A 144,179-nucleotide genomic window follows, 5' to 3' on the forward strand; every position below is an offset into this window, starting at 1 on the left:
TTTTCAGAGGGCTCCAGAAAATGCACTAATCTGGGAATCTGCTGACCTAAAATTTTAATACTGGGTTTATCACTTATCCGACCTTGGGCAGGTCACTTTACTCCTCTGGATCAGAGTCTGGATATTTTTAAAAGGAGGCTACTCCATGAAAAACAAAGAAATAATGACATTTGGAGCAACATGGATGGACCTGGAGATTTCCGTGCTAAGTGAAGTAAGTCAGACAAAGATAAATATATGATATCGCTTCTGTGTGAACTCTTTAAAAAAATGATACAAACAAATTTATTTACAAAATAGACTCACAGACTTAGAGAAAGGACTTATGGCTACCAGAGGGGAAAGGTGGGGAATGAGGAATAGCTTGGGAGTTTGGGATTGACATGTACACACTGCTATATTTACAATGCATAACCAACAAGGACCTAATATATAGCACAGGGAACTCTGCTCATACTCTTTAATAACCAAAATGGGAAAGGAATTCGAAAAAGAATAGATGTATGTGTAACTGAATTGCTTTGCTGTACACTTGAAACTCACACAATACTGTTACTCAACTATACTTCAATATAAAATAAACATTTTTTATAAAGGAAGCTACTAAAGGAAATAATTTCTAAGAGCCTTTTTCCAGATCTATGCTAAAATTTCTATTTAAGCCTTTCTGTGTTTTTGAGTTAATTTCCATTCATATTGTCTCCATAGGCTCCAATTCCTTGTAATTTACATACTTTTATTGCAGAATATTACTCTGGAGATTGCTGTGGTTGTGTTCAAGGAATCAGAGGCTATGAAATGGTTTTCCCTTTCACCACCCAGAAATAGTAAAGAAGACATTTAGCATGTTTTCATCATTGGAGAAGGCAATGGCACCCCACTCCAGTACTCTTGCCTGGAAAATCCCATGGACGGAGGAGCCTGGTAGGCTGCAGTCCATGGGGTCACTACGAGTCAGACACGACTGAAGCAACTTAGCAGCAGCAGCAGCAGCAGAATCATTGATTATGGGTCTTATTTTTTCTTCTTTCTATAGTCCTCCATCTTTGACACATTACGTGCCTGGAATACCACTGTTATTTCTCTTCACTGATTTCTAGAGAAAACTAGAGTATTGGAGGATACATGAGTGAACCAAAAAATTTCAAGATGCTAAATACCAATAAATAGTTCAATTCACCAACTGACTTTTCTCTAGCTATATCTGAAAAGCTTCCTCTGATATTTTAAAAAATATTTATTTATTTGGCTGTGCTGGGTCTTAATTGGGACACACAGGATCTTTTAGTGGCTGCAAGCAAACTCTTAGTTGTGGCCTGTGGGATCTGGTTCCCTGACCAGGGATAGCACCCAGGCCACCTGCATTGGGAATTCAGAGTCTTAGCCAGTGGACTAGTCTTAGCCACTAGTCCTTCCCTCTGGTATTTCTGATCTTTGACTTACTGGAAGAGTTACTGTGCCTATTAGGATCTTAGTTTGAAAAGAGCCCTATTTAGGTTCTCTCTTTTTACTGTATTAATAAAAAGCCAGAATTTTAAAAAGATGTGCAACATGAGCAAAATTTTTCAAAGTCTTAAAATGACTTTGTCTTTTTGCTGTGTTAGAATGAGGTACCCCCTATCTTATTCTGCCCTAGGCAGTTCCCAGATGGCAGGTCCCATATAGGGCTCCTCCATTACATTAAGTTTTGTGCTTAGTTGCTCAGTCATATCCGGCTCTTTGTGACCTCATGGACAATAGTCCATCAGGCTCCTCTGTCCATGGAATTCTCCAGGCAAGAATACTGGAGTGGGTTGCCATTCCCTTCTCCAGGGGATCTTTCCCACCCAGGGACTGAACCCAGGTCTCTTGCACTGAAGGCAGATTCTTTACCATCTGAGCCACCAGGGAAGTCCATGTAGATTTTAAGAGAAGTGAAATCTCTCTTCTGAAGATCATACTCCTGGGTTCATGACCTTTAGAAATTTTCCTTCCTGTTCTGTTCACATTATCCCAGAAGAGAACTTTTCATCCAAAAGCCCTACTAATCTTTAAAAAAAAAAAAAAAAATATATATATATATATATATATATATATATATATTTATTTATTTATTGTGGCTGCGAGGTGTCTTAGATACTGCATGTGGGATCTAGTTCCCTGACCAAGGATCAAACTCAGGCCCCCTACATTGGGAATATGGAGACTTAGGTACTGGACCACCAGGGAAGTCCCAAACTGCTAATCTTTACTACTATGTGTGAGGCTATTCTGAGATACAAACTTCATATAGTTAAGGAAAATTCCAGATTTGGTCTCGTGATATACAATTACCTTAGCACAGTTTTAAAGAATTAGACTTAAACCTTGGGACCATCTTAACTGTAGCTCTAACCAGAATCTAAACTCCCTCCTTCAAACCCTTCATACCTCCTGGCATGGGCTTTGATCCAAGTCTCTTCCTTTAGTTTTAAATAGAAGTGAAACCACTAATGACCAATGAAGTTGCCAACTTGGCTTGTGTCTCCTAAATATCACCCTTGGGAAACCTTGACCAGTATGTCTTAATCTTCTTTTAGCTGAGCCTCCACACCAATATGCAACTCTGTTATTCTGTTTGCTCTCTTTATCTGTTGTTTTTATATTTCTTCCCATCCTTGATCTTTCCTAAGGCTCTTAACTTGTGTTGTATTCTCTTAGATTTCCCTCTGAACCCCTAAACTTTGTATTTCACAGACTTTTAAACTCAGGCCCCAATTTTAACCTACAGACTGCAAAACCCCTCACCCTTGAAGAGATGTGTGAATTTTGTCAACTTCAAATGGTCCATTCCAAATCTCTTACTATGTGGTAATGAAACTGGAAATAAATAAGTAAATAGTTATTTATACACAAATTCTCAAACATGTTTGCTTCTTCCTGTTGAAAAGTTTCCAAATTCAGATGTTTTTTCAATAGTGTGAAATATCACTGTCATCTTAATAGGCAGAACAAATAAATGTCTTCAGCTTCACTCTATCTTAAATGGAAGCAATGTAGAGAAATGTATAAAATGACAGTCTATAGAGAAATGCATAAAATGAAAATGATAGTGAGTGAATTTTTATAAAAAAGCTAAACTTGTTATGCCTGTCATGTTGATCTCATCTGGTCTCTATGAGAATGGATGTTTGATACATTTGAGGTGTTGCTGGAGTCTGCATTGATCACTGTACACTAAGTTTCTAAATAATTCTGGCAGTGTTTTAGTGTATTTGGAATTCACAAAGGTTATTTCATTACAAAAGAATACAAGCTGACATCTGTGAGTGCTATCTCACACTTGAGTAAAAATAAAGTCAGCTGCTGCCTGGCTGCAGGAGAACTTTTGCATGACACTTTCAAATACTTGGCTTAAAATGAAGGAGTGTTCTGGCCAACAAAAAGCAAAAGAGTGTGGAAAGCAGTGGGGTGATGAAACTGGGTAAGAGCAAGATATTTTCAGTCCAACTCTTTTATTTTATAGTCTAAGACTATAAAAGCTACAAACTGTAAAGCTATACTAAACCATTTACTACTGAATTCTACATTATTCTACAATAAGTGTCATAATCTTTCCTTAAGAAAAAATTGTAGCTGTATATTTCAGCAAAGAACCCACACCCTGCTTATTTAACTTATACACAGAGTACATCATGAGAAACGCTGGGCTGGAAGAAGCACAAGCTGGAATCAAGATTGCCGGGAGAAACATTAATAACCTCAGATATGCAGATAACACCACCCTTATGGCAGAAGATGAAGAGGACCTAAAAAGCCTCTTGATGAAAGTGAAAGAGGAGAGTGAAAGAGTTGGCTTAAAGCTCAACATTCAGAAAACGAAGATCATGGCATCTGGTCCTATCGCTTCATGGCAAATAGATGGGGAAACAGTGGAAACAGTGTCAGACTTTATCTTTTGGGGCTCCAAAATCACTGCAGATGGTGACTGCAGCCATGAAATTAAAAGACACTTATTCCTTGGAAGGAAAGTTATGACCAACCTAGACAGCATATTGAAAAGCAGAGACATTACTTTGGCAACAAAGGTCCATCTAGTCAAGGCTATGGTTTTTCCAGTAGTCATGTATGGATGCGAGAGTTGGACTGTGAAGAAAAGTGAGTGCTGAAGAATTGATGCTTTTGAACTGTGGTGTTGGAGAAGACTCTTGAGAGTCCCTTGGACTGCAAGGAGATCCAACCAGTCCATTCTGAAGGAGATCAGCCCTGGGTGTTTTTGGAAGGAATGATGCTAAAGCTGAAACTCCAGTACTTTGGCCACCTCATGGGAAGAGTTGACTCATTGGAAAAGACTCTGATGCTGGAAGGGATTGGGGGCAGAAGAACAAGGGGATGACAGAGGATGAGATGGCTGGATGGCATCACCAACTCAATGGACGTGAGTCTGACCGAACTCCGGGAGTTCGTGATGGACAGGGAGGCCTGGCGTGCTGCGATTCATGGGGTCACAAAGAGTCAGACACGACTGAGCGACTGAACTGAACTGAACTGAACTGAAAGAGCCCACAATGCCAATGTAGCAGTAACAGTAATCTATTTAGTAGACTTAACACATTTTACTATTCAGATTTATATCATCCTCCTTCTGTAATAGTGATCTTTTTATAATTATCTTAATATCTATACTTGATGTCTCTATTGCCTCAAATTTCATTTACTTTCTTTGATAGGTGTAGGGGAGCTGTGGCAAGGCTTTATGTTTCTCTTCATCATCTCTCTCTCTTTCCATTTCTGCTTCCTTTGTCTTCTTTCTATTTTGATATTTATCCTTATTTATTTATTACTTATTTGAGTGTGCCAGGACTTAGTTGTGGCATTCTGGATATTTTGGTTGTTGCATGTGAACTCTTAATTGTGGCATGTGGGATCTAGTTCCCTGAGCAGGGATCGAACTCAGGCCCCCTGCACTGGGAGAGCGGAGTCTTAGCCACTGGCCCACCAGGAAAGTCCCTCCTTTGTCTTTTTGCCATATCACTTTCTACTCAGGCATTCCCTTTTCCATGATCCACTATCCTCCTTTGGAAAGCATCTCTCCAAGTCTACTGCTCCCATAAGAACCTCTGACTTAAAGCAGAGCGGGGAGTAGAAATGACTGAAGGTACAGAGCAAAAGCTTTCCCTGTAGCTCAAACAGTGAAGGATCTGCCTGCAATGCAGGAGACCCTGCCTGGTTCGATCCCTGGGTTGGGGAAATCCTCTGGAGAAGGGAATGGCAATCCACTCCAGTATTCTTGCCTGGAGAATCTCATAAATAGAGAAGCCTGGCGGGTTACAGTCCGAGGGGTTGCAAAGAGTCAGACATGACTGAGCAACTAACACACACACACACAGAGCAAAAGATAGAGGATTATATTGCAGAACAATATAGTGAATAAATTATACATAAATATTGGAACAAACTCAGCATGTGGGATATTTTAAATGGCAACAGACTGAATTTCTTCAATATGACAATAGCATGAAAAACAAAGAAAAAGAAAAAGAAGTGGGTCCTCCCTAGATAAAAAAGATTCATGAGTCAGTGCATTCAAATGGAATATTTGAGACAACAGAACATTTTAATATGAACTGGATGTTTGACAATATTCAGATGATATTAAAGAATTACTATTAATTTTGTTAGATGTCAAAATTGCATTGTCTTTTTAAAAGTAGCTAAGGTTTATAAAATGTCCATATTTTTAGAGACGCTTTTTTGAAGTATATGTAATTGAAATGACAGCATTTCTGAGATTTGTTATCAAATATTCAGCAAAGAGAGAAAACAGATTGAGTATGGGAAAATCTTAATAACTGTTAAATCTTGATGGATAGGGAACTTTGCTGTGCTAGTCTCTTTTGTATGTGTTTAAATTTCATGCAATTTTTAAATTTAAATGTAAAAAATGATATATTCCTGTTCTTAGAACTTCTCATTAATCCTGAATCTTAGAAATTTTCACTGGAGCTTTTTCTCCATTTAAGAACTAGCTCAATACATTTTGTGGTTGCCTTGATTTCTTCCTGGAATCTAGCTCTTAATCTCCTGGCTACATCCAAACTTCAAATGTGCATTTATTTCCCACCCGGGACAATTTTGAGTATTGTGGGTTAACACTGCTGTGCTCAGAAAGCCTGATATCCATGAACAAAATGGTCTGTCCAGGTGTTTTCCTATTTGTCCTAAAACTTCATTGATTTTTCTCTTTCTCTATAGGCAAAATTCATCCTTCTCCCTTTGTTGTCATAGTACTTTTAAAGTACATATATTGGAGCATTAAAATGGTGTGTTATTATTTTACTTGTCTGTCTTCTCCCAAAAAAGTATAACCTCCTTGAAGACAGCAGCCATGATGGTTAATTTTATGTGGCCACTTGACTGGGAAGGAAATGGCAACCCACTCCTGTTCTCTTGCCTGAAAAATTCCATGGATGGAGGAGTCTCGTAGTCAATGGGGTCGCAAAGACACAACTGAGCGATTTCACTTTCACTTTGACTGGGCCACCAAATGACCAATGATTTGATTAAATGTTATTCTGGGTATTTCTGTGCGGGTGTTTTTGAATGAGATTAACATTTAAATCAGTAGACTGAGCAAACCAGATTATCTTCCATAATGTGGGTGGGCTTTATTCAATCATTTCAAGACCAGAATGGAACAAAAATGTTGACCCTCCCCTAAGTCACAGAGGATTCCTGCTTTTGAACTCCAACATCAGCTTTTTTCTGTCTTTAGACTCAAATTGAATATTTGGAGACTTATTGGGTCTCCAGTCTGCTAACCATGGAACTAGAAATACAGTTGGGGCTCCAGCTTGCTGATTCATTCCAAAGATCTTGGGACCTCTCTGTCTCCATGATTGCATGAGCTGGTTCCTTAAAATAAATCTTTATTTACACACACACATACACACACCCTATTGGTTCTGATCCTGTGGAGAACTCTGACTAATACAGAGACCATAAATCATGTATTTCTAAGCACCCAGAACTGGTACAGTGCCAAACAAAGAGATGCTTCTTTTAAAAGTTTACTGAATGACTTGGCTTTTTTTTTTTTTTTTTTTTTCTTTCTTTTATTGGCTATGCCATGCTACCTGCAGGATCCTGGTTCTCCCACCAGGGATTGAACCTGGACCCTCATCAGTGAAAGCATGGAATCCCAACCACTGGACAGCCAGAGAATACCCTGAATTGGTATTTTAAAACAGCGCTTTTATTGTTTCCTAAGTGTAAGACTTAGATTTATTTATTTATTTATTTTTTGAAAAAAAAAAAGTTGGGCCCTATATTGGAATGACAAAAAGTGAATCCCTAGCTTCTTAGAATGGAGGAGGAAATGGCAACCCACTCCAGTGTTCTTGCCTGGAGAATCTCAGGGACGGGGGAGCCTGGTGGGCTGCCGTCTCCGGGGTCGCACAGAGTCGGACACGACTGAGGTGACTTAGCAGCAGCAGCAGCTTCTTAGAAACTGCAACTGAAAAGTTAGTCAACTAGAATAAGAAGGAAACTACTGAAGTAGATCAGAATTTAACTAGTTTCCATGGCTTATTGATTCATTCTTTAAATTTGGTCACATCCATTTTCTAACAAACTGGGTCTGAATTTTCTCATCATGGACCATGAATCTGGCTCCTTCTCACTGTGACACCCTGGCCTTTCATCCTTCTCATCTTTGTAGCAATTACAGGTAAATCTTCCTAATAAATTGCTTTTACCTTATCCTAAAATTTTCAGCAGGTATCCATTATCTATTGATACATTCATTATTCTAGTATTCAAAGTTGCTCACCATCTGGTTCCAATCTACCTTTTCAGGCTTGTCTGTCTATTAAACTCTCAATCAAATCCTCTGCCCTTCCTCTCTAAACACTGAACTAAATTTACTCCAGCTCTCAGAATGCCTTCCCCTTACTCTTCAGTTCAATTCAGTTCAGTTTAGTCACTCAGTCGTGTCCGACTCTTTGTGACCCCATGAATCGCAGGATGCCAGGCCTCCCTGTCCATCACCAACTCCCGGAGCTCACTCAAACTCACGTCCATCGAGTCGGTGATGCCATCCAGCCATCTCATCCTCTGTTGTCCCCTTCTCCTCCTGCCCCCAATCCCCCCCAGCATCAGGGTCTTTTCCAATGAGTCAACTCTTCCCATGAGGTGGCCAAGTACTGGAGTTTCAGCTTTAGCATCATTCCTTCCAAAGAACATCCAGGACTGATCTCCTTCAGAATGGACTGGTTGGATCTCCTTGCAGTCCAAGGGACTCTCAAGAGTCTTCTCCAACACCACAGTTCAAAAGCATCAATTCTTCGGTGCTCAGCCTTCTTCACAGTCCAACTCTCATATCCATACATGACCACAGGAAAAACCATAGCCTTGACCAGATGGACCTTTGTTGCCAAAGTAATGTCTCTGCTTTTCAATATGCTATCTAGGTTGGTTATAACTTTCCTTCCAAGGAGTAAGTGTCTTTTAATTTCATGGCTGCAGTCACCATCTGCAGTCATTTTGGAGCCCCCAAAAATAAATTCTGACACTGTTTCCACTATTTCTCCATCTATTTCCCATGAAGTGATGGGACCAGATGCCATGATCTTCGTTTTCTGAATGTTGAGCTTTAAGCCAACTTTTTCACTCTCCTCTTTCACTTTCATCAAGAGGCTTTTTAGTTCTTCACTTTCTGCCATAAGCCTATGCCCCAACCAATAAGGCTGAAGAAACTGAAGTTGAACAGTTCTATGAAGACCTACAAGACCTTTTAGAACTAACACCCAAATAAGATGTCCTTTTCATTATCGGGGACTGGAATGCAAAAGTAGGAAGTCAAGAAACACCTGGGGTAACAGGCAAATTTGGCCTTGGAATACAGAATGAAGCAGGGCAAAGGCTAACAGAGTTTTGTCAAGAGAACACACTGGTCATAGCAAACACCCTCTTCCAACAACACAAGAGAAGACTCTACACATGGACATCACCAGATGGTCAACACCGAAATCAGATTGATTATATTCTTTGCAGCCAAAGATGGAGAAGCTCTATACAGTCAACAAAAACAAGACTGGGAGCTGACTATGGCTCAGATCATGAACTCCTTATTGCCAAATTCAGACTTAAATTGAAGAAAGTAGGGAAAACCACTAGACCATTCAGGTATGACCTAAATCAAATCCCTTATGATTATACAGTGGAAGTGAGAAATAGATTTAAGGGCCTAGATCTGATAGATAGAGTGCCTGATGAACTATGGACAGAGGTTCATGACATTGTACAGGAGATAGGGATCAAGACCATCCCCATGGAAAAGAAATGCAAAAAAGCAAAATGGCTCTCTGGGGAGGCTTTACAAATAGCTGTGAAAAGAAGAGAAGTGAAAAGCAAAGGAGAAAAGGAAAGATATAAATATCTGAATGCAGAGTTCCAAAGAATAGCAAGAAGAGACAAGAAAACCTTCCCCTCACTCTTATCCCAGTCCAAATTCTGGAATTAGAAAACCTCTGTTTCAATCTTTTTCAATATTACCATGTTGTGTGACATGGGGCAATTGTCAAATAACTTCTCTGAAACTCAGTTTCCTTATCTGCATAAAAATGATATACAACAAGAGGATCCGGAATTCGTTCACCATTAAAGAAAAGTTATGGTTTCTTCACCTTTCAGGACAGATCGGTCATTAATTCTACAAACAATTCTTGAGTATCTCTTATGAGTAATAAATGTGTCTTTCATGAAGCCAACCTGAACACCCCCACCCCATCCTTGATAGCTGGATTTGCTGACTCAAGTGAATGCACTTACTCTTTAGGCCATTCATTTGACATATATTATTTTTATACCTTACCTTAAATATAGCATTACCTCCTTAATAGCAATAATTTATGCTCCTGTGTATCTTTGACAAATGAAGCTCTCAAACTCTGAAGAGTATAACCCGAGAAACTTGTTTAAAATGATGATTACCAAGCCTCCCATCCACCTCTTTCCAATTCTGGCTTCCCAGATGGCTTGGGGATAAAGAATCTGCCTGCCAATGCAGGAGATTCGGGTCCAATTCCTGGGTTGGGAAGATCCCCTGAAGGAGGGAATGGCAACCCACTCCAGTATTCCTGCCTGGAAAATCCCATGGACAGAGGAGCCCAGGAGCCTGGGTTATAGTCCGTAGGGTAGCAAAGAGTCAGACATGACTGAGCACACACACAGTTGATAATCTACATTGTAATAAGCAGCCCCCTTCCTATCCCATGATTCTAATGCAGTAGTCCAGGGAGCACACCTTGACAAAATAACTGCTCCATTGCATACAGCACATTTTGCTTGTGCTTGGTTTCAAAAAAAATATTTTTTGAAAAACCTGTTTTAATTCAGAAGTGTAGGTATACTTGCAGTGACACAGATCTAAACTAGGAAATGGCTCAGGAAGAAGGGGAAACTAAAATATTTTGCCCATATTATTATAAATATTACCCAAGAGGAAAGGAAAGAAGAAAATCCATAGGAAACCAAAGAGATTGCACCAGGTGCTGTCTGGTGGATCAGCTACAAGTAAAAAAGATAGTCACTGCAACCCTGAACAGTGGTGAGGGGAAGGTTAACTGTCAGAATGTGTCAGAACTTCTCAAGCAGCTGTTTAGCTAAGTCCAGAGAAGGCAACGACACCCCACTCCAGTACTCCTGCCTGGAAAATCCCATGGACAGATGAGCCTGGTAGGCTGCAGTCCATGGGGTCGCTAAGAGTCTGACAGGACTGAGCGACTTCACTTTCACTTTTCACTTTCCTGCATTGGAGAAGGAAATGGCAACCCACTCCAGTGTTCTTGCCTTGAGAATCCCAGGAATAGGGGAGCCTGGTGGGCTGCCATCTATGGGTCACACAGGGTCAGACACGACTGAAGTGATTTAGCAGCAGAGAAAATGTTCAGATCTTTGCTCAGCTGCAGCTGGAGACAGACAGCAAAACCTTAAAGTTTCATTTTGTGCTGATTCTTTGCTCCAAGCAAAGCAACCTTAACTAAGAATAAACAAAAGAAACATCACAGAGGAGGGGGATTGGATGGTTGGGGGTTAAGCAAAAGAAGAAATGGTAATGTTAAAGGGATTCATATCTCTAATTATAGAGCCATTGATAGATTGAGAGTGCACTGTCAATCATCTTGAGCGAATATTTAAGACAAGTATCAAGAATTTTCAAATGAGGGACTTCCCAGGTGAGTCAGTGCTTGATAATGCACGGGGCATAGGTTCGATCCCTGGCCCAGGAATTAGGATCCCATTTGCACGAGGCAACTGAGTCTGCAGCTGAGTCACAACTACGGAGCATGTGCCTAGAGTCTGTGCTCCGCAACAAGAGAAGCCACCGCAACGAGAGGCCAGTGTGCCACAAGAAAGAGTCTGCACACAGCAACAAAGAGCCCCTTGTGCCACAGTGAAGACACAGCGCAGCCAAAAATAAATACAATAAAAAAATTTTTAAAGAATTTGCAAATGAGAGATATCCTGATTTTGAAAGAAGGAAAAAAGGGAATTCTGAAAACTACAGACTTGAGCTCTTTCAAGATTTTAGAACAGATTATTAAAAAGCTTGTCAGCTCTTAGAAATGGAAGGGAATAAAATTTTTGAGCTAGTTCAGGTACACCAAGGACACAAATGCCAAGCTCCTTGTTTCCTTTTACGATAGATGGGGAGATGCTAGGGAAGTTGCCACTAATGATTTCAGCAAGACTTTTGGCAAACTAATGATATTCTCATGAACAAGATTTTTTTTTTTTTACGTTATTCTATTAGTAGGCCAATTAAGAGTTACTTGACTAATTTTTCTCAGAGATGATTAATGGAGTGGTCTCTGGGTCTGTTTAGTGATTTTCATTAATACAACAAATATGTATTGAACATTTTACCATGTGCCAGGAACTGCTGTAGGAAGTGGAAATCCAATGGTAAATAAATCAAAGTCCCTGATCTCAAAGGATGTGGCTGAGCGAGGGAGAAAACAGAGAAGTTAATGGTTATATTCTTTTGTCAGGTACTGGTGAGACAAAGGAAAAAAAAAAAAGGCAGGTTAAAGAGAAAAAAAGAGTAAGGAGAGGTTTCTTTTAAAGGCTGATCAGAGAAGCTGATAGGATATAGTGATAACAGATCTTCCACTGAGAGATCTGGACAAAGTGATAGAATGAGTTGTGTAATTATCTGAGGAGGAATGTTCCAGGTAACAGGACACCAAGTATATGAGCCATGAGATGGAAGCATTTTTATCCAAGAGGCCCTCTGTAAACAGAATGATAGTTCCCCAAAGAGGTCCATGTCTTAACTCCCAGAACCTGTAAATTTGCTGTGTTGTTGTTGTTCACTTGCTAAGTTGTGTCCCATTCTTTGTGACCCTATGGACTGTCACCCACCAGGCTCCTCTGTCCATGGAATTTCCCAAGCAATAATACTGGAATGGGTTGCCCTTCCTTCTCCAGGGGATCTTCCTGACCCAGGGGATCGAAACTGCATCTGTTGCATTGCAGGCAGATTCTTTACTACTGAGCCACTGGGGTGAATTTGCTATATTATATGGCAAAGGAACACTGCAGATGGAATTGAAGTTTGAGATCCTAAAATAGACTATCCTGGTTTATCCAGGTGAGTCCCATATAATCATGTACTTTACCACTGAGCCACCTGGGAAGCAGGGCCCCGGCCCACACCACCCCCCACCCCCCAACATACATCTAATTACATGAGTCCTTAAAAGCAGAAAACTTCCTCTGGCTGCAGCAAGAGAGACTTGGCAGAAAAGGAAACCAGAGAGATTCCTAGTGTGAGAATACAACCACACAATGTTGCTGGCTCTGACATGTAAGGTCCCCTGAGTGAGGAGAGAGGCCTTACGGAGTTAACAGCAGCCTTTGGTTGTCAGCCAGCAAGGAAACAGAGACCTTAGTCCTAGAAACATCAAGCCCAAGTCTCTAACAACCAGAAAAACCAGCTGAACCAACCCAACTTCTGACCTTCAAAATTGTGAAATAATAAATTTTTATTGTTTTAAGCTGCTAAATTTGTGGCAATTTGTGGCCTTTGGGGCCATAAGCAGCAATTGAAAAGTCGTAGACCACGACAATGGATTGAAATGATGGGGGAGGACTTCCTCGGTGGTATAGTGGATGGGAATCCACCTGCCAATGCAGAGCACACAGGTTCGATCCCTGGTCCAGGGAGATTCCACATGCTGCGGAGCTGCTAAGGCCCTGCACCACGACTACCTGAGCCCACACACTCTACGATCCTCGGGTCACAACTAATGGGCCCCTGTGCCGCAACTACTGAGGCCGGTGCACCTCGAGTTTGTGCTCCACGACAAAAGAAGCCACCAAAATGAGAACAGTGAGTAGTCCCCACTCACTGCAGCCAGAGAAAGCCCAGACACAACAAAAGACCTAGCAAACCAAAATAAAATAAATAAATAATTAAAAAAAAAGAATTACGTAGTTCAAAAAAAAAAAAATGAAATGAGGGGGAACGTAATAAATAAATAATTAAAAAAAAAATTATGTAGTTCAAAAAAAAAAAATGAGGGGGAACATAATAGGAGATGAAGCAAGCATGGATTAGAAGATGGTAAACATGAGGGCAGCTCCTGTGGGCCTTGTGGACCACTGGAAGCCCTTTGTCTTTTACTGTGGGTGAAATGAGGAGTCAGAGGGGGACTGGGGCAGGCATAACATAATCAAACTTACGTTGTGAAAGGATCACTTTGAACTATCCTGTGTAAGAATCCAGTTAGATGGATGCTGTAGTAGTTGACACAACAATATAAACCTGGGGAAACTGTAAGAGAGAGAAGACTTCAGAGTCTGGGTACATCAGGCTGAAGTATATAAAACTGCCATCTGAGTGGCTCAAAAAGAGTAGAAAATCAAAGGATGAGTCAAGAAGATTGGCTCATAGAAATGGCAACCCACTCTGGTATTCTTGTCTGAAAAATCCCATGGACAGAGGAGTCTGGTGGGCTGCAGTCCCAAGGGTCACAAAGAGTCAGACACGACCAAGCACGCATGCACGCGCACATGGCCCATGACATGCTTTTGAGAGAGGAGTCATTGTTGATTCCAAAACCACTGGCCTGAGGCAAGGGTAGAAGTGTAGTACTGAGATGACTAACAATGCAGGAGGAGCAAGTCTAGAGGGGGATTGGGGACCAGGGGCAGAGAAGAGTTCATCCTGGAACATATATATATGAAAGGCCAATCAGACTCCAAGTGGAGATGTTCATTGAACTGTTACATGCAAAAGTCTAGAGTTCAGAGAACTATCTGGAGCTGGAACTATTCATTAGGGAGTTCTCTCTCATCAACAGTGTCCAAAGTCTTAAGATGATGAGTTCAAATGCCATGGAAAAGAGTACAAAGAGAGAAGAATGGTACTTCCTGGCTTGGAAAGTCAAAGTGAAAGTTGCTCAGTCATGTATCTGACTCTTTGTGACCCCACACACTGGGGCCTGCCAGGCTCCTCTGTCCATGGGATTCTCCAGGCCAGAATACTGGAGTCGGTTGCCATTCCCTTCTCCAGGGGATCTTCCTGACCCAGGGACTGAACCCAGGTCTCCAGCATTGCAGGCAGATCCTTTACCATCTGAGCCACCAGGGAAGCCCCCTTTTTAAAACTCTCTCCTAGATGCTATTATTTTTTTAATTTATAAATACAAATATAAGAATAACCCCAGAAACTAAAATATTTTAAAAATAGTTACATGTTTAATGAATTCCCTGTCTTAAAAAATGAGAAAATTGAATAAAACCCATACTATCACAGAAAACCCCAAATACACAGTCATCACTTAATTTTAGTTAGGTCTTCTAAATTAAACACAAAACAAAGAGTTGAAAAAGCCCAGTGAATTCAGCATAAGCTACACACCCATATCAAAAACCCAGTAAATTATATTACCCTGTTGCTCTGAGGCATTTTAACATCCTAGAATTATGTCCATTTTTATATAACATGCTAAACATCTGGTGAGGGGTATTGTTTTTCAATTCATTTTTGGTACCTCAGCCCTATGAGAATTGAGTGTTTACATGTCTGCAAAAAAATAAAAAAACAGAAAATTACCAACCCAGCAGCTTTGTTCTACTCTTTGTTTTCTTTCACACATACTGCCACCATTGTCAGTTGTTAGTCATGGTATGGGTCATAGCTAGTTTACTCTCACCAACTTTCCTTCTGAAAAAAAAAAAAAAAAATTTGTGAGCACTTTAGGCTGGTATTTGTTGTTTTTTAATCACTAAGTCATATCTGACCCTTTGCAACTCCATGGACAGTAGCCCGCCAGGCTCCTCTGTCCATTGGATTTTCCAGGCAAGAATACTAGAGTGCGTTGCCATTTCCTTCTCGGGGGGATCTTCTTGACACAGGGATCAAACCTGCATCTTTTGCTTGGCAGGCAGATTCTTTACCACTGAGCCCCCTGGAAAGCCCTTAGGCTAGTATTTTGTTGTTCAGTTGCTCAATCATGTCCACCTCTTTGCAATCTCATGAACTGCAACACACCAGGCTTCCCTGTCCTTCACCTGAGTCCCTCCCTGAGTTTGCCCAGACTTATGTCCATTGAGTTGGTGATGCTATCCAATCATCTTGTCCTCTGTTGTCCCTTTCTCCTCCTGTTTTCAGTCTTTCCCAGCATTGGTGTCTTTTCTAATGAGTTGACTTTTTGCACCAGGTGGCCCAATATTTGGAGGTTCAGCTTCAGCTAGGCTAGCCTTTATACTAGGCTAGTATAAAAACACTTTAAAAAAAAAACTCAACTCTGTCATAAATCTTTCTCTTTGTATCATGACTCTCATTTTCTGTCTTATTCTCTCTCTCAGAGATAAAGCTTTTATTTATACATATATGTTATATAGATATCTATCTATAAGTATTACAAATATACAAATATATATCTGTGTGTAAATACATATGTGTGTGTCCTACACATAAAACTTTTTGTATCACAAAGAGCTGTTGCAATCTTCCTACAACGTATTAGTTTGGGGAAAAAGTAATTGTGGTTTTGGACCATGAATTTTAAATCGTTATAACTAGGCTCAAAATAGAACCATTACAATCAACACATTTTGCCAATGAGAAGTAAGTTTGTTCATTCCTGTAGCATAAAAATCCATGCTTCGGGATTCAGTGAACTCTTGGAAAGCATTTTCTGCCTCCTGCTGGTTGTGGAAGCACTTTCCCTGCAAAAGGTTGTCAAGATGCTTGAAGAAGTAGTTGTTGGCACAAGGTCAGGTGAATATGGTGGATGAAGCAAAACTTCATAGCCCAACTCATTCAGCTTTTGAAGCATTGGTTGTGCCACATGCGATCAGGCATTATTGTGGAGAACTGGGCCTTTTCTTGACCAATGCCGGCTCCAGTTCTTGGTGCAACTCATCGATTTGCTGAGCATACTTCTCAGATGTAATGGTTTTGCTGGGATTCAGAAAGTTAGAGCGGATTGCACAGGCAGCAGACCACCGAACAGTGACCATGACGTTTTCTGGGGGACAAGTTTGGTTTTGGGAAGTGCTTTGGAGCTTCTATCTCTGTCCAGCCATTGAGCTGGTCATCGCCAGTTGTCGTATACGATCCACTTTCCATCACGTATCACAATCCAATTGAGAAATGGTTCATTGTTGTTGCACAGAATAAGAGAAGATAACACTTCAAATTGACAGTTTTTTTTTTTTTTTAATTTGGAGTCAGCTCATGAGATACACTTATCGAGCTTTTTCACCGTTTCAATTTGCTTCAAATGCCAAATGACCATAGAATGGTCGACACTGAGTTCTTCAGCAACTTTTCAGGTAGGTGTAAAAGGATCCCTCTCAATTCATAGTTGTCAAATTCCTGTGGCCAGCCATTGCATTCCTCATCTTCAAGGCTCTCATCTCCTTTGCAAACTTCTTGAACCACCACTGCACTGTTCATTCATTAGCAGTTCCTGGGCCAAATGGCTGTTTATGTTGCAAGTTGTCTCTGCTATTTTATGACCCACTTTGAACTTGAATAAAATAAATCACTTGAATTTGCTTTTTGTCTAACATCATTTCTATAGTCTAAAATAAATATAAAATAAGCATCAAGTAATATCATTAGCAAAAAAAAATAAAGTGAGAAATGAGGATTAAAATGGTATAAAACATAACCACATTTAAGAATATATTCCAATATCAAACGGCAAAGTTCAACAATGCAAACTGCAATTACTTTTGCAACAACCTAATAGGAAAAAAAAAACCTGACCTGTTGCAATTATCTAAAGTAGTAAAGTACCTAAAGTACTCCTATAGACACAATTACAAAGTATTTTCACCAACCACATCACAAACTATTAATGTACTAACTTTAGCTCCATGTTTTGAGCTTCTACTGGGCTGGGTGAGGGATGGAAACATGCTCCTTATGGTAACATCTCATGGGATCATCTGCTGACAAAGCAGATTTTAAAAGTTCACCCATAATCATCCTAATTAAGCCATCAAGTGTCAGGGCATGCTGCGTGAATTTGACTAATTCTAGCTATCTTTGTGGTGCAACTGATGCTGCTGCATCAGATGAGTGACTCTGCCTTGGGAGCAATTTCTTTATGCTTATGGTCTCTCCCCCTCCACCCACCTGAACTGAAAAAGTAGCAAGGAAGGTTTGCAATGCTGCCTTCCAAGTCTGTGAAACTTCCTTTCAGATGGGGTCCCAATCACATCCACACCCTTTTATATACCTACATCACTATTGCCTATATATTTTTTGTGGGACTTTATAATACAACTTGTAACATGTCCAGTTCCAGTTCATTCACTCAGTCATGTCCGACTCTTTGCGACCCCGTGAACCGAAGCACGCCAGGCCTCCCTGTCCACCCAAACCCATGTGAACTGAGTCGGTGATGTCATCCAACCATCTCATCCTCTGTCGCCCCCTTCTCCTCCTGCCCTCAATCTTTCCCAGAATCAGGGTCTTTTCAAATGAGTCAGCTCTTCACATCAGGTAGTCAAAGTATTGGAGTTTCGGTTTCAGCATCAGGCCTTCCAATGAACACCCAGGACTGATCTCCTTTAGGATGGACTGGTTGGATCTCCTTGCAGTCCAAGGGACTCTCAAGAGTCTTCTCCAACACCACAGTTCAAAAGCATCAATTCTTCGGCACTCAGCTTTCTTTATAGTCCAGCTCTCACATCCATACATGACTACTGGAAAAACCATAGCCTTGACTAGACGGACCTTTGTTGACAAAGTAATGTCTCTGCTTTTTAGTATGCTGTCTAGGTTGGTCATAACTTTCCTTCCAAGGAGTAAGCATCTTTTAACTTCATGGCTGCAATCACCATCTACAGTGATTTTGGAGCCCCAAAAATAAAGTCAGCCACAGTTTCCCCTTTTTCCCCATCTATTTGCCATGAAGTAATGGGACCAGATGCCATGATCTTCGTTTTCTGAATGTTGAGCTTTAAGCCAACTTTTTCACTCTCTTCACTTTCATCAAGAGGCTCTTTAGTTTTTCTTCACTTTCTGCCATAAGGGTGGTGTCATCTGCATATCTGAGGTTATTGATATTTCTCCTGGAAATCTTGATTCTAGCTTGTGCTTCCTGCAGCCCAGCATTTCTCATGATGTACTCTGCATATGTTAACATGTAACATGTCAGGTGGATTGTTTACATCTCTATCTTCCACTAGATTGTGAGCAACTCATTTGCTCATCTTTAGATCCTCTTGAATGGACACAGGGTCCTGTCCCCAGTACTCTAGCATAGATATGTGACATCACTAAGCAGACTCGAGTACCTGAAGACCAACATCCAATCCTCTCTCCCTCACCCCCACCCATCCCCATCACCAGACAACTGACTGAAAAGAGCAAAGAAACATAAAAATGAGGGGATTTGTTTTCTTATTAAAAGCAAGCTTTACAGTGTTCACTAAGGGAATTTATATTTTTAAACCTACTGAGGAAATACTATTGAATGAAGGTAGTTGTGATAGTTAATTTAATGTGTCAACTTGGTCATACTGTGGTGTCCAGTTGTTTGGTCAAACACTAGCCTAGATATTGCTGCAACTGGTATTTTGTAGATGTTGGTTAACATTTATAACTAGGAGTTCAAGAAAAGATTACCCTCAATAACATGGGTGGGACTCAATTATTTGAAGGCCTTCAGAGCAAATAAATGAGATTTCCCAGAGTAGAAGGATTATTACTCCTTCCTCAACAGGTTAACATAAAAATCCCTTCTATGGACTCTGGACGCAAGACAGCAGCTCTGACTCTTTTGTGTTTCCTGGTGGCCTGGCCTACAGATTTCAGACTTTCCAGCTCCCACAATCTCATGAGCCAATTCCTTGAAATTAATCTCTTTCGCCATATATGTATCCTCTTGGTTCTGTTTCTCTGAAGAACCCTAACACAACTGTGTTTCTAAACAGTTCTTTCTTTCACAGTATTTCTGAATGTTTTGCTTAATGAATATATCTTTATTCTTACTTTCGTTATATTGAATAGGGGTAGGAGTTTACATACTGCTTACTAATAGTGAATTCTGCTGGTGTGAAGAACAAGAGAGTATTGTGCAAGGAATCCAACAACACTGGCACCTCTCCTGGCAAGCAGGGAAATCCTATACCAGAAGTTTTCAGTATGAAGCTCTATTTGAGTCCAGAGTGTGCAACCTACCTATAGATTTTCTTATGGAGAAGGAAATGGCAACCCACTCCAGTATTCTTGCCTGGAGAATCCCATGAACAGAGGAGCCTGGTGGGCTACTGTTCATGGGGTCACAAAGAGTCGGACACGACTGAATGACTAAACACACAGATTTTCTTAAGCTAATTCATATGAACTGACAAATCCTAAGCAATTTCCATGGGCTTCCCTGGTGGCTCAGTGGTAAAGAATCCACCTGCAATGCAGGAGACGTGGGTTGGATCCCTGAGTTGGGAAGATCCCCTGGAGAGGGAAATGGCAGGAATCCAGGATTCTTGCTTGGGATATCCCATGGACAGAGTAGCCTGATGGGCTGCAGTCCATAGGCTCTCAAAAGAGTGGGACACAAATCAAGCAAATAAACAATAACATAACAACCAACTTCTAATAAACTGAGAAGCTTGATCAAAACCTTTTTTTTCCCAAAAAAGATAGACCATATTTGGGACAGGGAGGAGGGTTTTAAGAGTTAATGCAACTCAAAATAAGATGTTGGTTTGCCCAGTTTCCATTGCCTCATTCATCAAGAGAGTTTGTGTTGTGACTCTTGGAAGTCAGTTTTATTGCATGATGTAATGGAGAAAATAATGAAGATTACAAATTTTCTTTATGCTTATGTTGTTTTAAACTACTGCCAGTTTATGGATATTTAAGAAGTTGAAGCAAAGAAAGCAGATTTAGTTTCTTTTAATTCATCCAAGTGGTTAGGTCCTGGAAATTTTTGAAGTAATATGTTGAAGTGTTTTTAGAATTAAAAAGTCTTAAATCCCACTTGGTAGACCTCCAAAGGCCCTCAAAGGCCTCACACTTTCCCCTAGAAATGTGGATTGAGAAGATGGTACCTGAGACTGTTGTGCTTTCAATGCTGAATTTCTCTGAGCTCAAAGGAATAACAGATTTGAAATTTTGGTGATTGTTGAATCATGGTCTCTGTGACTTTATGTGTGTGATTATACAGCCCTTGCCCTAGGCTCATTTAGGTGGCTCATTCTCAAAGGAAACAGCTTGTGCTAAAAGAAAACTACATCTATTAATACATGATTTAGTGAACATTTAGAGTGAACTGAGAAAAGAAATCAACTGTGAAAGGAAAAAACCCATATGAATGGGTAATTGTTTGTATCAGCTCTGTTCCCCTGTTCCAGCCTCCTAGAGTAGGGACCTGCATTGAGACCAATTCTTTTGGGCTTGTGTGATTCTGAATTAAGAGGAAAGAGCTGAGGGAGAAAGATCTAAAGCACACAGCCAGAACTGAAGAAGAGTAGGGTGGTTTGAAAAAGAGGCACACAATCAGTTACTTTGTGTAAGAACGGTTGATGACAGAAGTGTTTAAGATAGTTTGTTAATTACCTGCTTCCCAGTTTCAAGGCTATGAGAATTTTTTGGATTTTGAAATTGGGTTTCAGGTATTCCTGTGTGTTTTGAATATAGTAGTGCTCTAAGACTGGACCATATGGGTCACAGATTTATTAAAAAACATCAAAATACTAATCTTGAGCTATAGATATTTCTGGACAAGTTCTGAGTAGTGTTTGTCACTGCCTAGCTATTTTATTAAATTGTAGACAGAAAAGGCTTCAACAGGAAAATAACCTCCGTTATGAGATTAGAATGAAAACACCTTCGTATCTCCTAGAACAGACTAGGGTGTGAATTTAAGTATCCTTTTTAAATGACCGGTGAGTAGCTTCAGTTAGAACAGTATACTTTATACAAACACACACACACACAGTTTTATTGTACTGGTTTGGGAATCGCATATTTTTTTACTGCTAAAATATTAGCATTTTGAATTTGCAAATAGGCTACACTCACCACCAGTAATGCAAACTTAAAATACTCCCAGGCCTAGCAGGCAGTGAAATATCTGGTCAACATATAACTTGAACAATAAGTTCTTGAGTAATTTGCATTATGCTTTGGCTAGAAACAGTGAAAGCTAGTTTTCAGTTAAAAGAAAAAAGTAGAAATATCTTGTATTTTTCTGGCCTGTTTAATGTATTAAAGTGCTTTCACAAAACGAATACCATGGGGCCAGTAAGAAACGTTAGAAAGATGTCCCCCCCCCAGAAAATTAATATACATTTTTCACATATGTATTTGGTCAAAGATTAAATTTTGCATGTGGAAGTCCTTGACTAGAAGCGTCTGGGAAACAGAAAGCTTGGACTCAAGGTTTCATTCAGCTAATATCCCTGGAGACCCTCTTCTGTGCAGGAGACCCTCTTTTGTGTGCGGTTGGGACACAAAGGTCAGCAGGCGGCAGTCCCTGCTCTCAGGGAGCTACCCGCCGCTCAGGGAGCTGCCCAACTAGGACTCTGAAACAAACTGAAATGTCACCAAGAGGCTGCACAGCTGACGTGCCCCTAATTATCAAACCAATGAAGAGGTTCTGTCCACAAAAGCAACGTCTGCCTTCCGTCTGATCTGTGTAAACGCCCCCTACTCGCATCCCTCACCGCCGCCCCCCAAGCCCGGGGACTAGAGAGCTGGGCCTCTACAGAGCAGGGTCTAAGACTCGCCCTCCCCGCCACGGGGTGTCAGGGCGCAGGGCAACAAGCAGACACGAGAGGAAGAAGCAGAGACCCCAGCAGCAGAGGGGAAGTGGCCCACGCGACCCACGAAGGGGCTGCGGCAGGTGGGTCGGGCTGGCGAGAGTCCGCTAGACCCTCAGTGCCATTCTTTCCGGAAGGGGGAAGCCCATGGCGTTGTTGCCCTGGTGCTCGGACTGGAGGGTCTGCCGCGCGCGTGATACGACTGAGGGTGCTTCGCCGCCCGCGCCGCGAGGCCGGCGCCCCGGGGGCGTGGCCGAGGCGAAGCCCCGCCTCAGGCTCCTCCCCCTAGGAGCGCGAGCCAGTCCTGAGCGGCGCCATCCCTTTCCCGGGTCATCGCCCCGCCCCTCTTCCGGCCCGCGAACCCCCCGCGCGTCGCTTCTGGGCCGCGTTCGCTAGCTCTCGCGCGCTAGCCAGCCCGCCCTCTCAGCGCGCGCTTGGCAGCCCGACGACGCGGGAGCCTCACAAGCCTGACGAGGCTTGCAGCGCTCGTTCACTGAGCGCCTGTCCGCTAAGGCGGTACGTTCGGTTCCCGGCCCGGGGACTGTCGGGGTCGCCGAATCTCTGGCCCCAGAGCGGAGGCGGCGGCGGTGAGAGGACTGGGCCAGGAGGAGGCGGACATGGCGGGGCTCAGGGCAGCGGGAGGAGGGTGGTCCGGGCGCCCAGGAGGCCACGTCGAAGGCTCGCGGGCGGGCAGTGCGTGGGGGGACCGCGAGGAGTGCTGGGTCAAACAGGCTTGCATCGGCTCTGGCCCGGCGCGAAGGAAGGGTTGGGAACTGAAGGGGGCGGTCCTCGAGGGTTTCCGCGAGACCCTCAGGGGCATCGCGACGGCGGAGACGCCGCCTAGAGGCTCCTGCCACGTTTCCACAGCGCGTTACCTTCCGCTCGGGGTGGGCGACAGCCTTCCTCGCGCGGCCGTGGGTTTTCTGGACCCGGAGACCCGGCTTGCTGTGTCGGGGTGGAGGGAGGTCGCGCCTGAGGGCAGTCGAGTTCTCGAACCCGGGCCTCCGAAGGCTGGAATCTGCCCGGGGGCGACGGACCCTGCGCAACTGTTCGCGGGGGAGGAAGGGAACGGGGTTCGGGGCCCTGCCCCCTTAACTCGGGAAAATCCGCGATTGCAGAAGTTGGACGCGCTCGCGGGCGGTTCTTCCAGGAGTGGGTGGATACGTGGGGTGCCCCCTCACCTAGCGCTCCTCAAGAGCCCCGTGCCAGTGCCGGGCCGCGGGCTGCTGGGGCATGAAAAGCCCACCTCCCAGCGCCGCGGGAATCCTGCCTCTCGGGGTCTGGAGCCCGCTTTGTGGCGCCGCGAGGCTGGTCCGAGGCTCCTCACCCGCCCCCCGCGGCTGGGATTCCCTCAACCTTGGGAAAGTCTGTCCGGAAAAATACTTGTTTCCAGAAACGGGCTCGACTCGCCTCTCGTTACAAGGGAGGGAAAAGTACAAAGTTATAAACTCCTGGCAGGCAGGGCTGGGTTTTCCTTGGGGTTCTCGGCCCGCCGCCGGGAGCCGAGGAGACTGTGGAACAAAGTAGAACTTGAGGAGCTGCCGCGGTGACTACGTCCCCGGATGACGTCACCGTGCGAGATTTAAAATGGGAGCTTTTCGCTCCGAGTGTGGGTGGAGGGTTTGTGGCCCCTTACTCGAGATACTTCGCTTGCGTACCTCGGGTCTTCTGGGCCTTGCTGGGTTCTGCTTCCTGACTTTATAACTCTCCCCTCTGGGGGGTACCCTTCGGATCCTCCTGGAATACTGACCTGTGAGGGTGGGTTAAATTGTCAGCAAATCAGGCACTATTCCTTCAAAAGTGGAAAAAAAAAAAAAAAAAATTCCATATGACTCATCTTGTGTTACAACCCAAAGCCACCACTAAGTGGTTCTTTCCTTCCTTTCTTCCTTTTATTTTCTGATGTGAAACAGAGGGCCGAGGAGGGGTGGAGGGGGGCAGGAAAGGAAAACAAAACCCCACACTCAGATATGTAGAGCGGAGTTGGCAAATTGAATGAAGAAAATGAGTTAGTTGGGGATGGAGTATATTTCTTTAGCGTGATTCCTTGTTTTCTTTGGTGGGGTGGAGGCTGATGTAGTTCCATCAGCAAGTTTCATCCCAAAGCATATATTAAATTGCAGTGGGTTTTCTTTTCTATCATAACGTGGTGGAGTATAAATACAGCTTTATATGTGGAAATGGCTGACGTTTTTTTCAACAGGAGGCTGCACAGCAGTTGCAGAGGGCTGGGGTTGTGTGCTGCTGGCCATAGAAGAAACCCATTCTAGGGTTCCAGGAGGAAGGTTTGGGTGTCTTCCCATCTAGGATCAGGGTAGCTATGGCTGCCAGCATACTTCTCAAATACCATACAGAATTTATTTCACACTGATGTCCCTTGTTTGAATTTGCACAAGGAGGAAAGGAATCATACTATGAAGACAGACTTTAAGAGGAAGTTTGGGAAAAGAAAAAGGAAGCTAACAGAATCAGCTTTAGTTTTTAAATCTGAAAGAACTATAGGCTAGGTTAGTCAGTTTTTACACCAGACATAGCAGAGGCTGTATGTCTTTAATAATTGGCTCTGAAAAGGTGGTGTTGCTTAGTAAATGCAGCATCTGATAACTCCAAGTTACTTACAGCAGCCAAATGAATGAGCTCATCGGGTAAAGACAGAATATACATTGAAACAATCCCAGTACAAGAAAGATAACCAGTACAAGGTTTTTGCTTTTATGGATTAATCAAATCAGATCTGACGTTTAAAAAGAATCCTTCTTGAGGCAGTTCCAAAATGCAGCTGAATGTCTAATTATTCCTTTTAGTTTGGTTTTCCATGAATGATCCTGAATTTCCACTTTCTTAAATATGCTTTGATAGAGCTGGGTTTTTTGGTCATATTTACCTATGTCTCTGGTCCTGAAAGAATACTTAGAGAAGCTCGATGGTGGATCTTTGTGTATGACAGGTTTGTTGAAATATAGTTCACACACTCTATAATCCACACATTTAAAATGTACAGTTCATTGGTATTAGTATATTCACTAAGTTGTAGAACCATCACCACAGTCAATTTTAGGACATTTTCATCATTTCAAAAGGCAGTCTTATACTCACTGACATCACTCCTCCCCCATTCTCCTACCCCTAGGCCACTAATCTATTTCCTGTTTATATAGATTTGCTTATTCTGGACATTTCATATAGTGTTATACAGTATTTGATCTTTTGGCTTCTTTCCCTTAGCATAATGTATTCAAGTTTCATACATGTTGTAGCACCTACCAGTTTGTCATTTCTGTTGATGAATAATATTCCACATTTTATTTATGCGTATATCGGTTGCTCCACATTTAGTTTGTTTCTGCTTTTTGGTTATTATGAATAATGTTTCTGCGGACATTTGTGTACAAGTTTTTGTGTGAACATATGGCTTCATTTTTCTTGGGTATAGAGCTAGAAGTAGAATTGCTGGGTCATGTGGTAGCCCTATATATATATATATGACCTTTTTAGGAACTGCTAAACTGTTTTCTATATTGGCTCTACAATACTGGATTTTAAAGTGGACTTTTTTATGTTTTAAAGTACAAGTTATTTCTTATAATTTTAAACTTGAATTATTATAGTTAAATATTTATGCATGTAGTAAAAGCTTATAGTGGTATCATTGTAGTACTTCTGAGTGATATCTCTGATTTTTATTTTAGCTAACAGGAACAACTTGGTGTGCTCTCTTTAGTGAACTCCTTACAAAGGTGATAAAATTCTTAAGCAGTATTTAATAATAAGGTCTTTATGGCATAAATTAGTGACTGTTCCTTGCTCCAGATATCAGCCAATGAAACACGAGATAAAATTGGCAGGAGGAAAGGGGGCTGTAAAGGAGGTATATTTCACAGAGCTTTATCTTCAAATTTTGATGTTTCCACTTTTTTGAGAAAAACTATTTTATCTTTGCAGGAGAAAATGAAGAACGAAATTGCTGCTGTAGTCTTCTTTTTCACAAGACTAGTTCGAAAACATGATAAATTGAAAAAAGAAGCAGTCGAGAGGTTTGCTGAGAAATTGACCCTGATACTTCAAGAAAAATATAAAAATCACTGGTATCCGGAAAAACCATCAAAAGGACAAGCCTACAGGTAAAGGATTAGCTTGGACATTTGAATTGGACTGAGTGAAGGGGATGATCATCAGCTCCTCAAAGGGTTAGGGTTAGGGTTAGGAGCCAGAGGAGTGATGGTGTCCTGTCTATGTCTTTCACAGTTTAGCTGCATCATACCCAGCTCAGGAGTGGCTCATTTATTTTTTCCTTATTCACTTAAAAATACAAGCATTTGTTGTTGGGACTCCTACTGCCTGGACTTGGGATGCCAATCTGTAGACTCCTGGGAATTAGTTTTGTGGTCATAGTGTGACTCCTGAGTGTTTTTCTTTGTGTATCACAGGTAGTTGAGGATTTTCACAATTGTAGAGGACCCCTGAAACTATCACTTAGAAAAGGGCATGGTAAGAGCTGAGAGAAATGAGATCCTTGTATCTAAAAGTAAATTACATGCGACATATTAAAAGTTTTCTGGAAAATGAGAAATAAGATTATTAGAACACCTGATATGTTCTCGACACAGGAATGATTTCATTTGTACTGTGCATAATTCGTTGTAGTAGAAGCCAGTGTAACCATTTTATAGATGAAGGTAACTTACCTATGATTTGCAAATGGTAAATACTAGCTCTGGAATTTGAATTCAGGTCTAACTCACCCTAAATTCTTAGGAGCTTTCTGTTACACCACAGTCTGACCACTGCCTTGTCTCTGAGGGTGAAGGCAGTTCTCACTCCCAGCTGTCTTTTGTACTCCAGTTTATAAGTTGCATATACAGTTTAAAGAAGAGCAGACTCCTGTAAAACTTGTCCTGGCATGTTCTCTCTTTAGTGTTTATGTGACTACTTGGGAACCTGAGTTGAGAATGTTCTACTAAACTCAGCTGTCAAACTGTGTCCCATTTGTGGATGTGACCAAAAAATAAAAGTGGAACAGTTGTGACTGTCATGAATATAAATTCTTTTATTTATGCATATTGCTGCCCCTAAAGATTCCTCCACAAATCAGCACTTCACAGTAAAAAGAATTTTCTTCCAGTCACTGTGTTCTTGTCAAGTGTATGACTATTCAGTGTGCAAAGGAGGTAAAAATATGACTTGTTTAGTTTTCATTTGTGAAAAGCAAGGTAAGCATGTGATCTGTTGAAAAGAATCAAAGTAATTGATATATTTCTCTCTCATTTTTATCCAAAGAGGTTTCCTAGTATACTGGAAAATGTGAGTGAAAGTAGAGATGTGGATGTAATTCAAGTTATTGTTTTTATCCTCTCACTTGATTCTCTCAGTTTTTTCCTGCATATCTTCATTTCTGATAAAGTGTACAGCTTTTGTGAATTAGAGCTCTTGAGGCTTTTTACACTGATGTAGTTGACATTGGACTAAGGCTTTTGGTAGTGCCAAGCCACTGTACTGTTACTGAAAAAGGAGACACTGTCAAATAAATGCTTAAAGATCAGACAGTGTACAATTTCATTTCCATTAATTTCAAAAACTTGAGGAAAAAAGTTAGCCAAACAGGATTAAATTGGCATGTAATCAGAACTATCATTATTGAGTCATTTTGAAGCCATCTTTGAAGTAGAAAACTATTAGAGTTAATAGTGGGTTGTTTTCTTTTATAAAAATTAGTAGACTATAGAATTAACCAAAGTTTTAGACTCTTCATAGAAGTGTTCTTTTTCTTCTAAAGTTTTTATATTAGTATGTTTCTCTGCAACATACCACAAATAAGGGCAATTTGGCAACATTACCGAGATCTGTAAAAATATTCATAGTCTTTGAAAACTGAGTCTCCTAAAATCTATTCTAGAATCATAATCAGAAATGCAGACAAATATGTATGAATATGGATATTTCTTACACTTTATAATTGCAAAAAATTGGAAAGCACTACACTGTCAAGTAAATGATAGACTATTTTTATGCAACTTTTAAAATCTTGTTTTTGAAGAGTGGCTAATGGGTAAGTAGTCACAGTATCTAGAGTGAAAAAAAAATAGCATAGAAATATGTATGGTATGCAAATTTTGTTGAAACAGTGTCTCTAAGCCTTTATATTTACATTTTTTTTTTTAAGCTCAGAGCCTACATCTTCACTGTGTGTTAAAAAACACATACATGTATACATGTAAGATCTATCTCCTTACCCTTAACTGATTTTGATCCTGGGCACATGGGACTTTTGAATCAACCTACACAACATTAGAATCTATAACATAAGACCATCTCATAGAAAGGAACAAAGATTTTCTTACATGTTTTAAACTAGTTTTAAATTTTTACTCTGAATTTGCTAAATTGTTAATGGTGATGTTATGATAAATATAGGCCTAATTGGGTTGTTCAATAAGATGAACTTTGGCATCTGTTGTGGATCTGAACCCTGCATTCACTACTTTCTTGCCGGGTAATGTTGGGCAAGTTACTCAAACTCTCTCTGCCTCCTTTCTTTCTTGCAATGGAGAAAATAGTATGTAACTCACAGGATCAATGTGAAAATTTAAAGAGTTAATATAGACATACTTTGTTTTATTGTACTTTGCTTTATTTTATATCACAGATGTGGTTTTTATAAATTGAAGTTTTGTGCAAGCATGCATTGAGCAAGTCTGTCAGCACCACATTTGCAATTGCATTTGCTCACTTTGCGTCTCTGTCACATTTTGGTAAATCTTACAGTATTTCATACTTTTTTGTTATTATATTTGTTTTAGTGATCTGTAATAAGGGATCTTTGATGTTACTATTACAGAGACTCGATGAAGGCTCAGGTGATGGTTAGCATTTTTTAGCATAAAGCTATGTATATTGTGTTTTAGATGTAATGCTATTACACATTTAATAGACTACAGTGTAGTATAAATATAACTTTTATATACACTGAGAAATAAAAAATTTGTGACTGGCTTTATTGTGATACTTACTTTATTGCTCTGGTCTTTAACCAACCCACAATGTCTGAGGTATGGCCATACATACAAAGTATTTAGAAAACTTTCAAAAAGGGTTGTTATTATTATTACTTAGAAATATATATTAGCTATTATCTAATGAGAACTTTTTCACTGTTTTAAATGAAAATGGAAATTGACTAATTAAATATAAACACATTATTCTCTTGATGTTACAGTATTATAGTTAGTAGTATTATCAATATTTGTCAATTAACTTATATTTTCTATATTTTAAAGCTTTGGGTCTGAAGAAGAAGTAAAATGATTTAATCTAAATTCACCTTGTAAATCGTGGGCTTCTCTGGTGGCTCAGACGGTAAAGAATCTGCCTGCAGTGCAGGAGACCCAGGTTCAATCCCTGGGATGGGAAGACCCCCTGGAGAAGGGAATAGCTACCCACTCCAGTATTTTTACCTGAAGAATCTCTTGAATAGAGGAACCTGGGGGCTACAGTCCATGGGGATCACAAAGAGTTGGACATGACTGAGAGACATAACACTTTTACTTTCATACTTTCACACTATAAATCAGGATTAGTACAAAAACCTGGATTCTCTTGGTTCATTTCTTAGCTGTAGGCAGTAAATACTTTCATTGTAACTAAAAATTTCTCTGTGTAAGCAGGATACTTATTTTAAGAGGTATTTTTGCATTCATACTGAGAGCCATCTTTGAGCATTCTGTTAGGTAGCTGTGGTTGGTACTTCTTGAGTTAAAAGAAAAAATGGGACAGATGGGAATTCCCTGGTAGCCCAGTGGTTAGGACTCTGTGCTTTTACTGCTGTGGGCCCAGGTTTGATCCCTAGTCAGGGAACTAAGATCCTATAAACTGTGTGCTGGAACAGTCTTTATTGGTTTAGAATTTTTTCACTTTTTTGCTAACTAAAAAATAGGAAAACCCTTGAGTAACACAACTTAAATAAGCCAGTAACACTTTTGGATTATCTTTTACTCTTAATACATGATAAAAATGGTTCTGTGTCCTTGACTGATTTGGTATTTAGAGAACAGTTATAGGTAAGGCAAAGGATACTCTTCTTAAGCAAAGTAATGACAGAGCAAAACTTGTCACAAAAATTTCTGAATATTGTTTAAAACATTAGTTGAGGTCTTTTTGTTAGCTGGAGATTTTGTTATACAGGAATTTGGCTAATTTTTTGCATTCAAAGTTCTAAGTAATTTCATGCAACTTTCATACTCCTTGCTTGTTGAAGTACATGTGAGGTTGAGTAGTTACTATCTGAAATGAGGTAGAGCCAGTTCTGATTTCCCTGTGCTCATGCAGATGCCCTCTTCTTTCTACAGGCTGGGTAGACAGCAGCATTGATGCTGCTGCTGTCTCTTTGCCTTTAGTTCAGATTTGTTAATCTATTTAGGATAGGTATTCCTGAGTTCTTTACCAGGGTTTTATTTTTTTTAATTCATGTTGGCAAATACTAGTAGATATAACTAAGTTTCTGATTTAAATTTTATTTAAAGCTATTAACATTACTCCACTTTTTTGTAGATGCATTCGTGTCAATAAGTTTCAGAGAGTTGATCCTGATGTCCTGAAAGCCTGTGAGAACAGCTGCATCTTGTACAGTGACCTGGGCTTGCCAAAGGAACTCACTCTATGGGTGGACCCATGTGAGGTGTGCTGTAGGTGAGTTCTTGAGTTTGGCAACTGAACTGATCACCATGCTGGAATTGATTTTTATGAAATTCTCTCAGGTACTGCCTATACACGTATCTTAATGGCCAGGAGCTGGTTGTTTGGCTTTCTCAGATGTGAATTTTGTAAACTAATCTTCTAGGAGGTGATAGTAAAAGACTGGTTACACTCCTGTTTTACAACTAAAGAAACTTAAGAAATGATAGAGTAGGGGTTTTTTTTTGAAGAGCTTTACCAAGTTTATTGTAGAATTTAGATACCTTGACTCCCCATAGGTCAGTTATTACCTTCTCGCATTTGATAGTGCCCTTTCCCCTCTTCAAACTAGGAAAGTTGCTAATCCCAAATAATACTGGATAATTACTTTTGGTTGGTCTCTGTTGCTGTTTGTTTCTACTCTTGCCTTTCCCCGCCCCCTGCCCCTTTTGGCTTTTAAGTGGCTGAGTGAACTTTCTGTGGTTTTATTTTCATAATGGAAATTATTTCTTGTTTCCTAATGAGCAGAATTGTAAAAGCTAGGTGTGTTAGGTATGAAGCTGAACTTCATTCACTTTAAAAGCATTCATTGTGGACCAGGCATTCTTAGTTGTGGAAATGAAAGTGACATTATTCTTTCAGGTAGTTCAAAGTGTAATAAGGGAGAAGAAAGAATAAGCAGATAACAACAGAGTGAGATTTATGCTATAATAGAAATATGTACAAGATGCCCTGGTTGGTGGCACAAAGGAGAAAGTTACTGCCTCACGGAAGACTGTAGTCACCCCTTGGTATATCAGTGAAGGATTAGTTCCAGGACACTCCTCACCACACACGCGCATACACAGCCAGAACTAAGATCCTTGGATGCCCACGTCCCTTATATAAAATAGTGCAGTATTTGCATATAACTTGTGTATAACCTCCCATTTACTTTAAATCATCTCTAGATTACTTATAATACCTAATACAATGTAAATGCTATGTAAATAGTTGCCTTAAATTGAAGAAGTTCAAGTTTTTCTTTTACGAACTTTCTAGATTTTTTTCCCCCCAATATTTTTGGTCTGTGGTTGGCTGAATGCACGGATGCAGAACCCATAGATACAGAGGACTGATTTTATTGAGTAGGTGATACTTGAGCTGAGTGGTGAAGGAGTTGCAGTTGACTGACTAGATGACAAAGTAGGAAAGATGTTTCCAGACAGGATGAACAGATGCATGGAACCCCCTGTGAGTGATTTCCTACAGCTGTTCCATTAGGGTTTTCTCTTTGGTTTAGAGGTACAGTTTACCCATTGATTGTAGTAGAGGTGCTTTTGATGTAACCCTAATATCTTCTAAAGGTGGTCATGGGCTGTGACTTGATCTTCATCAATGAAAGTGGTGACGAAGACATGCTGGATAAATACATGGTTGTTCTGCAACAATTTTCTGGACCACCCTGGGGCTGCTTGATGTAAGCTGGTGTCTTATGTAAGCTTATTGCTTTGGAAAACTGGAGGCAGGTAGATTTTCCAGTACTTATTTCTCATAAAAAGGAATAGCAGCAATTTTTGGTCTGAGAAGGTCAGACAATTTTTAGAGTCTGGGACTAAGGACGGATTTACCTCAGGCCAGGGTCAGACTTTGTTTTGTAGACTTGGTCCACTGAATCCCTGCAGAAGACTTTTCAGTATACAAGAAATAGCTATCACAAAAATAACTATATTGAAATACTTACTTTTTTAAGGCCTATACTTTGATCCTGATTTACTCTTACTTCATGCACAGTTCTTTAAGTTGTATAGTTTTTTAAGCCATTAAGACTTACATGACATTTGAAGGGGGACTGTTCAAAATACAGTTGACTTTCCATATCTGAGGGTTCCATATCCACGCATTCAACCAACTTTAGTTCAAAAATATTTGAGGGGAAAAAATTAAAGATAAGTTCTAAAAAGCAAAACTTGAATTTGCCATGCTATGCAACTATTTACATAATATTCAAAGTATCTGCATAATATTTACATTGTATTAGATATGATAAGTAATCTGGAGATAGTTTAAAGTGTATGGGAGCGTGTGGGCAGGTTGTATGCAAATACCTTGCCATTTTATTTAAGGTACAATACTTGGGCAGCCATAGATTTTCACACTGGGAGAGGAGGGGGAGGGGATGGTCCTGGAACCAGTCCCCTAGGATACTGTTGTCATAAATTTACAAAAAAAGTAATAGTCTAACATAGAAGTGGGAACAAAAAAGCAAGAGTTGAGCCAAATATATTATCACACTGTCAAATAAGGAATATTTAATACAACAGTCTTAAATCATAGGGGAAAGTTTCTGTATCCAAGGATGTTTAAGAAGTTGGTGAATTACATGAACATTATGGACATATTTATTTGAAATGCTTAAACCATATCTTGACACCTGAAGATGAGAGCTTTAGTTACGTGGACATTCTGTTTTAAAGTGAATACTTCATTATATGATAATACCAGATAATGAAAAATTACTGAGCTTTCTCATCTTGCTAGTATAAGAAAATCCTTGCATTGCCTTCTGTATGATCAAAATTTTGCCCCAAATTGACTATGATGTGAGTTTCTTCACAGTTAATAGAAATTATCTTTAGAATGTTCATTAAGTGATGATAGAAACCCCAGAGGAAACAAAGTGTTAGTAATTGGGTAGAGATGATTGCTATAAATTAATAAAGGAAATTGAGATATTTATTAGTGCTTTTGAATCCAAACTGGGAATATTCTGAAAATTAAAACTGATACAGCAGTTACATAGTTGAATAAATAATGTGAGTCATTAAAAATAATAAATCATTGTATACTAAAGGCTGTGGTTGTAAAAAATAATTGAAATCTACTCAGAACATTATTCATAGAATTATTCCCTCAGGATAGATATTGGAAGAATGCAAAAGTGTTATATAGTTAGAAAGGTAATCACTTCGTGAAATACTTCAGATTATACTGAATAGAAAACAGATCTTTCCTATAAGGAGAAATCCTGCAAATAGCTGGCATGTTATTATCTACTCAGTAGTCTACACTTCTTTTTTGTTTGTAATTTCTGTAATCCTTTCTTTTCCTGATAAAGAGCATTAGATACTATTGATATTTTTCAAATTAACTCAGTTGGTCTTAATGTTTTAGCAGTGTGTTTAAATTTTAAATTGTAAAGTTTAAAACTTGTCCCTTACTAATTCTGAGGAATTAATTGCATGTTCTGCTATTACGGTAATATAGTAAGCTGTTTCACTTACCCTGAAGAGAGCCCTCATGCCAAAATACTACCAAGGGAAAAATGCAAAACCTAATTGAGCTCAAGTGTCAAAGAAATCTGAGTTAATAAAGCTGATCCTTCAGTCATTTAGATGTCTGCCCTTGGTTTAGGTTTCTGTTTCTACTGAGGTAGGGTTTTTTCTCAGATTTCCTGCCTTTCTGTTTTGCCTGAGTTGAAATTGTAGTTCGTGAATTCTGTGTTGTGAAGAACTCACCCAATTGTTCAGGCATTTTCTAAGAAGAAGAATCACCAGTTGAAGAACAACCACTATCCAACTATTTCCAGCTTCCTCATCCTGCAGATAAGAAACTAAGGCCTGGACAGACTGCATAACTTGTACCTGGTTACAGCTAGTACATGGCAGAGCAGAACCAAAAACATGTCTTGTGCTCTTTCCACCATCCTATAGCAGTTTATGAGACAGACTGAAAGAGAATAGAAAAAGGGAATTATATACTGTATTTAGATTGCATTTATGGCCCCATTCAGCCCATGAGAATAGAAGATAGCACAGCTAAAAGAAATAGAACTCACCTATGAGACTACTTGATTGCTATTTAAACTTTCATAGACTTTGTTGTAATTAGGCCTTTTACTTAATTGTTAATATCCTGATTCAGAAATAATTTGAGACGAGTTATCTTGAAATTAATTGACATCATAGTTAACCTTATTTTTCTTTTGAAGTCATTCTTACATTTTGTAAGCTTGGAATCATTTGTTTAACTTTAATTACATGTTGTGTAAGACTGCTTAACAGTTCATTTCCTTTGTCCTAACACTTCCTAGAAATTGTTTCATAGTGTTTATGATGTCTAATTTATTTGAATGGATTTGTCGGTTTCTTCTTTGTCCTCTCAATGAAAACTCCTAGTTTTACTGTGTATTATGCTATTTTCCCCTGATCGCAGAATTTTTTTTTCTAGTAACCAATAGCCAAAGTTAGATATCCTGACAGTTTTTCTTAGATCAAGGCTTTAAAAATGTTTTGGAAGAATAAAAACACTGCTTAAAAGAAGTGAACATTTATCATAGGAATCTCTGAAATCAGCAGTGTAATTCAAGAAAAATCCTTTTATTTTCCTCAACAGTAGCTATATTTTCTTTTTCTCTTTAACCTCAACAGTTCCCTCAGTTCTCATTTTTGTCAGTGTAGATACAGGAAACACAGGCCCCTTTTTTAATTTAATTGCAGTAAAAGTAAATCCCATAAGAAATATCTAGTTGATTTTTGACTTGAATTACTATGATCTACAATATAGGGGTCAATTAAAAATTCATTAGAAAGTTTTACTGTATTAATGTAAATGTCCAGTACTTTAATGTATGGCCAATTTCAGTGGTGCATACAAAAATGTAATCAATGAATTTCTCTTGGGGCAGTAAAAAAGAAAATCGGAAAAGAGAATGAATGAGGTCACTTTTTTGATACGTTAATAGACTGGAAAACTGTCGCCTGCCTGTTGGCATGGAGCTGGGTTAACATACTATATATATAGAATCAAGTTCTGGGAGGGTTCCTTCTTGGCCCGGGACTGGTGGCATGTCCAGACCTGTTCAGTTGTTTTTATGGACATTTGTTGCTTTGTTGATATAACTTCAGGGTTTCTAAGTTTTTTGTTTTTGGATTTTTTTATTCTAAGGTATGGAGAGAAAAATAATGCATTCATTGTTGCCAGCTTTGAAAATGAGGATGAAAACAAGGATGAGATTTCCAAGAAAGTTACCAGGGCCCTTGATAAGGTTACCTCTGATTATCATTCAGGATCCTCCTCTTCAGATGAAGAAACATGTAAGGAAGTGGAAGTGAAACCGAATTCTGTGGCTGCGACCCCCAGCCCTGTGTACCAGGTAACCATGAAGTGGCTCCATACTGAAGGTCCTGAGCAGGGCTTGCAAGGTCATCCTGGGTAATTCTGCTCATATTGCCCAGGATTTCTGACTTGAGATTTTAGATCACAGTTCTTGCCTTTCCACACTAAGGGGAAGCTGTTTCATCTGAGATGAGAATAGGCATCCTGAGTCATTTTATCAAAGGTCTGCTTTACTATTCAATATGTAGGATAAATATATTTCAAAAAGAATAGGAAGAATCATGGAAATAAAACACTTCTGATGTTTTAAAATCCTTAGTGCTTTCAGAAACAGCTACTTTTTTTTTTTTGTAGCCTTTAACTCTTCCAATTTGTAACTTTAGGTTTAACTTTCATGTTCCTCCCTCCCTGTGGTTAAAGAGAAACATCAATAAATTTTTCTTTAGTTAATTTTTCATTCAAGCCAAAACAATATCTTTCTTTGCCTTAACATGTAAGAATCATATAGCAAGCATGAGAGCTTTCCTGCTGGTTCGGTTGGTAAAGAATCTGCCTGCAATTCAGGAGACCCGGATTCGATCCCTGGGTTGGGAATATCCCCTGGAAAATGGAATAGCAACCCACTCCAGTATTCTTGCCCAGAGAATTATATGGACAGAGGAGCCTGGCAGGCTGTGGTCTATATGGTCACAAAGAGTGGGACACAACTGAGCAACTAACACATAGCAGTCAGACGTGTACTTTGTTCACTTATTTATTACTTATACCCCACATACCAAAGAACAGTTAATGTATTATAGATTGTAAAATTCTTAACAGTACTTTTCAACAGGAAATATTGTCAAGTAAAAAAAAAAAAAAATCTTTTGAGTTGAGCCTTATTCTGTACATGTACTTTTTCTGATTTTGAGTCTATTTTTAAATATACCTGTTTTTATTAAGTTGGGCTTAATTAGATATAATTAAACAGAACAGGTTTCTGGTATGGTTTGATTTGGCCTAAAATGAGAACTTAGATTTTAATGAGTAAGAAATCAGAGTATCATGAGTATTAGAGACTGAACCTTTAAAAAATTAACTTGAAACAGTATGTGCGTCCATGCTGAGTCACTTCAGTTGTGTCCGACTCTGCAGCCCTATAAACTGTAGCCCACCAGGCTCCTCTGTCCATGGGATTCTCCAGGCAAGAATATTGGAGAGGTTGCCATGCCCTTTTTCAGGGACTCTTCCCAACCCAGGGATTGTACCTACATCTCTTAACGTCTCCTACACTGGCAGACAGATTCTTTACCACTAGCGTCACCTGGAAAGCCAGAGTACAACAGTGACAGGTCCTCCGCTTCCCCAGCCACCAGTCTTGTGCCCTTGCATGAAGGTGTTCATTACCAGTTATTTTTGTATCCTTCCCAATAGAGTCCCTATATAGATAAGTAAACATAATATTTGTATTTCGGGGATCATTTTAAGACCACTGACATAAATATTTTGGACTTTTTTCCCTGTGTGATACATTATGTGCTACAAATTACCATTGTTAAATTACTTGCAATTCATTGAGATGTGTGGTAATTTGATCTCAGAATTTTATTTGTTGTTACTCAGTAAAGCAAGAATATGAATCCCAAATTGAACTTATTGCTACTAATTTTTACAAGTAAATTGACCTTTAATTTTTAGATTTTCTTTTAAAATTAAATTGTACTTGTTTTCCCCCTTGTTGAAAGACTACTGGGATAAAATTCTAACAGAAAAGCATAGAAATGGAAGTGTCTTTTATGTGCTTTTAAAATAAAACAGTTCTTTTTGACATTACATTCACTTTCACAAAACATTTCATAATGGAGAAGTATAGTTCAGCTCTTAACAGTCATTGTGTAGAAAGTTGGAGCAGATGGTCCACTTTAAGATCTTTTTTACCTGTCCATTTTTTTCATCTTGGATCTGGCTTTACCAAGAAGAACCTTAAAAAAAGAGGTTATCAAAGTATGGACAAAATAATTTCTAGCTTGGGGGTCTTTGTTCTCTGATAGGGGTCTGTGTTTTCTGAAAGGAACCTCCAAAGATAATTCTCCACTAAAAATGAAGATTATGTAATTTCTCCCCAAATTGGTCTATAGATTCACCTTGCTATCAAAATCCCAAAAGGCTTTTTTCTAGATAAAATTGAAAGAAAGGAGAATCAAGTCAGAGATCTCACACTAATATCAAGTCATTATGTTTATCAAGACAGTGTGTTAATGGTTTGTTGTTTACTCTCCAAGTTGTGTCCAACTCTTTTGTGACCCCATGGACTGTAGTCCACCAGGCTCCACTGTTCATGGGATTTCCCAGGCAAGAATAGTGGAGTGGGTTATGATTTCCTTCTCCAGGGCATCTTCCCCACCCAGGAATCAACCCGCCTCTCCTACACTGGCAGATGAATTCTTTACCACTGAACCACTAGGCAATCCCTGTGGTAATGGTTTAAAGATACACAAATATATTATTGGAACAGATAGTAGACTCCTTACGTACAAAATTTTTTTTAATAAGTGCCAAAGCAATTCAGTGGGGAAAATCTATAAGAACTGGTACTGAAACGATTGGATAATCCATTTATTTTTTAAAAAGTGACCCTAACTGCTACCTTATTCCATACATTAAAACAACAACAACAACAACTAATTTTAAATGGGTCACAGGCCTAAACATAAATACTAAATCTGACACTTGGAAGAAAACATAGGGAGATACCTTTATTATTTAGGATAGGCAAAGATTTCTTCCAAAAATGTTATTAAATTTGACCTCATCAAAATTAAAAATCTTTGCCCATCAAAAGAAACTGTAAAGAAAATGAATGGGCAGAAGTATAGGCTGGAACAAAATATTCTCAATACATATATTTGTCAAAGGACTTGTTTTCAGAATATACTTTAAAAATCAGTCCTATAAATCAACAATAAAAGACAAATGATCCAAATAACAACAGTGGGTATAAGATGTGAAAAAACACTTGTACAAAAGAAGTTATATAAATGGCCAGTAAGCAAATGAAAAAGGTGCTCAGCCTTATTTGTTATCAGGTAATTGTAAATTTAAGCCACAGTGAAACACTACTTTCAGAATGGCTAAAATTAAAACATCTGACAGTACCAAGTGCTGACAAGGATGTGAAGAAGCTGGATTCATAAACTGTTGATGAAAGTGTAAAAAATGGTACTGTCACTTTGAAAACTGCTTGGCACTTAAATATGCATCTGCCCTATAACCCAACAGTTCCACTCCTAAGTATTTTAACAAGAGAAATGAAAAGAACCATATCTACAAAGCCTCTTACTAGAATGTTTATAACAGTAAAAAAAACAAATATCCATTAACAAGTGAATGGGGGAAGATAGTCATATATTCATTTATACCATAGGATAATAACAATAAAACAGATTTTATAATAGACACAGTACAGAAGGACCTAAAAAACATTCTTTTGAGCAGAAGAATTTTGCCAGGGAATTCTTTAGTGGTCCAGTGGTTAAGGACTCTTGTTTTCACCGCCAAGGGCACAAGTTTGGTTCCTGGTAGGGAAACTAAGATCCCACAAGTCATGTGTTACAGCCCCCAAAAAAGAATATTGCTAGACACAAAAGAATATATACCTTCCATTTATATGGTGTTCACAAACAGGGAAAACTCAGTCTGTGATAGAGATTTGAACAGTGGTTGCTTGTGGGAATCATTGTTCCAGAATTGTGTCTACTTTTTGAGTTTTAAAAGCTTACCAGGACCCCAATGTAGAAAGAAATGAAAACATTCCACTTCACTATTGGTTTTTAGTATAGGTCAATTATTAGTTGGAACTATTAATAAATGTTTTCATTTCCCCATTGTAGGTAATCAAGAATTAACTGTGCATGCTAAGATTATTCACTGCAGCATTGTTTTGTGTGCTTTTGTGCATTGTTGTTTTAAAAGACTGAAAGCAGCCGAAATGTCCTGTCAACAAGATACCACTTGATTTAGTTATGGCATAGTCACTGCATTACTGTCTAGCTGTAGATTTATGGAAAAAGTCATTATATATATGAATGTCTCTGATATGTATTTGAGTATAGAAGCAGTATGCAGAATTGTGGATATTTAATGTGTATATTGATGTACACACAAGTATATTCATAGAATCTCTCTAAAGGTAATCAAAAAGTTGATTAGTGTCTGCTGCCTCTGAGAGGGTAGCTGGTAATCAGATAAAGAGAGACTTTTTTTTTCCACTATATACAACTTCGTGCCTTTTGAATTTTCTATCCTGAATGTAGTGCTGATATACAGAATATAAATTTTTTAATCCCTATGCTAAGAGCAGATTAGAAATCAGAGAACTCTGAAACTCATAGTCACAGGGCACAGTATTCTGAGCAGAGAGGTCCAAGACTGCTGAAAACATTTTGCATAATGTGAACTTGATGTCCCACTTTACTTACAGCATAATCTAAGACTGTTGTTCCAAAATGCTAAACTGGCTACATTAGAATCACCTGCAGAGTGTCATCAAAATACCTGGCCTCTCTTCCTAAAATTTTGTTAATACTGTTCACTAGAACAGGACTGGGGCATGACATTTTTGTGTTTAAAAGCTTCATAGGTGACTCTTCAGCCAGCTTTGGACACCAGCGGTCTTAAACATGATGTGTCCTTACAGGCCTCTACTCATTCTGTGTTTTCATCTTTTCTGGTTGATACAGCCAGAGAATACCTGGTTTTCGAGGGGTGTGTTTGAGTTTATTAATTTTTGTTCATTTGAAAAATACTGATCACTTACTTTATTTGAAGTTTTTAACATATTTAGACTTGACTGTAGGGAATGTCCCTTAGAGCTACTCTTTGGGTTGTGGGTGAGTGAGTTTGTTTTTTTATTGATTTACCATTTTCTTTTCCCTACAGATTTCGGAATTAATATTCCCACCTCTTCCAATGTGGCACCCGCTGCCCAGAAAAAAGCCAATAATGTATCGAGGGAATGGCAATCAAAGTCACTACCCTCCTCCCATTCCATTTGGTTATCCAAATCAGGGACGGAAGAATAAACCATATCGCCCAGTTCCAGTAACATGGGTACCTCCTCCTGGAATGCATTGTGACCGCAATCACTGGATTAATCCTCACATGTTAGCACCTCACTAGCTGCTTTTGTCTGTTGGTGTCATGTTGAGCGAAGGTAGAATAAGCCTGACTACACATTAAAAGTTCATACTTAAAGTAGTAAAGTTAGATGGGCTAAACCATCAAACTTATTTTTATAGAGAAGTTATTAAGAATAATCTTTTCTTAAAAATATATATGCACTTTAGATATATTGATATAGTTTGAGAAACTTTATAAAAGTTAGTCAAGTGCCTGAGTTTTTAATATTAAACTTGAGTATTTATATATTGTGCATCAGCTCTGTTGCTTATGAGGATACTGTAGGAGTGGATGATCTAGCACCTTTGAGCATTTACTTTATGGAAAGTATGTAAGTTATTTATACACATGGAAATCTATTTTATGTTGTTGTTTAGAAGAATTGCATAAAATCATGTAGTTGCAAATAAAAAGTAGTTTGAGGCATGACAATGTGTGCTTCTGTTCTGTGCATAAACAGAGAAGAGTGAAAGGGATATCTCACTGCAGTGTTTAGTTAAACATTTAGCAAAGAAAAAGCCATGTAGCAATTTCCATTTTTCTTTAAAAAATTTTTTTATTAACCATAACTTTCCCAAAGGCTATAGTAGCAAGTGATTCATATAAAAAGTCTAAAATTTGTTAGTAGTACCTAATTGAAAATATAAATACAGTGAAACATCTTTCAGTCATCAAAGTCACTATACATAGGATTTTCTTAGCCTGGAATTTGGCCTGTACAAATGTTGATAAGACATCTGACTATGCCTAGTGCCACTGCATAAAGCAGAAATGTCCTTGTAGATGCTCTAAGCTCTGCCTTGTGCTTTTTTTCTTCAACACGTTAAAGTCTTTATTAAAGTGAAAGTGAAAGTGACGTCGCTGTCGTATCCGACTCTTTGCGACCCCATAGACTGTAGCCTGCCATGCTCCTCCGTCCATGGGATTTTCCAGGCAAGAGTACTGGAGTGGGTTGCAATTTCCTTCTCCAGAGGATCTTCCTGACCCAGGGATTGAACCCGCGTCTTCCACATTGTAGGCAGACGCTTTACAGTCTGAGCTATTCGATGGAATTTTTAAAAGTCTTTATTAGTGGTCTAAAATAAAGTCAAACAGTACAGTACTTCAGATTCTTCAGTGGTCCTTCGTATTTATACCACTGTAGTGCCATCAGTCTCGTAAGTGTACTTGAACTACAAAAACAAAAAGAGAAAAATTTGGATTTAAAAAAAAATTGTATTTTTTCCCCGAAGGTATATTTTTAAAAACTAAGATGATTACACTTTCTCATTATACACATCTTTAAATTTCTAGTCCTAAATTATTTGATCAGAAAAATCAACACTTGCTAATAAACATTGGATGTCCTTGGCTGTTCCAGATATTCCTGTTGCTGGTAAATTCTGTTGAGTATAGACTACCAGAAAAGTGCACAAATCATAAAGATACATAGCTCTCAGGGTATGTGGTATTCAAAATGTCTGCAATCTCAACAGAAAATTTACCTTTAAACCTCAGAGACTTCTGGTTTCAATGTTACTGTGCTCTTCAGTAGCGCTAGTTAACTGCAGAGTCGTGTCCAACTTTGGCGACACCATGGACTGTAGCCTGCCAGGCTCCTTAGTCCATGGAATACTCCAGCCAAGAATACTGGAATGGGTTGACATTTCCTTCTCCAGGGCATCTTCCCGATTCAGGGCTTGAACCCAGGTCTCCTGCACTGCAGGCAGATTCTTTACCAACTGAAGTGAAGTGAAGTGAAAGTCGCTCAGTTGTGTCTGACTCTCTTCAACCCCGTGGACTAAACAGTCCCTGGAATTCTCTAGGCCAGAATACTGGAGTGGGTGGCCTTTTCCTTTCTCCAGGGTATCTTCCTAACCCAGGTGGATTCTTTACCAGCTGAGCCACAAGGGAAGCCCAAGAATACTGGAGTGGGTAGTCTATCCCTTCTCCAGCGGATCTTCCCAACCCAGGAATCGGAACCAGGCACGATCTCCTGCATTGCAGGCAGACTGTATACCAACTGAGCTATCAGGGAAGCCCCTTATCGACAGAGCTATGGTATTATTCTCTTAGTTAAGACTGGATTTCAATGAAAATCACTTTATCAAAATTATTGACCACAAGAGGGCATCAGATGTTCTTTTTCCAACTTCCAAACTAAAGGTTGTAATTATAATCTCCCTTCTCCAAGGTAAAGTATTTGTGGTTATAGTTTAAATCACTGTTTTTCCTAGACATCTACATACAGAAATTGCTACTTGTAATGGAGAATGTTAAGTATGCCAAAGTTGTTATTATATACATGGCTTTACTGGAATCATTTTTGTTAATTAAAAAAAATATATAGTTCATTTAGGAAAATAAAAGTACCTAAAAGCACAAAGAAAGAGATGATCAAAATTAACTATAATATTTCCAGCTGAGATAACTTTTATCTAGCAAAGTATTTTAGTAGCCGAGTTACTATTTTAGTGGATGGGGATATATAAAAGAGGGAGCTTTTACTTTATAAACCTCTGTTTTGTTATTATGAAATATACTCATTTTATGGTCTCACAGTTTGAAAATGTGGAACATTTTCTTATGTCATTGATTTTTTTCCTAAAACATGATTTTTAATATTTTCATGGTATTCATATTTATGTACCTTAATTGATTTAACCAGTCTTTATCATTAGCTATTAAGCTACCGATCTCTCCCCCCCCGGTTTATTTTTATTTGTCCATAATTGTTTATTGAAGCTTTAATGTAAATTTATTTATTTTAATTGGAGACTAATTACAATATTGTATTGTAAGCTACTGATCTCTATAGGAAATTTTTTTTTAGCCACATTATTTAAATATATATCTCCTTTGTTGGAGGTGGTTGCAGGCAGGGAGGTATTCCTTTGAAGTCCAGAAATAAATGAGCAAATTTGTTTCAGAGCTGCCAGTTTAATTTACATACATACATATCATCTATAGATGATAAATTTCTTAAGAGTCAAGTCAATAAGCTGTAAAATTTCAACAGAAAAATAGGACTGTGGCACTAAATTCAATGAAAAAAAAGTTTTGGTTTTGAATCTTATTGATCATCAAACACATATAAAGACATGAAATAAAATTTACTGATTAAAAATAAAAGTATTTAAAATTTATAAACTTTGTCTAAAGTGACTGGAACATGACAAATGTAAACTTAAATTTTTTCACCTGAGTTAAGGTGAAATAATATTTCATGTTTCCTAATATTGCCAATGTTAATACAGACCATATTTAAAATCAGATATTGATAGCTGATAAGATCAAATTATTTCATAAATAATTCTGAAAAGACAGCTTGTGAATGCTCGATAGTCACTGTGAAATCTGGACAGAAAAAACTAAAATAAATGCAAGCTCTCTTACAGGGATTTGGCATGCAGATTTACTGTAAAATTACCCTCCCTAGCATGATTAGGATTGCCAATCAAAAAGTTTAGGTGGGAAACCATTACAAATGATCTACCCAATAAACATTTTAAATATTTAAAATGTATCAGTATACAGTCAGTCATCTAATATCAGGACTTCCCTGGTGGTCCAGTAGTTGAGAATCTGCCTTGCAATTCAGGGGAAGAGGATTTGACCCTGGTTGGGGAACTAAGATCTCATATGCATGCCACAACTAAACCAGTGCACAACAATTAGAGAAGCCCACACAGCCAAAAAAATAGAATTAGGAGACCTGAATTTCATTTCTGTTTGCTTTGGTAAATCCAAACCTTTCTGAATCTTGATATTTTCATAAAATGATGTTGTTTAGTTGCTAAGTCATGTCCAATTCCTTGTGACCCCATGGACTGTAGCCCACCAGGCTCCTCTGTCCATGGAATTTTCCAGGCAAGAATACTGGATCGAGTTGGCATTTCCTATTCTAGGGGATCTTCCAGACCCAGAGATTGAACCTGAGTCTCCTGCATTGTCAGGTGGATTCTTTACCACTGAGCCACCAGGGAACCTCTCATAAAATGATACTGAATTAGATAACATAGCCCAAGGATATCTTGGGGGTTGTTTGACTTATCAAATTTAACTGCTATGTGAATTTTCTTCACTTACTATATTACAAATCTTTTGCCCATAATATTGTGAAAATTAAAATGCTACAAAATCACACACCAAAAAACGAAACCTACAAAAACATGTGTTCATCAAGTTCTGTTGGCTACTATCCAGTGTCTTGGATGTAACAGACTGTATCTTTAAGTTGGCAAGGCAGAGATTACATTTCCTTTCATGTAATTATCTTGCTTTGTGTTCTCTTGTTTCTGTGAACATATAAATCATCTTCCCCCTTATCTGGAGGTCAGAAGGCTGGTGGAGACTGAATGATGGAGGGCTGATTGTCCAAAAGGTTTCAAATCATTGGCACAGTAGGCCTCTGCATGGTGTCACTTTCCACAGTTTCACTTACTTGCAGTCAACCATGGTTCAAACATTTTTCCATTTAATATTACTGTTATGAATAAACAATTCATAAGTTTTAAACTGCACAGTTCTGGGCAGTGTGATGAAATATTGCACCATGCTGTTCATCCTGCCTGGGACATGAAGCATCCTTTTGTCCTGTGTACCCCACCTGCTAGTCACTTAGTGACCCTCTCAGTCATCAGATGAACATTCGTGTCCCGGTAACCCTTTGTGTTACTTCATGATGGCTCTAACAAGTGTAGCGATGCTGGTAATTGTAATATGCCCAAGAAAAGCCATAAAGTGCTTCCTTTAAGTGAAAATGTAAAACTTTACTTAATAAGAAAAAACTGCTGAGGTTGCTAACATCTACAGGAAGAATAAATCATTCATCCGTAAATTGTGAAAAAGGAAAAAAAATGTGCTGGTTTTGCTGTCACACTTCAAACTGCCAAGTTATAGCCACTGAGAGGGGGCAGGTATTTAATTAAATGGAAAAGGCATTAAATTTGTACAATAAGATTTTTGAGAGGGATTACATTCACATAAATTTTATTATAGCATATTGTTGTAATTGTTCTACTTTATTATTAGTTATGTTATTAATCTCTTACTGTGCCTATTTATAAATGAAACAGTAACACAGGTATGTATGTGTAGGAAAAACACAGTAAACATAGGGTTCAGTATTATCTGCAGATCCAGGTGTCCAAGGGGGGTCTTGGACTGTATGCCCGGTAAGGGGGGACTACTGGATCTTCACCATCACAGTCTCCTCTCAGAATTGCAAGGTCACTGTACTGGTCTCCAGAAATGTTCTCACTGTTGACAGTTCTGGGACGCCATGAGGAAAAATGTCCTACTTAGCAACATATAAAGAACACAGTGCCAGTAGCCAACGTGACAGTTGACCTAACATGTGACCAACACATCTTCTTCAAGTGCAAGATAACTCATGTTCACCATTAGTAGTTTGTGCTGATTCCATAAAACTGCTGTGGGCAAAACCTCCATAAACTTGAAGAAACCAAGGATAAATAAACCAAGAAATACAGAATGATGGGTACACTTGTGGCAATGAATTGATATGAACATAGTCAGAACTGCTCCAATTATCATCAACAAAGTTTGAGTGCATGTGCTTAATCGCTCAGTGGTATCCAACTCTTTGTGATACCATGGTCTGTAGCCCACCAGGTTCCTCTGTCCCTGGGATTTTCCAGGCAAGAATACTGGAGTGGGTTGCCATTTCCTACTCCATCAACAAAGTTTAACTGAGACTCTACTATGCATTGGTCATGTAGATGTAAACATGATCTGTCTTTGAGAAGTGTGACATCTGCTTACAGAGAGGAGACAGGTGAAGACGGAACCCTCAGTTTCCTCGGAGGGTACAATCTCAAGAAGGAAAAGATTAGGAGGAGAGCTTAGAAAGGATTGGGATTACATGGTCAGAAAAGGATAAGACCATATGCAGAATGAAAGAAAAAGAGTAACCTGGTAAAAGGAAAAAAAAAGTGCATTTCGTATCACAAAGGGCTATTTTTTGTAATATTTAAGAGCTCCCGCTCAGACAGTAAAGAATCTGCCTGCAATGTGGGAGACTTGGGTTCCATCCCTGGGTTGGAGAAGGGAATGGCAACCCATTCCTGTATTCTTGCCTGGAGAATCCCATGGCCAGAAGATCCTAGCGGGCTACAATCCATGGGGTCGCAAAGAGTCGTACATGACTGAGTGACTAACACACACAATACACACACCAAATAAGCAGAATTGTGATATAAAAGAAACATGGGCAAAGCATATGAACATAGTTCTCAAAACCACAAATGGTTTTTAAACATAGGAAAAGATGCTCAATTAACTACACGGAAATAGAATTTTAAGCCATGACAAAATTTTCTTCTCAGAGATTAGGAAAGATAAAAAATGCTGGATAAGAGTATTGGTGAGGAACTGGAAGGGGATAAGTAAAGCACTGTTATCCGTTGCAAGCATAAGCTGCTACACTAATTAAAGAAGATATTGTAATGACAGCTTCAAAATAGGCTTTACTCATACCTCTCCCTTCTGGAAGTTTAAAGACATATTTGCACATAAGAAAACTGATATATAGACAAATATTACTTATAATTTTACTCATTGTATCAAAAAGATGGGATCAACTTAAGTGGCCAATTGGAGACTGGTTAAGTAAGTTACAGTGTAGCACTCTGAAGTAATATACAGTTTTGAAAATAAGATTATTTTAGATAGATATATAAATGATATGTAATAGATAAATAGACGTAGGATGGTCTGAGAGGATTTGTTAAATTAAAAAAAAAAGTGTGCATAAAACATTATTTTTTAAAAAAACACATACGTGGAGTTTCCTTGGTGACTCTGGTAAAGATCAGCCTGCAGTGCAGGAGACCTAGGTTTGATCCCTGGGTTAGGAAGATCCCCTGGAGGAGGAAATGGTAACACACTCCAGTATTCTTGCCTGGAGAATTTCAGGGACAGAGGAGCCTGGCAGGCTTCGGTCCATGGGGTTGGAAAGAGTCGGACACAACTGAGTGAATGAACACACGATATACATGTACATATATGCAGGCATAAGCATAGAGTAAATGTTGCAGTGGAGAGCTAGCTGTGAAAGTTTAAAGGTAGGCAGAGTGTGGACTTTAAGTTAGATATTGTCCAGGAAAACTTTTGAGCAAGGGAGTGCACTGAAGTGTTTTAAGAAGATTAACTTTGAATCGGAGAGTTTTAATCAACTTTTGTCTGAACAAAGGTTAACTATAGAGAAATGGTCATCTATTCACTTCAAATATCAAATAGATTATTTCTATCTAAAGCAGTCAAAATTCATTGGAAGGACTTATACTGAAAGCTCCAGTATTTTGGCCACCTGATGCAAAGAGCCAACTCATTAGAAAAGACTCTGATGCTGGGAAAGATTGAGGGCAAGAGCAGAGGGAAGACAGAGCATGAGATGGTTGGGTGGCATCACTGACTCGATGGACATGAGTTTGAGCAACCTCCAGGAGTTGGTGAAGGACAGGGAAGCCTGGCGTGCTGCAGTCCACGGGATTGCAAAGAGTTGGACATAACTTAGTGACTAAGCAATAAGCACCTCTTCAGGTCTTCCTGAGGTTAGATGCTTCCAGTTCTCACCAAGCAAGTAGTAAATGAATGGAAAAGGATATTTCTTTTTATAAAAGCAACAGAGCTGAAACAAATCATACAAGCACGCTTTCACTGAATACTTAATTTTAGTCAGCTCTAGTACCAGATGCTAAACAGGCTAGGCATAACACATTCATGGTCAAAACCGCATCTGCTCTCTCAGAATTATCTGAGGTCCCTTTTCTGTGTGTGTTAGCCTCCTCCTTCTCCCATTCTTCAACCAAAACTTTCTAATTTCATCTCCTTCCTCAGTCCTCTTACCACCTAGCCACCCACCCCCTACCCTCCCAGAGTATGACCTCACCTTTACTTCCTGGAGAAAAGTGAGACTATCTAATTATATTCCATCCACAGTCACAATCCTATTAAATCTGCCCCCAACCTCACTGACTTTTCCCCTCAATCTCAGAAGACGTTCTCCTTGATTTCGTCAACTCAATCCTACCCACATTCCGTTTTGACCCCTTCCTCTTTCCAGACTCCTTTTCCGCAGCCTCACAAAGTTGCTAACCTTTACCCCACTCTAGTTACTGTTTCTCTGCCTTCCTCCTTCCCTTCATGGCCAAGAATATTGAAAGAACAGTCTAATATAGCTTTCAAGTTGTATCTTATGAATCAGACATCTCAAGAGCTGGTGGGGATATCGTGGGAAGAGAAACAACAACAGTTTGGACTTGGTAGGATTTAATCTGAGTGGGGTGTGTTTTGAATGTTAACTATGTTTCTAGATCCTCCTCAGCTCTCATGCATGCTTCAACCCATAGAACTAAGGGTTGGGACAACCATTCCACCAGAACTGGTCCGTCATTATGAATGACTTCATTCCCAGAATGGTTTCTGTTTCAGTCTGCTGTGCTCCAGAGGGCTGATTCGGGTCCTCTTCTCATCCCACACAACTCTCTCCTGAGTGATTTCACCCTCCCCCCACCTTTTTTTTTCTTTCAGATTTAATGTATATATATATGCCTTTGGCTTAAAAAGGCCAGAACTTCACTTTTTCACCTTACCAGGTTCCTCAAATTGTGCTTTGCATTCACAAAAAGAAGCTTGTGAAATAATCTAGTTTAGTTGTATAAGAAACAACAGTACTTTCACTTAAATCCCACAACTTAACTTGCCCTAACAACCCACTGTTCTAATACTTATGCTCTGAAATACCTCAAAGAATGGGGGAGACTCTAGGAATGCAAATCAAATTACATATAACCAAAAAATCAGAAGCAACTTCTAGGTCCAAAAGTGGGGAAAAAAAGGAATTATAGAGGATCATCTTAATGAGACATCATGCAGCTATTAAAATGGATATATATATATATATATATATAATATATATTATATAATAACAACAACAGCAATACGTGAACCGTGAACTTCCAGATGTTCAAGCTGGTTTTAGAAAAGGCAAAGGAACCAGAGATCAAATTGCCAACATCTGCTGGGTCATGGAAAAAGCAAAAGAGTTCCAGAAAAACATCTATTTCTGGTTTATTGACTATGCCAAAGCCTTTGACTGTGTGGATCACAATAAACTGTGGAAAATTCTGAAAGAGATGGGAATACCAGACCACCTGACCTGCTTCTTGAGAAACCTATATGCAGGTCAGGAGGCAACAGTTAGAACTGGACATGGAACAACAGACTGGTTCCAAATAGGAAAAGGAGGACGTCAAGACTGTATATTGTCACCCTGCTTATTTAACTTCTATGCAGAGTACATCATGAGAAATGCTGGGCTGGAAGAAGCACAAGCTGGAATCAAGATGGCTGGGAGAAATATCAATAACCTCAGATATGCAGATGACCACCCTTATGGCACAAAGTGAAGAGGAACTAAAAAGCCTCTTGATGAAAGTGAAAGAGGAGAGTGAAAAAGTTGGCTTAAAGCTCAACATTCAGAAAATGAAGATCATGGCATCCGGTCCCATCACTTCATGGCAAATAGATGGGGAAATAGTGAAAACAGTGTCAGACTTTATTTTGGGGGGCTCCAAAATCACTGCAGATGGTGAGTGCAGCCATGAAATTAAAAGATGCTTACTCCTTGGAAGAAAAGTTATGACCAACCTAGATAGCATATTCAAAAGCAGAGCCATTACTTTGCCAACAAAAGTCCATCTAGTCAAGGCTATGGTTTTCCCAGTGGTCATGTATGGATGTGAGAGTTGGACTGTGAAGAAAGCTGAGTGCCGAAGAATTTATGCTTTTGAACTGTGGTGCTGGAGAAGTCTCTTGAGAGTCCCTGGGACTGAAGGGAGATCCAACTAGTCCATTCTAGAGGAGATCAGCCCTGGGTGTTCTTTGGAAGGAATGATGCTAAAGCTGAAACTCCAGTACTTTGGCCACCTCATGTGAAGACTTGACTCACTGGAAAAAGACTCTGATGCTGGGAGGGATTGGGGGCAGGAGGAGAAGGGGACGACAGAGGATGAGATGGCTGGATGACATCACCGACTCGATGGACATGAGTTTGAGTGAACTCCGGGGGTTGGTGATGGACAGGGAGGCCTGGCGTGCTGCGATTCATGGGGTCGCAGAGAGTCGGTCGCAGAGAGTCAGACATGACTAGGCAACTGAACTGAACTGAAGATATACAAATATGATACAATATCACGTAGGAGAAAGAAATCAAATAGAGGACGTTTACTTTAATAGGGATATTAAATATACTAGAAGAGAAATAGAACAGAAAGGTCTTTGGTAGTGATGTCATTTAGGTGAAATTATTTTTCAACTCATTTACTGTTGTTACCATGCTATCTTAATAAGGAAAGAGTTTTTCAAAATATTCCACCATTTAAGTCAGATGAAATCAAATTTAGAAGGTGTAATGAGTTAAACCAATTTTGGAACTGACACTTCTTCACTACTTTCCATACTGGTAAATATTCCTACGTAACACATGGGACAATCCCACGCATTATAGTAGTACTGGTGCATGTTCTGGACTTTTAGGAATAACCTAAACATACAGGAAATTTAATTATATGTAAATATATCAGTGTTGCTTTTCATTGAACAGTGTCAGGAAAAATGAACACAGCCATTTCCTTTCTTCATGCCAAGTACTACATCACCATGACTCCATACATGTCAAAGGCAGGGTAATGGCAGATCTTGTCCAAACTGAGACACTTTCTAGAGCAAAACATCTCTTGCTGTATGTATTGACAGTGAGATAACAGGCAAAGACAGAACTGTCTTGGGGAAAGGGATACAGTCACCCAATCCCATAAGATATGAGGCAAATACTGTTATTACAACACAGTAATAATCATAATGACAGCAATCAATGCTTACAGAGCACCAATGTGCTAGCCTAAGTGCCTCAGATGGACTAATCATTTTCAGAAAAATTCCACAAAGTTGGTCCTATTATTGTAGTGTTAAGGAAAAGGAGAATATAGGTAAAGTGTTTTGTCTAAGGTTACCCAGATAGAATCAAGCAAGTTGTCTTCCAAACTCATTTTATAGTTTTACCCTGTCTGAAGGCCCCACCCCCACCCCACACCTACACTGACTGCCTGTTATACCAAATAAAATGTGTTCAATAAATGGATCCCTCTTGGGTACTTTTCTCTCCAACTAAAGCAGCAATCCCCTAAAAAATAAAAATCCAAAACTGAGGAACAGAAACTCTTCAAAATACCAGAAAAACCTTCTCAACAGGAACAGAAAGATGGTTTGAAACAGCTCTTCCGAAGTTCCCAGGAATACTAGTTCTCCACTGGCTGACAGCATTGGACTCCCACAATATCAAACCTTTCACACACATACACTTTTCCCCCTTCATTTTCTTTCTAGTTCCATAAGTGAAGTGCCTGGTCTGGTCACTCATTGTCCCCTACTTCACTTCCTGAGTAACCTCCAAAGTTTTCACACACATGACTTCCATTTTCAGTCCACCCCTCACACTCTAGATCCACATATCCATGTGTCCATCCAACACTTCATTAATACACATAATAAACTTCTCAAACTCAACATGTTAAAAACTGATCTCTTTAGCTTAACTTTCAAACACTCAAAGAGTCAGGGCTCCAATCCCCACCTTTATTATTTCTCTGTCATGATCTATTCTTGTCTTCATGCTTATGACTGCCACACTTGTATCTCTGGCCCTGAGTTTTCTATTTAGATCCAGGTTCAGGATTCACCTGCCTACTATCATCCCGCATAGATTCCAATGAATTCTAATAGAAACAGGATTCAATGTTTTCATTTCCCACTCAATATCCCCTCATACCCCTATGGCCAATCCATTTACTATTACTTATTAAAAATACAGACATGTATCTCTATAAGTATAAAGTATTTCTAGAAGGATAAATAAGAAGCTGATCATACTTCTCACTACATGCTCTTATACCTTATGAATTTTATACCCCATTAATGAACTACTTATTTAAAAAATTAACAAAAAATTCTGTTATGTTTCTTGAAGGAAACTGAGGACAGAAACTAAAAAACGTGAATGAGAAGGTGTTTCACATTTCACTCTATATCATGTGCACTATCTATCTGAAACTCTAAAAAAAAAAGCTGTTCATTTCACAAAAAACTGTATTAGCAACTTGAAATACAGAACTTTAAAAGTTGATTTCCCTGGAAAAATAGTTCCACCTTGTCAGCAAGATTCATAAGAAAACAATCCATAATCATTTCATCAATCTCTTTCACCTGACAAGCAGATGTGAGGTTAATAGTGTATTATGGTCATTCCATCTCTGAAATAAAGATAGAATACTCCTGGGTTAAGAATGGGGGAGACTGAAAACTATGAAAAAACTATATTGGCATAGTTACTTAGGTGCTGATATTTTTTTAGCATTTCACTAACAACTAAGAAAAAAAGGAAAACTTTCTGGGAATGTATTCTGTCCAACTTCCACTATTTTATTAGTTCTGCTTCACAATTTCCAATCATCATTACTGTTATGGGTAGAACTGTGTGCCCCCAAATTTGTATGTTGCTGTTCTAATCTCCAGTACCTGAGAATGTTACCTTATTTGAAAATAGGGCTGTCGAAGACACAATTAGTTCAAATAAGGTCATTAGGGTTGGGTCTTCATCCAATGACTGGTGTCCTTATACAAAGGGAAAACTAGGGCACAGTGATAGACACACAGAGGAACGGTGACCTGAAGTGACCCAGAGAGAAGACAGCCAACCACAGCCACGGAGAGAGGACTTCCCTCACAACAATCAGAAGGAACCGACCTCCTCCACCAAGAAAGCTACGAGAACTAAGAAAGAAACTCACCAAAGTTTTAGGATGCAAGATTAATGTACAGAATTGTGTTGCTTTTCTATACTCTAACAATGAACTATCACAAAGAGAATTGAGGAAAACGAATCCCATTTACCACTGTATCAAAAAGAATAAAATACCTAGAAATAAACTTAACCAGGCGATGAAAGACCTATACTCTGAAACTATAAGACAATGATGAAAGAAACTGAAAACACAACTAAACGAAAAGAAATTCCATGTTCATGGATTGCAGGAATATTGTTAAAATGTCCATATTACTCAAGGCAATCTATCAATGCAATGCAATCCCTATCAAAATACCCATGACATTTTTAAAAAATTGTATATTTTTCAATTGAAGGATAATTTCACACATGACATTTTTTACAGAACTAGAACAAAAATCCTATAATTTATTTGGAACCACAAAAGATCCCCAATAGCCAAAGCAACCTTGAGGCTAAAGAACAAAGCTGAAGAAATCATGCTCACTGACTTCAGACTATACTACAAAGCTATGATAATCAAAACAATATGGTACTGGTACAAAAACAGGTAAGTGGAACAGGACAGAACACCCAGAATAAGCCCACACACCTATGGCCAATTAATCTATGACAAAGGCAGCAAGAACACACAATGGAGAAAAGACAGTCTCTTCAGTAAGTGGTGCTAGGAAAACTGGACTGCTACATGTAAAAGAATGAAATTAGAACATTTTCTCATACCATACAGAAAACTAAACTAAAAATGAATTAGAGACCTAAATATAAGACCAGAAACCATTAAACTCCTAAAGGAAAGCAACCATTAAATTCCTAAAAGAAAGGGAAAATACTCTGAAACAAATTGTAATATTTTGTTGGATCTATCTCCTAACACAAAGGAAACAAAAGCAAAAACGAGCAACTGGGACCTAATTAAATTGAAAAGCTCTTGCACAGCAAGGGAAACTGTCAACAAAACAAAAAGACATCTTACTAAAAGTGAAATGTGCAAACAATACGATGGGTAAGGGTTTAATATCCAAAATATATAAAATGTTCATGCAACTCAATATCAAACAGACAAACAAGCTGATTAAAAAATGGGCAGGCAGTGGGAATTTGGTGGATGACTTGGAGAACCCAAACAGGGGCTAACAACCTAGAAGGGTGGGGTGGGGAGGGAGATGGGAGGGAAGTTCAAGAGGGAGGGGATATATATATATACTTATGGTTGATTCATGTTGATGTTTGGCAGAAACCAACAAAATTTTGTAAATTAATTAATTTTCAATTAAAATAAATATATTTTTTTAAATGGGCAGAAAACCTGAATACTTTTTTAAAGACAAACAAATGGCCAAAAGGTACACATGATATGATGGTCATCACTAATCATCAAAAATGCAAATCAAAACCACAACATTACCTCACACCTGTCAGAATGGCTATCACTGAAAAGTTACAAATCAATGTTGCTGAGGATGTGGAGAAGACAGAACCCTTATATACTGTTGATGGGAATGTAAATCGATACAGCTACTAATGAAAATATTTAGCTACTATGGAAAAGGCTGTATATTGTCACCCTGCTTATTTAACTTATATGCAGAGTACATCATATGAAACGCCAGGCTTGATGAAGAACAAGCTGGAATCAAGACTGCTGAAAGAAATATTAATAATCTCAGATATGCAGATGACACCACCCTTATGGCAGAAAGCAAAGAGGAACTAAAGAGCCTCTCCATGAAAGTGAAAGAGGAGTGAAAAGGCTAGCTTAAAACTCAACATTCAAAAAACGAAGATCATGGCATCCAGTCCCATCACTTCATGGCAAATAGATGGGGAAACAATGGAAACAGTGACAGACTTTATTTTCTTGGGCTCCAAAATCATTGCAGATGGTGACTGCAGCCAAGAAATTAAAGATGCTTGCTCCTTAGAAGAAAAGCTTTGGCAAACCTAGACAGCATATTAAAAAGCAGAGACCTTACTTTGCCAACAAAGGTCCGTCTAGTCAAAGCTATGGTTTTTCCAGTAGTCATGTATGGAAGTGAGAGTTGGACTATAAAGAAAGCTGAGCTCTGAAGAATTGATGCTTTTGAATTGTGGTGTTGGAGAAGACTCTTGAGAGTCCCTTGCACTGCAAGGAGATCAGTCAATTCTAAAGGAAATCAACCCTGAATATTCATTGCAAGGACTGATGCTGAAGCTGAAGCTCCATTACTTGGGCCACCTGATGCAAAGAAACAACCCATTGGAAAAGACCCTGATGCTGGGAAAGATTGAAGGCAGGAGAAGGGGACGACAGAGGATGAGATAATGATTGGACGGCATTACCGACTCGATGGACATGAGCTTAAGCAAGCTCTGGGACTTCTTGATGGACAGGGAAGCCTGGCATGCTGCAGTCCACAGGGTCACAAAGAGTCAGACACGACAGAGTGACTGAACTGACTGACTGACTATCGAGAATAGTATGGAAGTCTTCCAAAAACTAAAAATAGAATTACCATGTGATCCAACAATTCCATTCCTGGGTATACAGTCAAACAAAATGAAAACACAAATTTGAAAAGACAAGTGTACTCTAATGTTCATAACAGCACTATTACAATAGCCAAGACATGGAAGCAACCCAAGTGCCCATCAACAGATGATTGATTAAGATGTGGAGAAGGAAATGGCAACCTGCTCAAGTATTCTTGTCTGGGAAATCCCATGGACAGAGGAGCCTGGTGGGCTACAGTCTATACGGTTGCAAAGAGTGGGATATGACTAACCCACCACCATATATATATGTCTATATCCATATATATAAACTTCATATATTTATATATATATAAAACCTCACATATATATATAAAATGGAATACTGCTCATCCATTAAAAAGAATGAAATTCTGCCATTTGCAGCAAAGTGGGTGGACCTGGAGAATATTATACTTGGTGAATTAAGTCAGAGAAAGACCAATACTGTATGATATCACTCGCACATGGAATAAAAAACTAATACAAGTGAATATATATGCAAAACAAAAAGACTTACAAATATAGAACTTGTGGTTATCAGCAGAGAGAGGGGGAGGAGAGGAGTATGGGATTGAGAGGTACCAACTATTATGTATAAAATAAGCTTACAAGTATTCATCATCCAGCACATGGATATACAGCCATTGTTTTATAATAATTTTGAATGGAGTATAATCTATTAAAAAAAATACTGAATCACAGTGCTGTACACCTGAAATCAATATTGGAAATCCAGTAACTATACTTCAAATTTTTTTGGAAAAGGAACCAATCCTACCATAACCTTGTTCTCAGACCTTTAGCCTCCAGAACTGTGAGACAGTAACTTTCTGTTTCTTAAGTCACCCAATTTGTGGTACTTTGTTATGGCAGCCCCAGCAAACTAATACAACTATACGCAGAATTAATCATAAATGACCAGGTCTGTTTGGGAGACTAATCATTTTCAGAGACTTGAAAACAACTGACATAATGCCATGTAAAAAAATTTTTTTTCATTAAAAATTAAATCTTCTAAGATATGGTGCTTTATTTACCTAAGTAGGTTTCCCTAAATTCTGAAATATTATTTTGATATTCAAATTAGGCCATGATATCTAAAGCATTTAAGTTTTTTGGTCTCACTGAAGGTGGACTCAAATACTTCTCAAAGTTCATGAAGCTCAAGAAAAACCATTCTACCACAAGTGACGTAGCAAGGACACCAGTCATCTGCACAGTTTTCCAAACCATTCAGAATTTCCCAAGTTTGGGTGATTATTGAAAATAACCTGGGAGAGACACAGACCCACTGACCTTACCTGAACCTACTCAGAATCTCTGAGGAGGGTTTTAGAAATGTATTTCTCCAATGCTTCTCCACCGCTCTAGGTTGGTATAATAACTAGCTTGTTTCTGTGTTGGCTCTTATTGAGTCAGTTCACCTAGTCTTTATTTGCACAAGTTATCTTTTTAAGCCCTATGCAGAATTTTCCGTCACCACACTTACTCACCCTTTTTCTCTTGATATTGCCTTCTTGGAAGAAATCAGGCCAATTGTCTTACGAAACATATGACACATGCCCATAACGTCCCTTCCAAAAATTTATTCGGCATTTACTAAGCAATATGCAAATTGGAGTTAAGAACTGGGGATAGAAGTCAGTCAAACTCATCAAGAAGATATATTGAGCATGCTGAACAGTTAGAATGCAAAAAGTTCTGTGCCATAAAGACCCACACTGGCAATGTTGAGGGTCCTGCACCCCTAGCTTAGCTTGAGTTGAGGGCAGGGTTGTGAATAGGAAGAACCATTCCAAGGAGACAAGAGTGTGGACTGATACGGGCAGGCAAATATGCACTGGGCAGATCAACAAGGCTGGGCTCCTTTCTGGTTGAGGAAATGGTATGTTCACAAAGTTATGAGACCGTGCCCTTTATTTCTGGAGTATGGCTATCATAGAGATGCACCTAGAACTGCACAAAAAATAAAGCAGAGAGAAATGGAGTGGTCATGAGAGACCTTCTATATCAGGTTAAGATGATCTGGTTTAAATTTCAATACGATCAGATTTACACTTTAAGACAACCAATCCGCTAGGATCACAGACAACAAATGACTTAGGGAAAGACAAAGTCAAGATAATGACGGCTTTTAGCACTTTCTCGGCAGCTAACATCAGATGTCACCTCTGTAATTTCCTGTGTCTTCTTCTCACCTGCTCTCATTCTCCAATAGAGTTAGAATTTCCAAGCTCAGCACTTAAAACAAGAAACACACTGATCGAGAACCTAGTCCTTGGTTAACTGGACTAAAATTTATTTCTCAGTGCTTCATTAACTCTGGAAATTCTACTTTCTCTGCAGTTATCTTAGGATGACTTTTTTCCCCTGTAAATAGTTTAAAAATTTAGAAAAATCATATAAGTAGAAAAACAACAAATCCAATATGATTTATACATCAGAAATACCAGCAAGAAAAACAGCTGAATTTCTAGCACTGGCTTCCTGATCTTTTTCAGTTGCCTTTGCCACATTTAGAAATTACATTTGTTTACACCTTAGAGTTGAACCATTTTTATTTAACAACAAATTATTTCATGCTCAAATTTGAGACAAAAATTTTGTCTCAATTTCAACAGTTTTGCCATTTGGCACTTAATTATCCAGAAGTATGATCTGGCCTTCAGAAATGCATGATTAAAATATGATCTAAATGAAAAGCATTGAATTATACTTGGTAGTTTCACTAAGCCTATATTACTGTAATCTTGATGCTCTGAAAATCTGTGCCTCCCTATCAGCATCCCAGCAAACAGAGATAAATGCAAAGAATTTTCGTTATATCAATTTTATTTCTTTAAAATCTTTCAACATCCCCTGTGATGCAGGTATTTTTATCCCCGTTTTAAACACCAGGCAACTGAAGTGAAGCAAAGCATCTAGTAATAAATGGTACTCAGATATGTCTGACTCCAACTCTATGCTCTCCTTTTAATGTGAGTGGAAAGCTTCACATTAGTATAAACCACTGATTCTCAACCAGGGGTGGTTTTGTCCCACCCCAGTGACTATTTGGCAACACTGAAGACATTTTTGGTTGTCACCTCTTGGTGGGGAGGGCAGGAGCTATGGGCATTTTGCAGGTAAAGGTCAGCAATGCCGTTAAACATCGGCAATGCACAGATAGTCCCCAGCAACCAAGAATCATCCATCCCCAAGTGTTAAAAGAGCCAAGGTTGAGAAACTATAGTAAAAACAAAATATTTCTCAAAATATCTTCTTACAAAAGCTTTACTACCCCATTTTTTCTGAAATCACTGTTTAGAGTCAATGAAAATGGCTTTAAGCATAACTAGATGTATGTGTATTTAATACATATATGCATGAACATTTTTCTTTTTGGCCATACCATGGGGCATGGGGGATTTTAGTTCCCCAACCAGGGACTGAACCTAAGCCCCCTGCATGGGAAGCACGGAGGCTTACCACAGGGTCAGCAGGGAAGCCACTGTACACACATTTTCAATGTATCTGAAAACTCTTGAGTTTAGACTATAATTGTGACATGATCCTCCATGGAAGTTTGGAGGCTTCAACCCCAAAAACATTGTTATACACTGTCAAATAGATGCACAGGACTGGAGAAATTTTCATGGATAAGTTTTCATTGATGTGTGATTGTTCTGATCTTTACTTTGTTTAATAAAAGATGCAACGGGGGTGCGGGGGAAGAAACCCTGGCTCAAGAAAGCAGGGAGAACAGTAATATTGAAACGTTATAAAGTAGACTTTTTTTTTTTTTTTAAAATAAGAGGCACAATGAAGCCACACCATGAGGCAAAAAATTGCTTTCTTGATTTTATTTTCAAAGTACACAAAGTCACAAAACTAGAGCAAGTTTTTGGCTTTTTTCAAACCAAACTTTGTTCTTACAAATTTCAAAATCTGCACCATTGGATATTTAAGCCAGAAACTTGAAATACAAAAAAATCATTTTTGAAACTGACACTCGCAGTTCTCTACTTGCATATGTGAAGTGTCAAAATATTTCTTCTCAGTAGTACATTTGTCACAAAAATTCACAGTTAGGGATGAGAATAGGACAATCAGTGAATTGTGGCTCTCTCAATGCTTGTGTCATAAAATAAGTTAGTAGAAAACAGAGTTCTTTGGAGCTTTTAGTGTTTGAGGTCTAAACCAAACTCAACTGACATTTACCACACTCTGAAATCATTAACTAGGATATTTTGCAAAACTAGATTTTAATTAACAGTGAGAAGCCAAAACAACAAACGTGTGTTGGTGTTACCTTTCATAAGACAAACAGAACCACAATTCACCAATGTATACATTGTTCATTCCTATTTCTATTAGGTAGAATTTGTGCTCAGTTATGAACCATTTTAGTGTCAAATGAGTAAAAAAGGTCTAACTACAGAACACGTCGCCTTTATTGCAAGAATATCCAAAGGCATTTGAAATATTAAAACTTGCCCAGAACATTTCTACTACTAAACACAGAAATATTATAAAGATATATATATACACATATATATAATATGTCACAAGCCACTAAAAAGTTAAAATTGTGCCAACATTTTCTACAAACTACTCCTTACATGACACATCAAAGCATTAACCACAAAAAATATGAAATTTTTTTCTTTGCACACTGGAATAAGGCCATCTGAAAGCCTTAAACACTATGGAGATGAAAAAAGATTAGAAAAAAACTTTCAACGTTTATGTAACTTCAAATTTACATGCTGCACGCACACAGAAAGACAGAATAGTTAAGAAGCCATACATTACAGGACTGGATATCCAACTTCATGCAATGAATTCTTTTCATATTTAATCAAATTGTCTTATCTGCCCCTTCACCTGCTACAAATTTCCAGAACTCAATCCTAAAAATCATCTTTTTAGTAAGAACCATGTCTTCATACCAATAATCTAATTGTGTTTCTTGAATTAACCTTCCTATAAGACACACTCAGTCTGTGTTTCCATTGTAACAACTCCATGACAGCCCAAATTTAAAGGTTATCTGCCTGGAATAACTGGCCAGTTTAATACATTTTGTTTTTGATCTCCATTCAGGGAAATATTAGTAAGGTTGCCATATGAAAACAAACACCTGTAACCTACATATTCAAAATACAGAATTATAACCTCTATATTTCTTTTAAAGTTACCCCAACTAACTCAAAAATATGGTGTCAATCTCTTAGGTACAAAGTGGAATAGAACAGCCTTGCTTTGATGGTTCAGTGCTGTCCTTGACTGATGTTTCAAAATGCTTGAATAATAATCTTTTGTTGACTTGCTTGATGATTACCAACAGTAATTCTAGAACACATCTTTGATCTCTAGTTCAGTGGAAACTATCAGTCAGAATTATTTAGGAAGTTACCAGTACTATCTGACTTTTGGATTCACTGAAATTTACAAGTGGCTGGAGATAAAAACTGAAAACTGAGTTCTGTCCTCTAAACTCAACCACATCTAACAGGTCTCTTGAGGTCGTGACAGTGGCCTTTTTTCCTGAGCTTGTTTCTCAGGCTGTAGGTGGTAATGGACCTGAATTGGAAGGAAGCATTCTGGAAGAGACTCTACAGCCAAATCATAGATTAACTGCGAAGTCTAAGGGAAGAGAAAACAATGGGGGGTTTCCCGGATGGCACTAGAGGTAAAGAATCTACCTGCCAACGCAGGAGACACGCAAGAGACGTGGATTTGATCCCTGGGTAGGGAAGACCCCCTGGAATAGGAAATGGCAACCACTCCAAGATTCTTGCCTGAAAAGCACTTTTGGAAGAGATTCTACAGCCAAACCCCAGATTAACTATGAAGTCTAAGGTAAGGAAAGCCTTACATATGTCCACTTTTTGTAGGGATTTCTACTTATACTGATAGCATACTTTTCATTACAAAACTGGGACCAGGAAGGACCAAAATTCTTATTAGTAATGTCTGTGCTTGGTTATTTACTTCTATAATACCTTATATATTTTATTCATATAAAACAGATCAGAGCTCTGATATTCAAAAATACTTATTATTATAAAATCAGAAACACAGTCAAAGAGTGTAGGGGATGTTGACATTTTAAAAACTTTATATGAGTAACACAATCAGTTACCTTGTATCCAAAAAGAACAGGAAGAGGCAAGACTGAAGGTATGAAGATAGATAGGTATCACAGTGATGCATTTCCAGGACCAGTACCTTCACCTCTAAGCACCTTTCAGGTGATAGCTAGCTCATAGGCACCAGAAATTCATAATACAACTAAATCACCCAAAAGGCACGGATGAAAATGTTAACGTAAGTATAAAAGCAACATTATGTAACGTTAAAAACCTATGTTAAAAATGCTTCCAAATATGTAAAACTATACACGAATCCATTACACATTCAGCTTTAATTTGCCATTAAAAAATGTATACAATACTCTGTCTAATCATAAATACATGCCAACATTAATGTATAATGTAGCATTTACCACCACAGCACCCAAAGAGATGAACAGAAACCAACTCCCTACTAAAATCTAGGGAAAAGGTTTTAGAGCTAGTGAAATAATTTATTGCAGACCTTATTACTATAAAGAAACTGTTGGCTCATTCTACTAAATCCACACTCCCTCACAATCTTAAGGGAAATACAATAAATTCACTTTCATCTACTAAAACAGTATTTAACACATTTGGCAGTAGGAGTATTTTTCTAATTCCTTTTCCTTTCATTTCTCTCTCTCTTTTTTTCTTTTAAAAAGATTAAGTCACTTCCACAAAACTAAGACAAACTTTTCCAAGCTCAACTTGATTTTCTGAAACTACACAAGACATGTTGGCCATACAATAGCAACTGTACATCCTCCCAAGTCTGAGATACAGAATTGACAGAGGACACTTACTAGTTTAAAATGTAGTTCATCATTCTAAGTCTATGAAGAAAATATCCTCCAGGAACTGCATTCAAGAGGGTAAATTTCAGATTACCTTTCTAGAACATATACTATGCAACACCATCACAAACACAAAAGAACCGAACCAGGAAAACAAAAAATTCTTCAATTTAGAACCAATAATTTAGAGAATGACAATCTGTAATTGCCAAACAATAAATGAGTTATAATTTTTTTTCTTATTAGGAAAATATCACCTAAAGCGCAGGGCCAGCATTTACTTGGCAACTGCAAAATACTCTACATCTTTGATAACAGGCCACTGTTCTGCAGACCACCACAGGCCTCGGGGCACTGGAACATTAATCAACAAAATCCATCCTCTCCTCACTATTGCACCAAGAGTATCATCACTGTATACAGGTAACAGCAAATTTTCTAAACGAATCAGATAAATGCTCCTTTAATTTAGCATACCAAAGAGCCTACTATGTCCCCGCCACCCACAGCAATCTATCCATTAAATACTTAAGAAGTCATTTCATATCCAAGGCTTATGAATGACACGGAACTAGGTGATTTCTAGAACCCTGTAGTGTTTCCTAGTTATTAGAGACATTTCAAACACAAAGCTTTCAAAGAAGTGAAAACAAGAACAAACATAAATGCATCTAAGTCTTTTTGCCATGAATCTTTCTTTACCGATTTTGAGGGGTTAGGGGAACACTATCGGGTCACATAAATTACGTGGAAAAAAAGCAATCTGAAGACAATGGCAGAAATTTCAGATGATTCAAGTATCAACTTGGTGTGCACCAAAGTTCACCAATTTCTTTCTTCACCTCTGATTTCATATTCAAAGTGCCACATCTGACTTAAGTATTGATATTCAGAAACCTATAAAGTCAAGCTCTTAAAGGAAATATTATTTAGATAGTGAATCTCCTCAGAACTTCAATGCCTTTACTATTTCAGTATAACCAAACAAAACTTTTTGATGTTTTTTCTTACAGTTTTTGGTTAGCTTTTCTTTTTTCACCTATTTTGAGGCTGGTAGCAAAATGTACGGATGTTCATATTTCCAGAGGACAGCATGGGTGACGGGCACAGAGGCTCTACACTATGGACCCGTCCTTGCTCTGCGCTGGAATCATCACAGGCACCGCCCCCATCCTACTGAGATTAGGGGCCGCTACCTTGGCGGGTGGGAGCGTCGGACTCTGAGGAGCACGTTCCAAGTCTTCGCTTGGCACCTGGTTGTACTGAGTCTTGGAATATCCTTCCATGTTGGACGGGGACATGGATCCCAGGGATGAGTGATTGCTGCCGATGTAGCTTCTGGCAGTGGACGTACGGCTCTTGGGAGGAGGCACGTCTTCTCTAGAAAGCGAAGATCCCAAAGAACGTTTCTAAAAAATCTTAGACTATGTGAGCTGTGAATCATGGGTAGGGATGAGGGAAGAGCCGCTATTTAAGCATCAAGTGTGTAAAAGTGCAAGTGACACACAGAAAACAAGCACAGGAAGGCATAATGTCAGCAACTGTGTGTTTGGCCCGAGTTTATCAATACAGAGTTTCCATCTTCACACACAACGAAATGTGGGTTTTACAAAAATGCATGACTCTATAATGTTGTCTCACAAAGAACAAACCTCAAATGTTTTCATATTCTAGTATCACTGATCTAGATAACCTGGTTATAGTCGTGTAATACTCCATAGTCAATAAACTGACAGATATTTCAACCAAAAAAAAAAAAGATAAAATATTGTTTTTATTATGAAAGCTACTCATCTAAGACTTTAGCTGAAAACTTAGCAGATTTAAGTTTGCAAAAACTGAGAAGCAGGCATAAGAATTTTCATAATAAGCACTGACATAGAATATATATCTGAGTCACTTCTGGTACACTTCAAAAAGAAAAGTGCCAGACCCCACCCCAGACTCAGCAAATGTCAATTTTCTGGGTGTTACTTTGGTCATATGTTGTTATTCTTACAAGATCTATAATTCAATGTTATAATTCACTTCTAGTTAAGATCTACTGGTTTAGAATATTTTTAAAAAATTAAATCACATTACCAATAGATCTATTAACTAGCTACGTCACTAGATACAATCAGACGTTTAAAAAACAAACTAACCAACCTTAACATCTTCATTTCTTGAAAACTGCATGCCTGTACTTTAATGGGAGAAGGCAAATAGCCTTGAGATAACCATTCAGCAGTGGTTCTTAAAGTAGGGCACCAAGTAGGGGAGAGGTTAGTTGGCTCCACACACTTGAAATAAGTATTAAAATGCTTGCAAATGTGTTAAGGGGAAAAGCTACAGCTTTCATCCAGTCCTCATGCGGCCAAATGCTTCAGATGGTTAAGAGAACTAATGCTTTAATGACGTAATAAATTCAGTATATCAGTCAACTCCTGTGTCACTTAATTACCTGATATCATGGTGAACCTCCTTTTCGTATTTTTCTTCTCTGCGCTTTTTATGACAGCAAAAGACAATAAGAGCAATAAGCACAAGCGCAAGCAAAGTTCCTATAACAGCTCCTGCAATTGTCCCGGCTCTGTTTGAAGCTAGAATAAAATGTTAACAAGAAAATAAATAATAGTAAAAACAACACAAAACAAAAATACTTTTTACCTAGTCATATTTAAGGTAATGATACACAATAACAGATTGATTTCATTGCATATATTAACTTTAAGAGACAAATTAGCTAGCTTTTTCTGGTCGGGGGAAAATCTACTAAATGAACTTTCTTCTGAACTGTATAATCTATTTCAAGGATAAAAACAATAAAACCACTCTGAAAGATTTTACTATTCACAGCTAGGTTGGCATAAGAATGTTCTAAATAATTTGTCCTTAGTTGCATGCATGCTAAATCACTTCAGTCGTGTCCACCTCTTTGCGACCCCACGGACTATGGACCGCCAGGCTCCTCTGTCCATGGGATTTTCCAGGCAAGAATACTGGAGCGGGTTGCCATGCCCTCCTCCAGGGGATCTTCCCAACCCAAGGACTGAACTGCATCTCTTATATCTCCTGCATCGGCAGGCGGATTTTTTACCAGTAGAGCCACCAGGGACGCCTTACTTACATTGGCTAAATATGGTACAAGAATTAACTTGACAACTCTTGCCTCCATAATGGTGCTACAATAATGAAGGTTTTATTAATAAAATGTAGTACTTCTTTCCCTTCCATGTCTTAAAAAAGCGAGTAACCAAGCCAGAGTGCTTTGCTCAAAGGCAGCATGCCACTGCCCATCACACACACTTGCTGATGGAACCGAAGGTGACTGCATAAACATCACGAAACCACCTTCTCAGAGCACAGGGAAGATACTTACGAGGAACGACATCCAGGCGCAGCAGGCACTGATCAGAGCCCACTCTGTTTCTGACCGTACAGGTGTATGTCCCGGAGTATTCGGCACTGGCATTTTTCACAGATATAACAGGTGATGTCATTTCTATGGGAAGAAAGAGGGGGTGAGGGAGCAAAACCCATTTTTATAATAACAGACTGCTGAGTTTCTAGTAAGGCAAACCCTACTTGGTTGACAATCCAGGTAAAAGTGAGACAAACTCAAGCGAGACGCAGAACAAACACAGCAAGACACGTGCATGTCTCCTGAATGCACACCATTGCGCCTCCGGTTCATTCATGTCAGAGCCAAAGTAATCATGAACCCTTTGGTCAGGCACAAAGTCTCTGCTGAAACAGAGCCACACTGATTATAAAAAAAATACTCTGTGGCATGAAAGCTCTTAGGTGCAGCAACAAGATCTGCAAAATGTATCTCATCCCACCAGACAGAAGAAACAGAAAAGTAGACGGGGTCCCCCTGTTCAGCCTCTTAGTCTGAAAAAAGACAGAGGTAGAGAGAGATCCTATTGGAGGACAGGGCATGGAGGGGAATTAATCAGTCTGAATAGATTAATTATAACACATAGATGAGTGATCAGATTTAACCAATTCGAATCATTGTGGTTAGTGTCACACAGCTATTTTGTTTTTACAGACATGCCATGTGTAAATAACCATATCTTCAACCTGAATTCAACCAAAACACTGAAGATCCATCTCTCCTTGTACCTTAGCCACTAATTTATGATAAGGAAGTTTCCATCAATATTACTGATAATTAAAAATACACACCAAAGAAATCAATTATAATATCCTAAACAGTTATAAAATGTCTCTTCATTTATACTGCATGACACCAAGTTGTCATTATAAAACATGAATACCCTTAGAATCCCGATTTCTCTGTCTAGGAAAGGGAATGCTTTGGAGATTAAAACATCTATACATACATGCACAAATCCTACCAGGCTTAAGTTCAAATTGATGGCACAGAATCAAGCTGTATAATCAGCAGTACCTGGTAACCAAGAGGTGGGCAGTTTCTGTGAGTCGGATAACTTCTGCCATTCATATCGTAGTGGGAGTGAACCTTCTTTTGGTTCACATTTGAGTTTAAAGTCATTTCCAATTTCTTCTGATCCATCAACATAACATCGTATACCTGAAGGCTTAACTAAGAAAAGACATCAAGTTATAAGTTTATACAGGAAAACGGAACGTGTGTTTCTAAATGTTGATTTAAACAAACACAGCATGTCGCAAACCGCTAAATCAAGAGCAGCGGTCCTGCGTTCGGAGCAGACAACACTGAAAGACTAAAACAGGTTGCCAATGCCAGTTTCCTTAGCTGCGTCCAGCTCAGAACAGGCGAGAATGAGCTCAGGCAAGCAGCCATTGCGTAAGAGGCCAGGCAGCAGCTCAGACGCGGGTCTGTGCCCCTCCCACAGGGCACATCTGAAAGAAGCAAGAATGATGCGGGCTGGGCTGCTTCAGACCCAAGGACGCTTCCCCTCCAGTCCTAAACCTATTCTTCTACTTGGAGCTTGACACGTAGCATAGTTTTCCGGGAGTATGTGGTCCCCTTGGAGTGTGTGTGCACTGTCACATCTGTTAGCCCACAGTCAGGGGATTTATGATAAGGTATGCTGATAAAAGGGACAACTCACATAAGAGCAGCAAGGGCCAATTACATTCCATGGTTATAGCAATCCAAGCCCCCCCCAGAGAGCAGTGTTACAAAAAGGCAGTTCTGAGGTTATACTCCAGGTCTCTCTGGGGTACTGTTTAGAGCAGCTGCTAATAGCTCCATTACATGCAACCCACCTCAATCCTAGTTAACACCTTGGCAGGTCATACCCTCTTGCTGAACTGCATAATCGCTATAGGTTGGTTCTGCTTCTCTGTGAGTCACATAAATGGAATACACCGTATGTACTTTTGCTTCTTTTATTCATCATAAGGCTTCTGTTATTGTTTTTCAGTTGCTTAGTTGTGTCCAACTCTTTGTGACCCCATGGACTGCAGTATGCCAGGCTCCTCTGTTGTTCACTATCTCTGGAGTTTGCTCAACTTCATGTCCATTGAGTTGGTGATGCCATCTAACCATCTCAGACTATGTCACCCCCTTCTCCTCCTGCCCTCAATCTTTCCTAGCATCAGTCTTTTCTATTGAGTCAGCTCTTTGCATCAGGTGGCAAAAGTATTAGAGCTTCAACATCAGTCCTTCCAATGGAGTCAGGGTTGACTTCCTTTAGGATTGATGGGTTTGATCCTCTTGCAGTCCAAGGGACTCTCAAAGAGTCTTCTCCAACACCACAATTTGAAAGCATCAATTCTTTGGTGCTCAGCTTTCTTTATGATACAACTCTCACATCCATACTGACTACTGGAAAAACCATAGCTTTGACCAGATGGACCTTTGTTGGCAAAGTAATGACTCTACTTTTTAATATGCTGTCTAGGTTGGTCATAACTTAATTTCCTGGCTGCAGTCACTGTCTGCAATGATTTTGGAGCCCTAGAAAATAAAATCTGCCACTGTTTCCATTTTTTCCCTTTCTATTTGAAATGAAGTGATGGGAATGGATGCCATGACCTTAGTTTTTTGGCATGTTGACTTTAAAACTAGCTTTTTCACTCTCCTCTTTCATCCTTATCGAGAGGCTCTTTAATTCCTCTTCACTTTGAGATTGATCCAATTGATCCATGTTGTTGTATATATATCAGTTATCTGTTCTTTCCTATTGTTGAGTTGGATCCCATTGACTGTAACATAAATTTGCTTTTTCATTCAGATATTGATGAATGCTGTTTCTGTCTGAGGGTTACTACCAAAGCCCAGTTAGACCAGGAGCAGGTGTGAAGTCAGCAGGAATCAGATGGACTGCGAGGAGGCACTGTGAGAAGTGGTGGCATGTCACTGGACAAGGCAGAGAGAGAGTCTGAAGGTTTGGAGAAGAGTCTTCAAGAGCAGAGACCAGTTCTGAATCTGATGCCATTTCTGCAGCAGGATTAGGAGAAGCGGGGATTAAACTGGAGTCGAGGACAACCCAGCAACCTGAGCCCTCCAGGACAGGAGGTGCAGTGCCGGTGTCTCTGGGGGCAACAGTGAAGAGACAGCCATAGGCCAGAGTTTACCAACGCTCCACACCCTTGGGAGAGCAACCTTCCCATAGACCCTCGACCTGACTGTCTGCAGCCATCCTCCCAGTCTGACAGATAGCAGGACTGCTTTTTCTTTGCTGAGTCTTTCAAGTCCTGGTTGGGCTTTTATTTTTTCACTACTAAGAATAAATGTGAATGGGTTTTACAGTTTTGCACTGTTATGAACAACAATGCTGCTTATAAGTGCTGGTATATGTTTTCCTTTTTCACATCAGGTTAGTGAATGTTTAACTCTATAAGAAAATGTCAAACTGTTTTCCAAATCTGGCTGACAGGGTCTGTCATACCCAGTGGGGTCTCTTTAAATAAGGGTGTTGATCATGGTCTCATTTCACACATTTCTTGATAATTCTAAAATTTAATTGGATTTCTCCCCTTTGTCTGTTATTCTGTTACAACTTACTCTTTTTAATAAGCATCAACAGATGCATTTAACTGTGTTGTTGATTTTCCTAAGCAAATCTGTTTCTTTTTCACATCTATCAGTCGCCCTGGACACTACATCATTTGGACTTTTGAATCAGCTTTGCACAATTATTTCATCCTCTGAGTCTTCAACAAAATGAGTCTTGTTCTCCATTTTTTCAAACTACCAATAAATCCTTTATTACACAGATGAGCAGTAAGTGAGATACTGGAGCAATGCTTCGGACATCAAGCATCTATTGGTAATACAGCATTCTAACCCTAAACTTTTTTCTACTGAAAATTTCCCCCTCCCAAATATATCCAATAAAGGGCAGTTATTTATAGTGGCTGCTCAGGAAGTCAGGGTTCCACTGAGTGTGAGATTTCAAGATACTCCATCCACAACAGAGCAAGATTTTACCAATACTAGTTCTGAGTGTCGCCTAGGAGTACAAGTGTGCTAAGTTGCTTCAGTCGTGTCCAACTCTGTGCAACCCCATAGACTGTAGCCCACCAGGCTCCTCTGTCCAAGAGATTCTCCAGGCAGGAATACTGGAATGAGTTGCCATATCCTCCTCCAGGGGATCTTCCCAACCCAAGGACTGAACTCGAGTCTCTGATGTCTCCTGTGTTGGCAGGCAGGCTTTTTACCACTAGTGACACCTGGGAAACCCTGCCTAGGGGTGGCTACCTGCTTTCCAAAGGGAGGAGAAAGTGCAAGCCTTTTACATGGCAACCCCAACCACTAACCATATTATAATTTTACCATCCCAATATAGGGAAGATGAACTCTTAATCCATTACACCTTGCTGGACTGAAAGATAAAACCAGAAAGGGAACAAAGATCAAGTTTTATCACCTAACATTTCTTTGGTCTGGGGCTCCAGGATACCCAGCCATTGTCCTCAGAACATCTGTCCCCATGTTTAGTGACAAAACCAACAAATAATCCTTCTCAGTTAAAGATCTATGACTTTCAACTTGCACTTGGTTGGCATCCCACCAATTCAGTAATGCTGTGTTCCATCTGTGTGTTATATCATCATCCCTCCAAGCTAGGGGCCCACGACCTCAGACTACAGAAAATACTCCAAATCTCTATTTGGGACAGAATATACTTTTATCATCATGTGATCCACCCAGGAATAGTATTTTTGTTTGGTTCAAAATACCCTGACTTCTGGTGAAAATCCATGCATAAATGCTAAAAATCAATAGGCAAAAAGTTTGAGGAGAAAGGATATTTTCAAAGTCTCAAAGTGGCTCCCCGACTGGGATTTTTTTTTTAAGTTTTCAAATTTTTGTTTTATATACAAAGAGCTGGTATTGGGGATTGGGGGGGGGTGGTATTTTTCAATCCCAGAGGGAAAATTAGTAATTTTATAATGGAGAAATCTATCAGATAAAATTTAAACCAAGTGATCATGGTTAACAATAAGACAGAACAACATGTGCCCCTTGACATTAACTTGAGGAGACTAAAGGGGACATCAATTCAGCATGGACCTTTGACTTGACAGGGGAACAAACAGGTACTAATGGGAAGCTATAAAATTCAAATTAGGCCCATAATTAATAGTATAGCTTCAATACTAATTTCTTGGTTTTAGTTCAGTTCAGTTCAGTCACTCAGTCATGTCCAAGTCTTTGCGACCCCATGAATCGCAGCACGCCAGGCCTCCCTGTCCATCACCAACTCCCTTCACTCAGACTCATGATGCCATCCAGCCATCTCATCCTCTGTCGTCCCCTTCTCCTCCTGCCCCCAATCCCTCCCAGCATCAGAGTCTTTTCCAATGAGTCAACTCTTCGCATGAGGTGGCCAAAGTACTGGAGTTTCAGCTTCAGCATCATTCCCTCCAAAGAAATCCCAGGGCTGATCTCCTTTAGAATGGACTGGTTGGATCTTTGGTTTTAGTAGTTGTATTATGATTTTGCAAAATGTTATCATTAGGAAAAATTAGGTAATGGGTACACTCTCATCAACTTTCTGCTAGTTTTCCAACTTGTCTGTAAAACTAAAATTATTTCAGAATAAAAAGTGAAAAAAAAAAAACCAAATAAATCCCAGTGTTGACTGAATCCCTGCACATGCCCTTCTCGTGGTGCGGGTGCAGTCTGAGTACACCATATACAAAATAGCCAAGTGTATTTACACCAAAAGTTCCCAGTTACAGGTTTTTCTGGAGTTCCCAGGGAAGGCGCTGGCAGTGAGCAGCCCCCATACTAACCCTTGTCATCATCACCCCTGTCCAGCTTCTTTACTGAGTTGCATCCACATGTACAGCTGGCGCATCTGAAAGAGCAGGGCGGGCCCTAGCAACAGAGCATGGGATATCAACACGCCACCCCTCACACCCAGGCAGCTAACAGTCATCCCCGTTTATGTCTGTACAGCAACCAGGGCTCTGAACAAGCTTTCTTTTTTTTTTTAATTGTTTTTTGGCTGTGCCATGTGGATCTTAGTTCCCCAACCAGAGATGGAAGCTGTGACCCTTGCATTGGGAACTCGGAGTCTTAATCACTGGACCACCAGGGAAGTCCCCGAACAAGTTTGTATTACTATGGGGACACCATGGTGGCACCTACAGATTTCAGACAAGCAAATCGAAGTATCAGGCCGAGCCTCTGACAGTGAGGCAATCAAAAGCTCCACTGGACAGTCTGGTCTCTATAAGGCATTTTGTTTAATCTTTCCTCCAGATTGCCTAAGCAGTAATTTCAGGAAAAAAGCAAACAAGTTTCTATCCAGCTCTCACTTGCAAGAGAAACGTCTAGTGTTTTCTGCCACAGTGGTCCTGACTCATCTGAAAACATGGAGGAGAGATGAAGAAATTCTCCTCTGGCTCTGAGACAGTCTCACCAGGTCAGAGGTCATCCCTGCTTTCCCCTTCGGCCACCACTGTCCCCTCTCTCCCCTCACCCCTCGTTCAGTCTCTCCTTGCCCCTTGGTTTGACACCAGGCCTTGCTTGGCCATGTTGTTCCCAGACAGAGCTGACCAAAGGAGTTACAGTATCAGTGTTTCCACCCATCCAGGCTGAGGACGAAGATGTCAGAGGTGTGAGGTTTAATGTAAAAGGCCATCCCTCCTGCCCGACAGTCACGGTTGCTGCCTCGGGTGTGCCTGGCCAGAGTCTACGACAGCCCCTATGAGATCTTTCTCTCACACACATACACGCAGATACACAGAGTATCTGTCCACACCTCTTTTGGGAACATGTGCCCCAATTACATCCTTCCCAGTGTACCTGCCCGCATCAAACAGGGACTCCACAGTAAATAATTCTGACAAATATGTATCATCTGCTTGGTATATCAGGAACCAGTTAAAATTCCATATATATCCTAACTCAACGCTTCCTGGAAAGCAGTGACTGTAGCCCGCCAGGCTCCTCTGTCCATGGAATTCTCCAGGCATGAATACAGGAATGGGAGGCCATTCCTTCCTCCAGGGGATCTTCCCGACCCAGGGATCCAACCCATGTCTCCTGCACTGCAGGCAGATTCTTTACCCTCTGAAATCACCAGGGAAGCCCCAAAGAATATATACTCAGAGTTATAATTTCAGGTATGCCACGTTCTGGGATAAGAGCTCAGACAAGTTATTAAACTTTTACCAGCTTTCACATTTATAAAAAAGAAAGGCAACTCCACGTTTGCTGAATATAGACACAAAAGGCTAGAACTTCCAATGTTACCATATTGCCTTTCCCAGGTCCTCTTCAGGTTCACTTGCTTTCATATTCTGAATGAGTTCCACTCAGCATGGAGTGCCTCTTACCAGGACGCCCTTGACGACGTTGCCAAAAGACTGCCTTAACAACCACGACAACCCTGGGAGTTGTTGCTAGGATGCACAAAAATTAGTCTCTACTGGCTATTTTTTGGGGCTCCAAAATCACTGCAAATGGTGATTGCAGCCATGAAATTAAAAGACACTTACTCCTTGGAAGGAAAGTTATAACTAACCTAGATAGCATATTAAAACACAGACATTACTTTGCCAACAAAGGTCCGTCTAGTCAAGGCTATGGTTTTTCCAGTAGTCATGTATGGATGTGAGAGTTGGACTAGGAAGAAAGCTGAGCGCCGAAGAACTGATACTTTTGAACTGTGGTGTTGGAGAAGACCCTTGAGAGTCCCTTGGACAGCAAGGAGATCCACCCAGTCCATTGTAAAGATCAGTCCTGGGTGTTCATTGGAAGGACTGATGCTGAAGCTGAAACTCCAATACTTTGGCCACCTGATACGAAGAGCTGACTGAAAAGACCCTGATGCTGTGAAAGATTGAGGCCAGGAGGAGAAGGGGACGACAGAGGATGAGATGGTTGGATGGCATCACTGACTCAATGGACATGAGTTTGGGTGGACTCCGGGAGTTGGTGATGGACAGGGAGGCCTGGTGTGCTGCGGTTCATGGCATCACAGAGTCGGACACGACTGAGTGACTGGACTGAACTGAACTGACCTGCTCTAAGTAAGTCTGGAATCCGACACACTTAACCCCTGCTCAGTTCTCTAAATTAAAAGGAACAAAAGGTAGAAGTTGATGTGAGGGAGACTTGTGCAGATGAGTTATTTCCAGGGATATGGAAGGCAATTTCGGCAGTTAGCATTTCCTATGTAAAGTGGGTCCCCAAGTATCCCCCAAACCTGACACTTTAGGTCACACGGGAATTTACTGTCATATAATAGTGCCAGACTGTTGAGATTCTCTACATGGCAATGCATTGTACTTTTGGGCAAAGCTACCACAGCAAGATTTGAGAAGTATATTTCTGAGCAGTACCTTTCAGAGTTTCTCAGTTTGCAGGGCTTAAGGGTGCTTGTGCATGACCACAAAATCTAGAGAAGGATAATAAACTTTTCAGTCTATGATGTTCACAAAGCAGCTTATACTTATTCTTCTTCTTAACTGTCCTGGAGAGCTACATCCTAGTGGCCATCTGTCTAACCTCCTTACTTTTAAGGATGAAAAAAAAAAGCATCCCATGATGCTCAGAGAAGTTAAAGGACTGTCTGGGGTCTAATGGCCTTACCCCAATTCAATATTCCAGCTACCATATTCCATCTCCTCTACTCTAAATACTCCAATTATTCATCATAGAAATCTCATTTATTCCTTGGGATATGCAGTTTGATAAAGCTTAAAGCACACGTCACAATTTTGAGCTGAATGAGACTGCATAGAGATTTAATGATTATCATTTTTATGCTTCAAATATGTAGGCTGAGGCCCAGGCAATGAAGAGGTTCTATTTAATTCCCAGGGCAAACCTGAGAACAAGGCAAAAAGTCTGGATCCCCTACCCCTGCCTTACAGTTCATCTCCCATATCACAGAACTCCTTCATTTACTTTCAAATGCTTTCATGAACTTCATGAAGAAGCTGTTCACTTATTTTTTCTATATAAGAAAAAAAATTGCCAGCTTTATGCTATTTGAGGACAGTGTGTCAAATATTTAAACGTACTACCCTAGAATTCTAAGTTCTGTCTCACGTAAATGCTGCTACTACAGTACTGTGATCCCTCACCCTGTTAATAAGTAACACTGATACAAATAACTTACCAAGAACTGTCAGCTGAATCTTCTTATTTCCAACACCAGGAGCTTTTTTCACTTTGCACTGATATGTGCCAATATCTGACAGCTGTAAATTTGTCACATTTATTGAAGCATCACCAGATTTGAGATCATTACTTGTAAAATGTACTCGTCCTTTCAGGTCTTGATAGTAGTCATCATAAATTTTGTCTCCGGAATATAAAATAATCTGAAAGAAAGACAAAATAAGACAATGAGAAAACAAGCAAGCAAGTGAACTCCTGTCTTGTTAAAGGAGTTCTAGATACAACACAGTACTGTAGGGATCCAACAAAAAAAAACAAGAACACAATATCCTGAGGAATCTACAATTATTCAAACCACAGGTTAAGAAAACGGAAGGAGAATGTGAGGGCGATCTGTTTGCGACATCTGTCAGCCCACTGATAGGCGGGGCTGATTCAGCTGATCTGGCTGGCTAGATTAGCCCCTCCCTCCCTCACCACTCCAGGAGCGCCCCTCCTGAAGCTGCACATTCGGTGGGAGATGAAGACCATCCCCGATAGAGAAGGATCGGTCTTCAGTCAAGGGTATAAAGAGTACCTGTGCTCCCCTACTAGAATCTCCAAACGAGCTCTCAAGAAAACGGAAAGAGGCCAATATGATCCTTAAGTATGGTCACTCGTGGTCATTACAGATAGGGAAACCAAGACCCGACATGATTAAATAATACAGCCCTCTATGCGAGCCATTCGGTGAGACCCACAAGTGCGTGGATTTGTGAATTCTTATACACTGTTTTTCAGCTGCCTCAGAGAAAGAAGTATGCCAATCAACTGTATAAAATCAGGTTATCAACCACCATCACTACTCCCCAAAGAGGGCTTATGATCATTTACCTGTGGAACTTCAGAACAGTAACAACGACAAAGACATTTTTTTATCTTAATATACTAAGCTGGGGGCACTTGAAGGTTCCAGGCTATAACATATAAAATCATAAACCTGTTAAGATGTGTCTGCCCAGCCTGGTTAACAGGACCTTCCAATTAATCTTCAGTGACTAAAAGCAAAGACCCTTCCTAACCTCACTGAGTTTTCTGAACCACTGCTGTAGGCTTTGATTCATTTTTAACTATCACTAAAATTAATTTATTGACTATGCCAAAGCCTTTGACTGTGTAGATCACAATAAACTGTGGAAAATTCTGAAAGAGATGGGAATACCAGACCACCTGACCTGCCTGTTGAGAAACCTATATGCAGGTCAGGAAGCAACAGTTAGAGCTGGACATGGAACAACAGACTGGTTCCAAATAGGAAAAGGAGTATGTCAAGGCTGTATATTGTCACCCTGCTTATTTAACTTATTTGCAGAGTACATCATGAGAAACGCTGGGCTGGAAGAAGCACAAGCTGGAATCAAGATTGCCAGGAGAAATATCAATAACCTCAGATATCCAGATGATACCACCCTTATGGCAGAAAGTGAAGAGGAACTAAAAGCCTCTTGATGAAAGTGAAAGAGTAGAGTGAAAAAGTTGGCTTAAAGCTCAACATTCAGAAAACAAAGATCATAGTATCTGATCCCATCACTTCATGGGAAATAGATGGGGAAACAGTGGAAACAGTGTCAGACTTTATTTTTGGGGGCTCCAAAATCACTGCAGATGGTCAGTGCAGCCATGAAATTAAAAGACGCTTACTCCTTGGAAGAAAAGTTATGACCAACCTAGATAGCATATTCAAAAGCAGAGACATTACTTTGCCAACAAAAGTCCGTCTAGTCAAGGCTATGGTTTTTCCAGTAGTCACGTATGGATGTGAGAGTTGGACTGTGAAGAAAGCTGAGCGCCGAAGAATCGATACTTTTGAACTGTGGTGTTGGAGAAGACTCTTGAGAGTCCCTTGGACTGCAGGGAGATCCAACCAGTCCATCCTAAAGGAGATCAGTCCTGGGTGTTCACTGGAAGGACTGATGCTGAAGCTGAAACTCCAGTACTTTGGCCACCTCATGAGAAGAGTTGACTCACTGGAAAGACTCTGATGCTGGGAGGGATTGGGGGCAGGAGGAGAAGGGGATGACAGAGGATGAGATGGCTGGATGGCATCACCGACTCAACAGACATGAGTTTGAGTGAACTCTGGGAGTTGGTGTTGGACAGGGAGGCCTAGCGTGCTGCGATTCATGGGGTCGCAAAGAGTCGGACACAACTGAGTGACTGAACTGAAAATTAATTTAAATACTTCCTACGTTTTATTCACTCATGAAGTCCTTCATTCTGGCCATCTGAGACCCAAGGGCCAAAGAGCAATAGTACCAAACTTAAATAATAATCAGAAAACTATAGCATACATCCTGCAGACCATTTAGCTCGTATGTTCAGTAAGATCAGAACTGGCATTATGTGTAGGAATTTCTCCAGAGCACAGACTTGGGTTTTCTTTCATGACCTCCTCTACCATGTTGACCCTGCTCCTAATTCACTGAAGATCTTCTGGATACATATTAAGAGTCAGCACTGAGGAAGCACCCAATATCAGCTTGCTAAGTAAATAAAAGCGGTTGAAGGGTCCACAGCTGACTTGCTCCGTAAACACAAGCCATCACTTTATTTGCTCCATCTCTGCCCACATCCAACTGTCAACAGCTTCAACAGCAGTACTGAGAACTCCTTAAGTGTATCTTCCTCTGTATTAACCAATGGACTCTCCTGTTGTGAAAAGCCAGGAAGTGCAACCCATGATACTTTGAACCCCTCATTTTCACACACACACATGCCTTTCTAGGAGGCCCTAGTCATCAGTCCTTAAGTTGTGTCCGACTCTTTGCAAACCCATGAACCGTAGACTGCCAGCATCCTCTGTCCGTGGGATTTCTCAGTCAAGAATACTGGAGCGGATTGCCATTTCCTTCCCCAGGGGATCTTCCTGAACCAGGGATCGAACTGGAGTCTCCTGCATTGGCAGGCGGATTCTTTACCACTGAGCCATCTGGAAGCCCAGGCTTTCAAAGAGGGCCTGACAAATGTGTCTTCACAGTCAGTCATTTTTGTAAACTAACTTGGTCATGTTCTCATGAAAAAAATTTTATGAACAGTAGCTAAGAAATGGGGAAGTAACATGTACCAGGCAACTTTGATTCCTCTTTACAGCCCAATGGGGATGGAGGCACGATCCACATTTAACCTTTTAACCCTGCGGAAGGCAGTGGCTGTCACAGACAAACTCTCTCAATCATACGGCTGCGATACAAACCAGATCCATCCAGTCTGGCATTGCAGGCTGCCTGCATGAACATTTCTGTATGACTTGTAGACTCAGAAAACACTAAAGCATACAGTATTTTCAGAAAATTCTTATCACAACCCTGAAAAGCAGGTGTACCTGTTCTTAGTTTACATATGAGGAAACAGAGGCTTATGAAATATGGGAGGCAGTACATGATACTGCAAAAGATAATCCAGACGGGATCAGGGTGGGGGGTGGGAGGAGTAGTCAGGAGAGATCTGGGCTCAAAACCCTCACTGTGTCTGTTGCCAGCTATGTGACCTTGGGCATGCTCCTTCAAATTCCTGGGCCTCCTTTTCCTCCTCCTCGAATGTATAATGATCTTCATTCTGGGGTGTTGTTTTAAAACTTAAGTAGGTATATATAATTAAAGTATATAAAACCCTGTCCAGGGTTTATAAAGCATATAAAGCCCAGCACACGGTAAGTGCGTGAGTACATCATAACTGCTGATTAAAGAGATCACACAGGCAATGAGGAAGGAAATTTCTCCAGCCCAGGCCCCCATCACACTGCCTGCTAGCTTAAAAAGAAGGATTTAGCGAGCGTTATAATACAGCTGTAATTCTGTGCGCACATCCTCCTATGCATCAATCTCTCCCTAACCCTTCTTTCTTTTGGACTTATTTACTGTGCTTTAGGTTACAGGCTGGTGTCTTAACCAGAAATGGACACTTCAGCCCAGCACCCACTATCACATCTGTCTCTCAGGTCCTGTGGACAGTGAGGCTGGGCCTCCCACTTAGCACAGAAGTCCTTGGATTCTCCTTCCCTGAATGGAAACATGAGGCTGCAGGACACACTGGCCTTTTTGGTCTCGAGAGGCGCCGTGTCACAGGGCTTCACCCCTGAGCCTTAAGCCAGGATCTGTGCTCTCCATTCTCACATCTTAACCATGGAACCAGAGTCCTAGATTCTAAAGGAGGTGGGCACTTCACTGGCAAAGGAATGAGGGGCGTGCAGGCGCTCAGGCAGAAGCCTGAGTTCAGGGTGTCGGCACTGTCATGGAAAGAGGGGAGGAATGAAAAGCAAGATGGGAGGGGGACAGGGTATCTGGGCTGAGTAGACAGGAGGAGTCAGGCTCAATTTCTTTTCCTTCAGGGAGAGAAGGAAGTTCTCATACCAGAATCAGGGTAGAGATATATCCTTGGAGGGAGTGGCCCCAGCCATTTACAACTCAGGAAAGCACCTTAATTTTTTCCTTCACGAAAACATCATGGGCACACTACTTGTATTTGCCAAAAACAGTTAATTACCTAACTGCACTGATTCAGCCACAGACTGCCTGGATAACCCCCTTTTTGAATATGGACAACATGTAAAAATTTCTCTTCAAAATATATATATATATATATATATATATATATATATAGTACATTACTCCAAATATTTGAACTTCTTTTTCTCTCCCTGGTTTAATAGTATTTGTTAACACTGTCGTATTTTTAAGTATGTCAGACAAAGCTGATATGAAGCATTCTAAATGAAGTGAAATATTATGGTACCATTAAAAGGCAAAGTGTGATACATTATTTGCAGACTGGGCTGAAATTGCGCCCCACAGGGTTAATGGAAACTGGTGACTAACAGGAAGTCTTGAGCTTGTCTTACAGAATAGCATACAAGAGAACAGCTTATAAAAACCCCTCCACTTGTATCCTGCCTTCGCTGACCAAGCGTGCCTTAATTATTTTTTTAATTCCTTGATCACCTTTATAAAAATGCCTCTGATTATGGGTCACAGAGTAATGGGGTTTTCTACATTAGGTCCCTGTTAAGGTGTAACTAGAAAAAATTCTGTAACAATACAGTCATCCCTAGGTAACCATAGGGTGGGGGGTTGGTTCTAGGACCTCCTCCCTTTTCCCCTTCCCTTCCTCAGATGCCAAAATCCACAGATACTCAGCTCCCTCAAGTAAGATGGCATACATATATTGTTGTTTAGTCACTAAAGTCGTATTCAACCCTTCTGTGACCCACCAGGCTCCTCTGTCCACGGGATTTCCCAGGCAAGAATACTGGAGCAGGTGTTGCCATTTCTCCAGGGGATCTTCCTGAACCAGGAATCGAACCTGTGTCTCCTGCATTATTAGCAAGTGGGTTCTTTACCACTGAGCCACCAGGGAAGTCTGACGTACTTATGAGATGGTAAAGCATGTGCATCCTCCCATATTTTTATCTAGATGACCTATGATGGCATCCCTGACATGTCACGCACATCCCTGTGGACTAACATGCCTGCTCCGTACACGTCTCCCATGCCCCCGGGCCACACACACTTCCAAGGCCAGATTTTCAGAACATTCCCAAGCTCCTCTTCTTCCTTGCAGCCTTCTCTAAGTCTGGTGACCTTTCCTTCCTCTGAAATCTGAGGTCACTTATCCATTATCCCATATACTTTATCCAGATTACCTTTATCTAGAATACTTAATACAATGTAAGTGCTATGTTAATTGTTGCTGGCATGTGGGAAGTTCAAGTTTTGCTGTCTGGAATATTCTGGAATTTTTTTTTTTCCTGAATGTTTTCAATCCATGATTGGTTTAATCCACCAATGCAGAACTCACAGATCTGGAGGGCCAACTGCTATTTTGTTTTTTAAGGCATTCAACACACAGGATATTTAACTTGCAAAAATATGGGAAATAGACTGTAATAATATGTACCTTCACTCCTCTGTTAGACTTGACCCTTATACTGGTGATGGAATCCTTGTGTGAAACTTGGAAATTCTATTCTAACCTTTCACAATGTCCAGTTTACCCTGGCGCCCCCTGACATGTCACGCACTTCCCTGCAGACTAACATGCCTGCTCCCTACATGCCTCCCATGCCCCGGGCCACACACACTTCCAAGGCCAGATTATCAGAATATGCTCAAGCTCCCCTTCTTCCTTGCAGCCCTCTGTAAGAAGTCTGGTGACCTCTCCTTCCTCTGAAATCTGAGGTCACTTATCCATTTCACTCCATTACATCAGGGTGCTTACTTTCCAAGCATCTGCCTTTCTCCCCTACACTGCAAGCCGAGGAAGTCTCAGGCTTTCTTCACAGCTCCCCGTGTCCCCCCACCTGTGGTATCAACACAGTGACAGACACCAAACACAGGCTCCCCGACATCTGCCGAGTGAGCAGCACTTACCACTTGATCCACCTTCTGATTATCAGCTGGTGACAGCAGCCACTCGATGTCCAGAGGCCCCTGGTCTTCCGGACCCAGGGTAAATTTGCATGGCAAATAAGCAGTTTCCCCTTTGGCCTTTTCAATCATCTGTTCAGGAGTAGTGATACTCAACCCTCTGGTGAAATCTAGAAAATGAAACACAAATGGACTGAGCATCTGCTCCCAGGCTGGCAGCACCCTCAGGACACCTCGACAGTTCAGAGGCACCACAGGGGGTGGGGGAAACAGGACTTTACTGGGGACCAGAGTAATGAAACTCCAACTCAGTGGTCCCAGGTTGTGTGTGTGCGCCTCTGTAGAAATAGAAATACTAATACACATCCTATTCAATACAATTTCGTTTCGGAGCACTGGAAACTTCCCAATATTATTTGGAATAACAGCATTCTCACATGAGTTAGAAGAACCTAACAGGATTTTTATTATCCAGGCAGGTGTTTAAAACTGAACCTGGCTAGAGTCTCTGAAAGGTCCGTCACATCAGTCTAATTCAAGGCCACATTAATTCATGCTTGCCATGGTGTCAGAAACACACTTGGAATTCCCATCACTGGGCACATGCTGACTGATGAATTCTGACACATTTTGTGTCCAGGCTTCTGGACACAACATAAAAATTTTTATTAAATTTGACTTTGTGACTTTTACTGAATGCTTAAACATATTTCTAAGCAATAAATTTTGATGACAATTCAAAAGGCGAAGAAACAGTGTCAATTTATATAGTTTTAAACATATCAAAATGTTGACCTCAATATTATCTATAAGACATTTCTTACTTTATCTCTTCCTATTTCCCTTCTGAAAAAGTCAAAGTTATTATATAATTTTAAGAAGACATCTTAAAATTCTGTAACTTATTTTCAAATTTGTATCCTATGAAACTTCCACTTAGATTACTAAGAGAATTAATGCTGAATACCAATATTTTAAAACTCTCTAAAAGCAAAAATAGATGTCCAGAGCTCCAAACAAAAATTCCAACATAGTTTCTTCTGACTGATTTTGTGAGATGGCTTAAACTCAGTACAATCCCATAAGAATTGAAAAAAATGTCTCCTCCTTATGGTTAATGACTTACTGTAACAAAACTAGTATCCATTACATGCATAAAAGATGGAACAAACTATGAATATAATGATGCTCTTTCTTACCTATAAGGGAAAAAAAATCCAGTTTAATTACACACATAAAAATAGGTCTGTTCACTACTTATGCCTTATAGTAAGACTGCAGTTTGAACAGCCAACGATTTAACATAAAATGTAAATTCAGTCTGTAAATGAACTATTACACAAAACTTAATTTTTTTCTTACTATTTACACTATAAAAGTTTGCTCAGCACCAGCCTGTCACTGTATGTTTTCCTTGTGATAACCCAACATTTTGTTATGTGTAAAGTCAAATGTGTAATGAATGCAGATCTGAAGTTTCAAATGCACACACTGGTTTCTGTTTAGCAGCTCTACCACTTTGACCTCTGCATCATCCGACCCTGACTTTCAGGGCTGAAAGATGACCTGGAAGGGGCCCCAAGTGCTAAGATGATGATACATGGGGCTTGCCTCTCTCCCCTCTACCCGCCTCTCCCCGTTAACAATGTAAAAATAAACACAGAGCAAAATTAAAAGTAAATCCAGTCCTAATTCTCCATAATGATTTCATTGCTGGTTTTCCAATGATACATTCCAACAGAACAAGCCAAAATGAAGAATTGTATTATCGGCCATTATATGATCCTTCCTATTAGCCCTTACAAGAGGCTTAATACACATGGATTATCAGCTGTAATAAAATGTTAGTAAGGCTGAAACCAATAGATTTAAGAATGAAAGAAAAGTTACATTCAAGACCGTTTATGTTCATGCACCATCCTAAGCTTTTATCACATTTAAGTGCACTTATCAAACAGCAAATTAAAACTGGACACATGGTTTCCCTGGTAGCTCAGGGGTAAAAAATCTGCCTGCCAGTGCAGGAGACGCGTGCTTGATCCTTGGTCTGGGAAGATCCCACATGCTGCAGGGCAACTAAGCCTGTGTGCCATAGCTGCTGAGCCTGTGCTCTGGAGCCTTGGAGCCACAACTGCTGAGCTCAGGTGCCCCAGAACCTGTGCTCCGCCACAGGAGAAACCACCGCAAGAGCCAGTGTACCGCAACTAGAGAGCAGCGCCCCCTGCTTGCTGCAACTAGAAAAATACCACGAAGCAACAGAGATCCAGCACAGCCAAAACTAATTTAAAAAAACAACAATAAACACTGGACACAGACTCTCTGCACAACTTCCCCTAAACGAGAGGCTGGCCTTGCTTTGGCCAATAGCCTGTGGCCTGAGTCCTGCTGAGCCTCCCGTGGCCAGGCTTCAGGAGGTGTTGCTGCCTCCACTCTGGCCCACTAGGACCCCTGCCACCTGCCACCATGTGCATGACAGGAGAGAGCTGAGGTGTGAGCACAGCAGCTACCAGTGCCCAACACACAGTCACCCTGGAACACAGGCCCAGCCCCACAACAGCCACCTGCAGCCCCAGGACTGAGCCCGGATAGGATCGTGAACTAACACATGATTGTTGTTTTAGAGCCTCTCAAGTTTGGGTTGGTTTGTTAAACAGCAAATATTAATGATACGCCATCCAAAATCTCTGATTCAGCCCAAATGAACTACTTACCATCCCCCAAAGTCCATACTACCCCAATCTCCATTTCATGTACACATTTCTAGTTTAGATGGTATGATTTGATACTTATGTGTATGCTGCTGCTGGTGCTAAGTCGCTTCAGTTGTGTCCGACTCTGTGCGACCCCACAGACGGCAGCCCACGAGGCTCCGCCATCCCTGGGATTCTCCAGGCAAGAACACTGGAGTGGGTTGCCATTTCCTTCTCCAATGCATGAAAGTGAAAAGTGAAAGTGAAGTCGATCAGTCGTGTCAGACTCATAGCGACCCCATGGACTGCAGCCCATCAGGCTCCTCCATCCATGGGATTTTCCAAGCAAGAGTACTGAAGTGGGGTGCCATTGCCTTCTCCGACTTATGTGTATAATTACAGCTAATTCTCCTGATTAATATTCAATTCTCTGAGTGAATACTTTCTATCATCTCTAATAACTCAGTTCCAGTCCTGCTTCATTCACTTAAGGCATTCTGCTATCTTTTCAGCCTACAATGATTTTTCTTTCTGCCTTTCTGGAATGCTCACAGTACTTTACTTTCTGCTATCTGTATTATCACTCATTTGGCACTCAGTGTATACTATTTTTTTATTTTCCCTTTTATAAACTTTACTGTGAAATTGACTCAGGCTCCATGGTTTTTGCCTCATCTTCCAGACATCAGTGAGCTTATCTTCCCATACCACCTTGTATGTTTAAGAAAAATTTTAAAATGTATACCCTGATTCACCATTAGCTCCATCAGGGTTTGGGGAAATTGTGGCATTTATCTCTTGCTGGGTTCCTTGCATATTAGTAGAAAATAAATGGTGGCTGGATTGTAAGTTTGATCAATTTTAGGAATGTTGAAAAAGAGCATTAATTTGTCAGCAGGTCCTATTTGAAGATCTCCTATCTACAGCTCCTGTAACTGTTGCCTGCATCTAATTGGCCTGGGAATGAATACCATAGAAATGATATAAGATAGAGAAGTCCATTTCAAATAAATCAAGACAGCTCAAAATTATGGAGGCAAAATATCTAAGAATGAAATTTGCTATACAAAAAATAATTAAAACCTAGTTACTCTGTGCTTCAAGTTTTTATTTTATAAAAATCAAATGGAAAAGTTAAGAGGCATCGCTGAGACATCTAAACTGAGTAAAACTTGCAATCCTCCTAATTCATGTTCTCAGCACTGACACTACCATCATTAGAATGAAATGTAACTTTGTTCTCATGATAGTATCATCCACTCTTTCCTGTTTGATACATAAAATTACTTCTCTTTCAAAGAGTATCTTAGAAAACAGTTACATGTATATAAAAGTGATCTGGATAGACAAATTGTTAGCAGTTATTTTTCACAACAGAGATTTTAAGAAGGATGAGTTTCATAATGAGATTTCCTTAATATGTATACTGCTATAAGAAATTTTAAACAGACTCTTACAGACCTGCAGTACTTCTTTTTCCAAAAATGTTTAAAACATTCAACTACTCTTCATTGTGTTACACTAGAAAGGAATTAAAATCTCAGGATGGTACAAAACAGTTATTGGGTTTCCTAGCAACTCTGAAGGGGCCTCTCGGCATGCAGGCATGTTTTTCAATATTGATGCATGCATCAGTCACAAACTGTAGAAGACAAAGGCAGACACTTGGTCTCATGTAGCGTCTCTGGATATTCTTAATACTGCCCAATTCTATGTATGCAGCACATGAGGGATAATTTAACTCGTAAACTACTTTCAAGTTCAAACATGATCTCTAAACTAAATCACGTAACAAACCTTCTTAACAATTTTACTCAACCTTATATTCAGAGTGTGATGAAATACAACCTTATATTCAGAATGTGATGAAATAGGTAGCACATGATCAACCCAAAGTGTTTGCAGAGTCTTGTTAGTAAGAGCTCAGTACTGGATTATGTAAATAAACTAGCTGAGTCATGTCTCTTTTTGGCAGTGACTGAAATAACATCTCCCAGTTTTCTGCTTGCTTTTTCTAATCTCCAAATTCCGAATTCCTGCCGTGCAGTGAGCAGGCTGAGCTCAGATTCCGTAACACGTTCAGGCCTCTATTATCTCTCCCATAGGCTAAGCCTGAGGTCTTCCCTGCACCCACTCTACTTCATTCTAACCATCTCCATACTTCACCCAGTGTTCACTACACATTGCTTTTTCAACTGTATCACTGCCTGGTCTGAAAACCTCTGTGGGTCCACACTAGCTCAGATGCCTTTATTCTCCTCAGCACCCTTTATGACCAGGCACCTCCCCACCTTTAGCTGCTCAGTACCCCCACTCTCCGTGTGTACCTCAGCACTGAGCACCCACACACTTTATGACACTGCCTTCCCTGATCAAGCCCACCTTTTAGGGCAATTATGTTAGTTTGGTCTCAGGCCAGGCCCTTCCCCAGAAAGCATTCTTTGTGCCCAATTAAGGGGCCCCCTGGTGATTCAGTGATAAAGAATCTGCCTGCGATGCAGGTGACACGGGTTCGATCTCTGGGTTGGGAAGATCCCCTGGAAAAGGGAATGGCAACCTACAGTCTTCTTGCCTGGAGAATTCCATGGACAGAGAAGGACCTTGTGATCCTTGTGATCCCAAAGTCAAACATGACTGAGCAACTAAACAAGAGACTGAATCCAATAACAGCAGTCCAACAACTGACAAGCCAATGCAGATTCATACATGCCCAAAGCTCCTAAGCAAGCTCGCACTGCCTCAGAAAGACACACAGTAAAGAAGCAGCCTCAGTAAAACAGGATAAGTGCTCGTGATGGAGGCCTTATCGGTTGACTGACTGACTGGATAAGGCCTCCATCACGAGCACTTACCCTGTTTTACTGAGGCTGCTTCTTTACTGTACCCACTCCGGTGTTCCTGCCTGGGGAACCCCGGGGATGGCGGAGCCTGGTGGGCTGCCCACCAGGTGGGGACCAGAAGGCCCATAGCCCCCCAGGCTCTTCTGTCCAGGCAAGAATACTAGAGTGGGTTGCCATGCCCTCCTCCAGGGGATCTTCCAGACCCAGGAATCAAACCCACGTCTCTTATGACTCCTGCACTGGCAAGTGGTTCTTTACCACTAGTGACACTTGGGAAGCGCTCTTTTGCAGAGAAGAAGCCAATACTGACTCCATGTTGGAACTGTTTCTTTAACTTGCTTTTGTTATTATAACCAAACAGAAAGGCCTGCCCCTGAGACTCTTGGCCCTTCGCCTGCCTGTTAAACTAGAGTGCCTTTGTTCAGAACCCTGTCCACCTGTGCATGGCAGGAAGGAAGAAATTAACACATCCCTTGCCTGAGGCTTACTATTCTAGGAGATGTTTCCAAGATTAATGGTATTTTTACTTTGCTTCCTCACCTACCCCCATCTCTGATCTACAAAAGAACCTGGTATCCACACCCCGATAAAATGGTTATTTTGAGGCACTAGCCTGCCATCCTCTGTCAGCCAGCTCCCTGAATAAAGTCTCTTCTTTGCCTCAACTCCTCCTGTCTTCGATTCATTGGCCTGTTGTGCAGCGAGCAGAGCAAACTTGGACTTGGTAACACTTCCTACCCTACACCCTAGGTGAATAGTTCACATTTGACTTAGAAGCCAAAGCTTCTTGATTATCACTGATTTCCTTTAGCGGAGCAAAATTTCTAGTGCTCAGGTTAAAAATAAGGAAAAGAAAAGCTACGGCATAAGCATGTAGTTCCTTTGTGTAAGAGGAAGGAAACAGAGTCTACCTGAATGAAAGGTGTTCCATTTCAAAGTAGTGAAGAAAAATTAACAAGGTGTGGCTAAAAGCCAGTGAAAGCTGGTGAAAATAAGTTAAGGTCTTTTTCTATCAGAGATGGAATCACAACAGCGAAGGCATTCTGGTCAGGGGCCAATCATCAAAGGAAATCAAAGATACCAGAGGAAGCACCGAAGGGCGAAGACAGAATTAAGTGCATACACACCGTGGAGCATCTGTGTTTGCACACATTTCCCTTGTCTGCAAGGCCCACCTTCTCCCACTGAAAGCACCTGGCAGCCATTCAACACCTCTCACCAGTGGCCTCCTCCCCCCAGATCCCCACAGGCAGTGTTAATTGCTTCCCGCTCCCGCTCACAATTACACAATCTGCTCCTCTACTGCATGCACGGAGCAAGTTCCCACCCTTACCTGAGGGCTTCTTCGAAGGCTCAGGGGTATAAAGAATCCATCTGCCAATCCAGGACACTCGCAAGGCGCAGGTTCCACCCCTGGGTCGGGAAGATCGCTTGGAGGAGGAAGTGACTCCCCACTCCAGTATTCTTGCCTGGGAAATCCCATGGACAGAGGGGCCTGGCAGGCTCGGACACAACTGAGCATACACGCACACCCTTAAGCACACACTTTCAGTTGCTTAACAGGGTCCCAGGGTTTCATCTCTGGAGGGCACGTTCCAAGCCTTATTCAACACACCCTGGACCTGCCTCAGAAGAAACTGCTTAGTTTAAGCACAGAGCAGGAGTTCTCGGCAGAGTGAAGGTGAAGGAGCTGTTTGCAAGAGGAATGCTCATGGGAGAAAAGATCATGAAACCTTCTGGGAAAGTCATGGGAAGGAGGGCCATGGGCAGACTGTGTATCTAGCACAGTAAAGGAACAGCGAAGCCACTGGGGATGCATGGAGCTCAGAGGGAGCTGAGCAAACCTGATTGTATGCTAACAGGAGCAAAGACTGATGCTTATTGCTTTAATATTCACATCACAAGAAATATTAGCTGATGTGATAAGAAATTAACATGGATTCAACTATATAGTTATGTTGCGTGTAAGTCACTTCAGTCGTGTCTGACTCTTTTCGACCCCATGGACTGTAGCCTGCCAGGCTCCTCTGTCCGCGTAGTTCTCCAGGTAAGAATACTGGAGAGGGTTGCCATGTCCTCCTGCAGGAGATCTGCCCCATCCAGGGATCTCTTACATCTCCTGCATTGACAGGTGGGTTCTTTACCACTCGTGCCACTTGGGAAGCCTGTAAATTTATGTTAACATGAAAGAAAGATGACATTAAAACTTTAATTTGTGAATATTCTAAAATCACAACCCTTGTGGCTCAGCCAGTAAAGGGTCCACCTGCAATGCAGGAGACCTGGGTTCCATCACTAGGTTGGGAAGATCCCCTAGAGAAGGGAAAGGCTACCCACTCCAGTATTCTGGCCTAGAGAATTTCATGGACTGTATAGTCCATGGGGTCACAAAGAGTCGGACATGACTGAGTGACTTTCACTTCACTAAAATCACAACTAGGGATGAAGAAAAAGTTGCTTGTCTGTCTTGCAACTACCTCCAGAACAACATGAAGCAAAATGAGAAAAATGTTATACACTTATGCATGTTTTCTCAAAATATCTGGAGTCATTTCAAAGACATAAACAAAAAAGAGAAACTAGGAATAAAAATAAGAGTAATTTAACTTCATTTTCCAAAGGTCTGGCATAATTCTTTGGTTGCTTGAAAAGGGGTATGATCTTAGTGTCAATTTTTATAAAGAATTTATTTGATATTGACTTTTGTGAGAAATATCAAAAATGTCATAAAGGTTACTATTTTAAATAGAGAAGACATTCAGTTGTATTGCTTAGTTCAGAATATGGAGTTCAGGAACCTTACATAAAAACACAGAAACACTCAAAAACGATTCATTAGGGCAATGTTAAAAAATAAACTGGGAAAATCAGGAAGTGGTATGTTTAAGAAGTTGATTGGGACAAGTATAATTTTGTTGTGTATGTCTGATTAACAAATACTACAAATCAGATGTCTGGGTTAGCAAGCAACTCACTGGGATGCTTTAAACCCTGTTTTAAATATTGCAAAAATGCAACTGCCAAGCTATTTAGACCCTTTCCTTGACCTTAAATCTAAACTGCCAATTTCCTTCTCACCAGGGAGCTGCTTTGGGATTAGCATGTTAAAAGTCACCCAAATACTAAGGGTTTCTTTTTAGGAAAGAAAAAGAAAAACTTACTATGCATTAAGGGTAGTTAACTACTCCAACTAGGCCTTTAAACATTGCTCAGGAAGAGAAAAAAAACACTGGAAGGTAGAAATCACCCTCCTCGCTGCCTAGTGTGTGTGCTAGTCATTCAGTCACGTCCAACTCTCTGTGATCCCATTCCCATGTGTTACTCAGTACAGGGTGTTAATAGGTACTGTTGAGCTAAGAAAATAATACTGAGAGTCAGAGAAGTTAATAACAATGAGAAACAACATTAGGTATACTTATTTGCTTTTCTATGCTGTTTTTTTAAAATCAACTCTCAGCTCCCTACCCTCAATGAGTAATCAAAAAGCAAGTGCCCAGAAAATAAACTGAGATGGAAATAGGGAAACCATCACCTTAACCATAAATAGTAATGAGCAGTGACTGAGTACCTATTAAGTGCCAGGGTTAGTCGCTCAGCCGTTTCTCACTCTTAGCAACCCCATGGACTGTAGCCCACCAAACTCCTTTGTCCATGGAATTTTCCAGGCAAGAATACTGGAGTGGGTAGCCATTCCCTTCTCCAGGGGATCTTCCTGACCCAGGGATTGAACCCAGGTCTCCTGCACTGCAGGCAGATTCTTTACTGTCTGAGCCACCATGGGTGTTAGATTATGTGCCAGGCACTTTTCAAAATATTTTATACACATTAACTCCTTCAAATCTCATAACAACTCTGAGGGCGTTACTACTATTATCTCAAGCAGTGACGAAACAGAGACAATAAGAGGTACCTAAGCTACTAAGTGCGCAAGATACAAATCGAGGTAGACTGGCTCCCAAGCCACACTTACCCTGCAAGTAGAAGTCTATGAGTCAATACCCCTGGACATTAAGAGATTTCCTTTTAAAAATCACTACAAAATAATACAGTGAGTACATTATTAGACCCCCTTTCAGTCACTGTGGTGGAAGAAGGTTTGGGATTTTCGCTATTCCCTTCCTATACTAGATTTCCAACAAGACATCATTTTCGGTAGCACAAAGTTCAGGAGTATGGGCTGACCCGTTTTTAAAATGAGATATACCAGACTAGGATCTGTTGTCAAGTCTGTCATAAAAAAAAGCTCTATCACTTTGGACATGTTGTTTCTCTGGGGCTCAAACATAAATTAAGGGTGTTAAACTAAAGTATCTCTTTCAGATCTAAATACGTCCTAAGTGTAGACCATCAATCAAGCAAGCAACCAACAGGAAGCCTTCCCCCAACACCCATCCCCTCCCCTCCCTGCACAACTCCATGCCGGCAGTGACAGTTGTCTGGGCTTACCTCGCAGCAAGTGCAGACATTTCTGAAATATGAGCAGGCGAAATTGTGCAAGCAGTTCTGCCTACAAGTAACACGGGCTCTGAAGTGCGAGCTGCGCTATAATTCAAACCGAGGTTACCAAATGCTTGCAGGCGTGCGTACTTAGTCACTCAGCCATGTCCAACTCTTCGTGACCCCATGGACTGTAGCCCACCAGACTCCTCTGTCCACGGGATGTTCCAGGCAAGAATACTAGAGTAGGTTGCCATTTCCTACTCCAGGACATCTTCCTGAACCAGGGATCAAACCCAGGTCTCCTGCATCAGCAGGCGGATTCTTTAGCACTGTGCCATCTGGGAAGCCCTACCAAATGCTTAGGGAGAGCAAGTTTCTAGTCTTTTAAGTATTGATGTTTTCTACTATAAAGTGAGCATTAGCAGGAAGAATGCTTACTTCCACATAGAGATTAAATACAATAATGCATGTAAAGCTCTTAAGTATCATCCTTTCGATAAACAGTATCCAGTATGACAACTTGCTGTTGTCTTCCAAAACCCATCATTCCTACTAGGAAATGAACTCATGTAGTGTTGGGAAGGTATCTTTTATCCCTCACACTGAGCAGCACCTTAGATACAGAACTCAAAATCTGTTATGTAAATAAAGGACACTGACTTGTATATACTAGATCTGGCAATCAGAACCTCACTGGCGACCTAGACCAAATCTGATTTTTTTTTTTTAATTAAAGGCTGCAGGTGGGGGAGGGATATTTCTAACTACAGAAGTTGAGTATGTGAGCAGAGACAGAAATGACTGCTATTTTGAGGAACGTGGCTCTTAAGAGTAGGAGAAAAATAGCACTGTGATATGTCATCAAGGAAAGGTTGTTTTGAAGTGAGAAATGTAGAGCATGTTTATAAAGTCAGAAGGAAAGGGGAATGGGAGGTTACATACAAAGAACACTCAGAGACTGAAGGAAACAATGAGACCTAGAAAAAAGGGATAAGACAATTTTAAATGAGATTCGAGGGAAGGACATTTCTTCTGCTGTAACAAAGGACAGACATGGAGTATTTACCTAGAATATAAGAGGCAGAAAAAAATGTGGATAGAGAATTCCAGAAAAACAGCTACTTATGCTTCATTGACTATGCTAAAGCCTTTGACTGTGTGGATCACAATAAACTGTGGAAAATTCTTAAAGAGATGGGAATATCAGACCACCTGACCTGCCTCTTGAGAAACCTGTATGTAGGTCAAAAAGCAACAGTTATAACTGGACATGGAACAACAGACTGGTTCCAAATTGGGAAAGGAGTACATCAAGGCTGTATATTGTCATCCTGCTTATTTAACTTACATGCATAGTACATTATGAGAAACACTGGGCTGAATGAAACACAAGCTGGAATCAAGATTGCTGGGAAAAACATCAATAACCTCAGACACGCAGATGATACCACCCTTATGGCAGAAAGTGAAAAAGAACTAAAGAGCCTCTTGATGAAAGTGAAAGAGGAAAGTGAAAAAGTTGGCTTAAAGCTCAACATTCAGAAAACTAAGATCATGGCATCTGGTCCCATCACTTCATAGCAAATAGATGGGGAAACAATGGAAACAGTTACAGACTATTTTCTTGGGCTCCAAAATCACTGCAGGTGGCAACTGCAGCCATGAAATTAAAAGATGCTTGCTCCCTGGAAGAAAAGCTATGACAAACCTAGACAGCATACTAAAAAGCAGAGACATTACTTTGCCAATAAAGGTCCATCGTCAAGGCCATGGTTTTCCCAGTAGCCATGTATGGATTTGAGAACTGGACGTAAAGAAAGCTAAGCACCAAAGAATTGATGCTTTTGAATTGTGATGTTGGAGAAGACTCTTGAAAGTTCCCTGAACTGCAAGGAGATCAAACCAGTCAAACCTAAAGGAAATCAGTCCCAAATATTCATTGGAAGGACTGATGCTGAAGCTCCAATACTTCGGCCACCTGATAGGAAGAAGTGACTCATTTGAAAAGATCCTGATGCTGGGAAAGATTGAAGGCAGGAGGAGAAGGGGACAAGAGAGAAGGATGAGATGGTTGGATAGCATCATTGACTGGATGGACATGAGTTTGAGCAAGATCTGAGAACTGGGGATGGACAGGGAGGCCTGGCATGCTACACTCCACGGGGTTGCAAAGAGCTGGACACAACTGAATGACTGAACTAAGAGAGGCTTTCGGAGACTGGTTCAAACCTTTAATATGTGAAAAGGAATGGGAGAAGAGTTGAAAGACTGCAGAATGGTACCATGAGTCCAATGGAGGTGAGCTGATAGCTGATGAAGAGGAGCAAAGACATTTATCCTACTATTTTTTGGTATGATAAATACCATTTTATATCATAACATCATACCATTTTTTTCTAGTTTATATATATTCGAAATTTGCCATAATAAGAGTGTTTAAAAAAGAAAACTACAATGATGTGGCACTACACACTCACCAGAACAAAATGAAGAAAGGCCGTGATTCGGAGCCAGTCTCGTCTCTACAGAAGGGAGTGTCAGCTGGTACAATTAATTTTGGAAAATGTCTAGTAGCATCACCTAAAGCTAAACAGATGTGTAACCAAGACCCCAGAAATGCCATTCATAGTTACTGTGTGCCCTAAAACACGTGGCTGAGAACGTCATAGCCAGATTTTTCATGAGAGCAGAAAACTAGAGGAAAAACATGTCCGTAACAGTGGAATGCGTAAATCAGCTGTGGTACAGTCACATGACAGAATACCGTATGGCAGAGCGAATGAATAAACTAGAGCTACCCAACAGAAACAACTGTACAAACGTGACAGGAAGCCAGGTTTAGGCAGAAAAACATACACCGTATAATATAATTCTGTGGATACAGTGTCAACGCCGATCTACACCGTTAGAAATGAGAAGACAGTGCTGGAAATGACTGCAGGGGGCATGAGGGGACTTTTGATGGTGGGTTTTGTTCTATCTCTTGACTTGGGTTATAACTGTATAGATGTGTCTGCTTTGTGATAATGTTCTCTCACTGGTAAATAATGCTCTAAACTGCATGCTTTTCGGGCTTCCCTGGTGGCTCAGACAGTAAAGAATCCGCCAGCAATGTGGGAGACCTGAGTTCAATCCTTGGGTTGGGAAGATCCCCTGGAGGAGGGCATGGCAAGCCACTCCAATATTCTTGCCTGCAGAAGCCCCATGGACAGACGAGACTGGCGAGCTGCAGTGCATGGGGTCACAAAGAGTTTGACACAACTGAGTGACTAAGCACAGCACAGCACGCTTTTCTACGAGTGAAAGAAAAGAAAGAAAGTGAAGTCGCTCAGTCATGTCTGACTCTTTGCGATCCCATGGACTGTAGCCTACCAGGATTCTCCGTCCATGGGATTTTCCAGGCAAGAATACTGGAGTGGTTGCCACTGCTTTCTCCAGGGGATCTTCCCAACCCAGGGATGGAAACCGGGTCTCCCGCATTGTAGGCAGACACTTTACTGTCTGAGCCAGCAGGGAAGTCAAAGGTTTATTTAAAAATGAATTTTAAAAGGTGAAGGAATTAAAGCAGAAAATTTGTCTTTATTTTGTCTTTGTTAAAAAAACACGATGTTCTGGGAATTCCCTGGTGGTCTAGTGGTTAGAACTTGGCGAGCTTGCTGCCACTCCTGGTCAGGGAACTAAGACCCCATAAGCCTCTCTGCGGGCTCCACCTGTTATATTTCTGATGCTTTATAAAAATGTACTTTAAAAAAACTGTAGCCAAATGGACAGTAAGAACAGTGGGCTGAAGGGCTGGCATACAAGGTGAAGGGGGAAATGGGTTGGAGAAGCCAGTGGGTCCTCAAGAGAATAATCAGAAAACCATATGGTTTTTACATCACATAGCACATCTGCCCTAATCTGTACCTGTTTTTCTTTATTTATTCACTTACTTATCTACTCATTTATGGTCTTATTTATTTATTTTATTCAGGATTAAATGCCAGTCACCCTCCTCCAGACTGAAGCTTGCCCACAGTATTGCAACGACATCTTCCTCCTGTCTCCAAAAGAACCTACTGCCATACCTAACGCACATGTACATATTATTTATTCCCCCAAACTTCTTCCATGGCGATTGTGGTCCTGTATGAGAAACTGAATATGTAACTTATAAATCAGGAGCACTTAAAGCACAAATTACAATGTAAAGCCAAACGGGAGAGTCAGGAATGTGAGCACAGATTTTATCTGTGGAGCTGGACTGCGACCCACTCCTTCCTCCTCTCCTCAAGGGCACACAGACAGACTCATCTAAGGAAAGGACAGAAATTTCATTTCTTGATTAAAATTAAGTCTCAGCCTTTTTCAGTCTATGTAGTATACTACTTTCCTCATGTTCTCTAATACAGAGATGCTAATTTCAGAATTCTCTGGCAAAACAAATGCAAATTGAGTATTTTGCATTATGGGTAAAGCAGATCCGTTGCCATGGTGAATATTTTCATCACCTTCAGAGAATAGTATGTATCGCTCCATTTTAAGAAATCTGCCTTTGCCTCCTTGCTCAAAAAAACCTCAGGCTCTCTTTTCTTCCTTTAATTAACATGAAAGAGGAAAAAGTGAGTACTTGGCAAAAACAACAACAACAAAAAACTCAGGTGAAGTGTCTTAGAGAGATCACAGAAAGTAAAAAAGCAAAGAGATTATAGCAAAACAAGCAAATAAACTGATCTTACGAAAAACCGTGAAGTTAATAAGGAAAAGGTTACCAAAAAAAAAAAAAAATTCCTGTTGTAAGTATATTTAACTTGACTGCTTCAATCTTGGCATGATTTCCTTTCTAATATCCCCAAATGAATTCAAATTTCCCTAGCAACCATCACCAGGGACCACTTACTTCTGATATTTCCATAAATGCATTTATTTTCCTCAAAGGCAAGCTAAAAATATTATTTTCCCCCTATATTTGGTTTTTTCCCTTATACCTAAAATACAAATGCATATAACTATCAAATAAAGACAGTTTTTATAATTCTCTGATGATTTTATGAAACTAAATATGAAGTGAGACTTTTATTTAACTTGTTGCCGATAGGAATATTATGTGATACAAATATTTTAGATAAAATCTCATGACAGCAATTCTAAAGGCACTTCCTACTGAAGAAGCTGTTCTGATGGCACACCACACCCATGCTATTTTAATCAGTAGCATGTTCCGAAACTAAATACAGTGGAGGGTGACTGGAATTAAAGCTCCAGGTTCTAGACCTCTGCTAACCAGTGTGGTAGCCACACCCGACTACTGAGCACATGAAATGTGGCTAGTGCACACTGAGATGTGCTGCAGGTAAAGTACAGACCAGATTTTGAAGACTTAGTATGAAAAAAAAAATGTTATTGATGTTCAGTTGGACCACATATAAAATTAATATTTTGTATATACTGGGTTAAACAAAATTAATATTTAAATTAATTTCACCCTTTTCCTTTTCACTTTAAAATGTGACTACCAGAACATTTTAAATGACATATGTAGCTTGCATTATGTTTCTACTAGGACGGCACTGTCTGGACCGATGCCATAATTTATTAGACTTAGGCCTTGGCTTTATGACTTGATTCCTGTTACAAAAAACAAAAAACAGTGTCCCTCCTACTCATAGGCTGTCAGGAGACTGGATTCAAATGAGATGCGTGTGAAATTGTCTTTAAAAACACAGTAAGATACTCTTCTAGCCCCAAGTCACCAGTTCCTTCTCTAAGTCTCAGATTTCACGTTGTACAACCAAGTAGGTCAAAGAGTCTTCTCAATTCTTACTGTAGAACTATCCAGCGCACAAAACACTTGAAAGTTTTTGTCTGGTTTATTAAAGAAAACCCCCCTGGGAATCGCCTGTTATTCAAGAGTTCAAAGCACTCTTCACTGGGGAGTCTGAGAGACTGAGGAGGGTCAACTCGAGTCATTCTAACAATTCAACAAAGATGTGGTGCAGCACGTTTGATTTCACTGCATCTGCATATTCCTTGAGATTCCTTGAGAGCATTTTTATCGGTGTTTCTTCCTTCGGAGAAACCTCTAAAACTCACATGGAACATACAGTGACGCTATGGGGAAGTGAAAAGGGAACCGTGATGAGTTCTGTTGCTTCTTCTCGAAATCTAAACACAGTTTTATTGATACTTTTTAGAAATAAATGAAACAAAGTTATTCCCACTCCAATCTGTAAAGTACCCTTGAAAGAATGGAAGTGATTTAATAGTCTCTAAAGAAAAGTGCATTGTCTCAGTATGTAAACACGGGTTAATGTGACTATTAATCCTTTTTCTCACCAACTATCAAAGGACAAACTGAACTATGTCCCCGATCTCACACCCACCCTAAAAATAGGCTGTTACTGTCCCTTATCCTACCTTCTCTTGTTCAACAGAGCAGGCAATCATCTTTTCTTCTACCGGAATCCTGCCAACTAAAATGAACTGCAAATACTGCTGAGTCAAGCAAAGGCCTTTAAGGCTTAAACTTCAACTGGCTAACTCCTTATTAGCAACCAGAAAGGGTGAGTCCATGAGGGGAGGGAAAGTCTACAACCAGTGGAAAAGGACTAAAGAGATAAAATGTCCCTTTAAGTCACCATCTTGCCACTCAATGCAGAAACATTTTCAACTTCCTGCCTATTTTCTTTCGTGTGGAGACAGTAATGGAGTCAACAAACTGAACAAATTACAAAGAACACCGATAACAGGCTCCCAAGAGATCACCAAACCAGGAACTACCAGCGTCCTGCATAGATCACTGTGCCAGGGTGAGTGCCCCACCCCCTCACTCTCTGCCATTTGTAATTTCGGCCCCACTGAAGAAATTAGATAGAAGATAGAGGAGCCAGAGCTAGAGAAGGTGAGTGCTCTTTACTTCCACTTAGCATCACACTCTTAACAATCTAATTTCAAAACCAATCTAACAATTATTCTACAACATTATTTTCTTTAGAAATGCAAGGTACTTCAGTGGTGGTCCAGTGGGTAGGACTCCGTGCTCCCAATGCAGGGGGCCTGGGTTTGATCCCTGGCTGGGGAACTAGATCAGTGTGCATGCCACAATGAAGAGCTCTGGAGACACAAATAGGATCCAGCAAAGCTAAAATATATAAATAAGTGAATATTTTAATAAATCATTTAAAAAGCAAGGTGGATGAAAGACAGTAAGATAAAGCCATAAGCTCATTCTAGTTAACTTTTAATTATTTTTCAGGCTACCTAAATAATTAACTACTTTGTGCTGTGTGCTTAGTCGCTCAGTCGTGTCCAACTCTTTGTGACCCCATGGACTTTAGCCCACCCAGCTCCTCTGTCCATGGGGATTCTTCAGGCAAGAATACTGGAGTGGGTTGCCCTGCCCTCCTCCAGGGGATCCTCCCAACCCAGGGACTGAACCCCGGCCTCTGGCATTGCAGGCAGATTCTTTACTGTCTGAGCCACCAGGGAAGCCTGTTAATTACTTTAATAATTATCAAATTAAAGTTCACATCCATTACTTGCTGGCCACCAAATGAAGCAAGGTAAAGGAATACTTAGGGAGTTCAGGAAGGTCTGTACACACTGCTATATTCAAAATGGATAGCCAATAAGGACCCACTGTATAGCAGATGGAACTCTACTCAAAGCTCCGTGCCAGCCTGGATGGGAGGGGTTTGGGGAGAATGGATACACATACATGTATGGCTGAGCCCCTTCGCTGTTCACCTGAAACTACCACAATGTTGTTAAATGGCTACACCCCAATACAATATAAAAAGTTTGAAAAAAGCAAAAGTTCCCAGTCTCAACTCTTGCCTTTACCTAATTACTTACACTTGAGTATGAAAGAGGAAAGGAGGGACTGAAGGGAGGAGGAGAACAGGCTGCAAGCAGAGGATTACGATGAGACTGGAGGAGTAATACAAATTCACCCCAACACTGCCCACGTGGCAGAACTGACACAGAAAGCAAGCCTGTGCAGGACATGGGGCCCACTGCTCACCTCTTCAAATGATACACCCATTCTGGATCTTCAAATGCTTTTGCCCCTGCTCCAGGTCTCTTCTGAAGCCAACAAGCACAAATTCCTGCCTGGTCCATCTTTCCCCATTTATTCACTCAATGAGAAACCACTTAGAAAGCTATTTCAACCATCTTAAGAGATGGCAATACTCTTTGAACTACGAGTGGTGGCTGGAAGGATACAAGTGACCTAGAAACATGGGTGTAAGTTGGGGAGAGAATAGGAAAAGTCAAGTAAGGTGCCTAGATTTCTGCCTGGGGAGTCTGATGGCTGAAAATGCCATTTAATGTGCAAGAGAACAGTGGTGTGGAGACAGGTTTGACTGATTGGTGGTGTCTGTGCGAAGTGTAAGCAGCGCTGTTGAGTGAGTGGTTTGACGTTATGGGCAAAGCTTCGGGTGAGTGAGACCAGAGACCACCTGGAGGCTGTAGGGACAGAAACTGGTCACTGAAGCCAGAAACAGACATTTAGGCAGAGGGAGGAGAGTGGATCTGCTAAGGATGATGAGGGATGACTCAAGGGGAAAAGAGCTTAGTCAACAGAGCCATCCTCGCTTTAAGAGGGTGACAGTGCGACATGTCCACTGTGCGATGCAGCCACGGCGGCCACTGCAGTTTCACAGGGGGAGAGGGGGCTGAAAATGAGCTTCTATGGGAATGAACATGAAGGAAGTCACTGGAGTCAGCAAATGCAGCAAACTCCTTCAAGAGATCTGGTGGAGAAAGAGAGAGACAGGGGAGTGCTTAAGGAGGGATATAACGGATATAAGGGTTGAGGGCATGTCAGGAAGGATATTCAAGCTTCCTTAAAGTTGATGGGAATCCCTACATAAGAGACAAATGAGATGGGAAGCCAAAGGGTTCAGAGTCCTGAAGTGAGTGTAAAGAGGAATACACTGTTTCAAGGAAGAATCATGTGAACAAGGTTCCAAGTGGGGGTGGTTGGAAATGAGAGTTCTAAATAAACAAAAAACACCTACTGTATAGAACAAGGAACTATATTCAGTACCTTGTAATAACCTAGAATGGAAAAGAATATGAAAAAGTGTATGTGTATGTGTGTGTGTATAAACACATGCTTTATTAAACATACACTTACAAGTTAGAGCCCTCATCTGCTGGTTTCCACATTCTCCCATGGAGTCTGCTACGTCCCCTGAAATTAAGGCCACATGTGCAACAGGCACTGTTTGTGTGTTGTTGTTTTTACTTTTTTGTGTTTGTCTTTTGGTGGCATGTGGGATCTTAAAAGGGCTTCCCAGGTGGTTCAGTGGTAAAAGAATCTGCCTGCCAATGCAGGAGATGCCAGTTTGATCCCTGGGTTGGGAAGATCCCCTGGAGGAAGAAATGGCAACCCACTCCAGTATTCTTGCCTGGAGAATCCCCATGGACAGAGGAGCTACAGTCCATGAGGTCACAAAGCGTCGGACATGACTGAGCATGCACACACGCATACGGGATGTTAGCTCCCCAACCAGGGATCACACCCTTGCTACCTGGCAATAGAAGCATGGATCTTAACCACTGGACCGCCAGCAAAATCCCAGCAACACGCACTATCAAACCAACGGCAAGTGAAAAGTACATCTCTAAGTACATTCTCTACTTACCTGATGTCCACTCCTCAACGTACTAAAATCTAGCCTTACTCTCAGTATAGGAACTGTCCTCTCTCCAGAATCAATAACTTCCCAAATGTTCTCAACAATTTCCTAATGTAAGATGCACTGGTCTCATTTCTTCATCACTTTCTGGGACCCCCTCATCCCCTAGTTCTCCGACATTCCCATCACTCCTTCCTGTCCCCAGCTCCTCACTTCCCACCATCTAGTAAGACGCTGATGTTCCCCAGCTTCACGTTTCACCTTCTCTTCGAGTCCTACCTGCTTTTCCTAGTTAACCTGACATAGATGCCAAACTATCAGCAGTGATTCTCAATTCTGTACCACCCATCTCCGCCTCTCTCCTGAGATCCGGTCCTTTGTTGGAATCTTCCCACTGGATTTCTTTCATATCCATTCCCCTCAGGCATCCACCGCAAATACGACTGGTCCAAAGCTCAGTCATCCAAGATTTGTGGAGTGACATCACCACTCACTCAAGCCAGAAGCCTTACTCCTTCCCTCCATCTTTTTCTTGCCCACTCATTCAACCAGATACTGGGCTCCACTGCACCTCCCTCAGAACAACTTTTCAGATGAAAGAGCGGGCCCAGCACCACTCCTGCTGTATTTCCAGGGACTGCACATGTCCAGGTCATCCCAAATGGATTCCTGCCTTGGGGCTGTGGTTCTCCCTGCCTCCAGATCTACACTCTTCAAGAGAATCACTCTCGGTATACGGGCTCTCTTCTTTAACACCTCCAGGAGCTTCTTAGTGCCACCCCTGGGCGGCAGGGGCAGGACAACACTTTACGTGACAGACAGCGATTCTCCCCTAAGCTCTCTACACAGTCTCCAGGCCTTTGCCCAAAGTGCAGTCATCAATGACATCACGTGGAGCCTGTTAACATGCAAAACCTCAAGCTCCACCCCACACGTCCCTCTGACTCAGGTGAACATCAAAAGAAGGACTAGTTAGATGCCTTATTTGCCCTGAACGTCTCAGCTCCCAAGGCAAGTTGAGTTTCCTTCCAGATCTCTATCTGCTGGGAATGCTCCATCAAATCTTGCGCATCTTGCAAAATCCTGTACAACTGCTGGGATATCGGGCACAACCACAGTATGCAGCAGGCCATAAATATTTGAATGACTGGACCATTTAATCAGTTAACTAATGCTAAGTTCAGCTGAGGACCTGCAGAGTCTCAGGTACTCAAGCGCATGCAAAGTGGAAGGCTGAATGTTGAAGGCAGTTGGAAACAGTGGCCCAGAAATCAAAGGAGAGGTGAGCCGGCAACATTTTAAAGTCCCTAGTGACTATTTTGAGAATGCAGTGATGGATAGATGAAGTCATCCAGGTTTCAGATGGAGACTGAGAAGACAGCTACGGGTCAAATCATGGGGGAGGCTGACCTTTAAGGGACGCAGTGAAGAAGGCAGAGAAGGGCAGGAGAACACAATGGGAAGGAGCCCAAACAGGTGTCATGGAGCTCCAAAGAAATGGATGGATTTGGCACGTGGTGATTGATACCTTTGACAACTGAAGTAGGGGGGTGAGACCAGGAGAAAATGAGGGATGTAACTGATGACAGCTGAATCATATCCTTAAGCCTAGGGGCAAAGAGGCTGAAAACGTTTGGTCATTCAACATTTGCTGAACACTTGCTATGTGCTAGGCACAACAAGCTAACACTGGGACTGTAACAGTGAACAGCAACACAGATAAGGCCCACGACCCAGTACAGTGAGATATATTGGGTAATTTTATGGAAACCCCACAAGAGATAGGGTAAGGAGCCAATGCTGGGTGGCTTGCCTTGGAGGAAAAGCAACTTTTGCCCAGGTATAATGGGGACTTTTGGTGGTGGTATAAATACAGGAATGTACTTAAGAGATAGGCATATGGAGGGGATAAAGTTCACATCTAATAATCTTCATTTTTTTTTTTTTAAAGGAAAATACTCCTGGTAAAGCAAAGCAATAAGTATTCTTGACACATAAACCAACTGAGGCTCACAGAGAACAGGGTCCTGCTGTCACTGAATGGCTAACAAGTAGTCTGGAGACCAGATTCATTGGCCAGTGTTTTACTCTCACTCAGACTGATACTGTGAAAAGCAGCAGCACCTCAAATTTTTAACACTGCCATCCCTAGGAGACAACAATGCTGTGGGGCATGCGCCATATAAGCTTGCAACACCAGTACAAGCCCTGGATCCTCGTGTTCTTAGAGTGTCCAAAAATATTCGGCTAAGATTATGAAATTATTAATAAAAGGCTACTAATAAAAGGCCTCAGTACCTGGCATGTGGTCAAACCAACAGCAAGTTCTTAATAAATGACAGATAACCAGTGACATTAATTTAGGGTATCGATCAGAGGAAATCAAAGAGGAAAGTGATAGCACAGTGATAGAAGGGATTCAGGAGGAAATTTATGATCTTGGCAAGTAAAGTTATACAACCACATTGTGCCTCAGTTTCTCCATTTGTGCAGCTGGGATTATTACAGTACATATCCTCCAGGGCTGCGAGGTACATTAAATAAATGTATGTAAAGCCCTTACAACAGTGCCTGGCATTTAATAACTGCAAAATCAAGCCTTACTTTATTACTGCTACTACTCTATTACTACTGCAACTACTAGTGGTATGGCTTGCTACTCGGAAGGCAATGAAGTGTTCCACCAGCAACCAGAGTACACCACAAACTCTGCAACCCACAGAGACAACGCTAGAGGAAGATCTACTAGTGGCTCATTTTTAATGACAGCCTCCACCTTATGTTGCCAACTGTAAAACAGATTCCAATTGTGTTACCACTCAAACTGAGTTCATGGCAATAAATTTCTCAAGTGCGGAGAAGTATCTGAAGAAATACTCAAAGCCATATATCAATTACAGTTTTTGAGTTGTTGCTTAAGCAGGAAAACTGAAGTAAAACTAGTTTAGTTGAAGACAACAGCCCTTTAACACTGTACCACAGTGTGCAGTTTACAAGCAGCAGGACTCTACACCTATCAAAATATCCTGCGTTTAGATTGTGCCTACCAAAGTGAGGCATCCAGAAAAAATGAAATTATCCTGATATGGGGGTTGGGGGCAGGGGAGGGAGAATCCTCTATAAAGTTTATATTCCTCCATTTCTCTGCTTTAGATGTAGCCTAAAACATTTTTCTCCCTTTTTTCCACAGAGATCACAATGTTCTCAACTTCTTCGGTTTAGTCCTAGACCAAAACAAGGTGAAAACCTATCACCTAAAATGGTTACGGATCTTTCATCTTTTCCGGAAGCTTTACTTGGGATATTTCAGCCATGTCGAAATGACAAGCATTAAAAAGGTGGAGGTAATGCTATATAGACTCAGATCGAAAATTAGACTTGTTAATAGAATGTTGATCCCATGAGTAATGCTCACAGCTGTGGCATCCAACAATGGAATGAACGTTTTAACAGGAAGCAGAGAGCCATCCCAACACAACGGGCCACTCCATCCAGCTTCAGAGCGCTTTAAAATTATCCTTCCGGGCCTACACAAAGTGTGCGTCCTAGGGTCCCACCGATGGATGTTTTGTTGTGGGTGGTTTACTGAAATCTTTTGGTTCTACAATGCGACAAGTGCTTACTTTGACATAACAAGATCAGTAGGCTAAAGCACGGACATGGAAACAAATCCGTTTTTTAAAACTATCAAATGACCACGTCTTTTGTCCACATTATTTTAAAAGCCCTTTCCCCCTCCCTTGACAAAGGCTCAGTCGAACACGTACTTGGCGGATCCTTTCGGAGTCACCCCGTACAAGTCATTCTATGTTATCATCAACATAAATCAAAACATTATAAACTCAAGGTTACTAATTTCTCCTTTGCACTCGGCCCGGCGACTGCCGAAATCAATACTGCATTTTTTTTCTGGAACCTACTTCCGATTTTCCACGGTTTACTTCTCCGAGTTACCGTCTAGTTGTACAGCTCGAGCTCGCCTTTTCCCAGAGACCGAGAATGCTCAGCGTACAGATCGCTCTGCGCCTCTTTCCTGGAGGTAGCCTGGACGATCAGAGGCGCTGAGAAGCTCAGTGTAACATTTAATCATGGCGTTTGTAATTCGGTCTCCTGGCTTGGGCAGCTCGACACCTGAAAATCCGCTGATGCTCAAGGCTTTTGAAATCGGGTAACCCTGGACGGACACGGCACAGCAGCCAACAAGGGAAAGGGCGAGAGCAAATAAAGCGAAGCCTGCACCGGCAGCAAAGAATAGTCAGGGAGAAGCGCCAGGCGCACCCAGTACGCCGCGCCCACCCGCCCGCGCCCGGGGCGCCCCTCCACCGCCGCCGCCCCCTCTTCCCGGGGCTCGGTACCCCCCCCAACTACATTGCCCTCCCCTCCCCCACCGGGCACCCCACGTCCCCGTCTGGCTCCCCTCCCAGCGACCCCACCTACGCGGCTCGCGCGTCGGGTCCTGCAAAACCATCCAGGCGCAATTCGGCGCGCACCGCCACCGCCGGCCGCAGCGCCCCCAAATCGCCCCCTCCCCCACGCCTCATTGTTCCCGGGTGGCCGCGGGCAGTGAGCGCCCGAGGGCTGGCCAGGCGAGGAGGACCCGAAAGACAGAACCGCCCCCCCCCGACTCACCCGCCACTCCGCACAGGAGCAAGAAGCGCAGCAGAAGCTCCATGGTGGCGGCCCGGCCGTGGGAGACAACGGCAGGTAGGCGGCTCTCACCCCGGGGTCTCAGTCTCCCGTCTCGTCGCGAGCTCCCGACTGGCTGGCGGCGGCCGCACCTCGCAGCCCGGTCCCACCCCGCCCTCGCTCGGCAGGTGAAATACGTCACTTCCGGTAGTAGCGAAGCCCAGGCAGCCCGCGCCGTCCCCGTCGGGTGCGTGGGGTTGCTATGGCAACGCGGAGCCCCGGGAACCCTCCCGGGAAAGCACTCCTGCCTCGGTGAGCTCGGGAGTTGAGGTGCTCCAGCAGCCACTCGCCCCAAGCCGGAGCCTGGATCCACGCCTCCATGCCTTCAGTTAAATCGGGTTGGTCCACGTGGGTCGGACCATCTCTTCTCACCAGAAGATTGAAACTGCTGTCGCACCCTTGCTTAAAGGCAAGGCAGGAGACATCCTCGCCCACCTGACCCCAGACTCAAAAGGGCTACTAAAGCAGTTGGCCCAGCCTGCACTTAAACCCACCCTCGGGGGCGAAGGGGCAGGAGCCTCCAGCCACGCCTCCTACCTCTGGAGATTTGCTGCTGAGGCGGGCTCTCCCACCTAAGGATCCCGGAGTGGGCTTGTGTGCTTAGTTGACAGGGAGGCCTGGCGTCCTGAGGTTCATGGGGTCGCAAAGAGTCGGACACGACTGAGCGACTGAACTGAACTGAACTGAACTGTCCGACTCTTTGCGACCCTGTAGACTGTAGCCCGCCAGGCTCCTCTGTCCATGGGATTCTCCAGGCAAGAATTCTGGATTGGGTTACCATGCCCTCCCCCAGGGGATCTTCCCAACCCAGGGATCGAACCCGCCTGTCTTATGTTTCCTGCGTTGGCAGGCGGGTTCTTTACCACTAGTGAAGTGAAGTCGCTCAATTGTGTCCAACTCTTTGGGACCCTATGGACTGTAGCCCACCAGGCTCCTCCATCCATGGGATTTTCCAGGCAAGAATACTGGAGTGGGTTGCCAATTCTTCTCCAGGGGATCTTCCCGACACAGGAATCGAACCCCTGTCTCCCGCACCGCAGGCAGACTCTTTACAGTCTGAGCCACCAGGGAAGCTTTACCACTAGCGCCACCTCGGAGGAGGAAGCCAACTGGGCAGCCCCCGGGCATTTGCTCCCATAAGGTAGGGTCCTTTGGGCTGTTGTACTACAAGGCTAGAGGCTTTTCCGAGTCTTCAATAATGACGGAGCTAATTTGGGAAATACCCGGATTGGGTTTCCTCCCTTGTGTTTAAAGGTTATTCCAGCCCTGAGATTGGCCAAGGATCAGTGAGTTTGAAAAGTAGGGATAAGTAGGGACGGCTAAAGGCTTGGGGGTGGGGAAGAGGGCGGTGATTAGGAGACCTGGGAATGAGATCTGAATCTCCAGACTCTCCCTGTCAGCCCTGAGATGTTGCTTCTGCCTCCAGGGGCTGGCCATACTTGTTCTTCTGTCATTTTGCTACTTCTCCTTGGTTGGTCTTTGCAGATAATGTTTATTTATAACTAAAAGTGAAAATGTTAGTCACTCAGTCCTGTCTGACTGTGTGATCCCATGGACTGTAGCCACCATGGCTTTTCAGTCCGTGGAATTCTCCAGGAAAGTATATTGGAGTGGCTTGCCATTCTCTTCTCCAGGGGATCTTCCCAACCCAGGGATCAAACCTGGGTCTTCTGCACTGCAGGCAGAGTTTTACTGTCTCTGACAATAAACTACTGAGAGACTTTGGTGTTCCCAGGAGTTCCTTATCAGGAGTGAATTAGAGGAGAAAAACAGTGGGTGAGTTCTTGGGCTCCGGAATGGGGCAATAACTGGGCAAGTAACTTAGAAGTAGCACCTACCTCATGGGGTCTTCTGAGAAGGCAATGGCACCCCACTCCAGTACTCTTGCCTGGAAAATCCCATGAACAGAGGAGCCTGGTGGGCTGCAGTCCATGGGGTCGCAAAGAGTCGGACACGACTGAGTGACTTCACTTTCACTTTTCACTTTCATGCATTGGAGAAGGAAATGGCAATCCACTCCAGTGTTCTTGCCTGGAGAATCCCAGGGATGGGGCAGCCTGGTTGGCTTCCATCTATGGGATCGCACAGAGTCGGACACGACTGAAGCGACTTAGCAGCAGCAGCAGCATGGGGTCTTTCCTGGTGGCTGGTTTGGTAAAGAATCTGCCTGCAATGTGGGAGACCTAGGTTCAGTCCCTGGATCTAGAAGATTCCCCTGGAGAAGGGAATAGCAACCCACTCCAGTGTTCTTGCCTGGAGAATTCCATGGACAGAGGAGCATGGTAGGATACAGTCCATGGGGTCATAAAGAGTCAGACGCCACAGAGTGACTAATACTTTCACAGGTAGCTATGAAAATTAAATGAGATGATTCACGAAAGAATGCTTGGCACGTTGCCTGACACATAGTAAGTGCTCGTCAAAGTGGAAGCTAATAAGAAGTGATGGGAAAGTCTTATATTTATCGAACCAGCAAATAAAGTGAAACAGTTATCAGGAAGGCCAAACTTGCCCCCCTGCAATTTAGGTGGGTGGTTTGCAACCCTGGCTGCACATTAAAATTATTGGAGAACTTTTATAAAATTCAAATACCTGAATACCAAGTCCGGCAATCCTGGCTTAACTTGTCTCCAGTGGAATCTTGGCTGATTTAAGAAGAGTCCAGAGTAATGGCTAGGGACTTCCTGTTAGTTGAGGAAACAAGAATTCTACTGGATATAACTGAAGGTGATGGTGATGGGTTAGTCTCTAAGTCGTTTCCCACTCTTGCGACCTCGTGGACTGTAGCCTGCCAGGCCTCTCTGTCCATGGGATTTCCCAGGCAAGAAGACTGGAGTGGGTTGCCGTTTCCTTCTCCAGGGGATCGTCCTGACCCAGGGATTGAACCCTTGTCTCCTACATCTCAGGATTCTTTACCACTAAGCCACCAGGGAAGCCCATAATTGAAGGTACTGTATAAAATATTTGGAAGTTGAATTTTTATGCACCAAATTATACTTTAGCATGCACCCTTGTGGCACAAAAGGTAAAGAATCTGCCTGCGATATGGGAGGCCCCGGTTCCATCCCTGGGTTGGCTAGATCTGCTGGAGAAGGAAACAGCAACCCACACCAGCAATTGGCACTTCACTTCACATTATACTTTATGAAATGAGAAAAAATTGTGACCTGTTAATCCCTCAGTCATGTCTGACTCTTTGCAACCCCATGGACTATAGACCGCCAGGCTCCTCTGTCCATGGGATTCTCCAGGCAAGAATTCTGAAGTGGGTTGCCATGCACTCCCCCAGGGGATCTTCCTGACCCAGGGTTCGAACCCACCTCTCTTATGTCTCCTGCATTGGCAGACAGGTTCTTTACTACTATCACCACCTGGATGGAGGAAGCCAACTGGGCAGCCCCAGGGATGGAAGCTGGGTCTCCCACATTGCAGGCAGATTCTTTACCATTTGAGCCACCAGGGACATATTAAAGTTTCAGACTGTTTATGAGGACTCTTCTAGTGAATCACTTCCGAACAGCACACATTTGTTATAAAGTTGCTGCTAATACCTTGAGTGTCTCCTTCCGGAAAAATCAAACCCACCCTCCAGGGTCATCTCAGTCACTTACTAAAGGAAATCTTTAGAAATTACCCCAAATTATTTTTACCTTAATCTCTTTTATTCTGGTACTTTGTCATACAGTTCTTGCTTTTTGCCTCCTGTGGTAGGCATTTTCATTCCTATCAATCACTTCTCTTTCCTGAATATTTCTAGAAAGCCAAAAGGCACATTGCTCATCTTTTTTACTCTGGGGAGCATAGCCCACAGTAGGTTCCCTAGGATTTGTTCAATTGATTCATGTATTAATTAGCATATTGACTATATTAATAGAGTATGTAAATATCCATACAGTAACTCACAAATCACTACATCTTAATATAGCTTTTAGAATGTACTGCTAACAGGTAAATTTCACTAAATTAATGTTTTCTTCTTTAGATTACTGAACATAGATTTTTCCAAATGAATCATCTCTAAAGGGCTTACCAGGTAGCACTAGTAAAGAGGGCTTCCCAGGTGGCATTCATAGTAAAGAACCCACCTTCTAATGCAGGAGATGTCAGAAAGAGATGAGGGTTAGATCCCTGGGTCAGGAAGATACTCTGGATTGGGGAATGGGTACCCACTCCAGTATTCTTGCCTGGAAAATTCCATGGACAGAGGAGCCTGGCAAACTACAGTCCAAGGGGCCACAAAGAATCAGACACAACTGAGCACACACACTTGAGTATATCTAAGAATTAAATAACTTTAAAATGAGCCATTTATCCTACTTTAGTGAAGTATTTTTCTTTTAGAAATTACATTAAAACTGGGGAAAGGGGGAAAAATTTATTTGAAGTCCTTTTTAGACTTTGGTTTACTAGTGCATTATTTCATATAAGCAGTAGCTGAAATTATGCAATAATCTGAAATTTATTAAATAATCTGACACCTTAAAAACCTTTGTTGTTACTGCCTGCTTGGAAATTATGTTCCTAGAATGGGCAGTGAGATAATCTCATTAGTTCTAGAATGTGCAAATTATGGATTGTTTGGTATCCTCAAACCTAGCTTACAGATAACTCACAGCTGTGAAATGAATTGCCCTTTCTTAGCAAGGGATCCAACACTCACAGACAAGTGTTGGTTGGAAAGGAAAGGTTGCTTTATTCAGGAGACCAGCAACCTGGGAAGAAGGCAGACTTGTATCCAACTCCCAAGATTCTGCTCAACCAAGAAAACTTTTAAAGGGAGAAAAAGGAAGCTAACTGTAGTTGGTCATTTGGGGACGAGATCAGCCTTTGTTGGGCTTCCCTGGTGGCTCAGACAGTAAAGAATCAGCCTGCAGTGCAGGAGACCCAGATTCGATCCCTGGGTCAGGAAGATCCCTGGAGAAGGAAATGGCAACCCACTGCAGTGTTCTCGCTTGGAGAATTGCATGGACAGTGGAGCCTGGTGGGCTGCAGTCCTTGGGGTTGAAAAGAGTTGGACACAACTTAGTGACTGAACAACAGGTTGGTAATCTAGAAATCTTGTTCTCAAACTTGTTACCATCCTCCACCTGCATGGACGCCTTATCCTGCAGAAGAACTCAAAGATATTGTTATATATATCCTTTGAGGAGGCCCCAGGACCTGCCCCGTGGCTGCACTATTGTTTCATATATATATTTCTCCCAGCAATCTTCATTCCAGCATGTGCTTCATCCAGCATGGCATTTTGCATGATGTGTATAAGTTAAATTAGCAGGGTGACAATATATACAGCCTTGACATACTCCTTTCCCAATTTGAAACCAGTCTGTTCTGTCAGTTCTAACTGTTGCTTCTTGACCTGCATACACATTTCTCAGGAGTCAGGTTAGGTGGTGTAGTATGCCCATCTCTTTAAGAATTTTCCACAGTTTATTCTGATCCACACAGTCAAAGGCTTTGGCATAGTCAATAAGGCAGAAATAGATGTTTTTCTAGAACTCTCCTGCTTTTTCGATGATCTGATGGATGTTGGCAATTTGATGTCTGGTTCCTCTGCCTTTTCTAAATCCAGCTTGAACATCTGGAAGTTCACAGTTTACATACTGTTGAAGCCTGGCTTGGAGAATTTTGAGCATTACTTTGCTAATGTTTGAGATGAGTGCAATTGTGCCGTAGTTTGAACATCCTTTGGCATGGCCTTTCTTTGGATTGCAATGAAAACTGACCTTTTCCAGTCCTGTGGCCACTGCTGAGTTTTCCAGATTTGCTGGCATATTGAGTGCAGCACTTTCACAGCATCATCTTTTAGGATTTGAAATAGCTCAAATGGAATTTCATCACTTCCACTAACTTTGTTCATAGTGATGCTTCCTAAGGCCGACTTGACTTTACATTCAAGGATGTCTAGCTCTAGGTGAGTGATCACATCATAGTCGTTATCTGGGTCATGAAGATCTTTTTTGTATAGTTCTTCTGTGTATTCTTGCCACCTGTTCATAGTATCTTTTGCTTCTGTTAGGTCCATACCATTTCTGTCCTGTATTGTGCCCATCTTTGCATGGAAAGTTCCCTTGGCATCTCTAATTTTCTTGACGAGATCTCTGCTACTGCTAAGTTGCTTCAGTTGTGTCCGACTCTGTGCGACTCCATAGACGGCAGCCCACCAGGCTCTGCCGTCCCTGGGATTCTCCAGGCAAGAACAATGAAGTGGGTTGCCATTTCCTTCTCCAATGCATGAAAGTGAAAAGTGAAACTGAAGTCACTCAGTCCTGCCAGACTCTTAGCGAACCCATGGATTGCAGCCTACCAGGCTGCTCTGTCCATAGGATTTTCCAAGCAAGAGTACTGGAGTGGGCTGCCATTGCCTTCTCCAGAAGAGATCTCTAGTCTTTCCCATTCTATTATTTTCCTGTATTTCTTTGCATTGATCTCTGAGGAAGGCTTTCTTATCTGTCCTTGCTTTTCTTTGGAACTCTGCATTCAGATGGGAATGTCTTTCTTTTTCTCCTTTGCCTTTAGCTTCTCATCTTTTCTCAGCTATTTCTAAGGCCTCCTCAGGCAACCATTTTGCCTGTTTGCATTTCTTTGTCTTGGGGATGGTCTTGATCACTGTCTCTTGTACAATGTCATGAACCTCCATCTATAATTCTTTAGGCAGTCTGTCTATCAGATCTAATCTCTTGAATCTATTTGTTACTTCCACTGTAGAATTGTAAAGGATTTGATTTATGTCATACCTGAATGACCTAGTGGTTTTCCCTACTTTCTTCAATTTAAGTCTGAATTTGACAATGAAAGGAGTTCATGATCTGAGCCACAGTCAGCTCCTGGTCTTGTTTTTGCTGACTATATAGAGCTTCTCCATCTTTGGCTGCAAAGAATATAGTCAGTCTGATTTCAGTATTGACCATCTGGTGATGTCCATGTGTAGAGTCTTCTCTTATGTTGTTGGAAGGGCTGTTTGCTATGACCTGTGCGTTCCCTTGGCAAAACTCTTTGCCCTGCTTCATTTTGTACTCCAAGGCCAAATTTGCCTGTTACTCTTGGTATCTCTTAGCATCTCTGCCCCTATGGTATCTCTGCCCTTATGCCAGAAAGCAAAGAAGAACTAAAGAACCGCTTGATAACACTGAAAGAGGAGAATGTAAAAGTTGACTTAAAACTCAACATTCAGAAACTAAGATTATGGCATCCGGTCCCATCACTTCATGGCAAATTGATGAGAAAACAGTGAAAACAGTGACAGACTTTATTTTTGGGGGGCTCCAAAATCACTGCAGATAGTGACTGCAGCCATGAAATTAAAAGCTTCTTGCTCCTTGGAAGAAAAGCTATGACCAACCTAGACAGCATATTAAAAAGCAGAGACATTACTTTGCCAACAAAGGTCTGTCTAGTCAAAGCTGTGGTTTTTCCAGTTGTCATGTATGGGTGTGACAGTTGGATCATGAACAAAGCTGAGCACCGAAGCAGCAATCTCCTTTGAACTGTGGTGTTGGAGAAGACTCTTGAGAGTCCCTTGGACTGCAAGGAGATCCAACCAGTCCATCCTAAAGGAAATCAGTCCTGAATATTCATTGGAAGGACTGATGCTAAAGCTGAAACTCTAATACTTTGGCCACCTGATTGGAAGAACTGACTCATTGGAAAAAACCCTGATGCTGTGCAAGATTGAAGGTGGGAGGAGAAGGGACAACAGAGGATGAGATGTTTAGATGGCATCACTGACTCAATGGACATGAGTTTGAGTAAGTTCTGGGAGTTGTTGATGGACAGGGAAGCCTGGCGTGCTGCAGTCCATGGGATCACAAAGAGTTGGACACAACTGAGTGACTGAACTGAGCTGAACACACATAATTTTATTTATTTATTTTTTTGGCCATGCTCGTTCCTCATTGCAGTGTGAGGGCCACTCATTGCAGTGGCTTCTCTAGTCATGGAGCACAGGCTCTAGGGCATGCAGGCTCAGTAGCTGAGGCTCGAGGGCTTAGTTGCTTAGAGGCATGTGGAATCTTCCCAGACAGGGATTGACGTCATGTCTCCTGCATTGGCAGGCAGATTCTGTACCACTAAGCCACCATGGAAGCCCTACACTATTGTTTCTTGATTGGTCCTCCTTTGTCTCTGCATTCCCTCACTTTTCTTTCTTTCAAAGATTATGTATTTATTTGGCTGGATCTCAATTGCAGCACATAGGGTCTTCTAGTGTCAACAGGAAAACTCTTGTGGCATGCAGACTCCTTAGTTATGGCATGTGGGTTCAAATTCCCAGACCAGGGATTAGACCCCATGCCCCCTATGTTAGGAGCTTGGAGTCTTAGCCACTGGACTGGACTCTCCAGGGAAGTCCCTCCCTCACTTTTCTAATTGGCAACTGTTTGAATCTGCCTTTTGGACTTCAGGGAAGGTCAAGGAAAGCAAACGATGCCTATTTCCTACAAACAGGGAATGGGGGCACATTTGTACCCAGGAGGACCAAAAAATATTTGTACCCAGGAGGACGCCACAGGGTTCTATTTGGTTTCAAAACTGTTTGAAGCTTCACTTGGACCACTGCTGGCTTGGAATTCAACTTTCTTGAGTGCAGTCAGTCTGTAAACTTTCATCATCTGCTTTCAGTTTCTAAAATGTTGGTATTGTTAACCTCTGTCCTTTTACCTTTGTCCCTATGCCTGGAGGCCTTTTTAAAAGTTCCATTTACTATAATTTATTGAGATTTTCTTTTGGGAGGAGTAGAGGCAAATGCATGTGTTTAATTCTCCTTCTTTATTCAAAACTCTGCCCTCAGTTGGGGCTAAATGTCTCCATGCGTATTGAAAATTTTAAGGCCTGAAGAGAATTGACATCTTTACTCTTCTCCAATAATACGAGGATCTTAGACTGGTTTAACTCCTACCAAATCCCTCTCCTAATTTATTGTAATCCATTGTTTTTGTTCTGTCTACCTCATAATTATATATTGCCATTTTTTTTGTTGTTGTTACATAGCACTGTTTAATTAGATTTGTCTTGTGGAAAGGGAATGTTGCCTGCCATTCCAATAAACAAAGAATTTTGCCTGCCATTCCAGTTCTACAAGGATCAGGCCATCAACAACTGCAACTACCCTCCTCCTCAACCCCACCCCCTCCCCGCCAATGTACACCTGGAGGGTAGTTCAGGATGGAGAAAAACAGGAAGCATTCTGTGCTTTGGCTATAGGCCCTGGATAGTAAGGAAGCATATCTAACTTATAATTTCAGTGAGGCCAGACTCTGGCATCTTCTCATGTATCAGTTCAGTTCAGCCACTCAGTGGTGCCCGACTCTTTGTGACCCCATGGACTTCAGCTCACCAGGCCTCCCTGTCCATCACCAACTCCCGGAGTTTACTCAAACTCATGTCCATTGAGTCAGTGATGCCGACCAACCATCTCATCCTCTGTCATCCCCTTCTCCTCCTGCCTTCAATCTTTCCCAGCATCAGGGTCTTTTCCAATGACTCAGTTCTTCCAGTCAGGTGGCCAAAGTATTGGAGTTTCAGCTTCAGCATCAGTCCTTCCAAAGAATATTCAGGACTGATTTCCTTTAGTATGGACTGGTTGGATCTCCTTGCAGTCCAAGGGACTCTCAAGAGTCTTCTCCAACACCACAGTTCAAAAGCATCAATTCTTCTGCGCTCAGCTTTCTTTATAGTCCAACTCTCACATCCATACATGACCACTAGAAAAACCATAGCTTTGACTAGACAGACCTTTGTTGGCAAAGTAGTATCTCTGCTTTTTAATAAGCTCTCTAGATTGATGATAATTTTGCTTCCAAGGAGCAAACATCTTTTAATTTCATGGCTGCAGTCACTATCTGCAGTGATTTTGAAGCCCCCCAAAATAAAGTCTGTCACTGTTTCCACTGTTTCCCCATCTATTTGACATGAAGTGATGAGACTGGATGCCATGATCTTAGTTTTCTGAATGTTGAGTTTTAAGCCAACTATTTCACTCTCCTCTTTTACTTTCATTAAGAGGCTCTTTAGTTCCTCTTCACTTTCTGCCATAAGGGTGGTGTCATCTGCATATCTGAGGTTATTGATATTTCTCCCACATATAGCAAAGCACTAAAATTACTAACTTGAGATGTCTGTTTTTATTGTTACTAGTAGTAATATTTTGATGTTTGACCACATGTATCTTTTTTTTCCCTTTTTCAACAGAAAATTGCTATATAGTATATATCCTAGCTTTCCCCTTACTTCCTCAGAACAGATACTTGTAACTATCTGAGAGACTGCTCCCCAGGCTATAGTCCTCACTATGGTCCACAAATAAAACCTCACTCACAACTTTCAGGTTCTGCATTTTTCTTTAGTCAGCAATTCTCACATTCTTCCTCATTTTTTCTTGTATGTCAAACCACTTCTTTTCCTTCTTCCAGAAGTATGTCCTTTACAAATTCCTTTACTGAGGAAACTTTGTTTACTGAGAAATGATTTCTGTTTGTCTAAAAATACGTCTTTATTTTGCCTTCCTTCTTAAAAAGTAGTGTTCTTGGTATAGAATTTGGGTCTTGTCAGTCTGTTCTGTCTGTGCTTTCAAAATTCTGTTCCACTGTATTCTGTCTTCCTTTGCTGCTGGAATGAAGCTAATCTAATGATCTTTGTCATTAATCTGGCTGTTTTTAAGATCTTCTCTTTAATTTGTTAATTTTATTACAATGTGTCAAGTTCGGAGTTCCTGTTTGTTTATCCAGTCAAGGATTTCCTGAACCTGAATTACTGTCATCCTTCAATTCTGGAAAAATCTCAGTATTCCAAATTTTGTTGAGTATTGTTTTCCCCATATTCTTTTATCATCCTCTGAGATATCAGTTAGATATATATTACACTTCCTCATTCGAACTTTTATATCTCACTCTTTTATTTTTCAAGTATTTGGTATTCTGAGCTAAATCTCAGGTAATTTTTTCAATTTTGTCTTTGAGTTAACAACTTTGCTCTTCAATTGTGTTGAGTCTTCTATTCAGCTCTCCTAATGGATTTTAATTTCAACTACATTTTTCATTTATAGACATTTAATCTTTTTTCCTATTTGTTTGGTTTCTTATTCCTTACCCATACTTCCAAATATCTATTTCTCTAAGTATATTGAATATAGATTAGGTGTACAGTAATTACTGTATTTGAAATCTGTGTGTCTCATCTTTTTCCTTGTTGTTTATACAGGTTCTTGATTATTTTAGGCTTCTTTTTTCATGTTCTATGATTATTTCTTATTATTGGCTTCTTATTTGTGGAACTTTGTGTGAATCATCTGAGGGATTTTTAAATACCTTCCTTGAGAGAGAATTTGTATTAGCTTCTTTTGGGATCTTAGGGGCACTACCAATCCAGGAAAACTTAAAAAATAATTTTTTGTAATAGGTTTATCAGAGATCACAGTTAATGTAAATTATGGTCAGAAACCAGCACGAGGAAGAGCTTGAAGTTATAAATTCTCAATGAGACTCATCACTCGCATCGCTTCAATAGCCCTTTTAGATAAAATAACAACCCTGTGCTCTCTAGATTAGCTATATAGAGAAATTAGACCATGTCTTCCTTTGTTGATTGCCCTCCAGATGTTTTCATTTAGCTGGCTCCTTTCGGTTTGTTGAGTCACTTGAAAAACATTATATTCAGTTGTTTTCATGAGATTCTCCAGTGCCTTGGTAGAATAAATAAATCCTTGTCAATGATTTTCTCAGCAATTTTTCTTTAAAATATCTAAGTTAATGCATTTCTAAGGCCTCGTGCTAACTTTCACAGGCCCTGGGTATTTTTGCCTCCATGAACCCCTCCCACCAATTAAAAAAAAATTTATATTATCTTTTATGGCTGTGTTCATATAGAGACAAATTTAATCCAGACTAGATCATTTTAAAAGACCTGAAAACATTTTCACAGGCCCTGGATAAGTTTACTCTGGGCCTTGGTTCTCTCTCCCTCCCTTTCTTCACCCCTAAGATAAGCTGTTCCGAAGATGCCAATAATATTAAAGGTTTTCTTTGAAAGGAAATAAGAGGAGTCAGCTTGCAGACTTCCTTCTCATCTCTGTCTTTATGTTACTTCTTTTGCCAAAAGTCTCTATCCTCATCGTCTCTTCATCTACAGTTCCTTTTCTCTACTTTTCCTCTTACGCCGCAACAATACATAAGGTATTAATTTTCCCTGTACTAAAGAAAGAGATAGGGGCTTCCCAGGAGGCACTGGTGGTAAAGAACCTGCCTGCCAGTGCAGGAGACATAAGATATACAAGTTCAAGCCCTGGGTCGGGAAGATCCCCTGGAGAAGGAAATAGCAATCCACTGAGAGAAGACATTTACCTGGGGGTAAAGTTTATTGCTTTTTTTTTTTTTTTTTTAAAACTCTTCCTTCATATCCATGCTCTTTTTTTTTTTTTTTTTAAACGTGGACTATTTTCTTGAAGTCTTTACTGAAATTGTTGCAATATCGTTCTGTGCTACGTTTGATTTTTTTTGACCATGAGGCATGTGGGATCTTAGCTTCCCGACCAGGCATCAGAAACTCACACCCCCTGCATTGGACAGTGAAGTCTTAACCATTGGACAACCAGGGAAGTCCCCATCTCCATGTTCTATAGTTTATATTTTGGTTTTGAGGTATTTTTGTTTACTTGAGTGAAAAACAAACAAACAACAGGACTGGCAGAATAAACCAGGAGGTTACATCCTCTTCTGCAGATTTTACCCTGCCTTGGATGGCGACCTTTAAAAAGAAATGTAAACTTTGTGAACTCGGTCGTAACTCTCAGGAATGAATTATGGTGGCTGGTGTTTTGAGAAGAGATGACCTCATGTTTGCAGAGTGCTCTGGGCATTTTAGATCAAAGATGGTGAGTTTACCCAACATTAAACCTGTTTAATTTATACCCAGATTATGAATGTGTTATAGAAGTAGTTGGAGCCTCAAATACTTTATAATTTTGCTGGTTTCTTTCTGGCTGGAGACAGCTTTCTGTCTGATGGGTAATAACAATGCTTTACATTTATAGGCTGTATGCCATCTTTCATCCAAGGAGTTCAAAGAGCTCAGCAATTATGACTCATTGTTTCTTAAAATATCTCACAAAGCTTGAGACTGCACTCATTGAAGTAAACTCGTTATAGGTAAAGACACTTGAGTCATAGAGGCATTATAGGGTAAACAATGCATCCCAGAGATAGAATTCAGAAGTTCCCCTCTCTTGCCTGGTGGCTCAGAATCTGCCTACAACTCATAAGACCCAGATTCAACCCTTGGGTTGGGAAGATCCCCTGGAGAAGGGAATGGCCACTCCAGTATTCTCCCCTGCAGCATTCTTGTCTGGAGAATTCCATGGACAGAGGAGCTTGGCAGGCTACAGTCCATGGGGTCTCAAAGAGTCTGATGCAACTGAGTGACTAACACTTGCACCTTCCCCTCCCTTTGATTAGACCATATCACACATGGTAGGGCACATTCCCTCCCAGGAAAGTTAGCTCTTGAAGGGCTTCCATTGTGTTTATGATAATGACAGATACGTCTTACCTATGAATGGGATTAGCTATTACCCACCTCTCCAAGCTCATGTCATACTCCCACTTTGCAGAAGCTGTTCTCTCTGCCTGGAATACTTGACTTTCTCAAGTAGATATCTCCTAGTCATCCTTCCTGCCTCAGATCAGGTGTCCCTACCAAGGAGACCTGTGGATTAAGTAAAATTTCAGCTTTATAGTTTTTCAAAATACCAGGCACCTCCCCTTCAGAGCACTTGCGGTTTTATGCTTGAATGTGTTATGTGATTGTTTCAGTTCAGTTCAGTCGCTCAGTCGTGTCCGACTCTTTGCGACCCCATGAATCGCAGCACGCCAGGCTTCCCTGTCCATCACCAACTCCCAGAGTTCACCCAGACTCAAGTCCATCGAGTCAGTGATGCCATCCAGCCATCTCATCCTCTGTCGTCCCCTTCTCCTCCTGCCCCCAATCCCTCCCAGCATTAGACTCTTTTCCAATGAGTCAACACTTTGCATGAGGTGGCCAAAGTATTGGAGTTTCAGCTTTAGCATCATTCCTTCCAAAGAAATCCCAGGGCTGATCTCCTTCAGAATGGACTGGTTGGATCTCCTTGCAGTCCAAGGGACTCTCAAGAGTCTTCTCCAACACCACAGTTCAAAAGCATCAATTCTTCGGTGCTCAGCCTTCTTCACAGACCAACTCTCAAGTGCCTATTCAACTCTCTCTACTGTAGGCTCCAGGAGGGCAGGAAACACGCCTGGTCTCCTTACTATTGTAGCCCCAGCACCAATTTTAGTGCTTGCTGCTAAATATGGGCTCAACATATATTTGTTTATTGAATTCATTTGAATTTTAGGAATTTGAACAAAATTCTTTCAGAATTTGAGCAGAAAGAAAATGGTGGCATTCTAAGTCATTATTCTAATTTATCTGAATAGCAAAATATATAGACTGTTTTAATAACTTAATTCAAACTGAAGCCATTTAAATTCTAATAATATGACCAGAGACAAATCAGGAAAATGGTGAAGGGCGAGAATGCATAAAAACTGTGATTAAGAGGAGCTATTACAACAACACAACATTTCTCTCTGGTCTTTGGAAATCTGAGATTAGACGAAAAAGCCAGGAGATTGTGTCTGCAGCAGGAGTCCCCACTTGAACCCAAGAACCGGTCTCTTCTCTGTATTTCCTTTTGTCTCTGTGGCCTCCAGTCATCTTGTCATTTTCATTTGACCCGTCAAGAGGGGCTCACTATAGAGCAAGACTGAGAGACTAGAAGCATTCAAGCCATCTGTTCCCTGGCCTTATTGTAGGACTTACATCAGAGCTTGGGGGTTTTTTGCCAGCAAAAGCTGCAGAGGTACTAACCAGTTGAGTGACACGGTGTGGGCAGTAATCTCTCTACATGGTGATCATTTTGTAACATATGGAAATATCAAATCACTACACTGTGCACCTGAAACTTACTTAGTATTTTAGGTCAATTATGCGTGTGTGCTCAGTCGCTCAGTTGCTTCTGACTCTTTGTGACCCTATGGACTGTAACCCACCAGGCTCCTCTATCCATGAAATTCTTCCAGGCAGTGTACTAGACTGCGCTGCCATGCCCTTCTCCATGGGATCTTCCTGACCCAGGGATCGAACCCACATCTTTTGCATCTCCTGCACTGCCAGGCAAATTCTCTACCACTGCACCACCTGGGAAGCCCACGGGTCAATTATACTTCGGTGAAAAAAATTATTTTAGGACTTCCCTGGTGGTCCATTGGCTAAGTGCTGCTGCGGGGGACATGGGTTCCACCTATGTTCTGGGAAGATTCCACACACCATGGGGCAACTAAGCCCACATGCCATAACTACTGAGCTCTCACACCCTAGAGCCTGTGCTCCACCGTAAGAGAAGCCACTGCAATGAGGAGCCCTCGCACCACAACTAGAGAAATCACATACACAGCAATGAAGACCCAGGGAGCCCAAAAAATAAAATAAAAATAAATTTAAAAAAATTTATTATACACCTAAAAGGGTTTCCCTGATAGCTCAGTTGGTAAAGAATCTGCCTGCAGGAGACCCCGGTTCAATTCCTGGGTCAGGAAGATCTGCTGGAGAAGGGATAGGCTACCCACTCCAGTATTCTTGGGCTTCCCTAGTGGCTCAGCTGGTAAAGAATCCACCTGCAATGTGGGAGACCTGGGTTTGATCCCTGGGTTGGGAAGATCCCCTGGTGAAGGGAACAGCTATCCACTCCAGTATTCTGGCCTAGAGAATTCCATGGACCGTATTGTCTCTGGGGTCGCAAAGAGTCGGACACGATTGAATGACTTTCACTGTCATATACCTAAAAAACAATAATCTTCTGAAAGCAGGTGGGGTGTGTGTGTGTGTGTGTGTGTGTGTGTGTGTGTGTGTGTGTGTGTGGTGGTGGTGGTGTTTCTATTGCCTTTTGTTTTCAGCAAGGCTTGTCATAATCCTTGGGAAGAGGCAGTACCAAGGGAGAAGCAAAGGAAGGAAATCATTGAAATTATTGTCATAGTCACAGAGAAGGCTGCTGGAGTCTGCACTCAAGCTGTGGGGATAAGCGAGGTTTGGGCCACATTTCAGGGAAAGGCTAGCAGGATGTGAGCCTGTGAGGAACAGGAAACCAGACAGCCATCTCGGGTTTCTAGGTTTGGACAATCAGTGGATAAAGTGCTATTAACTAAACAGGGAATAGAGGACAGGCAGGTCTGGTGCAGTATAAATGTTAGCTTTTTGGCACCTCGTGGACTTCTAAATGGAAGTGCCGGAAAGAGAGACGACCTGGCTGGAGATCCAGATTTTGGAACCTAGATTACAGTCCTTTGAGGAATTAGTTTCTTTTTTATAGTGTTTGTAAATCCCATAGCGGCCGTGCTCGTTTTCCCAGAAAGCCTACAACACCCATTTAGACTACTGTGTTCCTGATAAAGCAGATGAAATATCATTCATCAGAATGCTTCTATGGGGACTTGAATTTACAAGGCCAACCCAGGACCCCTGTAGAGCAACATCTCTAGCTCAGATGTAGAATTGGGAGCGAGAATTCTGTTTGTTAGTAGCTCAGCTGTGTCCAACTATTTGTAACCCAATGGAATATAGCTGGTCAGGCTCCTCTATCCATGGAATTCTTCAAGTAAGAATATTGGAGTGTATGGCTGTTTTCTTCTCCAGGGGATTTTCCTCACCCATGGATCGAACCTGGGTCTCCTGCATTGCAGGTGGATTCTTTACCATCTGAGCCATCAGGGAAGAGAAGACTTCTATACTAAACCTTATTCTCTTCTCCAGGGATAATGGAGCATACAGTGTTTAAGGGCAAGTCACATTTTTATGATGTAGACTAGTACTGCTTGTAGTTTTAGGGAGAGAGGACTATATTTGCATTTAAAGAAGTGAGGGAGAGAATTGGTAGATCATTGGGGTGGGGATAAGTGATCTAACATGGCTAGATGCTCTTGGGGATGCTGTGGAAAGTTGGAGTGAAGACCCTGGTTAGAGTTTAAGTGACTAGCAGGAGTGGTAAATCAGGAAAAATAGAAAGCCTGGGACCACAGATTCCAGGCAGCTTTGGAGACTTGGTTGATGAGTTTGAGACAATAACAATTGCAATATTGTGATACACATTTACATGTATATGGGGTTCCCAGGTGGCACTAGTGGTAAAGAGCCCACCTGCCAATGCAGAAGACACAAGAGACTGGGTTTCAGTCCCTGGGTCAGGGAAGATCCCCTGGAGGAGGGCATGGCAACCAACTCCAGTATTCCTGCCTGGAGAATCCCATGCACAGAGGAGCCTGGAGGGCTACAGTCCATGGGGTCGCAAAGAGTCGGACACGACTGAATCAACTTAGTACATGTCGTTCAGATGATCAGAATATATAACTCATATAGATTTGCTCTTTGTCCACAGTACCTGACTTAAACAGCTTCCAAAACTCTTGGGATTTTCCTTAGCAATAAGAGCAATGGGAGAATCTTTTGTTACAAAATTTGATTTCTTGTTCTCAGTTCCTGAAAATGCTTCAAAGGCATAAATGTGGAGTGAGTGTCTTGATTTTCTCAACAAGCAACTTTGTACCACCTTTGGGTTTATGCTAATGAGGTGACTTATGGAAATCCCCTAAAGATGAGGGCTGGTTGCCAGGGAACTAACCATGAATAGAGGGTTGGAACTTTCAGTTGCATCCCCTGATTTCTGGGGTGAGGAGAGGAGTTGTAGGCAGAAATCAGTCACCAATGGCCAATGATGTAATCATTGCTTATGTGATAAAGTCTCCATAAAAACCCAAAAGAATGCTTGGTGAAACAAAACTCTTTATGTGCCATTGTGCCAGGCCCCAAACTCTATGGACAGAAGCTCCTTTGTTTAGGACTTCACTCTCTATCTCTTCATCTGTCTATTGATTTGTATCCTTTAATATCCTTTTGTAGTAAACTGACGATCTAGTGGGTTTCCTGAGTTCTGGGAGCCACACTAGCAAACCTAAGGAGGGTGGTATGGAAACCTCTGCTTTATAGTCAGTTGGTCAGAAGTACAGGTGACAACATGGGTTTGTCACTGGCATCTGCAGTCTACTCTAGCAAATTAATTAAACCCATCATGGAGGTGGTTATAGCCAGTTAGTAAGATGCATGGGTGATAATAAGAGCTTTCAACTAGCCTCTGAGGGGGGGGTGTGTATGTGTTGGGGGAGGAAGGGGCACGCCTTGAAGGACTGAGCTCTTAATCTGTGGAATCTGATGCCTATCCAGGTAAACAGTGTCAGAATTGAGTTGAATTGTAGGACACCCAAATGGTATCAGAGAATTGCCTGGTGGCAGAGACACTAGAGACTTGGGTTCACTCCCTTGTCAGGAAGAACCTCTGGAGAAGGAAATGACCACCCACTCCAGTATTCTTGCCTGGATAGTCCCATGGACAGAGGAGCCTGACTGGGTACTGTCCATGGGGTTACAAAGAGTTGGACAAGGCTGAGCGGCTGAGCATCCACACACACATACAAGCACACTGGACTTGGGGAACAGAACCTTTATCAGCCTCCGGTTCTGCTAATCAGTAGTGAAGAGAAGAAAGGTGATGTGGAGAGGGCCCAGGGGCAGTGGGGATGGGCAGGGAAAGCCTGTTCTTTGGATAACCAGGTGACTCCCTATCTAGGAAGCCATTCATAGGTATATTGGATATTTCTAGTTTGGGATTGCTAGTATTGAGAACAAATTATCCCAACTTACAACTCAAGCTCTGAAGACCTAGGAAATATGTCCTAGGAGGAACCTCACTACTGTAAAGGTCAGCCTACAGTCAAGGTGATCTCACCTGTCCCTACTTTTATGGGCTTAAAAGTAAGCTAAGCATCCTTGATTCAAAAGCACTTGAAAGATTTAAGAAGTCCTTCTTATTTATTTCATGGGCTTCCTGAATGGCTCAGATGGTAAAGAATCTGCCTGTAATGCAGGAGACCCAGGTTTGATCCGTGGGTCAGGAAGATCTCCTGGAGAAGGGAATGGCTACAACTCCAGTATTCTTGCCTGGAGAATTCGATGGATAGAGGAGCCTGGTGGGCTACAGTCCATGGGGTCGCAAAGATTCGGACACTACCAAGTGACTAACACTTTTATTTATTTATTTTTAAAGTACTCTTGTCATCGCTGACAATTGTGATTTCACTTTTTTTTTTTGGCTGCTCTGAGTCTTTGTTGCTGCACATGCCTTTCTCTGGTTGTGGTGTGCAGGCTTCTTATGCCTGAGGCTTCTTTTATTGTGGAAAGTGGGCTCTTGGGTCTTTGGGCTTCTGTAGTTGCAGCACACGGGCTCAGTAGTTGTGGCACATGGGCCGTTGCTCCAGGGCATGTGGCATCTTCCCACACCAGGGATCAAACCTGTGTCCCCTCCATTGACAGGCAGATTCTTATCCCCTGTACTGCCAGGGAAGTTCTGCGATTTCACTTTCATAGTAAACCGTGTTGTATATAAAAATAAACTGGCTGATTTTAAGGTGTTTTTTGCTTGTTTTCTGTTTTCCTGGTGCTGCTGTTGCTAAAGCAATGAAGGAATATAGGGAGAATCAGTGAAAGAAGATTAATTTTTGTTGTGAGTTAGACAAACAAGAGATGCTGGAGAGGGAGCCGGGTGGCAGTTGACCCTTTGTTGAAACGTAACAAAACTGAGGAAAGGACATTTGTACATATTTAATATGCACTTATTTCAAAGTATTTAGATAGCTCCAATTTATAGCTTATAGTGTGGTGCTATTTTCGATAGAGATTACGTACACTCTGCTTGACCAAGTAGAGTTGCATTTGGCACATACATTGGACTCTGTTAATGTGATAGGATTTCCCCAAACTGACCTGTAGGTGTGCTAGGTAATACCTTTGTTGAGTTCTTTACTCTATTATTATGTGTTTCCCACTTGCTTGATTAAGAAAATAAATGGATTTCTGGTGAATGTCTGAGTGTACCCCATGTGGCTCTCAATAAATAGCTGTTGGTTTCCTGACATTCTTTTTCTGCAGATGCTCTTTCATGCACTAAAATTGCTTAATGGACAGGAGAAGAATCAAATGGACAAACATTGGCAACTCACATGGAAACTCAGATGACAACTCAAAGAGGATAATTAGGTTTTTTCTGCAGAACTGCAAAAAACCATCTGCCAGAAGACACGCCTGCAGATTCCAGGGGCCAACTTCTTGGAATGCTACTAAGACTCCTATTAATTTCTTAGGAAGCGTGAGAGCCAAGTAACAGCAGCAAGAAGGAGGAGTCTCAAGTCAAAGAAACAAATAAACCAAAGTAGGCTGTAATCTTCAAAGGAATGAGGGAATAAACACTTAGCCTCCTGATACCCTAGGTCAGCTCCCTTTACACTCCTTTCATTTTTATCCTCAGCCCCCAAAGGATTGCTGAGATTTTTTAAAGTAGTGATGCAATGCATAGAAGCCTAAAATAAGAGGAAGAATAATGTATTTTCCCATAAGTTACCTTCTGTGGTGTGGAACGTGGTGAGGTTGAATAGGAAGTAGGGTCTAATGTAACCACTTCAGGAAGGATGAGGGAGATGCGGATAGGCTTCCTAAGATGGATATAGGACTAGGCCCATTAACAGGCCTTCTGATTTTAGTATTGATTGGCTGGAGTATAGATGACCCAAATGACAGCCGTAATGGATTAGCTGTATGGGAACCAAAAGGGTAGTGGTTTGACTTAGATTGACCCTGAGGTACAGATTTGAGTATAGGTTTTTATTCAGTAGGTCACAGGACACACAAAAGGGGAAATGGGGAAGTGAGACAACCATGGGAAAAAGCCAGTAGAAGGTATGCTGATGAGAAGATTGGCTTTGTGAATAATGAGTTAATCTTAATGGAAGATCTTAGAAGATATGGAGAGTAGGTCTTGGAGTTGTCCTATATGATGGGTGAGGAGCCGGGGCACTTATTCACAAGTTCTCATCTGTCAATGGCTCAAGGCTGTTCCTGGAGACAGTAACTCCTCAACATTCCCCATCTGCCCTTTTGGGGCCTAGCACACTCCATACCTGGAGAAGCCCTTAGGCAGTCAGTCAGCCATTGGTTCTTACCCATAGGAAATAGAAAGTGAAAGTGAAAGTTGCTCAGTCATGTCTGACTCTTTGTGACCCCCATGGACTATGCAGTCCATGAAATTCTCCAGGACAGAATACTGGAGTGGGTAGCCCTTCCCTTCTCCAGGGGATCTTCCCGACCCAGGAATTGAACTGAGGTCTCCTGTGTTGCTGGCGGATTTTTTACCAACTGAGCTAGGAAATATGGGGACAGTAAATGTAGGGTATATATAGACCAGGCACCTACAGTATCTGTTCAGTTCAGTTCAGTCGCTCAGTCGTGTCTGACTCTTTGCGACCCCATGAATTGCAGCACGCCAGGCCTCCCTGTCCATCACTAACTCCCAGAGTTCACTCAGACTCACGTCCATCGAGTCAGTCATGCCATCCAGCCATCTCATCCTCTGCCTTCCCCTTCTCCTCCTGCCCCCAATCCCTCCCAGCATCACAGTCTTTTCCAATGAGTCAACTCTTTGCATGAGGTGGCCAAGGTACTGGAGTTTCAGCTTTAGCATCATTCCTTCCAAAGAAATCCCAGGGCTGATCTCCTTCAAAATGGACTGGTTGGACCTCCTTGCAATCCAAGGGATTCTCAAGAGTCTTCTCCAACACCACAGTTCGAAAGCATCAATTCTTCGGCACTCAGCTTTCTTCACGGTCCAACTCTCACATTCATACATGACCACTGGGAAAACCATAGCCTTGACTAGACTCACCTTTGTTGGTAAAGTAATGTCTCTGCTTTTCAGTATGCTATATAGGTTGGTCATAACCTTTCTTCCAAGGAGTAAGCGTCTTTTAATTTCATGGCTGTAGTCACCATCTGCAGTGATTTTGGAGCCCCCCAAAATAAAGTCTGACACTGTTTCCACTGTTTCCCCATCTATTTCCCATGAAGTAATGGGACCAGATGCCATGATCTTTGTTTTCTGAATGTTGAGCTTTAAGCCAACTCTTTCACTCTCCCCTTTAACTTTCATCAAGAGGCTTTTTAGTTCCTCTTTACTTTCTGCCATAAGGGTGACGTCATCTGAATGTCTGAGGTTATTGATATTTCTCCCGGCAATCTTGATTCCAGCTTGTGCTTCCTCCAGCCCAGCGTTTCTCATGATGTACTTTGCATGGCTCTTAAGATTTTTTCACAGTTATCAATCACTTGGAGAATTTGATTCAAAAAAAGTAATCAGTGCATTTTTCAATTTATTGGGATTGTAAAGTTCCACTTCAAGTGCCAAAGAAGCTCTATCTTTGGGGATCTATGCTGATCTATAGAAAAATTTCACCTTGTCTCAGTCTGCTGAAAGGTGAATACAGAGTGACTGGGGTCAGCTAGGGAATTATCTATCTTGGAAAGTCTTATGCGAGAAAGCATAGTTTTCTTGAGACACCATGTTCTAGATGGATGAATGAAGGCCATTATTAGAGGGATTCAGAGATGTGAAGTGGGAAGACCCATGTGTTCTTGTAGCAGGAGGCACAAATAAGACACTGTAAAGTGTGGTGCCAGAGAGATACTAGTGACTGAAGAGTAGTGTTGCTATAGAGTGAATGTTTGTGTTGCCTGCAAAGTCACTTGTTGAAACCCCAACCCCTAATATGATAGTATTTGAAAGTGCGGGCTTTGGGAGACAATTAGGTCATGGGGGTTAAGCCCTCATGAATGGAATTAAAGTCCTTGTAATAAAAGACCACCAAGATCTACTTCACTCCTTCTACTCTGTGAGGACACAGGTAGAAGAAGGCATCACTGAACTAGGAAACGGGTCCTCTCCAGACACTGAATTTTCTGGTACCTTGAACTTGGACTTCCCAGCCTCCAGAGTTGTAAGATAGAAATATTTGTTGTTTAAGCCTTTTAGTCTGTGAGTGCAGACCAAACAGACCAAGGTGAGTCTGTTCCCTAGCGGGTGAGTTTTGAGTCTTGGTTTGATTTTAGTAAGACCATCTGAAATTCCTATAGGAACAGCACAATCACCTGTTTTATTTTACAGTTTGTTTGTTGAGTGGATAATGCAACTATATAGCCCCAACTTCAGTAACTATGTGTGTGTGTGTGAGTGTGTGTGTGTGTTAGTCACTCAATCATGTCCAGCTCTTTGCGACCTCACGAACGTAGCCCTCCAGGCTTCACTGTCCATGCGATTCTCCAGGCAAGAATACTGGAGTGGATTGCCATTCCCTTCTCCAGAGGATCTTCCCGACCCAGGGATTGAACACTGGTCTCCTGCATTGCAGGCAGATTCTTTACTGTTTGAGCTACAGGGGTTGTCAGTAACTATGCATGCGTGCTAAATCGCTTCAGTCTAACTATAAAAGGTTATAAAAATAAAAATCATGACTTATGCCCTGACTGCTAATCATCTCTAATTTCTCTGGAAGTAGTAACCATTATCAGTTTGAAGCATGATAGTGTTGGTAGTTTCTCAGTACTTAGGAAAAATGAACCATGATTGAAACAATATCCACAGTTGCCAGGGTGTCATCATGACTTTGAAGCAAAGGTCACACCACAAAACCAGTAAATATAGCCCTCCCTGCCCACTGTAGGTTAAGAAGAAGGCTTTTGGGTTTACTGGTGAGGTTTAGGGCATGGCATAGACCTGGCACAGGTGGTATGCATGCTTTCCCTCGCTGTGGTGGATCAGGGGTCACTGGATATCTCTTGTCGCTGGGTTACGTCTTAAGGAATATGTGGGGAGCTCCCGGTGAGGAAGTAGCACACAGTTCCGTGGTTCTGATACACCTTGTGGGGCTAGAGCAGCAGCAATCTGGTTCACTGCCGAGACACAGACTTTCTGTTAAACAGATGCTGGTCGGTGTAGGCATTGTAAAACAACTCTTGAAGGTAGAAGAATTCTGTGTCTGTTTTCGAAGAGGATCTGCGGATCCAGAGGAAAGTAAAAGTATCATCCGTGGTCCCCAACCTTTTTGGCACCAAGATTGGTTTCATAGAAGACATTTTTTTCCATAGACTGTGGCAGGGGTGATAGTTTGGGGATGATTCAAGCACATTACACTTATTGAATATTTTATTTATATTATTATTATGTCAGCTCCACCTTAGATCTTCAGGCATTAGATCCCAGAGATTGGGGACCCCTGACCTGTGGTTTCCATGTGGTGCCTTAGTAACTGGAGATGGGTGGTGGGGAATGGGGACTCTGATTTATGGGTCAGTTTGGGGCTGCCAAGAATATAAGTAGTGCTTCCTTGGTGCCTCAAATGGTAAAGGATCTGCCTGCAATGCAGGAGACCTGGGTTTGATCCCTGGGTCAGGAAGATCCCCTGGAGAAAGGAATGGGAACCCACTTGAGTATTCTTGCTCGGAGAATTCCATGGACAGAGGAACCTGGTGGGTTACAGACCCACGGACTGTAACCGTGGGTCACAAAGAATTGGACACAACTGAGTGACTAACACTTTCACGAATATAGGTGTTTTAGAAAAATAAGCTAGAATACCCTGTGGTTACTCCTACTTCTTAACTAATTTAAGTAGATAAATTATGGCCAAAAGCAGAAGACAGAGGTGGAGGAACAATTGCCCATGATTCAGCTTCTTGATAATTCTCCTGTACTCATGGTTCCTGAGAGTCTGATTTAACCACAGCCCAATTTCCCCTATATAACACCTCCAAGTTTCTAAGGCTGACCTGATGGCCAAGGAATTTTGGCCTCTGTTTTTGGCCACACTTCACAGCTTACATGATCTTAGCTCCCTAACCAGGGATTGAACTTTGAACCTGTGTCCTCAGCAGTGAAAGCATCAAGTCCTAACCACTGGACTGAAAGGGAATTCCCTGGCCTTTGATTCTGAGTATGTGTGTGTGTGTGTGTGTGTGTGTAACAAGTCTGATAGTTAAATTTGGCCTGAGTCATTTAGGGAGAAATATGCACACAGGAATGAAAAGACAGATTATGACCTGTGTTAATTCAGGTCCTTCAAGAATCAGGTGTCAAATCAGGGTTAAAAGTACATGGAATTTATTGGAGAAAATTCTCCCTGTGAGGGAGAATGAAGAGAAATGGAACAAATGAAGCTGAGAGAAGCCTCAGACACTACACTGATCTGATTTCTGTGAAGGAGAGAGGGAAGGAAGGGTGGATGGAAAGAGTCTTGGACTGCAGTGGGGTTCAAAAACTTTGGCCAAGCCAGTGGGGAATCCTCAAGAGAAAGTCACCAGGTGAGGAAGGAGCCTACCTTATTTCCCTACCACATGGGGCCATTGGCTGGGAGCAGCTCATGGGCAGCCTGACTTTGGAACTCACATGGTGTTGAATTCAGCTCACAGAACCTGGGAATGTCCCTTAGATACCATGTAGACAGGGCTGGTTTTACAATTTTGAAAATATATGTAGTAAATTTGTGTAGGAGTTTGGAGTATTTCAGGACGGTGGGGGAGAAGAGGTGACTTATCAGGGAATAACTTCAGCCCAAACAGCTGACATCTATATTGACAGCTTCCCTGGTAGCTCAGATGGTAAAGAATCTGCCTGCAATGCGAGAGACCCGGGTTTGATCTCTGGGTTGGAAAGATCCCCTGGAGAAGGAAATGGCAACCCATTCCAGTATTCTTGCCTGGAAAATCCCATGGACAGAGGAGCCTGGATGGCTACAGTCCATGGGGTTGCACAGAGTCGGACACAACCAAGTGACTAACACGCATATATACATATGCAGCAAATACTTGCTGAGCTCTATGTGTGCATAAAATCATGCAATATTTGCCATAACATTATGAAGTGCTGTTTTAGACAGGACTGTTCCAGTTGGACATGATGGAACTAAAATTAACTTGGGTGAAAAAAAAAAAAAAAAAGAACTTCTAGAAATTTACCTGCTCACCTAAGCAGGTTGTCTCAGATCTGAGATTGGAGGGAGGAAAGTGAGGTAGGTGTAAAAACAGAGTAGGATCCTGTTTTTATTGAAAAAGTCAATATTCTTTTCCATCAGGAATTTTTTATATTAATTTTGATTCTTAAAAATATTATTTAAAATACTGGTTTTTAACATTTATTTTTAATTGAAGGATAATTGCTTTACAATATTGTGTTGGTTTTGCTATACATCAGCATGAATCAGCCATAGCTAAACACATGTTTCCTCACTCTTGAACCTCTCTTCCAACCTCCCGTCCCATCCCACTCCTCTAGGTTGTCACAGACCACCACTGGTTTGAGCCCCCTCTGTTATACAGCAAATTCCCGCTGGCTATCTGTTTTACATATGGTAATGTATATGTTTCCATGCTACTCTCTCCGTTTGTCCTACCCTCTCCTTTCTCCTGGAGAAGGCAATGGCACCACACTCCAGTACTCTTGCCTGGAAAATCCCATGGACGGAGGAGCCTGGTAGGCTGCAGTCCATGGGGTCGCTAAGAGTTGGAAACGACTGAACAACTACACTTTCACTTTTCACTTTCATGCATTGGAGAAGGAAATGGCAACCCACTCCAGTGTTCTTGCCTGGAGAATCCCAGGGACCGGGGAGCCTGGTGGGCTGCCGTCTCTGGGGTCCCACAGAGTCAGATACGACTGAAGCAACTTAGCAGTAGCAGCAGTAGCAGCTCCTTTCTCCTCCTGTATCCACAAGTCTCTTCACTATGTCTGCATCTGCACTGATGCCCTGCAAATGTGTTCGTCAGTATCATCTTTCTAGATTCCATATGTATGCATAAATATATATTTGTTTTTCTCTTTCTGACTTACTTCTCTCTGTATAATAAGCTCTAGTTTCATCCACCTCATTTTCGAACTGACTCAAATGTATTTCTCTTTATGGTTGAGTAGTAACATTCCATTGTATATATGTATAACAGCTTCTTTATCCATTCGTCTGTCGATGGACATCTAGGTTGCTTTCATGTCCTAGCTGTTGTGAGAAGTGCTGCAGTGAGCATTGGGGTACATGTGTCTTTTTCAATTATGGTTTTCTCAGGGTATATGCCCAGTAGTCAGGTTACTGGGTTATATGAGAGTTTTATTCCTAGCATTTTAAGGAATCTCCATATTGTCCTCCATAGTGGCTGTAGCAATTTACATTCCCACCAAGAATAATGGAGAGTTCCCTTTTCTCCACACCCTCTCCAGCATTTATTGTTTGTAGATTTTTTTGATGGTGGCCATTCTCACCAGTGTGAGATGATACCTTGTTTTAGTTTTGATTTGCATAAAATCCTGGTTTTTTGATTACTACATTTTGTTCACATCCTCTTCAACTTTTGCTCCAGAGATGAGTGCCTCACTTGCCTCACCCTAGTCCTGACCTGATTCAGGCATGGCTGAATTCAGAGGTTCAAATGAACACCTCATGACTTAGCTATATCATTTGGCTCTGTTTTTTCTCAGTTTGGCTTTATTTTAGGTAGGCACTTTCTACTTGTGGCTTTTAGCACTCAGAAGTTCAGAGGGAAAGATATCCTCTTAGATTTTTTTTTTTTTTAATTTTTGAACTTTACAAAATTGTATTAGTTTTGCCAAATATCAAAATGAATCCACCACAGGTATACATGTGTTCCCCATCCTGAACCCTCCTCCCTCCTACCTCCCCATACCATCCCTCTGGGTCGTCCCAGTGCACTAGCCCCAAGCATCCAGTATCATGCATTGAACCTGGACTGGCAATTCATCTGAAACCTAGTGCATTCTGGAAGAATTTTGAATTATAGAATATACTCCAATCCAGGAAGTCATTTAATTTCTGGACTCTTATTGCCTTCTTGGAAATTCAAATTTTTTTTTAATCATATTTTTAGTTTACAAAATTGTTCTCACTGGAAGGCAAAATCAGTTTTAACTAACTTCATATATTTACTAGGAGAGAAAACCAAAATATCTTTCATTGAGGCAGCTTTTTATGCAATAATATTTATCTCTTTGTGCAATAATGATGTATCAAGGATCTTTTTGTTAACTGAAGAAAGCAAGGTACAAAACTGTCTATCATATACCATTATTTGTGTGAAATGTATGAAAGTGAAAGTGAAAGCAAAGTCGCGAAGTTGTGTCTGACTCTGCGACCCCATGGACTGTAGCCTATTAGGCTCTTCAGTTCATGGAATTTTCCAGGCAAGAGTACTGGAGTGGATTGCCATTTCCTTCTCCACAGGATCTTCCCAACCCAGGGATCGAACACAGGTCTCCCGCATTGCAGACAGACACTTTACTGTCTGAGCCACCAGGGAAGTCCTCTGAAATGTATATGAGTGTGTATATGCCTATGGTCATTATTTCTGAAAAATTATAGAAAAACACTGATGATAGGTATTGCTTCTGAGGAGGGTAGTTGGGTGGCTGGGAGACCATGGGAGAAAAACTAAGTTTTCATTGTATATTGTGTAGTGTCTTTTGAATTTTGAACTGTGTGTATATATTACCTATTCAGAAAATAAACTTTAAAAATACCCTTTATTCCTCTCAATAAGTATGTGATGGATATTATTATATACATTAGTAATAAATTAGGGAGCTGGGGACAGACAGCTAGGGACAGACAAGTTTTATGTGCTCCTGGAGTAGATTACCAGGCCTTGATTTGGTATAAAATGCAACTCATTATAAGATCCCTTGAGTGTAATATAGTCAAAACAGCACGGTTATATCTTACTGTTCAGTTTTTATTTTTTCACTCCTAACTTCTTTTACCCAAAATGAGACCCATGCAGAAGTATACACCCAGGGATGCTAGAGTTTTTATAAAAGATGCCTGAGATTAAAGAAACTAACAGAAAACCAGTGTTAGTTGATAATGGCAATCTGTCCCGAGTAGTAAATGGAAAGTAGATTTCTTTATTGACCCCTACCCCCAGCAATAAATATGGGTTGTTTTGTCAATAATATTAAAGGCTGTATGAGTCTTTAATAAATATTGGTACCTAGAATTCCTGGAGCACCTGGGTGTTGAGGCTTCCCTGGTGGCTCAGACAATAAAGAAATCTGCCTGCAATGCAGGAGACCCAGGTTTGATCCCTGGGTCAGGGAGATCCCCTGGAGAAGGAAATAGCAACCCACTCCAGTATTCTTGCCTGGAGAATTCCATGGACAGAGGAGCCTAGTGGGCTACAGTCCATGGGGTCGCAAAGAGTTGGACGGAACTGAGCAACTAACACTGAGTGTTAGGTCAGACAGGAGGTATACCAATTTCACGAAGCCTTGTGTTCTAGGGACCAAAGAGTTAAGAGGACCTCAGGTTACCATGGTGGGAGGTGATTCTCTAGCTACATGGGAGCATCACTGCCTCCATGAATTTGTAGGTTCCCTCCTTACTGCTCTGGAGGACGAAATGGCTACCTACTCCGGGATTCTTGCAGAATTCCATGGACAGAGGGTCCTAGCAGGCTACAGTCCACAGAGTAGCAAAGAGTCAGATATGACTTAGCAACTGAACAACAACAAACAGCATAAAGGTCAAATTCTGCCATGCTACCAAAATCAATGTCAGAAGCTGATGGGGGCATCTATGGATGTGCAGGAACCACAGGACCAGATGAAAATTCCATTACCAAAAGGAAGAGAAGGTGCTGTCATGCTGCCAGGTCGTCCTTCAAATAAAGAACTGCTCAGCTGCTGTGTGGCTAGACTGGCTTCTTCTGGTAATTTCTTCCCTGGATGATTTCCCTTACAAGCCTGGAAGAAATAGTTTTTCTACCTTCAGCTGCATCTTTTTTTTTTAATATCACCGACTCGATGGACGTGAGTTTGAGTGAACTCCGGGAGTTGGTGATGGACAGGGAGGCCTGGCGTGCTGCAATTCATGGGGTCGCAAAGAGTCGGACACGACTGAGCGACTGAACTGAACTGAACTGAACTGAGACTTTGCTGATCTGAACATAATTGCTGTTAGGTTGGTTATTCACGTCTATCTGGACTTGTTAGATGAAGTATATTTAATTTCACTGTTTCCTCCACTTATGATTTTAAATCACCATAGGTTATTCTCCAACATGTATGTTACTATATCAGAGAACTTCAGACACAGAGAAAAGCCAAGAGATCCATCCATCTTACTCATTTTGCTTATCTGGATGCTTAGGTTTGGTGAGAAATAGGTATTAACTTATTCCTATTCAAAGGAAAATTATTTTGCTAAAATTAATTGACAGTTTGGAAAAATGCATTTAGTTAATTCCCTTTACAGCAGTATAGTCAAATGGATTAAAGAAGTAGGAGAAAAATCCGATTTTCCCTGGCAGTCCAGTGGTTAAGAATCCACCTTGCAGTTCAAGGGACACCAGTTCAATACTTGGTCTGAGAAGATCCCTCACGCCGAGGAAGAGCTAAGCCCGTGCACCACATCTACTGAGCACGTGCTCCAGAGCCCATGAGCTGCAACTACTGAAGCCGGAGCACCCAGAACCCATGCTCTGCAACAAAAGTAGCCACCTCAAAGAGAAGCCGGTGCCCTGCAACAAAGAGTAGGCCCCGCTTGCCACAACTAAAGAAAAGCCTGCTGGCAGCAGTGAAGAGAGCACAGCCCCAAATAAATAAATATTTTTAAAAGTTAAAAAAAATATATATATGTATATATATTTGTGTGATTGGGTGTGTGTACACATGCATGTTATAGACTAGAGAAGATCTCCACTATCTGTGGTAAATTTTTTTGAAATATCAATATGGAAAAGTGCACAGATCATAAGTGTGCTAGACAAATTTGCACTGAGTGAGCAGTTCTGTGTAATGACATAAAACTAAAGGAAGGAAACATAAGGGGAATATTGATAAGGTTGACAGCACAAATAATTTAAAACATCTGTATGTCCAAAAAATGTCAAAATTTTCAGAGAAAATGATAAACTGGGAAAAAGTTTACAAATATATGACAAGGATAATTAAAATTTATTTTTTCAGAGTAAAACTATCATTAAGAAACTTAAATACCTCAAATAAAATGGTATACACAAAAAGCAATTAAATATATAAAAAAGAAAAAAAAGAGAGACCCCTCTTTAATAACTAAAGAAATCGGCAGTACTGAAAAACATGTAACATTCCATGATGGAAGGTGCTGGAAATACACATTTCTTATAAGAATATACAAGGGCTGCAGGTAAATGTGTAGTGAAAGGTACTGGTGGTTGGCTGTGTGCAATTTGCAGTACATATCCGGAACCCCAACATGTATAGATACTTAAGCTCAAAAATTCTACTTCTAGAAATTTGCTTGGAGTTAATAATAGTAAAACATAAGTAATAATTTAACATGTTTAAAAATAGGGATTGGTTAAACAGTAGAGCTATATGATATGATCTTCTTCAACCATTAAAAAAAAAATCACAGGGAATTCCCTGGTCGTTCAATGGTTAGGGCTCTGTGCTTTCACTGCCGAGGGCCTGGGTTCGATCCCTGGTCAGGGAATGAATATCCTCACAAGTTACGCAGAGTGGCCAATAAATAAGTAACTGTAAAATATCACAAAAGGATATTGAATAACATGAAAAAATTCGCGATATAGTAAGTGAAGACAGCAAACTGTAAAACTGAATGTATACTCAGAACACAGTTTTTAAAATAAATTATGTGCACATATATATGCTGAAAAAATACTAGTAGGTATTACATCAAAATGTGGAGAGGTTTATATCTGAATTTTAAAATGTGGATGATTTTAATTTTTCTCTGTGCTCCTCTATATTTTCCAGATTTTCAGTAGAGAGCATTAATTTTGTAATCAGAAAAAATATTATAGGAAATAAAAATAATTTTAAAGTGTTTTATAGTGTGATTATATAACGTCCATATCCTATGCAGTAAAGATTTCCATTTATGTGAGAGGTGCACATAAGAAGAAATAAAAATACTGACTCATTTTTTCTTTGTCTAAGTGTTAAGAAATTTCCTACTCATGTTTAAAGACGTACATGTTATGATTGCCTCTCTGTGGTGAAATTCAGAATCCTGACAAGCATTCAACATCAGGATTAATCAACAATAACCATTAATAAACAACCAAGGTATTAGTTTGACAAACCATAAAGAGACTCTCCAAGAACACTAACTAGATAAAATTGAATTACCGAATGTATCCAATTACTATGAAAATATCTCAGAATTGTTTGAAGGGTTTCCCTAAATCTGCTGTTTAGTCACTAAGTCATGTCCAGCTCTTTTGCAACCCCATGGACTATACCTCACCAGGCTCCTTTGTCCATGGGAATTCTCCAGGCAAGACTACTGCAGTGGGTAACCATTTCCTTCTCCAGGGGCTCTTCCTGACCTAGGGATCAAACCCATGTCTCTCTCATTCATTACCCCTGAGCCGCCTGGGAAGTCCTTCCCTCAATTACAAAAATATAAATGTCAAGCTTTTACTGACTTGCCAAATAGGATTATCTGCCAAATTTATACCCTGGAAGATATTATATAAATATTTTCTTTCTTTTCTTCTGCAAAAATGTTACCACTCCCTCCTTGTACCAGTAGAGATGGTGGTAGTTCATTGTGCCTTTTGAATACTAGGAGGACATGAGTGATGCCCAGAAGAAAGGTAAAAAGAAGGATTTCATTTAATGCCAGCTTCTGAGGGAAACCATTTCCATCAGGAGCCCAGGGATCTTAAAGGGAGAGATAGATACTTCAATCCTTGCCCCTCCCCACCCCATTTTCTCCCTGAGGTTTGATTTCAGGTAGATTCATAGATTTGGATGAGGGTGGTCCCAACCAAAGCCCGGGTACAAATAATGCAGCAGGGCCTCTGAAATAAGACGTGGGAGCAAGGAGCTGCCTCGGACACTAAACAGGAGAAGTAGGGCATCTGAGGGGCTTGCCCCGCTGTCTGTCCTGAGCTGGGTCTTCTGGGGCTTCCTGTTCTTTGAGTTGCTGTTATTGTGAATGGAAGAGCTGACCCCTTGAACTCTCACTGGAGATTCTGGCCTCTGAAGGAATGCCTGCCCTTGAGGACCTACTGAGAATGTCAAAGGGCTCTGTGCTAGCAGCTCTGACTCTAGGAATCTCAACTTGGGTGTTCTGGACAGAAACTCTGATGACAGGAGCAATCCTTACTCCCTTGCAGTATCAGAACTGGTCAAGAGTCACTGTTGCCCTGGGTCCCGCACTGGAGAGGGCCACACATGTCACAAAAATATCCACAAATTATTTTTAAAGAACACATGGGTACCTGCTACGGACGGCATGTTTGTGTCCTCCCAAATTCATATGCTGAAACCCTAGCCCCCAGTGTGATGGTATGTAGCATCAGATCTTTGTGAGACTTCCCAGGTGGCTTAGTGGTAAAGAATCCACCTGCCAGTGCAGGAGCCGCAGGAGCCTTGGGTTCGATCCTTGGGTCAGGAAGATGCCCTGGAGGAGGAAATGGCAACCCACTCCAGTATTCTTCCCCTGGAGAACCCCATGGATGGAGGAGCCTGACAGGCTACAGTCCATGGGGTCACAAAATATCGGACACCACTGAAGCGACTGAGCACACACACGCATGCACTTTGGGAAGCGTTGGGGTTAAATGAGGTCTTGAGGGTGCTGCCTCCTGAACTAGGGTGAACTGCCTACTGAACCTGCTGAACTAGGTTCATTTTTGACATGCAGCAAGCCAAAACACTGAGATGCCAAAAGTGAAGTGAAACGGTTAGTTGCTTAGTTGTGTCCAGCTCTTTGCAATCCCATGGACTGTAGAACACCAGGCTCCTCTGTCCATGAAATTCTCCAGGCAAGAAGACTGGAGTAGGTAGCCATTCCCTTCTCCAGGGGATCTTCCAGATCCAGGGATCAAACCCCAGTCTCCTAGACTGCAGGCAGATTCTTTACTGTCTGAGCCACCAGAGATGCCAATATTTGCAACCAAAAGAGGATTAATACTCAAGGCAGCCAAACCCAAATAAGGAGACAGGAGAGCAAGTCTCAGATCCACTTCCTTCAAGGCAAGGAGCTTGAGGTACTTTGGGGGTAAAAAATAATGAGGCAGGGGCCTTCCCTGGTGGTCCAGTGGCTAAGACTCCACATTCTTGATGCAGTGGGCTGAAGTTTGATCCCACGTGCTACAACAAAGACCCAAAACAGCAAAATAGATAAATACATAAAATAAAATGATCAGATTTAGAAAAATAGTGAAGCAGGGCTATCTGAGGCCTCGGGAACATGGAGACATGGAGAAAGCTGATTAGAAAAGATGTGGCAATTGTTATTCTGTGCAGGCCTGAGCTACAGGCCTGAGCACACTAAAAAAGGGAGGCATTCAGCATCATCTGTGGGTGGTCCCCTGACCATCATCTCTGGTCCCCTGATGTCATGAGGTCACTGAGCAGAGCAGTTGGAGGGTCGGTGGTCCTATCCAGTCTCAACCAGCTCAGTTCCAACTAGGCACAGCTGACTTCAGGTCCCTGGAAAATAACTTGGACAAACATCATATTGTTTCAGCTACCTGCGTCTTGGAGGATGTGCAAGTCTCAAAATGACCTTGATGAGTAAAGGCAGGGGAAATGGCAATGGGATGAATGCCCTTATAAAAATAAGAAAAGGAATTAATGTCTGCGCATGCACCAAGGAAGAACTGGTGAGGACCTAAACATGCTGGCACCCTCAGCTCAGATTTCCAGCCTCTAGAACTGGGAGAAATACATGTTTGTTGTTCATGCCTGCCCAGTTTGAGATACACTGGTGTAGCAGCCTGAACTGCCCAAGACAGCATCTTTATCATTATCATGGGCATGAGGTTCCATGAGGTCCTTGACCCTAAATTCACTCTGGTGGCTGACATCGTTCAGGCTCCATAGAGATACTTCTCCTGCCTCCTTTTCTTGAAACTGAAGACCACCTGTGATCAAACTGAAGCCTTGAGATCTGCTGCTGTCAGTGCTAGGAAAACACTCTGCCTTACGGTGTGAGGAGGAGTCGCAGAGCAGGAATGCCAGGTAAGAGACAAGATAGATTCTCAGGTCCTTCCCTTCAGATTGTGTGAATGCAGTAGATCCTTGCTTAATGCATGTGTCATTTTCCAGTTACTGGGAAGCTTCTGCTTTCTTGCTTCTGTTCATGTTCCCATGTGGTGTTCACATGGTATTTGGAAGAGTGGCAAGTGAGGCTGAAGGATTCGTGTTACTCATACAAGTGCATACATATGTCTGGACATACTGACATGGGATGAAGATTCTTTACGTTGGTAACTTGACAGGCAGTGAATGCTAGAATTAGGCTTAGTTTCTGTTCAGTTCAGTTCAGTCGCTCAGTTGTGTCCGACTTTTTGCGACCCCATGGACTGCAGCACTCCAGGCTTCCCTGTCCATCACAACTCCTGGAGCTTGTGCAAACTCGTGTCCATCAAGTCGGTGATGCCATCCAACCATCTCATCCTCTGTCGTCCCCTTCTGCTTCTGCCTTCAATCTTTCCCAGCATCAGGGTCTTGTCAAATGAGTCAGTTCTTTGCATCAGGTGGCCAAAGTATTGGAGTTTCAGCTTCAGCATGAGTCCTTCCAGTGAATATTCAGTAGTGATTTCCTTTAGGATTTACTGGTTGGATCTCCTTACAGTCCAAAGGAGTCTTCTCCAACACCACAGTTCAAAAGCAATTGATGCTTTGGTGCTCAGCTTCCTTTATAGTCCAACTCTCACATCCATACATGACCACTGGGAAAACCATAGCTTTGACTAGATGGACCTTTGTTGGCAAAGTAATGTCTCTGCTTTTTAATATGCTTCATAACTTTTCTTCCAAGGAGCAAGTGTCTTTTAAGTTCATGACTGCAGTCACCATCTGCAATGATTTTGGAGCCCAAGAAATAAAGTCTGTCACTGTTTCCATTTTTTCCCCATCTACTTGCTGTGAAGTGATGGGACTGGATGCCATGATCTTAGTTTTCTGAATGTTGAGTTTTAAGCCAACTTTTTCACTCTCCTCTTTCACTTTCATCAAGAGGCTCTTTAGTCCTTCTAAGAGTGGTGCCATCTGTGTATTTGAGGTAATTGATATTTCTCCCAGCAATCTTGATTCCAGCTTGTGCTTCATCCAGCCCAACATTTCACATGATGTACTCTGCATATAAGTTAAATAAGCAGGATGACAATATACAGCCTTAACATACTCCTTTTCCAATTTGAAACTAGTCTGTTGTTCCATGTCCAGCTCTAACTGTTGCTTCTTGACCTGCATACAGATTTATCAGGAGGCAGGTAAGGTGGTCTGGTGTTCCCATCTCTTGAAAATTTCCCACAGTTTGTTGTGATCCACACAGTCAAAGGCTTTGGCATAGTCAATAAAACAGAAGTAGCTGTTTTTCGGGAACTCTCTTGCTTTTTCGATGATCCAGTAGATGTTGGCAATTTGATCTCTGGTTCCTCTGCCTTTTCTAAATCCAGCTTGAACATCTGGAAGTTCACGGTTCACATACTGTTGAAGCCTGGCTTGGAGAATTTTGAGCATTATTTTGCTAGCTAGATGAGTACAATTTTGAGGTAGTTTGAACATTCTTTGGTATTGCCTTTCTTTGGGATTGGAATGAAAACTGACCTTTTCTAGTCCTGTGGCCACTGCTGAGTTTTCCAAATTTGCTGGCACATTGAGGGCAGCACTTTAAGCAGCATCATCATTTAGGATTTGAAAAAGCTCAACTGGAATTCCATCACCTCCACTAGCTTTGTTCGTGGTGATGCTTCCTCAGGCCCATTTGGCTTTGCATTCCAGGATGTCTGGCTCTAGGTGGGTGATCACACCATTGTGGTTATCTGGGTCATGAAGATCTTTTTTGTATAGTTCTTCTTTGTATTCTTGGAGAAGGCAATGGCAATCCACTCCAGTACTCTTGCCTGGAAAATCCCATGGACGGAGGAGCCTGGTAGGTTGCAGTCCATGGGGTCTCGAAGAGTCAGACACGACTGAGTGACTTACCTTACCTTATCTGTGTATTCTTGCCACCTGTTCGTAATATCTTCTGCTTCAGTTAGATCCATAGTTTAAAACAGTGAATTAGTTTAAAATGCTTAGTTTAAAACAATGAATACAATGTAATTAAATTTCCAAACAGTAAATAAAAATTCCACATTTAAAAATCATTTTAATTTAAAATTGTGATATTGTTTAATTCTAGTTTGTATTTTACCTTTAACTTCAACACATCTTTGAATATTTTTTCATATTTGAATACTTTAAAAATATAGAATTTTTTGTCATTTGATTTTTTTTACCTTTAATTTAATTTCCATATTTTGATGGATGTACTTATCCAATCTTCTACATTTTGTACTTTCATCATCAGATTTTGAGCACTTTGAATATAGTTACATTTTAAAAAGTTTGAGATCATTACTGCCAGTTGTCTATAAATTATGAGAATATCTTGATTATAACATCAAAATGTTTGATTTGACTGCAATAAGAATGAGAAAATTGAATGACATAAGCAGTAATGTATAAATTAAATATGCCTCTATTTTCTTAGTGGTTCAGACACTGAGCAGAGTCTTAGGAATACCATTATT

At 41.1% G+C, this 144,179-nt stretch overlaps 2 protein-coding genes across 5 annotated transcripts; one reads left to right on the forward strand and one right to left on the reverse strand.

Annotated features, from left to right (window-relative positions):
• Positions 1-22,618: 22,618 nt before the first annotated feature.
• On the forward strand, positions 22,619-41,601 carry BTG3 (BTG anti-proliferation factor 3). 2 transcript variants are annotated; one of them, XM_005898171.3, is made up of 5 exons: positions 22,619-22,773; positions 26,200-26,378; positions 30,802-30,939; positions 35,851-36,058; positions 40,939-41,601. In XM_005898171.3, exons 2-5 carry the CDS (start codon positions 26,206-26,208, stop codon positions 41,176-41,178), a joined length of 759 nt encoding a protein of 252 aa, XP_005898233.1. In that variant the 5' UTR covers positions 22,619-22,773; positions 26,200-26,205; the 3' UTR covers positions 41,179-41,601. The 2 variants fall into 2 exon arrangements, with proteins under 2 accessions (XP_005898233.1, XP_014334409.1); XM_014478923.2 differs by having other exon boundaries at positions 22,631-22,844.
• Positions 41,602-41,797: 196 nt separating this feature from the next.
• Positions 41,798-106,797, reverse strand: CXADR (CXADR Ig-like cell adhesion molecule). Of its 3 annotated transcripts, XM_070367539.1 has the most exons (8): positions 106,590-106,789; positions 82,368-82,534; positions 75,962-76,166; positions 67,834-67,989; positions 66,796-66,918; positions 65,878-66,016; positions 64,631-64,814; positions 41,820-42,350 (listed from the first exon to the last, which is right to left on the reverse strand). In XM_070367539.1, the coding sequence occupies exons 1-8, from the start codon at positions 106,630-106,632 to the stop codon at positions 42,309-42,311; spliced, it is 1,059 nt and encodes a 352-aa protein (XP_070223640.1). In that variant the 5' UTR covers positions 106,633-106,789; the 3' UTR covers positions 41,820-42,308. The 3 variants fall into 3 exon arrangements, with proteins under 3 accessions (XP_070223648.1, XP_070223640.1, XP_005898230.1); XM_070367547.1 differs by lacking the exon at positions 64,631-64,814 and having other exon boundaries at positions 41,798-42,350; positions 106,590-106,797; XM_005898168.2 differs by lacking the exon at positions 41,820-42,350 and having other exon boundaries at positions 60,369-64,814; positions 106,590-106,788.
• Between the last annotated feature and the right edge of the window lie 37,382 nt (positions 106,798-144,179).

The sequence above is a fragment of the Bos mutus genome, chromosome 1 (assembly GCF_027580195.1).
Source record: "Bos mutus isolate GX-2022 chromosome 1, NWIPB_WYAK_1.1, whole genome shotgun sequence".
Taxonomy (NCBI): Eukaryota; Metazoa; Chordata; class Mammalia; order Artiodactyla; family Bovidae; genus Bos; species Bos mutus.

Coding starts and splice junctions, on each gene's coding strand:
- CXADR (XM_005898168.2), bottom strand. CDS start 106,632: ATGGAGCTTCTGCTGCGCTTCTTGCTCCTGTGCGGAGTGGCGG. Junction 82,535..106,589: donor GCTCCTGTGCGGAGTGGCGG/GTGAGTCGGGGG, acceptor TTCATTTTCTAG/ATTTCACCAGAGGGTTGAGT. Junction 67,990..75,961: donor GATTCAGCTGACAGTTCTTG/GTAAGTTATTTG, acceptor GTCTTTTCTTAG/TTAAGCCTTCAGGTATACGA.
- BTG3 (XM_005898171.3), top strand. CDS start 26,206: ATGAAGAACGAAATTGCTGCTGTAGTCTTCTTTTTCACAAGACTAGTT. Junction 26,379..30,801: donor TCAAAAGGACAAGCCTACAG/GTAAAGGATTAG, acceptor ACTTTTTTGTAG/ATGCATTCGTGTCAATAAGT. Junction 30,940..35,850: donor CCATGTGAGGTGTGCTGTAG/GTGAGTTCTTGA, acceptor TTTTATTCTAAG/GTATGGAGAGAAAAATAATG.